The sequence below is a fragment of the Oncorhynchus mykiss genome, chromosome 12 (genome assembly GCF_057628025.1).
Source record: "Oncorhynchus mykiss isolate SJ-2025 chromosome 12, ASM5762802v1, whole genome shotgun sequence".
NCBI lineage: Eukaryota > Metazoa > Chordata > Actinopteri > Salmoniformes > Salmonidae > Oncorhynchus > Oncorhynchus mykiss.
Window position 1 is genome coordinate 17,543,706 of NC_143033.1, and position 144,179 is coordinate 17,687,884.

A 144,179-nucleotide genomic window follows, 5' to 3' on the forward strand; every position below is an offset into this window, starting at 1 on the left:
AAACAAAGAGAGCTGTAAATGCTTCTGTCTTGACGGACCCATGGTGGAATGGTATAATGAGGCATTAGTAACATACACACCATGCAGACAATAGCAACAAAGGGATTCCAACTTAATTGATTGAATACATTTTTGCCAGTTGAATGTAGACACAAATACTATACTTTTTTGTATTACAATTTCTCTGAGATATAAACGCAAATCCGACCATCACCCCTGTTCAGACAAAACCGCGACTCGTCAGTGAAGAGCACGTTTTCCAGTCCTGTCTGGTCCTAGCGACAGTGGGTTTGTGCCCATAGGCGATGTTGTTGCCAGTGATGTCTGGTGAGGACCTGCTTTACAACAGGCCTACAAGCCCTAAGTCCAGCCTGACTCAGCCTATTGCGGACAGTCTGAGCACTGGGGAGGGATTGTGCGTTCCTGCTGTAGGCAAATAAAGGTGCAAATAAAGGTGCAATACAACAGTTGTGTGCAGAACAGCATCTCAGAACGCACAACTCGTTGATCCTTGTCACGGATGGGCAATTGCAGCAGATGAAGAGGCGGCTCCAGTGGGCACACATTCACCAACACTGGACAATTAATGGGTGGAAAAACATTGCCTGGTCTGACACATCCCAGTTCCTGTTGCGTTGATGGCAGAGTCAGGATTAAGCATAAGCAGCATGAGTCCATGGCCCCATCCTGCCTGGTGTCAACAGTACAGGCTGGTGGCGGTGGTGTAATGGTGTGAGGAATGTTTTCCTGGCACACGTTAGGTCCCTTGATACCAAAGTTTGAACACCACAGCATAACTAAACATTGTTGCTCACCAGGTGCATCCCTCCATGGCTACAGTGGGGTCCGACTCAGTACTAGATGGGCGCAACTAATAAACTGGCCACTGAGTGTATATTTCAGTTTGTAGCATTTTCTATGAAATGACTTTGAAATTATGTGGGATTCAATGTTTGTGAGCTTTGACATCTTAAAATATGGCTGTACAGAACCAGTTAAAAGTTTGGACACACCTACTCATTCAAGGGTTTTTCTTTAGTTTTACTATTTTCTACATTGTAGAATAATAGTGAAGACATCAAAACTATGAAATAACACAACTAGAATCATGTACTAACCAAAAAAGTGTTAACCAAATCAAAATATATTTTATATTTAGATTCTTCAAAGTAGCCAACCTTTGCTTTGATGACAGCTTTGCACACTCTTGGCATTCTCTCAACCAGATTCATGAGGTAGTCACCTGGAATGCATTTCAATTAACAGGTGTGCCTTGTTAAAAGTTCATTTGAGGATTTTTTTTTCCTTTTTAATGCATTTGAGACAATCAGTTGTGTAAGGTAGGAGTGGTATACAGAAGATAGCCCTATTTGCTGAAAGATCAAGTACATATTATGGTAATAACAGCTCAAATAAGAGAAGACAGTCCATCATTACTTTAAGACATGAAGGTCAGTCAATCAGGGAAATTTCAAGAACTTTGAACATTTCTTCAAGTGCAGTCGCAAAAACCATCAAGCGCTACGATGAAACTGGCTCTCATAAGGACCACCACAGGAAAGGAAGACCCAGAGTTACCTCTGATGCAGAGAATAAGTTCATTAAAGTTACCAGTCTCAGAAATTGCAGCCCAAATAAATGCTTCAGAGTTCAAGTAACAGATACATTTCAACATCAACTATTCAGAGTCTACTGCATCAATCAGGCCTTCATGGTCGAATTGCTGCAAAGAAACCACTACTAAAGGACACCAATAAGAAGAGGACACTTGCTTGGGTCAAGAAACATGAGCAATGTCCTATGGTCTGATGAGTCCAAATTTGAGATGTTTGGTTCCAACCTCTGTCTCTTTGTGAGACGCAGAGTAGGTGAATGGATGATCTCTGCATGTGTTGTTCCCACCATGAAGCATGGAGGAGGAGGTGTCATGGTGTGGGGGTGCTTTGCTGGTGACACTGTCTGTGATTTATTTACATGTAGAATTCAAGGCACACTTAACCAGCAGGGCTACCACAGCATTATGCAGCGATACGCCATCCTATATATTTGGATTTGTTTATCACGTTTTTTCTTACTACATGATCCCATATGTGTTATTTCATAGTTTTGATGTCTTCTATTATTTTACAATGTAGAAAATAGTACTAATAAAGAAAAACCCTCGAATGAGCAGGTGTGTCCAGACTTTTGACTGGTACTGTGTGTCCATTTGGTGGTAGTATTATAAATAAAATATTATTGGAAATTATACATTTTCATCAAATGTTTGACATTTTTATGTTTACTTTTTAAAATTTGTAGATGCAAAAAAAATAAAAATAATTCTGTGGTGCCTGGACTTAATTCATTCAAGCATGATGGTCTTATGACTTTAAAATGTTAGTTTTTACGATGGTCGTTACTACGGTAATGCAATGGTAATAGTTTACAATGTTAGTTTTTACGATGGTCGTTATTACGGTAATGCAATGGTAATAATGCATGTGAGTGAGAATGTGTGTGTGTGCATGTGTGTGTGGATGTGTTTGTGACTTCTCTGACACTCTCTCTGCACACTGAGACTATCTGTATCCAGCAAGGTGACTACAGATCCAATGCATTATTCAACATCCGTCCAGGTCCCTAGGACATCGGGAGAGGGCTTCAATACCTTCCACTAGGGGCATTGGTGAGCTCCGGCTCTGGGGACCACGGGTTCAACCCCAGTGCTATAAGCACCTGTTTGAATAGTTTTTTGTTTTAACCCTATCCTAAACCTGAACCGGGACCGGCTCCACAAGTGGGCAAAATGGGGCTTATCCCCCTCATTTGAAACTTGTGCCCCCTCAGTTTTAGTTTTATGTCCTTATATAAAAATTGCAAAAAATAACAAACCATTGAGTGATAGGTTGACGCAAAATCTGTGTCTCCGCTGCGCTGTATCAGCGCACTGGACAGGGCGCAACACGGTGTGTGTAGGGGGGCTAAGGAAAGGTACTGGGGTGGTTAAAAAAACGCTTCTCATCTGTGGCAGGCTACGTGAATAACGTGGTACGCCTCCACCTGTAATATTTGATTTTGATTTATAAAGGCAGGGTCAAGTTTACCATTGAAACTCCTTCACTGAACTCTGCCTCACGCCCCACTACAAGTTTAGTTAGCTTCTTAGCTAGTTATAAAAAAGTGTTAGTGTTGTTAGCCTTAGCCTAGTTAGCTAGCTCGAACTAGATCATCTAACACTGCCAAGATGGTTTTCAGAAATTAGCGTTTGCCAAAGTACCCAAATAAAGCAAAAAGGAGAAGGAGAGTGATGAGCAACAGCATGCTCCGCGTGCAGAGCCTACCCACTGTTCTACAAGCGCCGTCAGGATAACGACTCCACAGCCCCTCCACCTACAAATGTTCCTGACAGGTTTACTGTCCAAACATTTTCATTTAATAGCAACTGGTTCATATGAAGAGTAGCTGGAATACTTGGTTATTGCAAATGCTGCATGTGCTTTCTCTGCTGCCGCATGGCAAGCTGTAACTGAGCGCCAAGTCTAGGACCAAAAGGTTCCTTAACAGCTTCTACCCCCAAGCCATAAGACTGCTGAACAATTAATCAAATGGCCACCAGTCTATTACATTGACCCCCCCTCCATTTGTTTTGTACACTGCTGCTACTGACTGTTTATTATTTATGCATACTCACTTCATCCCTACATACATGTACCAATTACCTCAACTAATCTGTACCCCTATACACTGACTCGGTACCGGTACCTCCTGTACATAGCCTCGTTATTTTGTATTAGTGTGTTAGTGTTACTTTTTATTTAGTTTATTCTAACTGGTAGCATGATATTGATAGTACCAAAGTATTCGCTAAGCACGCGTCACTGCCCTGTGGAAAGAAAAAGTTTAAAGTGCTGTACTGAGGTATCAACACTTTTTAAGGATGGGCAGCTGGCAAGAAATCGCATGTGTCAGCGATTGTGGACATTGTTGAGTTCCTTGTTTCAAACCAGGAACCACTGTGGGACATTGGATGTAACAAATTTGTTCAGTCAGCACAAAATAAGCATGCTACACCTGAGGAAAACTCAACTATAACAACTGGCATTTGAGGAGATCTTACAATACATTTTCGGGGAGAATGGAATGATCGATTAAGCATATCCAACTGATAATCTCTTAGAAAAAATATTAATTATTGGAACCAAGACATAAAAATAACTGATGTTGGCACTAGATGGAGGAAAAGTTGGAGCATAACTAACAAAATTAAAGTTAACCAAGGCATGGGGACGAAGACCAAACAAACACCATCCGAAACACAGGGTTGAAACCCAAACAAAAGAGCGAGGAGTACCTCGCACAAGCGCACGATGATTAACACACGGGACGAGACCCGTTATCATCTGCGCAATCCACAATGGCACTAATGCCAAAATACACAGCACAGGTACTCACACGCACCAACGGACATCGTAACAATAATCAACAAGACACTGGTAAACCAAGGGCACACTTATACAATTTCTAATCACTGGGAATAAGGGCCAGGTGTGCGTAATGAAAGTTCCGGAGGGATCCGTGACAGTGTGAGCATGTGGGTCTGGGCAGATAACATGTAGTCGTTGTTTCTCTGCATATGTAAGTTGTTGTTCCTATCTATAAGTTTGTATTTGGAGAAAAAAAAGAAGGAATGATCAATTAATCAAGAATTTCCACAGAGTATCAAGAAAGCAGGCTCCAACTCTTCTGAAAAGGTTAGAAACCATCTAGATGGTTGGCTTTTATCAAAATCGAACTTTAGTGTGTAGGGCGCTGTCCATGGTGCTGATAGAGAGCAGTGGAGATTTCGCGCCAACTTCTTGATCAAAAGCATTTCAACTTTGATGTTTATTGTGGTATATATTGGCTTCAGAAAGTTTATACCCCTTGACTTACTCTACATTTTGCTGTGTTACGGCCTGAATTCAAAATTGATTAAATTATTGTTTTTTTCACCCATCTACACACAATGCCCCATAATGAAAAAGTGAAAGCATGTTTTTAGAGATTTTTACTAATTTATTGAAACTGTAATAGAGAAATATCTAATTTGCATAAGTAATCACACCCCTGAGTCAATACTTTGTAGAAGCACCTTTGGCAGCGATTACAGCTGTGAGTCTGTCTAGGTAATAATGGGTAACAATTGGCTAACGTGTAATCATTGGAAAATAAAATTGATGACCTACAATTAAGATTATCCTACCAATGGGACATTAAAAACTGTAACATCTTATGTTTCACAGAGTTGTGGCTGAACGACGACATGGATAATATAGAGCTGGCGGGATTTTCCATCCACAGGCAGAACAGAGGAACTAGGGGTGTGTGTCTATTTGTCAATAACAGCTGGTGCGCAATGTCTAATATTAAAGAAGTCTTGATAAGATGTAGACCACACTATCTACCAAGAGAGTTCTCATCTATATTATTCGTAGCCTTTTATTTACCACCACAGACCGGTGCTGGCACTAAGACCACACTCAACCAACACTATAAGGACATAAGCAAACAAGAAAATGCTCAACCAGAAGTGGCGCTCCTAGTGGCCGGGGCCTTGAATGCAGGCAAACTTAAATCAGTTTTACCACATTTTTACCAGCATGTCACATGCACAACCAGAGGGAAAAAACTCTAGACCACCTTTACTCCACACACAGAGATGCATACAAAGCTCTCCTCCGCCCTCCATTTGGCAAATCTGACCATAATTCTATCCTGATTCCTGCTTACAAGCAAAAAAAACACTAAAAAACTAAAGCAGGAAGTACCAGTGACTCGCTCAATACGGAAGTGGTCAGATGACGCGGACGCTACGCTACAGGACAGTTTATCTAGCACAGACTGGAATATGTTCCGCGATTCACCCAATGGCATTGAAGAGTATAGCACCTCAGCCATCGGCTTCATCAATAAGTGCATTGACGATGTCATCCCCACAGTGACCTTACGTACATATCCCAACCAGATGCCATGGATTACAGGCAACATCCACATCAAGCTGAAGGCTAGAGTTGCTGCTTTCAAGGAACGGGACACTAATCTGGACAATTATAAGAAATCCCGCTATGCCCTCAGATGAACCATCAAACAAGCAAAGCGTCAATACAGGATTAAGATTGAATCTTACTACACCGGCTCTGACACTCGTCGGATGTGGCAGGGAATGAAAACTATTACGGACTACAAAGGGAAACCCAGATGCGAGCTGCCCAGTGATGCGAGGCTACCAGATGAGCTAAATGCCTTTCATGCTCGCTTTGAGGCAAGCAACATTGAAGCATGCATGAGAGCACCAGCTGTTCTGGATGACTGTGTTATAACAGTCTCGGTAGCCAATGTGAGCAAGACCTTTTGTTACGATAATTATGTTCTCAAGGTTCATAACCCAATTCAATTATACTACTCAGTCTGCAACTTAAACCTAGAATTTGTAAGATACTGGTCGAATGAAACAGATGGAGGCCCAGCTAAATAGTCAAAAAGGTTTATTCATTAGAGCGCTGGTTAGTTGTACAAAACCATTCATTTTATACTGGCGTCTTACGCACATACTTTCACCCCACAAACACTAGGTCCTACGCACACACGCACATACTTTCACACACAAATATTTAGGTATCCTACGCCCACAATGTCCTGCTACCCAGCCGACAAATATTAGGGGAATCCGTGAGAATCACTCCCCTTCCTCCATCAAGATAGGGAGACCCTGGGAAGTACTCTCAGTGGCCCCCAGCCAAGGTCGGCACCGAATCTTGCTCAGACAGTCTGGTTTTAAGATACTTTTATAGACACATCGTACAGATATATTGTTAAACTCTAATTCTGACTAAAAACTACACCTGCGGATATATAATTCTATTGACTAAAACCACACACATCATTAGAATAATCACATGATTCTAATCAATTTCATCATGATTCTTAATTAATTTCATGCAATCATATGGTTTCAGGCTGGAATATTCTAATCATTCATATGAACACATAAATCCCATTACACCTTTAAACAGGTCAACATTCACAAAGCCGCTGGGCCAGACAGATTACCAGGACGTGTACTCAAAGCTTGCGTGGACCAACTGGCAATTGTCTTGACTGACATTTTCAACCTCTCCCTCATTGAGCCTGTAATACCTACATGTTTCAAGCAGACCACCATAGTCCCTGTGCCCAAGGAAGCGAAGGTAACCTGACTAAATGATTACCGCCCCGTAGCACTCACATCGGTAGCCATGAAGTGCTTTGAAAGGCTGGTCATGGCTCAGAACAACAGTATCCTCCCGGATACCCTAGACCCACTCCAATTCACATACCGCCCCAACAAATCCATAGATGACGCAATCTCAATCGCACTCCACATTGCCCTTTCCCACCTGGACAAAAAGAGCACCTATGTGAAAATGCTGTTCATTGACTACAGCTTAGCATTCAACACCAGTGCCCACAAAGCTCATTAATAAGCTAAGGACCCTGGGACTAAACACATCCCTCTGCAACTGGATCCTGGACTTCCTGACAGGCCGCCCCCAGGTGGTAAGGGTAGGATCCGCCACGCTGATCCTCAACACTGGGGCCCCTCAGGGGTGTGCTTAGTCTCCTCTTGTACTCCCTGTTCACTCATGACTGCACGGACAGGCACGACTCCAACACTATCATTAATTTTGCTGACGACATAACAGTGGTAGGCCTGATCACCGACAATGACGAGACAACCTACAGGGTGGAGGTCAGAGACCTGGCCGTGTGGTACAAGGACAACAACCTTTCCCTCAACGTGATCAAGACTAAGGAGATGATTGTGGACCACAGGAAAAGGAGGACCGAGCACACCCCCATTCTCATCGACGGCCTGTAGTGGAGCAGGTTGAGAGCTTCAAGTTCCTTAGTGTCCACATCACCAACAAACTATCATGGTCCAAGCACACCAAGACAGTTGTGAAGAGGGCACGACAAAACCTATTCCCCCTCAGGAGACTGAAAAAATTTGGTATGGGTCCTCAGATCCCCAAAAGGTTTGACAGCTGCACCATCGAGAGCATCCTCACTGGTTGCATCACTGCCTGGTATGGCAACTGCTCGCCTTCGACCGCAAGGCACTACAGAGGGTGTTGCGAACGGCCCAGTACATCACTGGGGCCAAGCTTCCTGCCATCCAGGACCTCTATACCAGGCGGTGTCAGAGGAAGGCCCTAATCCACCCTAATCATAGACTGTTCTCTCTGCTACCACACAGCAAGCAGTACCGGAGCGCCAAGTCTAGGTCCAAGAGGCTTCAAAACAGCTTCGACCCCCAAGCCATAAGAATCCTGAACATAATGGCTCTTTTACGCTGCTGCTACTCTCTGTTATTATCTATGCATAGTCATTTTAATAACTCTACCTACATGTACATATTACCTCAATTTCCTGTACAGAATAAAAATATTCCAAAACATGCATCCTGTTTGCAACAAGCCACTAAAGTAATACTGCAACAAATGTGGCAAAGCAATTAACTTTCTTGTCCTAAATACAAAGTTAAGGACTGGGGAATTTTTCAGGATAACAAATAAATGGAATGGAGCCAAGCACAGGCAAAATCCTAGAGGAAAGCCTGGTTCAGTCTGTTTTCCACCAGACTGGAAAATGAATTCACCATCCAGTAGGACAATAACCTAAAACATAAGGCCAAATCTACACTGGAGTTGCTTACCAAGAAGACAGTGAATATTCCTGACTGACCAATAGGGCTGACGTTGTGGGTGGGCCTTAAGGGGCCTGGCCCGCCCTACCGTACATCCTTGCCCGTCCAAATAAAATGTTGAAATATTGATAATTTATTTGAACGTCTCGTCTCGCGCGCCAACAGAAAGACGCATCATCCGAGCGACTGAAATAGCACCCCTCTGTCTCACTATGTGTATACCATGTAAACATGTTTTATCTGGACAAAAATGTCTGAACCAAAAAAGTATGGCATGTCATACTCTTTCTGTCCAGACAGCATCAGATACATGAGATACATATAGTAAGACAGAGGGGTGCTGTTTTACTCACTAGGAAGCTTTCTCCATTGAGAGAATTTCAAAGCAAGAGGGCTCATTCTCTCCAAAATCTGTCCAGAATAAGCCCAATATGTTTCTATGGGCATAATATGCAGAACCTAAGCTTGTCGCCTGCCTTTGGGACAACGACTCCCATTGTTGGGTCGGAGACATGAGCATCTCCTCATTATATACAGATCTCTGGTTTCAGCCTCTTGTGAATGGTAAAGGAAAGTTGGCGGGTGCACATTGCACTGTTAGGATGCCCAAATGATATAGTTACTTGTGTCTAAATAAAAACATTCAAAATACTTCACCAGAGAGGATGATTTAGCCACAGAGGATCAATAGCTTATTTTAAAAAATAGCTGTGGATTGTTTCAAATCACAAGTGTAGGCCTATGCCTATTTGGGAAGCCTGCAATTTGGGCAGCGTGCGTGGCAATTTGGTAAAACATGTCCATAGGGGGAGCAGCAGGGGAGAAGTGAATGAAACAATAATAAAAAATAATAATATATACATAATTACAGCTGTAATCTGATGGTCTGGGGGTAGAAGCTATTGGCCAGTCTGACAGTTTTTGCCAGGATACTCCGATACTTCCCTTGTCTCAGTGTTGGAAGTTGGGAGAACAGGCCGTGGCTCGGGTGGCTGAAGTCCTTGATGATCTTCTTGGCCTTCCTGCGACACTTGGTGTTGTAGGTGTCCTAGAGGGCAGGCAGATGGTGTGAGCACCGAATGGTTGAGCGTACCACCCTTTGAAAGAGCCTTTGCGGTCAGCGGCAGTGGAGTTTCTGTACCAGGCTGTGATGCAGCCCAATAGAATGCTCTTGATGGTGCTCCTGTAGAACACTGTGATCCGCCCACGGGGACAGGCTGAATTTCTTCAGCCTTATGAGGTTGAAGAGACGCTGCCGCGCCCTTCCTCACCACGGTATCATGTGGTTTGACCATTTCAGCTCATCTGAGATTTATACACAGAGGAACTTGAAGTTTTTGACCGTCTCCACGGCGGCCCCGTTGATGAGGATGGGGGCGTGCCCAACCTGGTTTCTGCTGAAGTCCACAATCAGCTCCTTTGTTTTTCTGACTTTGAGGGAGAGGTTGTTTACCTGGCACGACATCGTCAGTGTCTATTTCCACTCTCTAGGACGTCTCGTTGTTGTTGGTAATCAGGCCTACTACTGTCGTGTCATCAGCGAACTTCATGATGGGGTTGGTATTGGTATTATATTAGGATCCCCATTAGTTGTTGCAAAAGCAACAGCTACTCTTCCTGGGGTCCACACAATACATGAAACATAATACAGAATGACATAATACAGAACAACAATAGACAAGAACACTACATAACTTTTTTTTAAAGGCACACGTAGCCTACATATCAATGCATACACACAAACTATCTAGGTCAAATAGAACTGTGTGAGGCCACGCAGTCATGGGTATACAGGGAGTACAGGAGGGGACTGAGGACGCAAACTTGTGGGACCCTGTGTTGAGTATTAGTGTGGAGGAGGTAATGTTGCCAACCTTCACCACCTGGAGGTGGCACGTCAGGAAGTCCAGGACCCAGTTGCATAGGGAGGAGTTCAGTCCCAGGGTCGTGAGCTTTGTGATGAGCTTATAGGGCACTATGGTATTGAAGTCTGAGTTGTAGTTGATGAACTGCATCCTCATTCCTTTTGTCCAAGTGGGTGAGGTTTGTGTGCAGTGCAAAGGCGATTTTGTCATCATGATGACGGAAGTGAGTGCTACGGGTCAGTAATCATTCAGTTCAGTTACTTTCCCTTTCTTGGGCACGGGATGATTGTGGACATCTTGAAGCAGCTGGAAATAACAGCCTAGACTAGAGAGAGATTGAAAATGTCAGAAAAACACAACAGCTAGCTGCTCTGAACATGCTCTGAGGACGCGGCTAGGGCCGACAGCCTCGCAAGGGTTAACAGTTGAATGACTTACATACATACATGGGTCGGCAGGGTAGCCTAGTGGTTAGAGCGTTGGACTAGTAACCGGAAGGTTGCAATTTCAAATCCCCGAGCTGACAAGGTACAAATCTGTCGTTCTGCCCCGGAACAGGCAGTTAACCCACTGTTCCTTGGCCGTCATTGAAAATAAGAATTTGTTCTTAACTGACTTGCCTAGTTAAATAAAGGTAATAAAAAAATACATCCTCTGTGAAGACCTCGTTGTCCTCAGGGGCTCTCCTCAGCTGCTCAGAGTCATCGTGTTCGAAGCGGGAGAAAAGGTTTTTTAGCTAGTCCAGTAGGCAGTGTCCACAACATTACTGGCTTTCTTTTTGTAATCTGTGATTGTTAGTAGCTACATACACCTCTGAACACCAGATCTCAGCCTAGGTGCACTACTTTTCATGGTGTCATTACACAATGGTGCTGTTTTAGGTATTTCTATCTTAACAGGATGGGGAAAGTGGGAAAGATAAAGAGAGATAGGAGGAGGGGAGCAAACCCAGTATCTCAGATTATTGTGAAAGGGACACAAATTGCTTATTGTACATTTGTGAGAAGCACACAAAAAAAGTGTATAGAATGCGTTATGAAGAAAGAAAATCATGTAATACATTGAAAATGTCTGTCACTTTCTTATTCTATCAATCTCGCTAACCATCTCTCTATAAATCTCTCTAACAATCTCTCTATCAATCTCTCTAACAATCTCTCTATCAATCTTTCTAACAATCTCTCTATCAATCTTTCTAACAATCTCTATCAATCTCTCTATCAATCTTTCTAACAATCTCTCTATCAATCTTTCTAACAATCTCTCTATCAATCTCTCTAACAATCTCTCTATCAATCTTTCTAACAATCTCTCTATCAATCTTTCTAACAATCTCTCTATCAATCTCTCTATCAATCTTTCTAACAATCTCTCTATCAATCTTTCTAAAAATCCCTAACTTCTTCTCTATCCCCCTCTCTCCTGCCCTCTACTGCTTCTCTGCTATCCCTCCTTACTCCTGCCCTCTACTGCTTCTCTGCTATCCCTCCTTAGTCCTGCTTCTCTGCTATCCCTCCTTACTCCTGCCCTCTACTGCTTCTCTGCGATTCCTCCTTACTCCTGCCCTCTACTGCTTCTCTGCTATCCCTCCTTACTCCTGCCATCTACTGCTTCTCTGCTATCCCTCCTTACTCTTGCCCTCTACTGCTTCTCTGCTATCCCTCCTTACTCCTGCTTCTCTGCTATTCCTCCTTACTCCTGCCCTCTACTGCTTCTCTGCTATCCCTCCTTACTCCTGCTCTCTACTGATTCTCTATCTGCCATCTTCCTTGAGAGTAGCGTTTAGTGATTAATGTGAGTTTTAATTGTCATGCTCACTTTCATACTCATTAGAGTGTATTATGCAGCAGTTAGGGTATTACAGTTCAGCCCGAGATTTCATGCATACTGATGAGGATGCAAATGAGCCTGGCATTACAGGATCTGTGTGTGTGTGTGTGTGTGTGTGTGTGTGTGTGTGTGTGTGTGTGTGTGTGTGTGTGTGTGTGTGTGTGTGTGTGTGTGTGTGTGTGTGTGTGTGTGTGTGTGTGTGTGTGTGTGTGTGTGTGTGTGTGTGTGTGTGTGTGTGTGTGTGTGTGATCCCCTGGTGCTAGCAGCAGTGTCATCCGTTATCTTCCTCAGTTGCCATCTTAGCCTGCTGCGTTAGAGAGGTCTGGCTATAGAAATCATGTTTTCGTAGCTTTGAGAGGAACCTTTATGACTGAATAAGATGAAAATACTTATATGCTCTATGGAAGATGCTGTATAAGTCCTTATTCAATAAGGGGCAACAGAGTCAGGTAGGAATAGGAATCCATATACAATTAAGTCTATCAAACTTATAGGACTATGAATTTTGTATATATTATGATTTTATGCAATATTTGTGTCACATTTCCATGATTTATGGGGTTCCAAGAGTCATGTCAGCCATGTTCTCATTGCAAGTGAAATTCTTGGAGAGAGAGAGAGAGAGACGAGCAGAAAACCTACGAAAATTAACAACCATGACAAATGGTTTGATGAAGAATGCAAAAACCTAAGAAAGAAATTGAGAAGCCTGTCCAACCAAAAACATAGAGAACCAGAAAACCTGAGCCTACGCCTTCACTATGGTGAATGACGAAAACAATACAGAAATACACTATGGAAAAAGAAGGAACAGCAAGTCAGAAATCAGCTCAATGTAATTGAAGAATCCATAGAATCTAACCACTTCTGGAAAAATTTGAAAACAAAAAGCAACACGATGAGTTATCCAAAATGGAGATGTATGGGTAAACCACTTCTCCAATATTTTTGTCCCCATAACAAAGAACAAACAGCAAAAACATATACATGATCAAAAACAAATATTAGAATCAACTACTAAAGACTACCAGAACCCACTGGATTATCCAATTACATTGAATGAACTACAAGACAAAATACAAATCCTCCATCCCAAATAGGCCTGTGGTGTTGATGGTATCCTACCACAAATTCCAATTGGCTATACAAAAACTCTTTAACATCATCCTTAGCTCTGGCATCTTCCCCAATATTTTGGAACCAAGGACTGAACACCCCAATCCACAAAAGTGGAGACAAATTTGACCACAATAACTCCCGTGGGATATGCGTCAACAGCAACCTTGGGAAAATCCTCTGCATTATTATTAACAGCAGACTCGTACATTTCCTCAGTGAAAACAACGTACTGAGCAAATGTCAAATTGGCTTTTTACCAAATTACAGTACGACAGACCACGTATTCACCCTCCACACCCTAATTGACAAAGAAACAAACCAAAACAAAGGCAAAGTCTTCTCATGCTTTGTTGATTTCAAAAAAGCTTTTGACTCAATTTGGCATGAGGGTCTGCTATAGAGGTTGATGGAAAGTGGTGGTGGGGGAAAAACATATGACATTATAAAATCCATGTACACAAACAACAAGTGTGCAAAAAAACACACACTTCCATTCCACAGGGCTGTGGGGTATTTGGTATTATATTAGGATCCCTGTTAGCTGTTGCAAAAGCAGCAGCTACTCTTCCCGGGGTCCACACAAAACATGAAATATGACATAATACATAACATTAATAGAGAACAACTCAAGGACAGAACCACATCAATAAAACGTTTATTTTAAAAAGGGCACAGGTAGGCTACATATCAATACCAACACATACACACAAACTATCTAGGCCAACTAGGGGAGAGGCGTTGTGCCGTGAGGTGTTTCTTTATCTGTTTTTAAAAAAAAACAGGTTTGCGCTCTGTTCTGGGCCAGCTGCAGCTTGACTAGGTCTTTCCTTGCAGCACTCGACCACACAACTGGACAATAATCAAGATAAGACAAAACTAGAGCCTCCAGGACTTGCTTTGTGGAGTGTGGTGTCAAAAAAGCAGAGCATCTCTTTATTACGGACAGACCTCTTCCCATATTTACAACCTATATGTTTTGACCATGACAGTTTACAATCTAAGGTAACACCAAGTAATTTGCCCTTCTCTATAAGCATGCTGAAAGTCTGTTGTTAATTTGTTTACAGAGAAATAGCATTGTATTTGGTCAAACACAATTTTTTCCAACAGTTTGCTAAGAGCTGGCAGCAAGCTTATAGATCTGCTATAAGAACCAGTAAAGGCTGCTTTACCACAAAGTAGCAGAATTACTTTAGCTTCCCTCCAGGCCTGAGGACAAATATTTTTCTCTAGGCTTAGATTAAAGATATGACAGATAGGAGTGGCTATAGAGTCAGCTACCATCCTCAGTAGCTTTCTATCTAAGTTCTCAATGCCAGGAGGTTTATCATTATTGATCGATAACAATAATTTTTCCACCTCTCCCACACTAACATGCTGACCAGACCAGACACGTAGCGTGCACGATCATTGCAATAAAAATGTACACCTACCTTTTATTCAATCATTGCATCCACATTGCTCGCGAGCGTCTACGTAGCCAGGCGCTAAAATAGAACTTGGTTCTATTTGCGACGCTCGACGCACTGCAAGTCCGGCCTCACCCATCTCCTTATTGTTTTTTAGGAGCATATACCCATCTGCCATCTCCTCATTGGTATATTGGAGCATATACCCACGTGGGTGATTGAAAGATGAACTGAGGTCCACACTCCAGTCGGTTGCAGTAATGCACCTTAAAGTTGGTTGCCAATCGGAATATAAAGTCCAAAGAAAAAGAAGAAGCCTGATGGAAAGAGGAGCGAGTACTAGAAAGAAACTTGGTTGACCGTTTTATCTGTTGATTAATTGTCGGAGTAGAGGACCTTGTGCATTTCAGGTAAAATAACAACCCAATGTTTATATCCCAGGACAAATTAGCTAGCAACAGCAAGCTAGCTAGCTAAATTGCCAGAAATATTTAATGCTTTTCAACTTGTCCCCAAATTAATATAATTGGTTCAGATTTTGCTTTGATATTCCAACCTGCGTGTCCTGATCGCATCTGGTGTGGATGGACAAAATCAACATGCGCTCGTGCAGTCTGGTCAGCATGTTACTTTACGAAATTCAAACTTGCAATGCTTTTCTTCATTATTGTTTTTTTATGCATGAACACGATGGTTTACTGTTCATTGTTGGCATTTCCTGCCCAAGTTTGCCCACTTTGCAAATTAAGTAATCATTCAAGTAATTGGCAACATCAACTGGTTTTGTGATGAATAAGCCATCTGATTCAATAAAAGATGGAGTTGAATTTGTCTTTCTGCCCATAATTTCATTTAAAGTACTCTGAAGTTGTTTCCATTATTCTTTATATCATTGATATTGGCTTCATTATACAGTTTCTTATTTTTTGTTGTTGAGTTTAGTCACAATTTCTCAATTTGCAGTAAGTCAGCCAGTCAGATGTGCAGCCAGACTTATTAGCCACTCCTTTTGCAACCATACAGTTGTTCAATTCCTCATCAATCCATGGAGCCCTAACAGTTCTAACAGTCAGTTTCTTAACAGGTGCATGTTTATCAATAATTGGAAGAAGCAATTTCATAAATTCATCAAGTGCAGCGTCTGGATGCTCCAACAGACCAACAAATACTTTTAACATCCACAAAAGAGTCACAGCAAAATCTTTTGTATGATCTCTTATACACAATTTCAGGCCCTGATGTTGGAACTCTGGCCTTCCTAGATGTAGCCACAATAATGTGATCACTGCATCCAATGGGTATGGATACAGGGATGCAGCTTATGCCCCAGCCTCTTCAACATACAGTTCCTTCAGAAAGTATTCAGAGCCCTAGATTTTTTCCACGTTTTGTTAGGTTACAGCCTTACTCTAAAATTGATTGAATAGTTTTTTTCCCCCTCATTAATCTACACACAATAACCCATTACGACAAAGAAAACATATATTTTTTTGCTAATTTATTAAAATATCGCATTTTGGAGTAGGTTTTCATGAAGGATCTCTGTACTTTGCTACGTTCATCTTTGCCTCTATCCTGTCTCCCAGTCCCTGCCGCTGAAAAACATCCCCACAGCATGATGCTACCACCACAATGCTTCACCGTAGGGATGGTGCAAGGTTTCCTCCAGATGTGACGCTTGGCATTCATGACAAAGAGTTCAATCTTGTTTTCATCAGACCAGAGAGTGTTGTTAAAGAGTCTTGATGTGCCTTTGGGCAACCCCAAGCGGGCTGTCGTGTGCCTTTTACTGAGGAGTGGTTTCCGTCTGGCCACTCTACCATAAAGGCCTAATTGGTGGAGTTCTGCAGAGATGGTTGTCCTTCTGGAAGGTTGTCCCATCTCCGCAGAAGATCTCTAGAGCTCTGTCAGAGTGACTATTGGGTTCTTGGTCACCTCCCTGACCAAGGTCTTTCTCCCCCCATTGCTCGAGGAAGTGTCTTGGTGGTTCTAAACTTCTGGAGGGCACTGTGTTTTTGGGGACCTTCAATGCTGCAGAAATGTTTTGGTACCCTTCCCCAGATCTATGCCTCAACACAATCCTGTCTCAGAGCTCTACGGACAACTCCTTCGACCTCATGGCTTGGTTTTTGCTCTGTCAACTGTGACACCTTATATAGACAGGTGTGAGTCTTTCCAAATCATGTCCAATCAATTGAATTTACCACAGGTGGACTCCAATCAAGTTGTAGAAACATCTCAAGGATGATCAATGGAAACAGGATGCACCTGAGCACAGTTTCGAGTCTCATAGCAAAGGGTCTGAATACTTATGTATATAAGGTATTTCTGTTTTTTGGTTTTAATACATTTGCTAACATTTCTAAAACCTGTTTTCGCTTTGTCACTATAGGGTATTGTGTGTAGATTGCTGAGGAAATTATTTTATTTAATACATTTTAGAATAAGGCTGTAACCTAACAAAATGTGGAAAAAGTCAAGGGGTCTGAATACTTTCCTTAGGCATTGTATATATTAACGAATTGGCAAGGGCACTAGAACAGTCTGCAGCACCCGGCCTCACCCTACTAGATTCTGAAGTCAAATGTCTGTTTGCTGATAATCTGTTGCTTCTGTCCCCTAGATCTTCGGTACAGATTCTGTCAGACCTGGGCCCTGACAGTAAGTCTCAGTAAGACAAAAATAATGGTGTTCCAAAAACGGTCCAGTTTCCAGGACCACAAATACGAATTCCATCTAGACACCGTTGCCCTAGAGCACAGAAAAAATTATACATACCTCGGCCTAAACATCAGTGCCACAGGTAACTTCCACAAAGCTGTAAACAATCTGAGAGGCAAGGCAAGAAAGGCCTTCTATGCCATCAAAAGGAACATAAAAATCAACATACCAATTAGGATCTGGCTAAATATACTTGAATCGGTTATAGAACCCATTGCCCTTAATGGCTGTGAGGTCTCGGGTCCGCTCACCAACCAAGAATTCACAAAATAGGACAAACTGTCACATTCGTCGTATACATAATGAGCGGACCAAGGCACAACGTGAGTAGAGTTCCACATATTTATTAAAGTGTACCTTCAAAAAACAACAAAGAATAAACTAACGTGAAGTTCATAGCGCACATAGCACTAAACCAAAATGAAACAATATCCCACAAATGCAGGTGGGAAAAGGACCACACTAAGTATGATCCCCAATTAGAGGCAACGATCATCAGCTGCCTCTAGCGTCGGTGGCGGCTCCGGTGCGGGACGTAGCACGGGACGTAGCACCTGCTCAGACCGCGCATCTGACCCTGAAGCCGGGCAGAACACTGTGCCCAGACTGGGCACCGGAGCAGAGGAAGGCTCCGGCCATGGAGCGGGACTGGATGCCGTGCCCGGACTGGACACCGGCTCCGTACCGTTGACCGTCAAGCTCCGGACCGTTGACCGTCGCTGGAAGCTCCGGACTGTGAACCGTCGCTGGAAGCTCCGGACCGTTGACCGCTGCTGGAAGCTCCGGACTGTGAACCGTCGCTGGAAGCTCCGGACCGTTGACCGTCGTGGCACTGGACTGATGACACGCTCTTCAGTCCGAGTGCGGGGAGCTAGCACAGGACGTACCGGGCTACGGAGGTACACTGGAGGCCTGGTGCGTGGAGCCGGCACAGGTGGCACCGGACTGATGACACGCTCTTCAGGGCGAGTGCGGAGAGCCGGCACAGGACGTACCGGGCTGGAGAGGCCTGGTGCGTGGAACCAGCACAGCTGGCACCGGACTGATTACACACTCTTCAGGGCGAGTGCCGTGCAGAATACAACTAACCATGGAGCATACCAACAGCTCCATCGACTCCCCGACGGTTTCTGGCTCTCTCCTCGGCTCAACCGACAGCCCCTTGTGCCCCCTCAAAACATATCTTGGGATTTCTGTGGCCGCGGACCCCGCCGTCATCGCTGTTCCCCTATACGGCCTCCAGTGTGTCTCCCCAGCCTGGTAAGCCCTGTGGCAGCTCCACGCACCAGGCTTCTAGTACATCTCCTCAGTCCGGTGAAACCTGTTCCGGCACCACGTACAAAGCCTCCAGTGATGATCCATGGCACGAAGCCTCCAGTGATGATCCATGGCCCAGAGCCTGCAGTGATGGCACAAAGCCTTTTTTAAATGTGTTATTTTACCTTTATTTAACTAGGCAAGTCAGTTAAGAACAAATTCTTATTTTCAATGACGGCCTAGGAACAGTGGGTTAACTGCCTGTTCAGGGGCAGAACGACAGATTCTTGTCAGCTCGGGGGTTTGAACTTGCAACCTTCCGGTTCCTAGTCCAACAATCTAACCACTAGGCTACCCTGCCGCCCCACAAGTGATGATCCATGGCCCGGAGCCTGCAGTGATGATCCAGGGAAAGGAGCCTCCAGTGACGGTCCCCAGTCCGGAGCCTGTGTGGTTCCCAATCAGAGGCAGCTGTCTATCGAGATAACATATAAGTTGTCATTTTCCTTTTGGGTTTTGTGGGATCTTGTTTTCTGTTTAGTGTATGTATATGACAGAACTGTGCACTTTCTATTTCACGTTTGTTATTTTGTTTGAGTGTTTAAAAAAATAAAAAATAATCATGAACAGTTTCCACGCTGCGCTTTGGTCCACTCCTTTCGACGAGAGAGAGCCGTTACAACTAGAACACCCCCTAGTCACGCTCTGACCTATTGCACCATAGAGAATCCCAAGGGCTCTCTATGGTCAGGGCTTGACACAAACAACAAATTGAGACTTTTTGCGGAATCGTGCAAAAGATATCCTCCGTGTACAACGTAAAACACCAAATAATGCATCCAGAGCAAAATTAGGCCGATACCCGCTAATTATCCAAATCCATAAAAGAGACGTTAAATTCTACAACCACCTAAAAGGAAGCGATTCCCACACCTTCCATAAAAAAAACATCATCTACAGAGAGATGAACCTGGAGAAGAGTCCCCTAAGCAAGCTGGTCCTGGGGCTCTGTTCACAAACACAAACAGACCCCACAGAGCCCCAGGACAGCAACACAATTAGACCCAACCAAATCATAACAAAACAAAAAGATAATTACTTAACAAATTGGAAAGAATTAACTAAAAAACTGAGCTAAACAGAGAATACCTAAGCAGAATACCTGACCACTGTGTCTGGCCCAAACTTAAGGAAAACTATGACTATGTACAGACTCAGTGAGCATATCCTTGCTATTGAGAAAGTCCATTGTAGGCAGACCTGGCTCTCAAGAGAAGACAGGCTATGTGCACACTACCCACAAAATGAGGTGGAAACTGAGCTGCACTTCCTAACCTCCTGCCCAATGTATGACCACATTAGAGACACGCATTTCCCTTAGTTTACAGAGACCCACAAAGAATTTGAAAACAAACCCAATTTTGATAAACTCCCATATCTATTGGGTGAAATACCACAGTGTGCCATCACAGCAGCAAGATTTGTGACCTGTTGCCACAAGAAAAGGGCAACCAGTGAAGAACACACACCATTGAAAATACAACCTGTATTTATGTTAATTTGTTTTCCCTTTTGTACTTTAACTATTTGCACATAATATGACATTTGAAATGTCTTTATTCTTTTGAAACTTTTGTGAGAAAAATGTTTACTGTAAAAAAAAAAAAAACGTTATTTCACTTTTGTTTATTGTCTATTTCACTTGCTTTGGCAATGTAAACATATGTTTCCCATGCCAATAAAGCCCTTAAATTGAATTGAGAGAGAACATGGTTTATTCAATGCGATTTCAGCCTGATGAAAAGATACAGGGTGGAAAATAGATGATAAGAACCACATTACTATAATTAGTTATAAAATATAAATTAAGAGACTTCCAATGACATGGAAATACAGAGTCATATTTAAAAGATGAATGGCAGTATTTCTGCAGTATAAACTGTCATTTTGCCTGCATTTATGTGACTCATGAAAGGACCAATATTTTGCAATCAATGTTGGGTTCTATTATTTTATTTCACAGATCAATACAACTAAAGAGATTTCATTTGTGTCACTATACGTTTACAGCATATACATTAGACAACACATGTGTACTGTACTGTTTGTGTATGTGATGTGTGTGTGTTTGTATGTGTGTGTGTATCAGTGTATATATCTCCCCAGACCCCCGCTGCTCCTCCCATGCTGAGAGAATAGGCTCAGTTATCCCAGAGGCTGCCTGACTGTATCTGCCTGTCACTGCATGGTGAGATGAGACAATGGAAAACATATTCAGCCACCAGGCTCATATCACTCACCCAGCGTGGAGCAACTACTGTTCATTAGAATGGGGAAGATGGGGAAGCATCGGCAGGTGGTAATGTAAGTGTAAATGGATATATGCGGGAAATGGTTGCCTACGGTAGAAAGAGAAACAACTAAGTTGATCAGAGGAGAAAGAGAAACATACAAAGATATACCAGAGGTATGCCAACACCAACATTGATGATAATAACTATTGCATAAGCATCACTATGGACCATATTGTGCCAGGTATACTTCAGTCAAATAAAAATTATTTTAAGTAAGTATCAGTAAGACAGTAAAGTCAAAAAGAATGTCAAAATGGCAGATGACACAGAAAAACCGAGAGGTAGGGTCTGTAAACAAACATGGCTGCCTTTCTAACAATGAAGAAATCAAACACACTTAGCACATCAGTGGCCAGCTCAGAGGATGTTGCCAGATGCTTCATTTAAATGCTGCCAGAACTTGTCAGATCATACGGGTTTGTTTTGGCCAACGCTGCTCAGATTATTTGATCAATTACCTGATTAGGGCAGCAGTAACCCGTGGAGGTGTTGCAGAGCCACCAGCAGTAACCCGTGGAGGTGTTTCAGAGCCACCAGCAGTAACCCGTGGAGGTGTTTCAGAGCCACCAGCAGTAACCCGTGGAGGTGTTTCAGAGCCACCAGCAGTAACCCGTGGAGGTGTTTCAGAGCCACCAGCAGTAACCCGTGGAGGTGTTTCAGAGCCACCAGCAGTAACCCGTGGAGGTGTTTCAGAGCCACCAGCAGTAACCCGTGGAGGTGTTTCAGAGCCAACAGCAGTAACCCGTGGAGGTGTTTCAGAGCCAACAGCAGTAACCCGTGGAGGTGTTTCAGAGCCACCAGCAGTAACCCGTGGAGGTGTTTCAGAGCCACCAGCAGTAACCCGTGGAGGTGTTTCAGAGCCACCAGCAGTAACCCGTGGAGGTGTTTCAGAGCCACCAGCAGTAACCCGTGGAGGTGTTTCAGAGCCACCAGCAGTAACCCGTGGAGGTGTTTCAGAGCCAACAGCAGTAACCCGTGGAGGTGTTTCAGAGCCACCAGCAGTAACCCGTGGAGGTGTTTCAGAGCCACCAGCAGTAACCCGTGGAGGTGTTTCAGAGCCACCAGCAGTAACCCGTGGAGTTGTTTCAGAGCCACCAGCAGTAACCCGTGGAGGTGTTTCAGAGCCAACAGCAGTAACCCGTGGAGGTGTTTCAGAGCCACCAGCAGTAACCCGTGGAGGTGTTTCAGAGCCACCAGCAGTAACCCGTGGAGGTGTTTCAGAGCCAACAGCAGTAACCCGTGGAGGTGTTTCAGAGCCACCAGCAGTAACCCGTGGAGGTGTTTCAGAGCCAACAGAAGTAACCCGTGGAGGTGTTTCAGAGCCACCAGCGGTAACCTGTGGAGGTGTTTCAGAGCCAACAGCAGTAACCTGTGGAGGTGTTTCAGAGCCACCAGCAGTAACCCGTGGAGGTGTTTCAGAGCCAACAGCAGTAACCCGTGGAGGTGTTTCAGAGGCCGAGTTGGACCCAAACACACTTATGCTCTCACACTTTTTTAAATATCAAAAAATCACACACGCTTTCCCCGTTTTTAAAATGTTTTTGCTATATGGCTTACCATTTGGCTGAGACCCGTGTCACCAACACCTAAACAATTCAACACAACTTTATTTATCCCCTGGGGACAAAACAGGACACTTCTGCGTTTCCCCGGGCTCTCTCTCCACTCTATCGAGACATGAATCACACTGAGAAATTACCTCTTTGGCACAGTGGATTCCTGCCTGCCTTCAGGGGAGCATTGAGGCAGGGCAGTCGGTTAAGGCCCATTGACAGCAACTGGGCTGGGGGACTTGGTCTGTCTTGTTCCTGTGTAATTAATTACTCCTCTCAAAAAGGGGAGAAAATGTGACATGGGGGGATCTGTCCTAGTGTAATAACAATGTTGTGGATAGGAATAATACTTGTCTGAATCTGTTGCAATGAATGACATTGCATTGATTGTCCAAAGATTACAACACTCTCCATTTTAGATGCAATAATACATCACATTTTCTAATCAATTAACCCTGTCTCCAGGCTGCAGGGTTTTACTGAACACCACTGAGACTCCCACATCAGATTAAATTAACCTCCACTCTGCATATTTCTCTCTACCCTTCTCTTTCTTTCTCTCTCTACCTTTACCCCATTTTCATGACTCTCCCTCTCCCCTCTTTTTCCTTTCTCACTCCTTCTCTCTCCATGCCCACCACATTCCTTTGGAACTGTACGTCACATAGGGCGTCTCTGTATTCCAGCACGCCCGTCCCCCTCTCGCCGAGCCACGAGGCCCGGCCAACTGACAGTTACAATCACCACCCAACGGATCCAACCCCCCCTTTACCCCCGTTTTTCGCGTTTTGCGCCCACGACTGCCTTCTCAGTCCGTCAAGAGAAATGTCAATGGTCGCCCATCATTTTCATTACAAGGCCTGTACATCCTGAAAAACATATATATAAGTTCCCCGGCACCTTCCCAACTCGTCCTGTTCGAACGAGCTGCCTCACAAAGGATTTGCCGACGTTCGGGAATTCCGCCTTTCATTCCCTTTTTAGAACCGGATAGGCCCCGCCCCTTTCTCAATTTGTCAACACAAAGGGATTTGACAACATTGTAAACGGACCGCCCACCATGCCCAAATAAGGTCCATTTGCCCATACACGGCACACAATCGATTCTAGCGTAACCTTTTCCCTTCCTTATCCAGTTTATATGGTACGTTGACTTCCGCCGTCGATGTTAAAGCAGTGCTATCATGGCGGAGCGCGTTCAGCAGCCCCCAGCCAAACGGCTCTGCTGTAGACCGGGTTATAACACGAATTGTAGACAGGGACAACGGGCCGGGGGTACGTTATGTGGCGGTTCGGGTGCGGCCCAAGGCGGGTCGAGCAAAACCCAGACCCCGGAGTCTCTGTTGGACATCTCGGCCCGGAAAGTGGCTGAGAAGTGGCCGTTTCAACGGGTAGAGGAGCGCTTCGAACGGATCCCGGAGCCCGTACAGAGACGGATCGTTTACTGGTCTTTCCCAAGGAGTGAACGGGAGATCTGCATGTATTCTTCGTTCAGTACAGGGGGAGAGGAGAGTGGAACTAGCGGGGAAAATATTGATGAGACGCGGCTGCCTTTCAGACGAGGCATCGCTCTGTTGGAGAGCGGCTGTGTGGACAACGTATTGCAAGTCGGTGAGTAGAAGGACCCAAGTGGATGAAAAATAACATTTTATTTTATTTGAGTTATGGTCAAAACTAGAACACGAAACAACATAGGTTGAAATATATTACTAAAGCAGCGAGAAACGAAAAAGGAAGTGTGTTGAATTAGGTTTGAACAAAGGGGAATGAGGCGACAAAAGGGGGAGGGTTAAATCGCCGAGCTGCGTTGGCGCTATGTGTGTTGGCTATATGATGGTCCTTTTTACAAAAATCCTAATTCTATTTTTCTAACAATATATTGGTTATTATAATACAGTTGGCTATGTCTATGTACCATAATACATGTGCTATGCTTGAAGTGATTTTTGTTTTGTTTGCTTGGTTGAAAAATAGCGTAACCATTACGGAAGTAGATGGGGGATTTAATAAATGTGACCATATACTTGACTCGCATTCTAACATTTTCATATTTTCATTTAGCCTGCCACAAATAGGCTAATAGTCTATTTTCATACTTTGAACTGAAAAAGGCGATGCTTTTCTGGGCAGTGCGTGTGTCGCGTAATACGGTTCAGGGCTGAAACCTTGTCGACTGTGTTTATTTTCCGAAGTGAAAGGCATGGGGGAGGTTTTCTGGTTTAACCAGCTAGAACATAGCTCTCAGCTGAATTGACAGTTATTTCTACGTACGTGCCATCCTATTTATTCACTAGAAATATGTAGACTAAAACGATTACAGACGATTATGCTATGCAATCAAATCATGTTATATTTGAGTAACTGAGAAATAGCCGTTTTGGTAACACAGTTTTGACCGAGGATCGTATTTTAGCCTACCCAGTGCGCATATTGAACAGCCGTGAGGCATTCCCATTGAAAGCCTTGGTACTTTGTTCCCATTTTCATGTTCATTTGTCTTTTCAGCTTTCTGTCACCCTCCAAAAGGAAGGCAAACAAATGCGTATTTTTATTTATTTTCACTGCTTGTTGGAAAGGGGTGGACGTAATCGCGATTTAAAGCCACATTGACTATTTTTTTTAAATGGACCTTGAGATGCACCAAATTGCTGCTAATTGGGTCAAGTATGCTTATTTCCGTCATTGTAATAACCATTAGCAGGCCTACCAAAATGTAGCCTTACATACTAATGAACGCACGGTCACGTAATTAACCCCCCTGTCGACCCTGAGATACCTGCGGGGCTCCCTCCACATTCGAACTCATATGCCACCTTTGTTGTGAGTTCATTAGAGCTCTCCATCCCCCGCCTTTGGAAAGCGTTCAGCGTTCTAATCCCATTACTCTGCGTGGTTAATCTGAATTGTAATACAATATGCAAAAGTAATTTTCTGCATGGCAATCCATCCCTCCCTGTCCCCTCCTCCCTCTGAACGCAGTGGATCGGCTGGGCTTTGTGCCCTAGCCACAGTGCCAACAGAGCTCCAGGCTGCTGACTATCTAACACATTATACTATAGACCCAGGCCTGTGTCTTTATCTAGTCTATAGGCAGAGCACCGCTACAGCGGGTCTGAAATTGTCACCCTTGATAAAGATGAGCAAATGACTGTATAATATAAATAATTCAAATATTGAGCTATATTGTATGCTCAAAATACATTTTAAATTATATTTTTTACTAATAAAATTGCTCAGAGAAATATTTGTTGTAATATTTAGTAAAAAGTCATATTTTTATTGACTCCCCTGTTTTCAATACATTTTCAATAACACACCATGAAAGGATAATGGTACTGGCCATTTTTCTAAAAGAGTTGGAAAACACATCCATACAGAATCCTTCCAGATCCTTGATATCCTTCATCTGCTCTTATGAACTGCCCTCTTTCATCCAAAAATCCACCACCATATTTCACAGTAGGTATGGGGCTCTTTTCTGCTTATGCATTCCAATTTCTACGCCAAACCCAACACAGGTGTGTGTGGCCAAAGAGCTCTATTTTCATTTAATCTGACCAAAGCACTGGTTCCAATCTGTGCAAAATGCCGTTTTAGCAATATCCAGGCGTTTACATTTCTTAGATGACATGAAAATAGAGCTCTTTGGCCAATCACACCAGTGTTAGGTTTGATGTTGAAATTAGAATGCATGAGCAGAAAATAAACCAATACCTACTGTAAAATATGGTGGTGGATCTTTGATGTTATGGGGCTATTTTGCTTCCACTGGTCCTGGGGGCTCTTGTTAAGGTCAACGACATCATGAACTTTACCCAGTACCAGGACATTTTAACCGAAGACCTGGTTGCCTCTGCCTGGAGGCTGAAAGTTGTCCGCAAGTGGAGTTTCCAGCAAGACAATAACTGCAAGCACTCATCAAAATCCACAAAAACGGTTAATTGGTCTCAACATTTTGCAATGGCCATCTGTCTCCAGACTGGAAACCCGTTGAAAACCTGTGGTTTGAATTAAAGAGGGCCGTCCATAAGGCCGGATGGAGGATTTCAAGGATCTGGAAGGGTTCTGTATGGAGGAATGGTCTAAAGATCTCTCCCAATGTGTTCGTCAACTTTTCAAACATTTTAGAAAAAGGCTCAGTGCCGTTCTCCTCACAAGGGGAGGTATTGAAAGGTATTGGAAACAGAGGTGTCAATCTTTTTAACCCCTACCTTTTTTGGATAAATGTTTTTGTTTGTTGACTTGTTAATTAAAATCTCTTTCTCTGAGAAATTGTATTAGTATACAATATAATTTCCCCCTTTGTGCATGCATTATAGCTCAGTATTTTAATTATTTATTTTAGTCATTTCTGCTCATCTTTATCAAGGGTATCAATTATTTCCGACCCTGCTGCATATCCTCTAGTCTTTCTGCTCATATTGGGAAAGAAAGAAGATAAATGATTCCTCCTCTATCAAGAGGCTCTCCTTTCTCCTTATTTTCCACAGGGTTTGCTGCCGATTTTCCGATTAAAAAAAAAAAAAAAAAATCCTGTCAGAGATGAGCATGCCTCTCTCCTTTGTGTGTGTGTAAGCGTGTGCGTAGGGCTCAATCTGCATGCTAGCAATGGGGAATGACAGCAGAAAAAACCCAGGGAGGGTTTCTTGGCTGCTTGCACCACAGCCTGGAATTTACTGGAAGAATGGAGCCAAGAATTGATAAATAAAACATGCAATCTTCCCACACGTGCTTCAGCAAGAGGGTGAAGAATAGGAGAGGGGGGTTCGTTGTGAACAGACCTGGGGGAGAGGATCCGTTACAGATCTGTTTGGCACACATGCATATGTACAGTGTGGTATACAGTACACACCCTCTCTACACAGGAAGTACACATACACACACAGTATATGTGACGTGTAGGTTAACTGCCTGCTTAACATCCAAATTATTATTACCTTATTGACGGTCAAAATCATATGATCATTTTCTTGACACCCATAACACGTTATGACATGGTCATAACCGTGTCATAATATGTCATAACAGCTGACATAACCTGTTTTTATAATATGGTCATAACACTGACATATAGTTAGACCTGTTGTGATATATATTGTTTTATTTTATGGCTGGTTATAACATCTACATAAGTGTCAACCTACCACACAAGGCAAAACATTCCATTACACCATAGCCTACGTGTCAACAGTATGTTTTTGATCTATTTCTATACACAGAACCGATCAAAAGTTTGATCACACCTACTCATTACATTTATATATATATATATATATATATACTTTTTTTCTACATTGTAGAATAATAGTGAAGACATCGAAACTATGAAATAACTCATGGAGTCATGTAGTAACCAAAAAATATATTTTATATTTGAGATTCTTCAAAGTTGCCACCCGTTGCCTTGAGGACAGCTTTGCACACTCTTGGCATTCTCTCAACCAGCTTCATAAGGGATGCTTTTCCAACAGTCTTGAAGTAGTTCCCACATATGCTGAGAATTTTTTGGCTGCTTTTTCTTCACTCTGCGGTCCATGTCATACCAAACCATCTCATTTGGTTTGAGGTCGGGTGATTGTGGAAGCCAGGTCATCTGATGCAGCACTCCATCACTCTCGTTCTTGGTCAAATAGCCCTTACACAGCCTGGGTGTGTGTTGGGTCATTGTCCTGTTGAAAAACAAATTATAGTCCCATTAAGCGCAAACCAGATGGGAAGGTATATCGCTACAGAATGCTGTGGTAGCCATGCTGGTTAAGTGTGCCTTGAATTCTAAATTAATCAGACAGTCTCACCAGCAAAGCACCATCACACCACCACCTCCATGCTTCACGGTGGGAACCAAGCATGCAGAGATCATCCGTTCACCTACTCTGCGTCTCACAAAGACACGGTGGTTGTAATCAAACATCTCAAATTTGGACTCATCAGACAGATTTCCCCTGGTCTAATGTCCATTGCTCGTGTTTCTTGCCCCGAGCAAGTTTCTTCTTATTATTGGTGTCCTTTAGTAGTGGTTTCTTTGCAGCAATTCACCCACAAAAGCCTGACTCATGCAGTCTCATCTGAACAGTTTATGTTGAGATGTGTCTGTTACTTGAACTCTGAAGCATTTATTTGCGTTGCAGTCTGAGGTGCAGTTAACTCTAATGAACTTATCATCTGCAGCAGAGGTAACTTGATTCCATGAGTTATTTCATAGTGTCGATGTCTTCACTATTATTCTACAATGTAGAAAATAGTAAAAATAAAGAAAAACCCTTGAATGAGTAAGTGTGTCCAAACTTCTGACTGCTACTGTGTGTATAAATATATCAGAAATATACTGTTGACATGTAGGCTAATTTGAATAAATGTCAGTTTTTACTTTAGGTGTCATAATCAGTCAAAATAACGCAATATATGTCATAGCAGGTGTGAAAATGTGTCATTAGTGTTATGACCATGTTGTGTTTGCTATTATGACACTGGGTATTAAGTAAAGTGTAACATGTCATATTCCTCAATGTTGTTTTGGATGAAAAACATATGGTTGTTAATGTCTCTGCTGAATTGTCTGTCACTGGCAGGTGTCCCAGTCAGTCTGTTTTATCCCAAGGCCAAATTAGAGGCCCTACCTATCTAGCCTGCTCAGGTCCTGCTGATTGGAAAGCTACTTATCTGATAGCCAGCTCATAGTAAACATGTCATGGACATGACTGCCTGGATGAGAGAGAAACACACACACACAGGACGGGCTATGGCTAGCGCTCCTCTCTCTCACAGGGATCTATCACTGCTGTTAGCGGTCTAAAAAACACTGACACGTTGCAGTGTGTGTGTCTTTCTGTGTGGATAAATACACGTTTCACTGTGCAAGCAGGTGCAGGCAAGTCCTTTTCCATATGGGCATGTGGAATACAGAACCGTGAGAAGGCAAACGTAGGAAAGTGAAGGGAAATAAATATTAGCCTTTTTTTCTAACTAATGTCTTCATACGTGCCTAAGGTTGTTATTGTTATGCAATGTGTTGTCATCCTCCGGTAACTGGTTATAAATGGTGTAGGCCTATTACACGTTTATAACCATGTCTTTCTATTCACAGACGTTAGTAATGTACTGTCTTATGTATCATGCATTCATTACCTCATTGTTAGACGTTAAGATTCATTATCCCCTTTATAAATGCATTATCCTGTCCTCTAGCAGCGTGTGTCGTGTCAACATTGATCCAGCTTGTAAAGCAGCTCCTAAACCCCTCCCACGACACCCCAATGAGGTCAAGTTCAACCCCTCCCCCTCTCCTTTACCTCAGTGACCCCATCTCTCTCCCCCCCCCCCCAGCTTGTCTGTCTGTTTCCATCTGTCTCTGTTCTATGAGGTCAGAGTTCATCAACACGGATCCTATTAGCTGTGAGTGTCTTATTGCTGAGACAGGACTTTGGGGGATTTGAGTGAGATGTTATGGTGTGTGCGCGTGGATCCATGCATGCGTGTCTGCCTGTACGTGTTGTTTTGGGGGATGGGAGAGATGATATCTTTGATAATCATAACCAGAAGACAGCAAAGGTTTTACTCTCTCTACTGAGGGAAGTCGGAGTGTATTTGTGTCGACCAGAATGTAGGCTGGTGTGAACTGTCGTGCTCTCAGTCATTCACTGACCAGTATCTAGTGTTGACAGGACAGTTTGGCCATTTAACATGACATAACATAACAGATTAATATGCTGCTATATAAAGATACAAGCACCCCAGTATAACCTGATGTCATGTTTGTACAACAACGTTGCCTCTGACCATATGACACTGGCCCAGGAAGGAGCATATTGTGGTTACAACTTAATCCAGAAATGATTGGCATTAAGACTGTCTGCCATAAGATATGTGAGTGACGTAGACCCAGTCTATCATCAGACAGGGCATGTTTATTTTCTTTGTGTAAGCCCTAGCTGTGTTTAGTGGGCTGAGTTCATTATAACCACGCAGGCCATACACACTGCTAGTCATGCATGACAGAATAGCACACTGCCATTTTAGGCCCAGAAATGGCAGAATATGCATATCAGGGCCAAGGTCTACAGAACCCAGGCTTCACTGCCTAACTCCCTCACTGTTTCTCTGGTCCTCTGAAGTGACTTCATTCCTCTGTCTCCTCTCCTCGTTTTGCACTGATATGAGCGAGTTGAGCAGGGGAAAGACAGCCACGACGGGCTTCCGCCATGTTACTTTCACTTTCTTCCAACTCTTTTCAGATCATTACAGATTAAGTAGAGGACATGATGCAATGGGTTTGTGTGTCAAGTGTTTCTGGAGGCTACTTCTGTATTTAGAGCTTCTGTCACCATTATTCTGGATTTTACAGCCTTTTACCTCTATTTACAGCCATTTACCTCTATTTACAGCCATTTACCTCTATTTACAGCCATTTACCTCTATTTACAGCCATGTACCTCTATTTACAGCCTTTTACCTCCATTTACAGCCATTTACAGCCATGTACCTCTATGTACAGCCATGTACCTCTATGTACCTCTATGTACAGCCATGTACCTCTATTTACAGCCATGTACCTCCATTTACAGCCATGTACCTCCATTTACAGCCTTACAGCCATGTACCTCCATTTACAGCCATGCACCTCCATTTACAGCCATGTACCTCCATTTACAGCCATGTACCTCAATTTACAGCCATGTACCTCCATTTACAGCCATGTACCTCCATGTACAGCCATGTACCTCCATTTACAGCCATGTACCTCCATTTACAGCTGTTTACCTCCTTTTAAATCTATTTATGTTTAACTTAGGCTAACTTCATTACAACATCACTGAGATTAGTGTTACCGAGGTTTTCACCATCAGAATGCAGAGTGCAGAATTGAATACTTGGCATGGGGCTGTTGTTGTAGAGACTCCAGGGGCACTGGGCTGAGGGGAGGAAGACGGTACACTTAAGGGTAAGTCCGTATCAAAGCCTGAGCTCTTATAGCTGGTCGTCTACTCATGTTCTAGAGACATGAAGGAGGAGGAGCGCAGGAGAGTGATAGAGCAAGTCTTCTTCCTCATTACAGGTGCATCCTGCTGGTCAGTGGTTGGAGCTGAGGGCTGTGGTCTGGTCCTGGCGTGGGGATGGCAGAGTGTCACCACACAGTCAAATCTCACCCTGCCTCAGATCAGACTCTCACACAGGGCTTTGATGTCCCTCCCTCTGCTACAAGCATTTACAACCAGACTACTGCACAGGACACTACTTCTGGCTACGTTCACTATGGTGTACCAGAAGGCCAGGGTTTTGTTCCAGACAAAGCAAGTGTAAAGGTTGCGTGAAGGATGGCAGAACAGGCCTGACATGCTCTCCAGCTACCAGATGGGTGTTCAGGGTAATAATGGTAGGATAATGACACGTTGTGTAATAATAACACATTCATAACCTCCATTGTCGCTCAGTAAGACCAATGTTGGCCTTTCCCCTCCTATCATCACCGTCTCAGACACACACACACATTATTTATTATATTTATATATCTATATTCACACACACCTTGACCCGTGTGCTTTGAAGTGTCAGATGGTGAAGGTTCATATGCATTCTCTATAAAACATAGGGTCTGTACATATGGTACAGCCGGTTAGGGTTTACACACCAGACAATGCCTTATGGAGAGGCTGGCTAGGCTTTATAGACTCATGTCTGTTATGTGAGAGATGTGGCCCAGCCTGTTGGTGAATTCCACTGTGGTAGAGGGGGGGGGTTTGATTCTGAAGTGATGGTGTTGAACACGAACAATAGAGTTGTACCGAACAGAATGCAAATAGAATGTTTGTTTACTGACTCTATTGTAACACTCACTCATTGCAGTGCACGTGAAACCCCAAGGCCCTAGCAGATTTAGGCACTGATTTTAATGCTGGCTATCTCATCTGCAATCCTCAATCCAATCAATGTTCCGGCGTTCTCCTGAACGATCGCGTGCACTCACTCACTCACACTCTGTCTCTCTACTGGGCTCGATGTTGTTTATCAGTATAAAAGTGAGAGCAAATGGCAACTTTTTCTGCCTCACATTATCCATTTTTATTGGAGCTGCAGTATGGTTAGGCAGTGAACCAAGGCAGAACCACCACACAGAGGGCATCATACACATTATAGCAGAGAAGTCCAGATCTGTACAGCCTACATTAATATGAAGCGTTTTCGAGATTTCAGAGTTAGTCTGACACACTTTATCAATAGGTGGAGGTGGGGATGTAGGCCTATTTAGACTTTTCTTAGTATGATGTACAGATGTATTGTAGTATTGTAGTGGTTCTGCAGTAGTGGTAGTTGGAGAGGGAGGTTGAAAACTAAAGAGGTATGGTGAAGGGTGGGAAGAGAGGTATCTGTGGTAGAGGTGAAATGTTTCCTCTGGTGCCATTTCTCATGTCCCGTGTGTAAATCCTGTGTAGTTTTCCTGTTCTAAGTCCTGGAGTTCTGCCTGGGTATTTCTCATGTCCCGTGTGTAAATCCTGTGTAGTTTTCCTGCTGTTCTAAGTCCTGGAGTTCTGCCTGGGTATTTCTCATGTCCCGTGTGTAAATCCTGTGTAGTTTTCCTGCTGTTCTAAGTCCTGGAGATCTGCCTGGGTATTTCTCATGTCCCGTGTGTAAATCCTGTGTAGTTTTCCTGCTGTTCTAAGTCCTGGAGTTCTGCCTGGGTATTTCTCAGCTCCGTGCGGCTGAAATTCCCAAACTACATAATTTACCCCTGGATTCAGGAGGAAAAATACAGACATGAGCAAAAGTAGACTCACTCACTCACTCACTCACTCACACTCTCTCTCTCTCTCTCACACACACACACACACACACACACACACACACACACACACACACACACACACACACACATTATTGTTGTTGCATTGTCCAGAAGGAACCTGCAAGAAGCATTTCATTGGACGATGTATACCATGCATATCCCGTACATACCACTAATGAAACTTGAAACACAAACGGCCACATACCCCAATGTGGCTTTATCTTTCTTCTTATCAGCCGTACAGACCAAATCTATCACACACACACACACACACACACACACACACACACACACACACACACACACACACACAGTGGCCTCCCTTAAAGGGGATGTGTCGGTAGAGGATTATTTGTACCCATAGAGCTCTGATCAAGTCAAAGCCTGCTGCTCCCAAAGCATCATGGGATTACTGTTGCTCAGCGCAACACCCAACAAAACTCTGGCAGCATGGAACTATTAGGCTATGGAACCAGTTCCCTGAGCCAACAACTACCTGCCTGCCTGTGACATTCCAAACACACCATGCGTGACACTTCTAGAACATTCTAACACTCAAAACACACTGCTTTGCTACTTGCCATGTTTCCTAAATCTTCTTTTCTCCAGTGGGTCAGATAAAGGCAGCGGAGAGGCCTAGCTAGTCCAAGGGTCTTTAGAAGACGGAGAATACCTCGTCTACAGATGTGCTGTACGTACCTTTCTTAATGAGATGTCAGACAGACCCACACATTTCCCCCACCTCTTCTCCTCGCCTATCCCATCTCTGAATAGAAATAGTGTTGAGGTGCCAGAGCTCAACCTCACTGTGTGTATCTGTGCCACACTGGTTGTGCGTCACACACGTCAGGGTGTCAGCCGTATGCTCGGCGTGTTTAGCCAGCATCCTGGGGAAGGGACAGGGATGGCCAGACAGGATGGTAGGTACTAGGTAATACCCTGCGTTTGGACCTTGGCCTGCTCTCTGTTTTATAGAACACTTGTACTGAACCTGTAGAGAGACGTAATGGGCTGTGTGTGTTCTCACTGACCTTCTGAACCCCAAGTCACCTATTATCAGGCATGTGCTGCTTCCTGCTTCCTACATTCCCCCTCTCCCCTCTCTCTCCTGTTCTCTCTCTCTCCTGTTCTCCCTCTCCCCTATCCCGCTCTCTCCCATATCCCGCTCTCTCTCCTGTTCTGTCTCTCCTATCCCGCTCTCTCCCATATCCCGCTCTCTCTCCTGTTCTGTCTCCCATATCCCGCTCTCTCCCCTATCCCGCTCTCTCTTCTGTTCTGTCTCCCCTATCCCGCTCTCTCCCCTATCCCGCTCTCTCCCCTATCCCGCTCTCTCTCCTGTTCTGTCTCTCCTGTTCTGTCTCTCCTATCCCGCTCTCTTCCCTATCCCGCTCTCTCCCATATCCCGCTCTCTCTCCTGTTCTCTCTCTCTCCCCTATCCCGCTCTCTCCCCTATCCCTGTTCTCTCTCTCCTGTTCTCTCTCTCCTGTTCTCTCTCTCCTCTCCCTCTCCCATATCCCGCTCTCTCTCCTGTTCTCTCTCCTCTCTCTCCCCTATCCCGCTCTCTCCCCTATCCCGCTCTCTCTCCTATCCCGCTCTCTCTCCTATCCCGCTCTCTCTCTCGTATCCCGCTCTCTCTCTCCTATCCCGCTCTCTCTCCTATCCCGCTCTCTCTCCCCTATCCCGCTCTCTCTCCCCTATCCCGCTCTCTCTCCCCTATCCCGCTCTCTCTCCCCGATCCCGCTCTCTCTCCCCGATCCCGCTCTCTCTCCCCGATCCCGCTCTCTCTCTCCTATCCCGCTCTCTCTCCTGTTCTGTCTCTCCTGTTCTGTCTCTCCTATCCCGCTCTCTTCCCTATCCCGCTCTCTCCCCTATCCCGCTCTCTCCCCTATCCCTGTTCTCTCTCTCCTGTTCTCTCTCTCCTCTCCCTCTCCCATATCCCGCTCTCTCTCCTGTTCTCTCTCCTCTCTCTCCCCTATCCCGCTCTCTCTCCTATCCCGCTCTCTCTCCTATCCCGCTCTCTCTCTCGTATCCCGCTCTCTCTCTCCTATCCCACTCTCTCTCCCCTATCCCGCTCTCTCTCCCCTATCCCGCTCTCTCTCCCCGATCCCGCTCTCTCTCCCCGATCCCGCTCTCTCTCCCCGATCCCGCTCTCTCTCCCCGATCCCGCTCTCTCTCCCCTATCCCGCTCTCTCTCCCCGATCCCGCTCTCTCTCTCCTATCCCGCTCTCTCTCCCCTATCCCGCTCTCTCTCTCCTATCCCGCTCTCTCTCTCTCCTATCCCGCTCTCTCTCCCATATCCCGCTCTCTCTCCTGTTTTGTCTCTCCTATCCTGCTCTCTCCCATATCCCATTCTCTCTCCTGTTCTCTCTCTCTCCCCTATCCCGCTCTCTCTCTCCTGTTCTCTCTCTCCTCTCCCTCTCCCCTATCCTGCTCTCTCCCTATCCCGCTCTCTCCCATATCCCGCTCTCTCTCCTGTTCTCGCTCCTCTCTCTCTCCCCTATCCCGCTCTCTCCCCTATCCTGCTCTCTTTCTCCTGTTCTCTCTCCTGTTCTCTCTCCTGTTCTCTCTCCCGCTCTCTCCTCTCTCTCTCCCCTATCCTGCTCTCTCTCTCCTGTTCTCTCCCTCTCCCCTATCCTGCTCTCTCTCTCCTGTTCTCTCTCCCGCTCTCTCCTCTCTCTCCTGTTCTCTCTCCCGCTCTCTCTCCTCTCTCTCTCCTGTTCTCTCTCCCGCTCTCTCTCCCCTCTCTCTCCCCTATCCTGCTCTCTCTTTCTTGTTCTCTCTCTCTCCCTCTCCCCTGTCCTGCTCTCTCTCCCGCTCTCTCCTCTCTCTCCCCTATCCCCTATCCCGCTCTCTCCCCTATCCTGCTCTCTCTCCTGTCCTCTCTCGCTCCCTCTCCCATATCCCGCTCTCTCCTGTTCTCTCTCTCTCCTATCCTACTCTCTCTCCTGTTCTCTCCCTCTCCCCTATCCTGCTCTCTCTCTCCTGTTCTCTCTCCCGCTCTCTCCTCGCTCTCCTGTTCTCTCTCCCGCTCTCTCTCCTCTCTCTCTCCCCTATCCTGCTCTCTCTCTCCTGTTCTCTCTCTCTCCCCTATCCTGCTCTCTCCTGTTCTCTCCCCCCTCTTTGTGTCTGACTAATGACGGACAAATTAGAGATTAGGGGCTTTAGTGGGCCCCTCTGGTTACCATAGCAGCCAGACTACTAACACACACACCCCCTCTGGGTCCTACACAGGCTCACACATGCCCTACCTGGCTTTCCTGTGTGTTTTGTGTGAACGCGTACTCTGTGTGTGTGATGGCCAAATCCAACGGAACGAATGAAGCAGAGAAAACCAGACCAGCCTGAAGGGAAACTGGTTCACTGGTACACGGTGAGGGGGAGGGAAATGAAGAGTAGGGGAAAGTTCAGAGAGTCAGGGAGGGGCAAGCAGAGGGGCAAGCAGAGGGGCAAGCGTATCAGTAGGTGTGTGTGCTGAGTAAAGCAGCGAGGAGAGTGCTGAGCTGGTCTGCTGATTGTACAGAACCGACAAGCAGGGCTGTAGCCTATGGCCCTGACAAACACACACAGTTGAAGCGGTTATTCTTAGTCACACTCAAAAGCCACAGAGGATTTCCACGTCTGCTGTCTGTTAAGTCATCTAACTGACTGGCAATTATTGTTCCACTGAACATTACTGTACATGAACTCCCTCAGTTATCAGTAACGCCCACCCCCACACTAAGACTCAACTTCTCACACGCACACACACCAGTAGTCTGAGTCACAGAAGGAGTGTTTATACCTCTCTCTGTCGTGTACCATGGCATAAGGTGTGTGTGTGTGATGTTTGTGGGTAAGAGTGTGTCATTGCCATAAATCAGTTACTCATTAATTTCCTGCTCGGTAAGTTAGGGTTGGGGGTTTCTGCTACACCAGTCAGAACCAGGATGTTGGTGTAATGTTGGACAAAGAGGAGGAAGAGGCTAGACCCTAACCCTGAAGCATGTGTGAGCTTGCATGGTAGAAGTACGTGACGGGGCAAGGGAAAGGTGCTGTGTCAACTGATAGGTGGAAGGAGACATCGTGCTGCCCTCGTCACACACACTGGGATGGATTCTCCAGGCTGGTTATGTGCAACCCCCCCCCCCCCCTCCAAATGCAGTGCAGCAGGTGTGTGTGTTACTCTTTTTAAACATTAGGACGGAACCAGAGGTTATGGACGGTAACACACAGCTCTCTGCAGCTGGCCATTATAACAGCTGACCAAACTTGGCTCACTGGAAGTCTGCTCTGCTGTGAGAGGCTGTGGGAGCTCCATCATGCTCTGCTGTGAGAGGCTGTGGGAGCTCCATCATGCTCTGCTGTGAGAGGCTGTGGGAGCTCCATCATGCTCTGCTGTGAGAGGCTGTGGGAGCTCCATCATGCTCTGCTGTGAGAGGCTGTGGGAGCTCCATCATGCTCTGCTGTGAGAGGCTGTGGGAGCTCCATCATGCTCTGCTGTGAGAGGCTGTGGGAGCTCCATCATGCTCTGCTGTGAGAGGCTGTGGGAGCTCCATCATGCTCTGCTGTGAGAGGCTGTGGGAGCTCCATCATGCTCTGCTGTGAGAGGCTGTGGGAGCTCCATCATGCTCTGCTGTGAGAGGCTGTGGGAGCTCCATCATGCTCTGCTGTGAGAGGCTGTGGGAGCTCCATCATGCTCTGCTGTGAGAGGCTGTGGGAGCTCCATCATGCTCTGCTGTGAGAGGCTGTGGGAGCTCCATCATGCTCTGCTGTGAGAGGCTGTGGGAGCTCCATCATGCTCTGCTGTGAGAGGCTGTGGGAGCTCCATCATGCTCTGCTGTGAGAGGCTGTGGGAGCTCCATCATGCTCTGCTGTGAGAGGCTGTGGGAGCTCCATCATGCTCTGCTGTGAGAGGCTGTGGGAGCTCCATCATGTTCCACAGCTCAACACTGGAGGGGTTTAGCAAACACATCTCTGTAATAGACCCCAGAGCTGCATTGTTTTCCCATATCTCTCTCTCTCTCCTCTCTCTCTGTCTCCCTGTCTCCTCTCTCTCTGTCTCTCCCTCTCTCTCTCCTCTCTCTCTGTCTCTGTCTCTCTCTGTCTCCTATCTCTCTGTCTCTCTCTCCTCTCTCGCTCTGTCTCCTCTCTCTCTCCTGTCTCTCGGTCTCTCTCTCTCTGTCTCCTCTGTCTCCTATCTCTCTCTGTCTCCTATCTCTCTCTGTCTCCTATCTCTCTCTGTCTCCTATCTCTCTCTGTCTCCTCTCTCTGTCTCCTATCTCTCTCTGTCTACTATCTCTGTCTCCTATCTCTCTCTGTCTCCTATCTCTCTGTCTCCTCTCTCTCTGTCTCTCTGTCTCTCTGTCTCTGTCTCTCCCTCTCGCTCTCTCTCCCTCTCCCTCTCTCTGTCTCTGTCTCTCTCTCTGTCTCTCTCCCTCTCTCTCTCTCTCTCTCTGTCTCTCTCCTCTCTGTCTCTCTCCTCTCTGTCTCCTATCTCTCTCTCTCTCTCTCTGTCTCTCTGTATCTCTCTCTGTCTCTCTCCCTCTCTCTCTCTCTCTCTCTCTCTGTCTCTCTCTCTCTCAGTATCCTCTCTGTCTCTCTCCTCTCTGTCTCTCTCCTCTCTCTCTGTCTCCTCTCTGTCTCTCTCCTCTCTGTCTCTCTCCTCTCTGTCTCTCTCCTCTCTGTCTCTCTCCTCTCTCTGTCTCTCTCCTCTCTCTGTGTCTCCTCTCTCTCTCTCTCTCTCTCTCTCTCTCTCTCTCTCTCTGTCCGTCTCTCTCTCTCCCTCTGACTGTCTCTCTGTGTCTCTCTCTGTGTCTCTCTCTGTCTCCTCTCTGTCTCTCTCTCTCTCTCTCTCTCTCTCTCTCTCTCTCTCTGTCTCTCTGTCTCTCTCTCTGTGTCTCTGTCTCTCTCCTCTCTCTGTCTCCTCTGTCTCTCTCCTCTCTGTCTCTCTCCTCTGTCTCTCTCCTCTCTCTGTGTCTCCTCTCTCTCTGTCTCCTCTCCCTCCCTCTCTCTCTGTCTCTCCCTCCCTCTGTCTCTCTCCCTGTCTCTCTCTCTCTCTCCTCTCTCTCTGTCTCCTCTCTGTCTGTCTCATCTGTCTCTCTCCTCTCTGTCTCTCTCCTCTCTCTGTGTCTCCTCTCTCTTTGTCTCCCTCTCTGTCTCTCTGTCTCTCTGTCTCTCTCTCTGTCTCTCTTCTCTCTCTCTGACTCCTCTCTGTCTCTCTCCTCTCTGTCTCTCTCCTCTCTGTCTCTCTCTCTGTCTCTCTTCTCTCTCTGACTCCTCTCTGTCTCTCTCCTCTCTGCCTCTCTCTTCTCTCTGTGTCTCCTCTCTGTCTCTCTCCTCTCTCTGTCTCCTCTCTCTCTCTCTCTCTCTCTCCTCTCTGTCTCTCTCCTCTCTGTCTCTCTCCTCTCTGCCTCTCTCCTCTCTGCCTCTCTCCTCTCTCTTTGTCTCCTCTCCCTCCCTCTCTCTCTGTCTCTCCCTCCCTCTCTCTGTCTCTCTCTCTGTCTCTCTCTCTCTCTCTGTCTGTCTCCTCTGTCTCTCTCCTCTCTGTCTCTCTCCTCTCTGTCTCTCTCCTCTCTGTCTCTCTCCTCTCTGCCTCTCTCCTCTCTCTGTGTCTCTCTGTCTCTGTCTCTGTGTCTCTCTCTCTCTCTCTGTGTCACTCTGTCTCTCTGTGTCTCTCTGTCTCTCTCTGTCTCTGTGTCTCTCTCTCTGTGTCTCTCTGTCTCTGTGTCTCTCTCTCTGTGTCTCTCTGTCTCTGTCTCTCCCACCTTTATGTAATTCCTTCATTTTCAGTAATGAATGTTGTCTGTCCTTGTTGAGTAAATGTTTCCCAGCCTCATGGAAACCTCCTGGCTGTGTAGCACAGTTTGGTCACACTGTTGTTCTGAGGTGCCATTCATCTGTTATAGTTTGAAACTGTGTAGCTAGTTTAGTTTCTTTAACTTGCTCCCTCTGCCAACACCAGCAGAATGGATCTTTTGTCTGGAGTTGTTTATCCGAGTGGTGGGAACGAGAGACCTTTGGGAAAGATAACTATTTGTGCTCCCAGCAGTGTGTGTGTGTGTGTGTGTGTGTGAGGCTAAAGAAATGATTTGGGACAGTATACGTCAGGGAACGCTACTGAAATTAAAAAGAGAACAAATGTAATGCCAGCCATTTTTATTTTCCCTCCTCCACCTGATACTCTGACAGTTGAATTTTTCAGCAGGTCTTTCCAGGAGTTGGACTGGTAATCGGTGCAGTCAGTGTGTATGTGTGTGACAGATCTGGGTTACAGTGTAGTGCTGTTCTTAGGAGAGGGAATGTGTTAGTTAGCTGTGGATCATAATGAACTCTTCATCTCTCCTCCTTACCCTCTCTGTCCTTTTTCAGTTTTCCTTGATTTTTACACACACTTATGAGAAATAAATACAATTGTTTGTTATAGAAGTACAACTAATTGCTACTAATTAAAAATAGAAAAGCAACTTACCCCTCTCGGAAGTAACTATAGTGTACTATGCTTGTCTGTGCGTCCCCTCTCACTTAAAAGCAGCCAGATTCGCTCTTTCTGTACTGTCTGTGAAATCTGTTCACCCCTTTCTGTCTGTCCCCCTCTCCCTCCCAGAAGTGTCTTTTTAAACGCCATCCCCTTCTCTCTGTTTTCAGTGAGCACAGGAAAGGGGCGATTGCTGTTTGCAATGCAGTGATTTCTCTGAATAATTCAACTGAAATACAAGAAGGAGAAGAAGATCAAAAACGGGCAAAACAAGAAAGAAACTAAATAAGTAGAAGTGCTCCAATGCATGGTACATGTTTGTGTATTGGTGGATCAGTGTGTGTGACTGTGTGTCACTGTTGGAGGCCATAAACAGAGAAAAAGAGAGCGGCCTACACCAGCTAACTTAACGCGTGACGGCACACACACACCGGTCCCTTTTGTGGCCAGTGAAATGGACGCCATAAAAAACACAGCTACAATAGTGTCCAGTCTGAGTTGCCAGACTCTTTACACCTCCTCCACTGTTGTTAAGGACCTTTCTTTCTTTCTCTCCTTTTTCCAAGGTCTCTCTCCTTTTCCGAGGTAGTTTTAAACCATTTCTCTGTGTGTTTGAGTCTCTTGTTGTATAGGGTGTCTCTCCTCCTTTTTCCTGAGGTCAATTCATGTTGTTTTCAGACAGAGCTACAGGGTGTCTGGTTGGAAAGAATCTCTTCCTCTGAGGTGTACAGTCTGCTACTGGCTTTAGTGGTGTAAAGGAAAACCTATACATTGAAGTTCAAGAAGAAATTATCCTTATAGTTATTGAATAGGCCAATGAATTGTAGTCAGTAACCCTTTACATTTACATTTTAGTCATTTAGCAGACACTCTTATCCAGAGCCACATACAGTAGTGAGTCATTTAGCAGACACTCTTATCCAGAGCCACATACAGTAGTGAGTCATTTAGCAGACACTCTTATCCAGAGCCACTTACAGTAGTGAGTCATTTAGCAGACACTCTTATCCAGAGCCACTTACAGTAGTGAGTCATTTAGCAGACACTCTTATCCAGAGCCACATACAGTAGTGAGTCATTTAGCAGACACTCTTATCCAGAGCCACATACAGTAGTGAGTCATTTAGCAGACACTCTTATCCAGAGCCACTTACAGTAGTGAGTCATTTAGCAGACACTCTTATCCAGAGCCACTTACAGTAGTGAGTCATTTAGCAGACACTCTTATCCAGAGCCACTTACAGTAGTGAGTCATTTAGCAGACACTCTTATCCAGAGCCACTTACAGTAGTGAGTCATTTAGCAGACACTCTTATCCAGAGCCACTTACAGTAGTGAGTCATTTAGCAGACACTCTTGTCCAGAGCCACATACAGTAGTGAGTCATTTAGCAGACACTCTTATCCAGAGCCACATACAGTAGTGAGTCATTTAGCAGACACTCTTATCCAGAGCCACTTACAGTAGTGAGTCATTTAGCAGACACTCTTATCCAGAGCCACTTACAGTAGTGAGTCATTTAGCAGACGCTCTTATCCAGAGCCACTTACAGTAGTGAGTCATTTAGCAGACGCTCTTATCCAGAGCCACATACAGTAGTGAGTCATTTAGCAGACGCTCTTATCCAGAGCCACTTACAGTAGTGAGTAATTTAGCAGACGCTCTTATCCAGAGCCACTTACAGTAGTGAGTCATTTAGCAGACACTCTTATCCAGAGCCACATACAGTAGTGAGTCATTTAGCAGACGCTCTTATCCAGAGCCACTTACAGTAGTGAGTCATTTAGCAGACACTCTTATCCAGAGCCACTTACAGTAGTGAGTCATTTAGCAGACACTCTTATCCAGAGCCACATACAGTAGTGAGTCATTTAGCAGACACTCTTATCCAGAGCCACTTACAGTAGTGAGTCATTTAGCAGACACTCTTATCCAGAGCCACTTACAGTAGTGAGTCATTTAGCAGACACTCTTATCCAGAGCCACATACAGTAGTGAGTCATTTAGCAGACACTCTTATCCAGAGCCACTTACAGTAGTGAGTCATTTAGCAGACACTCTTATCCAGAGCCACTTACAGTAGTGAGTCATTTAGCAGACACTCTTATCCAGAGCCACATACAGTAGTGAGTCATTTAGCAGACGCTCTTATCCAGAGCCACATACAGTAGTGAGTCATTTAGCAGACGCTCTTATCCAGAGCCACTTACAGTAGTGAGTCATTTAGCAGACGCTCTTATCCAGAGCCACTTACAGTAGTGAGTCATTTAGCATACGCTCTTATCCAGAGCCACATACAGTAGTGAGTCATTTAGCAGACACTCTTATCCAGAGCCACATACAGTAGTGAGTCATTTAGCAGACGCTCTTATCCAGAGCCACTTACAGTAGTGAGTCATTTAGCAGACGCTCTTATCCAGAGCCACTTACAGTAGTGAGTCATTTAGCAGACGCTCTTATCCAGAGCCACTTACAGTAGTGAGTCATTTAGCAGACACTCTTATCCAGAGCCACTTACAGTAGTGAGTCATTTAGCAGACGCTCTTATCCAGAGCCACTTACAGTAGTGAGTCATTTAGCAGACACTCTTATCCAGAGCCACATACAGTAGTGAGTCATTTAGCAGACACTCTTATCCAGAGCCACTTACAGTAGTGAGTCATTTAGCAGACACTCTTATCCAGAGCCACATACAGTAGTGAGTCATTTAGCAGACACTCTTATCCAGAGCCACATACAGTAGTGAGTCATTTAGCAGACACTCTAATCCAGAGCCACATACAGTAGTGAGTCATTTAGCAGACACTCTTATCCAGAGCCACTTACAGTAGTGAGTCATTTAGCAGACACTCTTATCCAGAGCCACATACAGTAGTGAGTCATTTAGCAGACACTCTTATCCAGAGCCACATACAGTAGTGAGTCATTTAGCAGACACTCTTATCCAGAGCCACTTACAGTAGTGAGTCATTTAGCAGACACTCTTATCCAGAGCCACTTACAGTAGTGAGTCATTTAGCAGACACTCTTATCCAGAGCCACATACAGTAGTGAGTCATTTAGCAGACACTCTTATCCAGAGCCACTTACAGTAGTGAGTCATTTAGCAGACACTCTTATCCAGAGCCACTTACAGTAGTGAGTCATTTAGCAGACACTCTTATCCAGAGCCACATACAGTAGTGAGTCATTTAGCAGACACTCTTATCCAGAGCCACTTACAGTAGTGAGTCATTTAGCAGACACTCTTATCCAGAGCCACATACAGTAGTGAGTCATTTAGCAGACGCTCTTATCCAGAGCCACATACAGTAGTGAGTCATTTAGCAGACACTCTTATCCAGAGCCACTTACAGTAGTGAGTCATTTAGCAGACACTCTTATCCAGAGCCACATACAGTAGTGAGTCATTTAGCAGACACTCTTATCCAGAGCCACATACAGTAGTGAGTGTATATATTTTTGTACTGATCTCTGGGGGAATCGAACCCACAACCCTGGCGTTGCAAGTGCCATGCTCTACCAACTGAGCCACATGGGAACCTCTTACAGTGTGGAAATGGCCAAATTGAAATGTTTCTAACAGAAGAACTATACAAATCATGTCCATGACCGCGATAGCAATTAAAAGAGAACACTTTGGACATTATGGGGAAATTATCAGACCAAAAGGTGAATCCAAACATTACACTGTTGATTTGATATGCATTTTACATTTACTGTACTTTTCACAGCATGTATTGATAATGAAATCTGAGAATACTCTGGATACATTCAGGAACATGATAAGAATATTTGGAGTAGGTGCAAGATGAGGGGGAAACTATTAGAAGGGACTGAGTGTGAGATCTAACTGGTGTCTCCAAGTGGTCACACACTTCTTCCAACTGTCTACGTCATGTTAATGCACCTTTATGACTCAAGGAAAGAGCCTTCAATGATTTGTTTGAGTTCTCTTAGCTTTGCCATTGAGGAACTGAAACAAACACACTTGTAGTTGTTTGTTTGGAACACAGCCTTGCGTCCCCAGAATCACACAATTACTGTTGCTGTTTACGCAACCCAAAAAAGTTCCATTATAAATCGCAATCTGTGTCAGGTGGGCATCATTTGAAAGCTTTATTCTACTACCAATGTGGAGATCATAAACGTTGACACTGGAATGGAAATGTGAAGTGCACGTTTAGACTCGTGGGTGTGTGGTTTGCTTGTATGACATCAAAGCAATATTTATTATACTCCTCAACATCAGATCTGTCTGTTTGAATTACTGGCACACAGCTCAGACACTCATGTATACCCTACAAGACATGCCACGAGGTCTCTTCACAGTCCAGAACAGACTATGCGAGGCACACAGTACTACATGGAGCCATGACTACATGGAACTCTATTCCACATCAAGTAACTGACGCAGGCAGTAAAATTACATTTAAAAAACAGATTAAAAAAACACTTTATGGAACAGCGGGGACTGTGAAGCAATACAAACATTGGCACATATACACACACACACACACACACACACACACAGGATAACACACACACACAGGATAACACACACACACACACACAGGATAACATACACACTATACATACACATGTATTTTGTACTGTAGGGGCCTGAGGGCACACAGTGTGTTGTGAAATCTGTGAATGCATTGTAGTGTTTTAAAATGATATAAACTGCCTTCATTTTGCTGGACCCCAGGAAGAGTAGTTGCTGCTTTGGCAGGAACTAATGGGGATCCATAATAAATACAAATACAAATCTCATCTTTCAGAACACATCGACGCCTCATGATTTAAAGCATTGTCCTCACTCCGACAACAACAAATGTGCAAAAGTGGCCCAATTAGCTGGAGGGATGGGGGCATCTTCTTGTGGCGCGCGGTCCTCAAGTTCAGAATGACTCTCAGTCAAAACCAATACAGCACTGTATAGTGCAGAACCTGAGCTCTGACATAACGTATAGCATGTTACTGTACAGCCACTGCATTAAGCACTCATCAATTACAAAATCTGCCTTTTTCATTGCGTATAAGGGATGACTGAAGCGCTGAGTTGAAAGGTTTAACTTGTCAGTTCATGCACCTTGGTTTTACTGCACCACACGTAGCGACAGCAGCAGTGTTGTCAGATATAATTAATTAATTAATATGTTAATTGGTGAGTGTGTGTTGGTACAGTGAGGAGACGCTCTATATGAGGAGACGTCTTCAGAGGGACACAGATTGGCCTACTTTACGCAAATCCTCATCGACCCAATTCAGAGCTTTGTGGAGCATCCTCCTCCACACACACACAGACCCTCGCCCCCCCTCATGCACTCCCCCTCACACCCTCCCCACACCTCTTGTTGTTGTCTACAGAGCATGCTCTATTCCTATTGGCTGTGGTAAGGAATGGGAGGGTAGCTAGCCATTGTCTAATAACTACACAGTTAAAGGCGGTCTTTGTCACAGTGCTGTGAGAACCAGAATGGCCCCTCTAGCCAGCCGTCTCGACGGGCAACCAACTGGACAGCCTCTGGCATGACAGGGTCCTTACAGACAGCCCCATAGGGTGCCACTGCTCTCTCACAGGCCATGATGGGCTGACCCTTATTATGCCCCACTAAAAGCCCTTCTCAGTTTTCCATTTACTGGACCTATAGTTAATCATCCATTGACTCCATTGTATGTGGAGGGATAACATTGATTCCTCTAATTCAGAGCAGAAGCGCAGATATTGAGATGAGCGAGATGCAAGCCTTCGCTCTCACACAGCATGTGCACGGGTTCGCTTTACGCTCTTCCAGGGTGGTAGTCATGGGACCAAAACAGAGAAGTTGAGCCTCACGCTTCATTGCTCTTAGTTGTTGCGGAAATTGACCCACTATGCTGATTACTTTCTGAATCTACGTCATATCACAGTCTACCCTTTAAAATGGTAGTCTAGTTGTCTAGTTGCTGTGGTAGGCAGTTAAGGGTTAATGCATCTCTAGATAGTGTGTATGTGTATATAGTCTGTAGTGGTAGTTGAGGGTTAAGTCTGGTTGCCGCGCACTGCTAGGCAGTATTATGTTCTGTAATGGTAGTTGGTCTTTTTTTGTATTTTATTAGGATCCCCATTAGCTGTTGCAATAGCAGCGGCTACTCTCCTGGGGCCGGATTCACAAAACCTTCTTAACAACCTCTTAAGGATCCGCCCCTTTTTTCAATTTTCGTCTGAAATGACATACCCAAATCTAACTGCCTGTACCTCAGGCCCCGAAGCAAGGATATGCATATTCTTGGTACCATTTGAAAGGAAACACTTTGAAATTTGTGAAAATGTGAAAGGAATGTAGGAGAATACAACACAATAAATCTGGTAAAAGATAATACAAAGAAAAAAACAACCGTTCCTTTGTATTTTATTTTGTATCATCTTTGAAATACAAGAGGCCATAATGTACTATTCCAGCCCAGGTGTAATATACATTCTGGCCACTAGATAGCAGCAGTGTATGTGAAAAGTTTTAGACTGATCAACTATTGTTTTAGACTGATCAAACTATTGCATTTCTGTTCAAAGTTTTGTATCAAGACTGGCCAAATACGCCTAATTTGTTAATTAATAACTTTCTATGTTCAAAATGTGCACTTTCCTCAAACAATAGCGTGCTATTATTTCACTGTAATAGCTACTGTAAATTGGACACTGCAGTTAGATTAACAAGAATTTAAGCTTTCTGCCAATATCAGATATGTCTATGTCCTGGGAAATGTTCTTGTTACTTACAACCTCATGCTAATCGCATTAACCTACGTTAGTTCAACCGTCCCGTGGAAGGGACAATGACCCCGAAGAAGTTTTAAGAAGAAATTTCTTCTTAACTGCCATTTTTCCTTAAATATAGACTTAAGAAGAAAGTTAAGCAAAGTTGCTATTCCTCAATAAAGTTATTGGAAATGTTCTTAAGGGTTTTCCTAAGTTTTTTTATTTTATTTTTATTTCACCTTTATGTAACCATGTAGGCTAGTTGAGAACAAGTTCTCATTTACAACTGCGACCTTGCCAAGTTTCTTCCTAAGAAAAAAGTTAAGAATAAATGTGATTCTTGAAAATAATGCTTTAACTTTAGACGGCTAAACTCTTGTCTTGAGATAAATTGATACTTTTGTAACCATTAATATTTTCTTGCGCTACTGACACAGTTGGCTATCGGATATTTAAATACAGCAAGAATACAAATTATACACGCATTATCTAGCTAGCTAGTAATTAACAATATATTACAATATTCTAGAAGTGTTAAACAGCTAGCGCTATCGCATCAATTTGCAAAGAAGAACTTGGCTGACTTAGCTATTGTTGGCTATAATGTCTTTACATGTTAGCTAGTTAACGTAGCTAACTAACTTACTGGTCTCTCAGCTCCCTTCTTAGCAGCCAACTTGTTGTCGAACCACTTTTTTTTTTAATGGCGTAACTGTCCCTTGCCATACCCCCGCCGGCAGAGACCGACTCGGCCACTCTCGCCAACATCAAGTCTCCCCAACATCAACCTTTTCCTGGCTGTTATTTCCTCCACCATGACTTCAATCTCTTTTTTAAAATATTTTTTTGATTTTGATATCGCTAGTCAGATGGTTATAATGTGTGAAAAATAATGAAATAACCCCAAAAATGTTTTACCTTCCCTGTCACAGGTTTATTTATTGGTTTCAAGCACGTCACTAATGTCAAAGCCACCTAAGAAGATATTTACACATTCCTAAGAACATTTTGAGGAATTGCATTTACAAACTCTTATGAACTTCCTATTTTTTTCCTTAAACTTCTTACGTTTTTTTCATAAGTAATGTTTCGTGAATCCGACCCCTGGGGTCCACATGAAACATGACATAATACAGAACATTAATAGATGAGCTCAAGGACAGAACTACATAAAACATTTTTTTAAAGGCACACGTAGGCTACATATCAATGCATACACACACACTATCTAGGTCAAATAGGGGAGGCGTTGTGCCACGAGGTGTTGCTTTATCTGTTTTTTGAAACCAGATTTGCTGTTTATTTGAGCAATATGAGATGGAACAGAGTTCCATGCAATAATGGCTCTATATATTACTGTACACTTTCTTGAATTTGTTCTGGATTTGGGGACTGAAAAGACCCCTGGTGGCATATCTGGTGGGTGTGTGTGTGTGTGTCAGAACTGTGTGTTGACTATGCAAACAGTTTGGGATTTTCAACACATCAATGTTTCTTATGAAAAGAAGTGATGCAGTCAGTCTCTCCTCAACTCTTAGCAAAGAGAGACTGGCATGCCAAGTATTAATATCAGCCCTCTGATTACAAATCAAAATCAAATCACGTTTTATTGGTCAAATACACGTGTTTAGCAGATGTTATTGCGGGTGGAGAGAAATGCTTGTGCTTCTAGCTCCGACAGTGCAGTAATGCCTAACAAGAAATATCTAACAGTTTCACAACATATACAGTTGAAGTCAGAAGTTTATATACACCTTGGCCAAATACATTTAAACTCAGTTTTTCACAATTCCTGACATTTAATCATAGTAAATATTCCCTGTTTTAGTTCAGTTAGGATCACCACTTTATTTGAAGAATGTGAAATGTCAGAATAATAGTAGAGATAAATATTTATTTCAGCTTTTATTTCTTTCATCACATTCCCAGTGGGTCAGAAGTTTACATACACTCAATTAGTATTTGGTAACATTGCCTTTAAATTGTTTAACTTGGGTCAAATGTTTTGGGTAGCCTTCCACAAGCTTCCCACAATACATTTTGTGAATATTTGGCCCATTCCTCCTGACAGAGCTGGTGTAACTGAATCAGGTTTGTAGGCCTCCTTGCTCGCACATGCTTTTTCAGTTCTGCCCACATTTTCTATAGGATTGAAGTCAGGCCTTTGTGATGGCCACTCCAATACCTTGACTTTATTGTCCTTAAGCAATTTTTCCAAAACTTTGTAAGTATGCTTGGGGTCATTGTCCATTTGGAATAGCCATTTGTGCCCAAGCCTTAACTTCCTGACTGATGTCTTGAGATGTTGCTTAATATATCCACATAATTTTCTGCCTCATGATGCCATCTATTTTGTGAAGTGCACCAGTCCCTCCTGCAGCAAAGCACCCCCACAACATGATGCTGCCACCCCCGTGCTTCACAGTTGGGATGGTGTTCTTCGGCTTGCAAGCATCCCCCATTTTCCTCCAAACATAATGATGGTCATTATGGCCAAACAGTTCTATTTTTGTTTCATCAGACCAGAGGACATTTCTCCAAAAAGTATGATCTTTGTCCCCATGTGCAGTTGCAAACCGTAGTCTGTCTTTTTAATGGAGGTTTTGGAGCAGTGGCTTCTTCCTTGTTGAGCGGCCTTTCAAGGTAATGTTGATATAGGACTTGTTTTCCTGTGGATATAGATACTTCTGTACCTGTTTCCTCCCGCATCTTCACACGGTCCTTTGCAGTTGTTCTGGGAAACTCATAGTGGAGTTTGGAGTGTGACTGTTTGAGGTTGTGGACATGTGTCTTTTATACTGGTAACAAGTTCAAACAGGTGCCATTAATACAGGTAACGAGTGGAGGACAGAGGAGCCCCTTAAATAAGTTGTTACAGGTCTGTGAGAGCCAGAAATCTTGCTTGTTTGTAGGTGACCAAATACTTATTTTCCACCATAATTTGCAAATAAATTCATAAAAAATCCTACAATGTGATTTTCTGGATTTTTTTTCTCATTTTGTCTGTCATAGTTGAAGTGTACCTATGATGAAAATTACAGGCCTCTCTCATCTTTTTAAGTGGGAGAACTTGCACAATTGGTGGCTGACTAAATACTTTTTTTTGCCCCACTGTGTGTATATCTGTGTTTGTGTGTGTGTGTATATATATATATATATATATATATATATATATACACACACACACACACATAATTTTATATGTATATACTGTACTCTATATTATACCACTGTGTCTTAGTCCAATGCCGCTCTGACGTGTGTGTGTCAGTGTAAAAAATTATAATAAATAAATAAATATATATATATATACACACACACACACAGTGGCATAATACAGTATATACATATGAGATGGGTGATGCAACATTTACAAACAATTAAAATGACTAAGATACCGTAGAATAGTATAGAGTGCAGTTTACACACATTAGATGAGTAACGTGGGGACGGCAGGTAGCCTTGTGGTTAGAGCGTTGGACTCGTAAACGAAAGGTTGCAAGATAAAATCCCTGAGCTGACAAGGTGAAAACAGCACAGCTCCCACAATCTTCTTATTCTAAATTTATTTCAACCAATCATCAGTCATTTGTGTCAGTGCAGCACATGCTGAGTGCCCTTCTCTATAAGCATGCTGAAAGTCTGTTGTTAATTTGTTTACAGAGAAATAGCATTGTATTTGGTTAAACACATTTTTTCCCCAACAGTTTGCTAAGAGCTGGCAGCAAGCTTATAAATCTGCTATAAGAACCAGTAAAGGCTGCTTTACCACAAAGTAGCAGAATTACTTTGGCTTCCCTCCAGACCTGAGGACAAGACTTTCCACTAGGCTTAGATTAAATATATGACAGATAGGAGTGGCCAGAGTCATCCTCAGTAGTTTTCCACCTAAGTTATCAATGCCAGGAGGTTTATCATTATTGATTGATAACAATGTTTCCACCTCTCCCACACTAACTTTTCAAAATTCAAACTTGCAATGCTTTTCTTCATTCTTTTTTTTTTTGCACGAATACGATGGCTCACGATTGTTCGTGGGTATTTCCTGCCTACGGTCCTGCCTGAGTCGATAAAAAATGGAGTTGAATTAGTCTTTCTGCCTATAATTTAAAGTACTCAAGTTTTTTCCCATTGTTATTTATATCATTGAACTTGGCTTCATAATACATTTAGTTATTTTTTGTTGTTGAGTTTAGTCACATAATTTCTCAATTTGCAGTAAGTCAGCCAGTCAGATGTGCAGCCAGACTTATTAGCCACTCTTTTTGCCCCATCTCTTTCAACTATAAAGTTTTTCAATTCCTCATCAATCCACGGAGCCTTAAGAAACTGACTGTTAGAACTCTTAACAGGTGCATGTTTATCAATAATTGGAAGAAGCAATTTCATAAATTCATCAAGTGCAGCGTCTGGATGCTCCTCATTAATCACATCAGACCAACAAATATTTTTAACATCCACATGAGTGACAGATAAATATTTTGTATGATCTCTTGTACACTATTTCAGGCCCAACTGTTGGAACTTTGGCATTCCTGGGTATAGCCACAATATTGGGATCACTGCACCCAATGGGTATGGCTTTAGAACAAAGTTTTACATTATTAGTTAAAATGTGATCGATACATGTGGATGATCTTGTTCCTGTAGTGTTTGTAAACACCCTGGTAGCTTGATTAATAACCTGAACCAGATTACAGTCACTGGTTACAGTAAGAAGCTCCCTCTTGAGCGGACAGCTTGATGAAAACCAGTCAATATTCAGGTCCCCAAGAAAGTAGACCTCTGTTTACATCACATACACTATCAAGCATTTCACACATATTATTTAGATACTGACTGTTCGCACTTGGTGGCCTATAACAACACACCAAAATAAAAGGCTTTAGATGTGCCATGTTGAACCTGCAACCACAACACTTCAATAACACTTGACATAAGATCTTCTCTAAGCATTACAGGGATAAGGTTCTGAAAATATACACACACACACGCACGTGCGCAGCAACACCTCCCCATATGAATTTCTCTCTTTTATGGATGTAATATCCTTGTATTACTACTGCTGTATCATCAAATGCAGTAGCAAGTTATTGATTTCATTAACCTTATTTCTAAGGCTACATATATTAATATGGGCTGTTTCCAGCCCTTTCCTGGGTAGCTTACCAAAGATGGACATAATACTGAAAAGAGCAAACCAAGCAAGAAAGAAAAATATACATTCAGCAGTCCATTAATCAATTGGTGTATGTGTGTGTGTGTGTGTGCTGTGGGGAAGAAGCTACAAACCCATAGGCTTGGCTCTCTCATCCCTTCCAGGCTTCTGGGAAGGAGGGTGGACAATGAGCCTGTCATAGCGGATGTAAGTAATGTCCCCACGCGCTCTGGCAGCTTTCATGACTGGGATCAGTTCTTTCCTCTTCTGGCGCACAGCTTCAGGATACTCCTCAATCACCCTGTGGTTCATCTTAAATTCTTCAGAGATAATTTCCCCCACTTTGTCCTCAGACTCCGTCCAGGTCTCACGTTGAGATTCTGCAATTCCGTCCACAAACGTTGTTCCGCCTTGATTGTCCCTTGAGATAACAATGACGGATAAATCAGACTTCATGGATTCACACACAGAACTGATGTCCTCTCTCAATGACTTACAGATTGTTGTCCTCTTGCCGTTCTCCTGTTTCAACTCATCGAGCTGACCCTCGGAGAACGGCATACTGTTCTCCAGGTCCTGGACCTCTTTGGTCAGGTCGTCCATTATTTTGTTAGTTGAATCTACCAGTATTTGGACAAAACACTTGAAGCAATGTAGCAATTTGAAGCAATTTCTCTCTATATGATTTGTATTTCATATACCTTGTATGTTCTTATAGGCACTTTAGTATTGCCAGTATAACAGTATAGCTTCCATCCCTCTTCTCGCTCCTACCTGGGCTCGAACCAGGACCACATCGACAACAGCCACCCTCGAAGCAGTGTTACCCATGCAGAGCAAGGGGAACAACTATTCTAAGTCTCAGAGTGAGTGACGTTTGAAATGCTATTAGCGCGCACCCCGTTAACTAGCTAGCCATTTCACATTGGTTACACCAGCCTAATCTCGGGAGTTGATAGGCTTGAAGTCATAAACAGCGCAATGCTCGAAGCACAGCGACGAGCTGCTGACAAAACGCACGAAAGTGCTATTTAAATGAATGCTTACGAGCCTGCTGGTGCCTACCATTGCTCAGTCAGACTGCTCTATCAAATCATAGACTTAATTATAACATAACACACAGAAATACGAGCCTTAGGTCATTAATATGGTCGAATCTGGAAACTATCATCTCGAAAACAAAACGTTTATTCTTTCAGTGAAATACGGAACCGTTCCGTATTTTATCTAACGGGTGGCATCCATAAGTCTAAATATTCCTGTTATGTTGCACAACCTTCAATGTTATGTCATAATTACGTAAAACTCTGGCACATTAGTTCGCAAAGAGCCAGGCGGCCCAAATTGTTGCATATACAGTGGGGAGAACAAATATTTGATACACTGCCGATTTTGCAGGTTTTCCTACTTACAAAGCATGTAGAGGTCTGTAATTTTTATTATAGGTACACTTCAACTGTGAGAGACGGAATCTAAAACAAAAATCCAGAAAATCACATTGTATGATTTTTAAGTAATTCATTTGCATTTTATTGCATGACATAAGTATTTGATACATCAGAAAAGCAGAACTTAATATTTGGTACAGAAACCTTTGTTTGCAAATACAGAGATCATACGTTTCTTGTAGTTCTTGACCAGGTTTGCACACACTGCAGCAGGGATTTTGGCCCAATCCTCCATCTAGATCCTTCAGGTTTTGGGGCTGTCGCTGGGCAATACAGACTTTCAGCTCCCTCCAAAGATTTTCTGTTGGGTTCAGGTCTGGAGACTGGCTAGGCCACTCCAGGACCTTGAGGTGCTTCTTACAGAGCCACTCCTTAGTTGCCCTGGCTGTGTGTTTCGGGTTGTTGTCATGCTGGAAGAACCAGCCAGGACCCATCTTCAATGCTCTTACTGAGGGAAGGAGGTTGTTGGCCAAGATCTCGTGATACATGGCCCCATCCATCCTCCCCTCAATACGGTGCAGTCGTCCTGTCCCTTTTGCAGAAAAGTATCCCCAAAGAATGAGGTTTCCACCTCCATGCTTCACGGTTGGGATGGTGTTCTTGGGGTTGTACTCATCCTTCTTCTTCCTCCAAACACGGCAAGTGGAGTTTAGACCAAAAAGCTAAATTTTTGTCTCGTCAGACCACATGACCTTCTCCCATTCCTCCTCTGGATCATCCAGATGGTCATTGGCAAACTTCAGATGGGCCTGGACATGCGCTGGCTTGAGCAGGGAAACCTTGCGTGCGCCGCAGTAATAGAGTGATTTTATTTCAGCTTTTATTTCTTTCATCACAATCCCTGTGGGTCAGAAGTACATACACTCAATTAGTATTTGGTAGCATTGCCTTGAAATTGTTTAACTTGCGTCGAGCCATCCCGGATCCGGGATCGTGACTACATCCTCAAGCCCATTACCATAACGCAACGTTAACTATTCATGAAAATCGCAAATGAAATGAAATAAATATGCTAGCTCTCAAGCTTAGCCTTTTGTTAACAACACTGTCATCTCAGATTTTCAACCATAGCAAAACAAGCATTTGTGTAACAGCATTGATAGTTAGCATAGCATTTAGCGTTAGCATTCAGCAGGCAACATTTTCACAAATACCAGAAAACCATTCAAATAAAATCATTTACCTTTGAAGAACTTCTGATGTTTTCAATGAGGAGACTGTCAGTTAGATAGCAAATGTTCAGTTTTTCCTGAAAGATGATTTGTTTAGGAGAAATCGCTCCATTTTGTGCGTCACGTTTAGCTAAGAAAAAAACCTGTATCCAGGATTGTGTAAATCTATCCACAAGGTCATTAGCATAACACAACATTAACTATTCATGAAAATCGCAAATGAAATGAAATCAATATGCTAGCTCTCAAGCTTAGCCTTTTGTTAACAACACTGTCATCTCAGATTTTAAAAAATATGCTTCTCAACCATAGCAAAACAAGCATTTGTGTAACAGTATTGATAGCTATTGATAGCTAGCGTTAGCATTTAGCGTTAGCATTCAGCAGGCAACATTTTCACAAAAACCAGAAAACCATTCAAATAAAATAATTTACCTTTGAAGAACTTCGGATGTTTTCAATGAGGAGACTGTCAGTTAGATAGCAAATGTTCAGTTTTTCCTGAAAGATTATTTGTGCAGGAGAAATCGGTCCGTTTTCTGCGTCATGTTTGGCTACCAAAAAAACCCGAAAATTCAGTCATTACAACGCAAACCTTTTTCCAAATTAACTCCATAATATCGACAGAAACATGGCAAACGTTGTTTAGAATCAATCCTCAAGGTGTTTTTCACATATCTATTCGATGATAAGTCACTCGTGGCAGTTTGGTTTCTCCTCTGTTCAAAATGGAAAAATGCACGCACCTGGAGATTACGCAATAGTTTCGACGGAGGACACCGAGCGGACACCTGGTAAATGTAGTCTCTTATGGTAAATTTTCCAATGATATGCCTACAAATACGTCACAATGCTGCAAACACCTTGGGGAAACGACAGAAAGTGTAGGCTCATTCCTTGCGCATTCACAGCCATATAAGGAGACATTGGAACACAGCGCCTCAAAAATCTGGCTCACTTCCTGTATGAAATGTCATCTTGGTTTCGCCTGTAGCATTGGTTCTGTGGCACTCACAGACAATATCTTTGCAGTTTTGGAAACGTCAGAGTGTTTTCTTTCCAAAGCTGTCAATTATATGCATAGTCGAGCATCTTTTTGTGACAAAATATTACGCTTAAAACGGGCACGTTTTTTTATCCAATAATGAAATAGCGCCCCCATAGGTTAAAGAGGTTAAGTTGGGTGAATTTTGGCCCATTCCTCCTGACAGAGCTGGTGTAACTGAGTCAGGTTTGTAGACCTCCTTTCTCGCACATGCTTTTTCAGTCCTGCTCACATATTTTCTATGGGATTGAGGTCAGGGCTTTGTGATGGCCACTCCAATACCTTGACTTTGTTGTCCTTAAGCCATTTTGCCACAAATTTGGAAGTATGCTTGGGGTCATTGTCCATTTGGAAGATCCATTTGCTACCAAGCTTTAACTTCCTGACTGATGTCTTGAGATGTTGCTTCAATATATCCACATAATTTTCTGCCTCATGATGCCATCTATTTTGTGAAGTTCACCAGTAGCTCCTGCAGCAAAAAAAACCCACAACATGATGCTGCCACCCTGTGCTTCACAGTTGGGATGGTGTTCTTCGGCCTGCAAGCCTCCCCCTTTTCCTCCAAACATAATTATGGTCATTATGGCCAAACAGTTCTATTTTTGTTTCATCAGACCAGAGGACATTTCTCCAAAAAGTGTGATCTTTGTCCCCATGTGCAGTTGCAAACCGTCATTATAGGACTCGTTTTACTGTGGATATAGATACTTTTGTACCTGTTTCCTCCAGCATCTTCACAGGGTCCTTTGCTGTTGTTCTGGGATTGATTTCCACTTTTCGGACCAAAGTACATTAATCTCTAGGAAACAGAGCGTGTCTCCTTCCTGAACGGCTGCGTGGTCCCATGGTGTTTATACTTGCGTACTAATGTGTGTACAGATGAACGTGGTACCTTCAGGTGTTTTGAAATTGCTCCCAGGGATGAACCAGACTTGTGGAGGTCTACAATGTTTTTTCTGGGGTCTTGGCTGATTTGATTTGATTTTCCTATGACGTCAAGCAAAGAGGCACTGAGTTTAAAGGTAGACTCAAATTATGTCAATTAGCTTATCAGAACCTTCTAAAGCCATGACATTATTTTCTGGAATTTTCCAAGCTGTTTAAAGGCACAGTCAACTTAGTGCATGTAAACTTCTGACCCACTGGAATTGTGATTCGGTGAATTATAAGTGAAATAATCCAACAATTGCCAAAACTATAGTTTATTAACAAGAAATTTGTGGAGTTGTCGAAAAACAAGTTTTAATGACTCCAACCTGACTTCAACTGTAATAGCACTGGATATATCTAATTTACAGACATTATGCCACTTTGGAGAGGTTTAGGGACACTTGGAAACATCCCGAGACCACACCTGACAACGTTTACTAAAACATCTGCCCATTTCTAAACTCTAAAGATCTCTAAAACTCTAAATTCTAAAGATTTTTTTCAGGACCCTGTCTTTGAAAGAGAATTCGTAAAAATACAAATAACTTCACAGATCTTCATTGTAAAGGGTTTAAACACTGTTTCCCATGCTTGTTCATTTAACCATAAACAATTTATGAACATGCACCTGTGGATCGGTCGTTAAGACACTAACAGCTTACAGACGGTAAGCAATTAAGGTCATAGTTATGAAAACTTAGGACACTAAAGGGGCCTTTCTACTGACTCTGAAAAACACCAAAGAAAGATGCCCAGGGTCCCTGCTTATCTGTGTGACCGTGCCTTGGTCATGCTGCACGGAGGCATGAGGACTGCAGATGTAGCAATGGCAATGAATTGCAATATCCGTACTGTGAGACGCCTAAGACAGCGCTACAAGGAGACAGGACGGACAGCTGATTGTCCTCGCAGTGGCAGACCACGTATAATAACAACTGCACAGGATCAGGACATCCGAACATCACACATGCGGGACAGGTACAGGAAGGCAACAACAACTGCTCCATTTACACCAGGAATACACAATCCCTCCATCAGTGCTCAGACTGTCCGCAATAGGCTGAGAGAGGCTGGACTGAGGGCTTGTAGGTCTGTTGTAAGGCAGGTCTTCACCAGACATCACCGGCAACAACGTCGCCTATGGGCACAAACCCACCGTCGCAGGACCAGACAGGAGCTGGCAACAAGTGCTCTTCACTGACGAGTGGCGGTTTTGTCTCACCAGGGGTGATGGTCGGATTCGTGCTTATCGTCGATGGAATGAGCGTTACTCCGAGGCCTGTACTCGGGATCGATTTGGAGGTGGAGGGTCCGTCATGGTCTGAGGCGGTGTGTCACAGCATCGTCGTACTGAGCTTGTTGTCATTGAAGGCAATCTCAACACTGTGCGTTACAGGAAAGACATCCTCCTCCTTCGTGGTACTCTTCTTGCAGGCTCATCCTGACATGACTCTTCAGCATGACAATGACACCAGCCATACTGCTCGTTTTTTGTGTGATTTCTTGCAAGACAGGAATGTCAGTGTTCTGCCATGGCCAGCGAAGAGCCCGGATCTCAATCCCATTGAGCATGTCTGGGACCTGTTGGATCGGAGGGTGAGGGCCATTCCCCCCCAGAAACGTCCGGGAACTTGCAGGTGCCTTTGTGGAAGAGTGGAGTAACATCTCACAGCAAGAACTGGCAAATCTGGTGCAGTCCATGAGGAGGAGATGCACTGCAGTACTTAATTTAGCTGTTGGCCACACCAGATACTGTTACTTTTGATTTTGACCCCCCTCTTTGTTCAGGGACACATTATTCCATTTCTGTTAGTCACATGTGTGTGGAACTTGTTCAGTTTATGTCTCAGTTGTTGAATCTTGTTATGTTCTTACAAATATTTACATATGGCAAGTTTGCTGAAAATATACACAGTCGACAGTGAGAGGACGTTTTTTTTGTTGCTGAGGTTAGTTAGGTGTATCAATCCCATTTGTATATTCTGATGTTCACATGTTGTGGAAACCATGTGATGTGTTTCCAGCTGTGGGCTTCAATAATTCACTTTTAACTTGTCAGTCAAAGATTTATTTCAAAATAAAAAAAACAAAGAGTTGTTTTGTGTGTGCTTGATCTTTTGTTTTCTGAACTATGCAACCCCTATCTATCTTCTGATCATTTTCTCATCATCTCCCATATCATCTTTCCAAATATACCACGTTTTGGCATGTCAGAATCTTGCAATTACACATGAATAGCATTTACTTTTGCGTATGTCTATTTAGGCAGCAATCTCAATTTTGCTATTACATCTAAGAGGTTAAGGGTTAAGTCTGATTGTCGTGCAGCGCTAAGCAGTATTATGTTCTGTAGTGGTAGTTAAGGGTTGTTTTGGTAAGTAAGTAAGGGTTAAGTCTGATTGTCGTGCAGCGCTAAGCAGTATTATGCAAGCTACAGAGCAGAAGAGGGGAAGTGCATTACAGAATGCTGAGCTCAGGGCTCTGGCACGTCGCCAAATATCTCTTCACACACTCAGCTGAGGGCTTTCCAAGCTTCCCACCAGCCCAGCAGTCTCCTCCCCTGTTTTGGAATTCTCTCTGCCTCTCCCATCTCTTTCTCCCTCCTCCCTCTCTCTCTCTTTCCATTCCTCTTCTCTGACGTCAGTAGTTCAGCTGTGGACCATGCATGACCCGGGTTGGGCCATATAAAACAGGGGAGTGCCCTCAGTGTTAGTGTGTGTGCGAACTAGTACAAGCAACTGCCAACCGGGGGATGTACTTACGCAACCATGTGTGTGTAAAAGGTGATCCCCTGTGTCGTTGTGTCAGCTGACTGCTAGGAAGGAAATGGAGTAAAAGGAGGGGGTTCTCCCTCTTTCTCTCTCCTCTCGTCTACCTCTGTCTCTTTGCTCGCTGCTCTCTTTGTCACTCACCTTCTCTCTCCCCCGTCTTCTGTTAGTCATGTCTGAGTGTGAGTTTCCTGTATTCTGATTGAGCAAAAGCCTGTTGCGAAGCAAAACGTGTGTGTGTGTGTATGCTGTCTCCCAAACCTCCCCTGTGACAGTTATTGAATTCTTATAAAATCAATCTCAGACCAAAGGACTATTTGTCCCCTGCTTATTAATAAGCACTGATTTTAGGATCAGCTTAGCCAGATCCAGGCCTTATGTCAACCCTTAAAAGTTTTAGGGCAAAGTTGACCTTTGACCCACACTCTAGGACATCTGAGGCTTTCAGACTAAGCTATGGATGTTCGGTCTTATCATTTTGTATGTGCAGTGTATGTGGACACCGCTGTTTCAAATGAGTGGATTTGGCTATTTTATCCACACCGTTGCTGACAGGTGTATAAAATCGAGTACACAGCCATTAATCTCCATAGACAAACATTGGCAGTAGAATGGCCTTACTAAAGAGCTCAGTGACTATCAACGTGGCACCGTCATAGGATGCCACCTTTCCAACAAGTCAGTTCGTCAAGTTTCTGCCCTGCTAGAGCTACCCCGATCCACTGTAAGTGCTGTTATTGTGAAGTGGAATTGTCTAGGAGCAATGACAGCTCAGCCGCGAAGTGGTAGGCCACACAAGCTCACAGAACGGGACAGCTGAAGCGTGTAGCGCGTACGTTCCAAACTGTCTCTGAAAGCAAGATCAGCACAACAACAGTTCGTTGGGAGCCTCATGAAATGGGTTTCCGTGGCCAAGCAGCTGCACACAAGCCTAAGATCACCAAATGCAATACCAAGTGTTGACTGGAGTTGCGTGAAGCTCGCCGCCATTGGACTCTGGAGTGGTGGAAACTTGTTCGCTGGAGTGATGAATCACACTTCACCACCTGGCAGTCTGAAGGACGAATCTGGGATTGGCGGATACCAGGAGAACGCTACCCGCACGAATGCATATTGCCAACTGTAAAGTTTGGTGGGGGAGGAATAATGGTCTGGGGCTATTTTTCATGGTTCAGGCTAGGCCCCTTAGTGCCAGTGAAGGGGAATCTCAACTCTACCTCAAACAATGACATTCTAGATGATTCTGTGCTTCCAACTTTCTGGCCCAACTTTGGGGAAGGCCCTTTCCTGTTTCAACAAAGCAATGCCCCCGTGCACAAAGCGAGGTCCATACTGGAATGGTTTGTCGCGATCGGTGTGGAAGAACTTGACTGGCCCACACAGACCCTTGACCTCAACCCCATCAAACACCTTTGAGATTAATTGGAACGCTGACTGCGAGCCAGGCCTAATCGCCCAACATCAGTGCCCGACCTCACTAATGCGCTTGTGGCTGAACGGAAGCAAGTCCCTGCAGCAATGTTCCAACATCTAGTGGAAAGCCTTCCCAGAAGAGTGGAGGCGGTTATAGCAGCAAAGGGGGGACCAACTCCATATTAATGCCCATAATAATGTTTGACAAGCAGGTGTCCACATATTTTTGGTCATGTTGTGTAGATACACCATTTCAGCCCATCAATATCAGGCTCACAGAGGATTCTTAGTAGACAGTCAGGAAAAGTAGCAATGTGATACATTAGCATATTATAGTGGGGAGAGCCTGATCCAGAGCTTCCAGTACTGGGTAGTAGAACCTCTCCTCCTGGTGTCTGTGTGTGTACTTTGAGAAAGCCCCAAATAAAATGGGTACCTTTGTTTGGACTTCCCCTTTCTCCTCCATCCAAAAAACTGCTAAATAGTTAGCCGGGTAGCTATTTCGGGGACTGAGTGGTGCAGTGCCAGAGGTGTCACTACAGACCCGGGCTTGATCCCGGGCTGTATCCCCAATGAGTGACCTCTTAGCCAGAGAATGTCAGGTTTATAGAAAATAGGTGTGTGGGTGGGGGGGATTATGAGTGCGTGAGTGACGGCTGAGCTCTATTGCATTAGGAGGGCATCACTCGTCACACCGAGGGACTCTAGAGATCATCAGTTTGACCTTTTCCCCAGAGAGAGAAAGACGAGAGCGATGTTCCCCTCTCTTCGCTTCAGGGACGGCTCTTTCTCTGCCCCCCCTTACCATTGTAATCTGACTAGTAGCTAGTTGGTACAGTGGGTCTTCTGCACGTATTGGATGCTAAGCCACACACCCACAGGTTAATGACAACAACATGAATGCCATTGGGGTGTTCAAATATTCCGAACATGACTTTGTTACGCACTTCTGTGTAAAACTATTAGGATACATGAATACAATTTGATTGACTACTTGATTGATTGACTGACTGATCGTCTAATGGTTCTCCTCTTTTCTTTCTCAGGGTTCCACCTCAGCGGAACGGTAACAGAACCGGCCACGCCGTCGGAATCCGAGCTCGTCTGCAGCGTGAGTGTCAGCTTCGACCGCTGCAAGATCACCGCGGTCACGTGCAGCTGTGGCAATAAGGACATCTTCTACTGCGCGCACGTGGTAGCGCTGGCCCTGTACCGCGTACGGAAGCCCGAGCAGGTCAAACTGCACCTGCCCATCTCAGAGACACTGTTCCAGATGAACAGAGACCAGCTGCAGAAATTTGTCCAGTACCTGATAACAGTACACCACACTGAGGTGCTGCCCACTGCTCAGAAACTAGCTGATGAGATTCTATCAACAAACTCTGAGATCAACCAGGTCCATGGTGAGTGGGTGTGTGTGTGTGTGTGTGTGTGTGTGTGTGTGTGTGTGTGTGTGTGTGTGTGTGTGTTTTTCTGGAATAGATTTCCCCCTGGCTGATATGATTGGCTGGCTCCATTTAATCCCTACCGGATATGATTGCAAACTTGACTTTCATTGAAATGAAGCTGCAGCAATGTGGTGCTTTCAGAGCAGGGCAGGGAAGAGAACAAGAAAGATGTAAATGTAACAGAAAAATTACCTATGTTAACACATTCCTTTAGGAAAAAGACAGGTGCTGCCGATTTAACACTGCAATCGTCAAGGCAGAGATCATGTACACTATGTGGACACCTGCTCGTTGAACATCTCATTCCCAAATCATGGGCATTAATATGGATTTGGTCCCCCCCTTTGCTGCAATAACAGCTTGCACTCTTCTGGGAAGGCTTTCCACTAGATGTTAGAACAATGCTCCTCCTCCACCAAACTTTACAGTTGGCAATATGCATTCGGGCAGGTAGCGTTCTCCTGGCATCCGCCAAACCCAGATTTGTCCGTCGGACTGCCAGATGATTAAGCATGATTCATCACTCCAGAGAACGCGTTTCCACTGCTCCAGAATCCAATGGCAGCGAGCTTTACACCACTCCAGCTGACTCTTTGTATTGCGCATGGTGATTGTAGGCTTGTGTGGCTGCTCGGCCATGGAAACTCATTCCATGAAGCTCCCGACAAACAGTTCTTGCGCTGACATTGTTTCCAGAGGCAGTTTGGAATTTGGTAGTGGATGTAGCAGCCAAGGACAGACGATTTTGACGCGCAACCCCCTTCAGCCCTCTGTGATCCTGTTCTGTGAGCTTACTTCTACACCACTAACATCACATACTTTTGTATTTATAGTCCTGTGTAGCTCAGTTCGTAGAGCATGGTGCTTGCAACGCCAGAGTTGTGGGTTCGATTTCCACGGGGGAATTCCCCAAAGTATGAAAATGTATGTACTCACTACTTTAAGGCGCTTGTCTGCTAAATTACTAAAATGTTAATGTAAATATATAGTTTATGTGTAGCCCATGTATCTGATGCTGTCTGGACTCTTTTTGGCAAGACCGCATTAGCATCAGATACATGACCTACATATAGTAAGACAGAGGGGCACTGTTTCGCTGGCTTGGATGCTTTCTCTGGTGAGATGGTTTCAGCCACACACACATGCACACACACACACACACACACACAAGGACCGACATCCCTTGGAAGAACTAGGTGCTGAAGAGAATACACATGCACACATATGAGTGTTGTTGTGAGCCAGGTTAAAGTTGGCGGCTGCACATTGCACTGTTCTGGATGCTGGAATTGTTTAGGATGAACGTGCGAATGTAACCTACTTTTTGAAGTGAATTGTTTGACAATCTGATAAAGACATGACTGGTTGTGTTCATGGCACATTAAAAGAGGGGGGTGGGGCTCAGACTGGCCTCTGCCTGGGGCCTTCAAATCACCTCCCTGTCCATATGAGCAACACTAATGTAGTGTGTGTGTGTGTGTGATGATACTTTACTGAAGCTGGTGTCATATGAGGTCTATTTTCATCTTGCTTGGTTTTTGTTTGTGTCTGAGAGAGCCCAATGCTTTTGCTGAGACATGGAACATCATTAAATCTAAATAATGAGCTGTGTATGTGAGACTAACCTCTCTTTGTGTCCATGTGTGTAGGGGCCCCAGACCCCACGGCAGGGGCCAGTGTAGATGATGAGAACTGTTGGCACCTGGATGAGGAGCAGGTCCAGGAGCAGGTGAAACTCTTTCTCTCACAGGGAGGATACCATGGCTCTGGGAAACAACTCAACCTGCTGTTCAGCAAGGTAACATATACAAAACACACACACACACACACACACACACACACACACACACACACACACACACACACACACACACAAACACACACACAGCCCTTGTCTCTTTGCTGACCTCTCTCCCTCCCGCTCTCTCCCCCTCTCCCTCCCTCTCTCCTCTAGGTGAGAGAGATGTTGAAGATGCGTGACTCCAACGGTGCCAGGATGTTAACGCTGATCACAGAACAGTTTATGGGCGACCCTCGTCTGGCACTGTGGAGACAACAGGGAACCACCATGACCGACAAATACAGACAGCTGTGGGATGAGCTAGGTAAGAGGCAAGGCACACACACACACACACACACACACACACACACACAAGGACCGACAAGGACCGACATCACTTGGAAGAACTAGGTGCTGAAGAGAATACACATGCACACATATGAGTGTTGTTGTGAGCCTGGTTAATGTTTGATTTTGTGTGTTAGTCAGTGGTGTTAGACCTACAGTGCCTTCAGAATGTATTCATACACCTTCACTTACTCCACATTTAGTTGTGTTACAGCCTGAATTCAAGTGATTTAAAAAATAAATTAAAAAAATTGTACTCATCTACACACACTACCTAATGACAAAGTGAAAACATGAGTGCGCATTTCTTGAAAATGAAATGCAGAAATATCAAATTTACATACAGTAAGTATACACACCCCTGAGTCAATACTTTGTAGAAGCACCTTTGGCGGCGATTACAGCGGTGAGTCATCTTGGGTATGTCTGTATCAGTTTAGCTGGGTTCTACTAAGCTAACATATGGAATTGTTTTAAGATTGTCATACCAGGGATAATTTAGCTATTTTATTTAGAGTTTTAGGACCCCTTTAGGTATAAAAAAAGATATATACATACAATTATTTGATGAAACATTGAATTTGGCCCTACTGCTATTGCCCAATAGAAACTCATTGAATAACAGTTCATATTGAGATGTGTCTGTTACTTGAACTCCGTGAAGTATTAATTTGGGCTCCAATCTGAGGTGCAGTTAACCTGTCTAACCCCTCGCCAGCAGCCAATGAAATTGCAGGGCGCCAAATACAAATCAACAGAAATCTCATAAATCTAATTTCTCAGAAATACAAGTATTAGGCACCATTTTAAAGATGCAATTCTCGTTAATCCAGCCACTGTGTCTGATTTCAAAAATTCTTTACAGCGAAAGCTCCACCAACGATTATATTAGGTCACCACCAACTCACAGAAAAAAACAGCCATTTTTCCGGCCAAAGAGAGGAGTCACAAAAAGCACAAACAGAGATAAAATTAATCACTAACCTTTGATGATCTTCATCAGATGACACTCATAGGACTTCATGTTACACAATACGTTTTGTTTTGTTCGATAAAGTGCAAATTTATATAAAAAAAATCTCATTTTACAATGGCACGTTACGTTCAGTAGTTCTAAAACCTGCGGTGATTGTGCAGAGAGCCACATGAATTCTCAGAAATAAAAATTCTAGTGTTATGCATGGAACTTTAGATACACTTCTCCTTAATGTAACCGCGGTGTCAGATTTCAAAAAACTTTACAGAAAAAGCATAATCTGAGAACGGCGCTCAGAGCCCAAACCAGGCAGAGAAATATCCGCCATGTTGGGAAGTCAACATTATTCATAAATAGCGTTATAAATATTCACTTACCTTTGATGATCTTCATCAGAATGCACTCCCAGGAATCGCAGTTCCACAATAAATGCATTTTTTGTTCGATAGTGTCCATTTATGTCCAATAACTTCTTTTGTTAGAGCGTTTGGTAAACAAATCCAAAAGTGCGATCGGGTCCAGTCGGACGAAACGTTCAAAATGTTATATTACAGGTCGAAGAAACTTGTCAAACTAAGTATAGAATCAATCTTTAGGATGTTTTTATCATAAAAGTTCAATAATGTTCCAACCGGAGAATTCCATTGTCTGTAGAAAAGCCATGAGAGAGCTAACTCTCTCGTGACCGCGCGTCATGAGGCAGTGACACTGCCAGACCACTGACTCAGAGTTCTGGGCTACCTTCAGACTAGTCTTGTGAGGCTTGTGGGTGTACTAGAGCAAAACAATATTAGTGTGGCGCCCAAACTGTTCGGGCACTACAGACGCAGATCGGCGGTACCGACTTCAGACACGTCCCGTGACGCCATTGGCGGACTTTGGGGATTGAGACGCAGCCCATGCAAAAGAAATGACATCTCTAGTTGAACCTCTCTAGGGTATGTGCACTAGCATCCCACCTGGCCAACATCCAGTGAGATTGCAGAGCACCAAATTCAAATACAGAAATACTCATTATAAAAATTCAGAAAATATACAACTACTTTACATTGGTTTAAAGATTAACATCTTGTGAATCCAACCACGGTGTCAGATTTCAAAAATGCTTTACGGCAAAAGCATACCTTACAATTATTTGAAAACATAGCCCAGCAGACAAATCCTTACAAACAGTAACCAGTCAAGTAGAAGAGTTACACAAGTCATAAATAGAGATACAATTAATCACTTACCTTTGATGATCTTCATATGTTTGCACTCAGAAAACATTTATTTATCCAATAAATGTTCCCTTTGTTCAATAAAGTCTCTCTTTATATCCGAAAACCTCCATTTTGTTTGCGCGTTTTCTTCAGTAATCCACAGGCTCAAACGCAGTCACAACAGGCAGACAAAAAATCCAAATTGTATCCGTAAAGTTCATAGAAACATGTCAAATTATGTTTATATTCAATCCTCGGGTTGTTTTTAGCCTAAATAATTGATAATATTTCAACCGGGCAATAACGTCGTCAATATAAAAGGTAAACAAGAAAGGCACTCTCTTGGTCGTGCACATGAAAAAGCTCTGTGACACGGCAGGGTCCACTCATTCAGACTGCTCTTACTCCCTCACTTTTCAGAATACAAGCCTGAAACAATTTCAAAAGACTGACATCTAGTGGAAGGCATAGGAACTGCAATTTGAGTCCTAAGTCAATGGATACTGTAATGGCATTGAATAGAAAACTACAACAACAACAAAAAATCCTACTTCCTGAATGGATTTTTCACAGGGTTTTGCCTGCCAAATAAGTTCTGTTATACATTATTTTAACAGTTTTGGAAACGTTAGAGTGTTTTCTATCCAAATCTACTAATTATATGCATATCCTATCTTCTGGACCTGAGTAGAAGGCAATTTAATTTGGGCATGCTTTTCATCCAAAATTCCAAATGCTGCCCCCTACCCTAGAGAAGTTAAACATATATGGATTTTAATGGGGATGTTTTTATTATACTATTTAGATTTCCACGGAGGCGCGGACATCGACTCTAGGGGGTGAAGTTGGATGGGGAGCGGTGGTGAACAGCAAGCTTAGTTTTTCCACAGATTTTTCAATGGGATTCAAGTCTGGGCTTTGGCTGGGCCACTCAATGACTTTCACATTCTAGTTCTGAAGACATTCCAGCATTGCTTTCGCTGCATGCTTGGGGTCATTGTCCTGTTGGAACGTAAATCTTTGCACCAGTCTAAGGTTGTTTGCACTCTGAACCAGGTTCTCATCAAGGATTTGCCTGTATTTGGCTCCATTCATTGTTCCCTCTATCCGTACCAGTCTCCCAGTCCCTGCCGCTGAAAAGCATCCCCATAGCATGATGGTGTGATGAGCTGTGCCTGGTTTTCTCCAGACATAGCACTTTGCTTTCAGGCCAAAGAGTTACATTTTCATCTCATCAGACCACAGAATCTTTTGCCTGAGTCTTTCATGTGCCTTTTTATAAACTCCAGGTGTACTGTCATGTGCCTTTTTATAAACTCCAGGTGTACTGTCATGTGCCTTTTTTATAAACTCCAGGTGTGCTGTCATGTGCCTTTTTATAAACTCCAGATGTGCTGTCATGTGCCTTTTTATAAACTCCAGGTGTGCTGTCATGTGCCTTTTTATAAACTCCAGGTGTGCTGTCATGTGCCTTTTTTATAAACTCCAGGTGTGCTGTCATGTGTCTTTTTATAAACTCCAGGTGTACTGTCATGTGCCTTTTTATAAACTCCAGGTGTGCTGTCATGTGCCTTTTTATAAACTCCAGATGTGCTGTCATGTGCCTTTTTTATAAACTCCAGGTGTGCTGTCATGTGCCTTTTTATAAACTCCAGATGTGCTGTCATGTGCCTTTATTATAATCAAATGTATATGTCACATACACATGGTTAGCAGATGGTAATGCGAGTGTAGCGAAATGCTTGTGCTTCTAGTTCTGACAATGCAGTAATAACCAACGAGTAATCTAACCTAACAATTCCAAAACTACTACCTTATACACACAAGTGTAAAGGGATAAAGAATATGTACATAAAGATATATGAATGAGTGATGGTACAGAAGGGCATAGGCAAGATGCAGTAGATGGTATCGAGTACAGTATATACATATGAGATGAGTAATGTAGGGTATGTAAACAAAGTGGCATAGTTTAAAGTATAAACTCCAGGTGTGCTGTCATGTGCCTTTTTATAAACCACAGGTGTGCTGTCATGTGCCTTTTTATAAACCACAGGTGTGCTGTCATGTGCCTTTTTATAAACTCCAGGTGTGCTGTCATGTGCCTTTTTATAAACCACAGGTGTGCTGTCATGTGCCTTTTTATAAACCACAGGTGTGCTGTCATGTGCCTTTTTATAAACCACAGGTGTGCTGTCATGTGCCTTTTTATAAACCACAGGTGTGCTGTCATGTGCCTTTTTATAAACCACAGGTGTGCTGTCATGTGCCTTTTTATAAACTCCAGGTGTGCTGTCATGTGTCTTTTTATAAACTCCAGGTGTGCTGTCATGTGCCTTTTTATAAACCACAGGTGTGCTGTCATGTGTATTTTTTATAAACTCCAGGTGTGCTGTCATGTGTGCTGTCATGTGTATTTTTTATAAACCACAGGTGTGCTGTCATGTGTCTTTTTATAAACTTCAGGTGTGCTGTCATGTGCCTTTTTCTCAGATATGTAATCCGTCTGGCCACTCTCCCATAAAGGCCAGATTGGTGTGCTGCAGAGATGGTTGTTCTCCCATCTCAGCCAATTAACTTTTTAGTTCTGTCAGTGGTCATTGGGTGCAAGAAAATCTAAACATTTTCCCACTTTGTCATTTCGGGTTATTGTGTGTAGATGGTGATAAAAAAATTGCCTGAAGGCACTATCTCTCTGCACATTGTGATATGACGACTGATTGCATGATGGGTAGTGTTTGGCATGTATCAGGAGTGTATTGTCAGTCTGTTATGTATTTGTAGGGTGTGAGCTATATGTTTTGTGAAATATGCTTTTTACAACCTAAAATGTGTTCTGATATTGTGAGCTGGGTATTTCGCTCTCTCTCTCGTTCGCTCTCTCTCTTTCTGTCTCCCTCTATTTTTCTTTCTTTCTCTCTTTCCCTCTTTTGACAGAACAGATGAATTGTGGGCTGAATATTCAAATTAGACCCATCCATGGAAATAAAGGGGGATGGGAGCAGGGGGGTGAAGTGGTGTTTGTGTGTCTGTGCATGTGTGTGGATTTCTGTGTGAGTGTGTGTCAGGAGATAAATCCATCTTGCTGAGCCCAATATTGTTTTAATGAATGTGTGTTGGATCATTTGGAGTCTGAGATGCTGGTTCTCATCTGGCTTAGGTTGGTGAGGAGGGAGAAATAGAAGCCATGATTTCTCACTGCGGACGTGTGTGTGGGTGCCAGCCAGCTGAAGGAGACCACTGGATGTACAGTGTTGAATGTGTTTCTGTGGTCCCTCTCGCTTCCTTTCCTCTTGTCATAATGAACCACAGCTGAAGTAGCTGTGCGTGAACACTGAACTGTACACTGTCCATATTCACGATAAGCAGGAAGGCTTTAGGAATTATTCCTTGTTAGTGTCTAATCGGGGGAGAGTCTAGATAGACCCTAGTCTAGTAACCAGATCCAGTAGAACTTAGCCTTAGCCTCGCTACGACATCCAATAGTAACCTGCCCAAGCAACATCCCATAACCACAACCCTGTTGTCATGGTAGTTGATTGTTGGAAGTGTATTATTTATCCCCCCTTTCTTTGTCTGTTTTGGTTTCTTTCTCTCTTTCTGTTCTAAGGGTAGTTCATCTCTTATTTCTGGATCATTTGAATCCATCATCATGCTTTTAATGTTTTGGAGAGTCCCCCTGCTTGATGGATGCACATTCTGCTCTTCCCTTTGTCTTCTTTCCTTCTCTCCCTTTCTGCAATCTTGCCTCCTCTTCATTCCTTCTCTTAAATTTCTTCACTCCCGACTTTTCCTTCCCATCTCATCCACTCTGTTTTCTCCCCTCTCCTCTCTCTTCTTTCTGTTGTCCTTGATGCCATGCAAAGACAGAGGATAAAGTGACTCTTCCCACCTTCCTATCTCATCCCCCTCTCCTGTTCTTTAGCTTCACCTCTCACTCCTCGTGTCTCATTCTGTCATCTGTCCTCTTTCTGTTCATTTTTCATAATAGTCACTGTTTTTCCCTGTTTTCCTGCATACTTATTTTTGATGCCTTCGGTTTACTCTCTAAATCTCTCTTCTTTCCTCTGCCTCTATCCTTCCCTCCCTCCCTTCATCCGTAACCCATCTCCTTTTCAGCTCATGCTTCAGGTAATCAAAGTGTGTGTGTGGCAGGCATGTAGGCATGTGTTTATTGAAAAGATAAACGCAAGGTCCAAAACCTTTTAATGGTATCTAGTGTTCCCTTTTCATAGAATGAAATGACATGATTCAAGGATGAATAATAATGACAGAAACATCCTTTGTGTGTGTAGGTACCCTGTGGATGTGTATTGTGCTGAACCCCCACTGTAAGTCGGAGCAGAAGTGTGTGTGGCTGAGACAGCTTAGACGGTGGAACAGCATCGATGTGTGTCCATGGGAGGATGGAAACCATGGCAACGAACTACCCAACCTCACACACGCACTACCGCACGGCAACCCAGGTGAGAAAACGCACACGTAGACAGACAAACATGCACACATCTCACACACACCTGACCAACACACTGCCTCAGGGCACCTGCCACCCAGGTGGGACAACCACACTGAGCGTGTGCGAGAAAAGCCTCCTTCTTTTTATCATGTTCTCTCTGTCGATCCCTCGCTCGGTCTCCATGCCTCTTTTAATCAACTCTCTCCCTCTCTCCATGTCTCTGACCTACGAGCTGTTCTTATTCGTTTCTCTGTCTGATGGAATAAGCCCAATAACCCAAGCGGGGTCTTATAGCTACGGCTGCCCCTGTCCCTGTCTGAGCTAAATTAGAGAAAATACCCTTTAAAAATGTATATGAGGCTTCTGAGTAGGAACAGTGCAGCGAATGAGCATTTCACCCAGGAAGCTTTAGCTTTAGGTGGCTGATCAAAGCAACGCTTTTTAATGAATATTTTCACATTGTCCTCTTCTTTCGCTCCTCTTTTCTACCCACCCTCACCCCTCTCCCTAATCGCCCTCTCACCCCTCTCTCCCAGACTTGTCGTCTCGTCCTCATAGGACAGTGTTTACGAGGGCCATTGAGGCCTGCGACCTGCACTGGCAGGACACACATCTGCAGCGCGTCATCACACATGACCTCTGCACACACACACACACACACTGTCCCCACGACAACCACGGTAGTGGAGGGGCACTGTTTGACGCCCGCGGATGGCCCCTCTGGCACGGTGAGTGTGTATTTGTGTTGACAATGACGAAAGGGGGGGATGGATTTAGAAGGTAATTTTGGGGATTTTTTTGTTTTATTTAGTTGAAGTAGCTTTGGTTTTGGTAGTCTATTGAAGTCCCCCCCTCCCATCACTCTTGCAGAGCACGTCCCAACAGCGTGTGCGAGGGTTGACGCGCTGCGGTCACATGGTTATCCCAGGGAAGCCTTGCGATTGGCCATTGCTATTGTCAACACACTCAAACGGCAGCAACAGAAACAACTACAGCTCCTCCGCAACCACAAAAAAGGTCAGTTCTTCATCGTTTCATTTCTACTGTTTCACTAAAGGACGGCCTCACTCTCACTCCTGTCTTTGTCTGTACCTGTATGTTAACCATATAATACCAGCGTACTAACTGGAGGGACAGTATATAAACTGTAATATCAATGTACTAACAGTGTATTAGCTGTGTATAAACCATGTAATAATAGTGTACCGCACCTGGGGTCTCTAACTCTGAATGATCGGCTATGAAAAGTCAACTGACATTTAATCCTGAGGTACTGACCTGTTGCACCCTCTACAACCACTGTGATTATTATTATCTGACCCTGCAGGTCATCTATGAACGTTTGAACATCTTGGCCATTTTCTGTTATAATCTCCACCCGGCACAGCCAGAAGAGGACTGGCCCCCCCTCAGAGCCTGGTTCCTCTCTAGGCTTCTTCCTAGGTTCTTGCCTTTTTAGGGAGTTTTTCCTAGCCACTGTGCTTCTACACCTGCGTTGCTTGCTGTTTGGGGTTTTAGGCTGGGTTTCTGTACAGCACTTTGTTACATCGGCTGACGTAAAAAGGGCTTTATAAATACATTTGTTTGTAATAACTGTGGTAATAGTTAGTAGTGTATTAACTAACTAGAATAATAACAGTGTAACTAGAGTAATAACAGTGTAACCTGTGTAACCTGTAACTAGAGTAATACCAGTGTATTAACTGTGTAACTAGGGTAATAACAGTGTATTAACTGTGTAACTAGGGTAATAACAGTCTAACTGTAACTAGGGTAATAACAGTGTATTAACTGTGTAACTAGAGTAATAACAGTGTATTAACTGTGTAACTAGAGTAATAACAGTGTATTAACTGTGTAACTAGGGTAATAACAGTGTTAACTGTGTAACTAGGGTAATAACAGTGTATTAACTGTGTAACTAGGGTAATACCAGTTTATTAACTGTGTAACTAGAGTAATAACAGTTTATTAACTGTGTAACTAGAGTAATAACAGTGTATTAACTGTGTAACTAGGGTAATAACAGTGTATTAACTGTGTAACTAGGGTAATAACAGTGTTAACTGTTATTACCCTAGTTACACAGTTAACACTGTTATTACCCTAGTTACACAGTTAACTGTGTAACTAGGTTAATAAGTGTTAACTGTGTAGCTAGGGTAATAACAGTGTATTAACTGTGTAACTAGGGTAATAACAGTGTATTAACAGTGTTAACTGTGTAGCTAGGGTAATAACAGTGTATTAACTGTGTAACTAGGGTAATAACAGTGTATTAACTGTGTAACTAGGGTAATAACAGTGTATTAACTGTGTAACTAGGGTAATACCAGTGTATTAACTGTGTAACTAGGGTAATACCAGTGTATTAACTGTGTAACTAGGGTAATAACAGGGTATTAACTGTGTAACTAGGGTAATAAGTGTTAACTGTGTAGCTAGGGTAATAACAGTGTATTAACTGTGTAACTAGGGTAATAACAGTGTAACTGTAACTAGGGTAATAACAGTATTAACTGTGTAACTAGAGTAATAACAGTGTATTAACTGTGTAACTAGGGTAATACCAGTGTATTAACTGTGTAACTAGGGTAATAACAGTGTTAACTGTGTAACTAGGGTAATAACAGTGTTAACTGTGTAACTAGGGTAATAACAGTGTATTAACTATGTAACTAGGGTAATAACAGTGTATTAACTGTGTAACTAGGGTAATACCAGTGTATTAACTGTGTAACTAGGGTAATAACAGTGTTAACTGTGTAACTAGGGTAATAACAGTGTTAACTGTGTAACTAGGGTAATAACAGTGTATTAACTGTGTAACTAGGGTAATAACAGGGTATTAACTGTGTAACTAGGGTAATAACAGGGTATTAACTGTGTAACTAGGGTAATACATGTGTTAACTAACTAGGGTAATAACAGTGTGTTAACTGTTTAACTAGGGTAATGTGTGTATTGACTAACTTGCGTGTATTGACTGTAACTAGAGTAATGCGTGTATTGACTGCGTAACTAGCGTATTAACTGTAACTAGAGTAATATGTGTATTAGCTGTGTAACTAGAGTATTAGCTGTGCAACCAGAGTATTAGCTGTGCAACCAGAGTGTTAGCTGTGCAACTAGAGTATTAGCTGTGCAACTAGAGTATTAGCTGTGTAACTAGAGTAATGCGTGTGACTGCGTAACTAGAGTAATGCGTGTGACTGCGTAACTAGAGTAATGCGTGTATTAACGGTGTAACTAGTGACTTTAATTAGAGTATTAACTGTGTAACTAGAGTAATACGTGTATCTGTGTAACTAGAGTATTAACGGTGTAACTAGAGTAATATGTGTATTAACTGTAACTAGAGTAATACGTGTATTTACTGTGTAACTAGGATATTAACTGTGTAACTAGAGTAATATAACTGTGTATTAACTGTGTAACTAGAGTAATACGTGTATTAACTGTGTAACTAGGGTATTATGTGTGTAACTAGAGTAATATGTGTATTAACTGTGTAACTATAGTAATAGCTGTGTAAGTAGAGTATTAACTGTAACTATAGAATAGAATGTGTATTATCTGTGTAACTAGAGTAATAACCGTATGTGGTCGGTGTCCTCTCCAGAGCTGCTCCATAAAGGCATGACGTCAGTCACTAACATGGAGGGCTGGGTGGGCCACCCCTTGGACCCTATTGGCACTCTGTTCAGCACCCTACTGGACACGGGACGGGGAGACGAGGAGGGGGGCAACGCCTTCCTAGACTTCTCAGGTACACGTAGGCACACACTTTCTCACTCTCTTTCCTTCATATTTAATGCATTGTAATTCGACAGTTTTTTTTATTCTGCTCCATCTCTTATTCATGAGCTGTGATTAGAGGATGGCTGAGGAAGAAATTAGTGATGTCATCAGTGATGATTGGGTGTGATTGGTTCTGTCAGACGGGTCCTAGTGTTCCTGTTCTTCTAGGCCAGACACTGTGTGTGTGCGTCATTAAATAGTACCCGCAAAACACCAGTCTTAACGTCAACAGTGAAGAGGCGACTCCTGGATGCAGGCCTTCTAGGCAGAGTTGCAAAGAAAAAGCCATATCTCAGATTGGCCAATAAAAAGAAAAGATTAAGATGGGCAAAAAGAACAGACACTGGACAGAGGAACTCTGTCTAGAAGGCCAGCATCCCGGAGTCGCCTCTTCACTGTTGACGTTGAGACTGGAGTTTTGCGGGTACTATTTAATGAAGCTGCCAGTTGAGGACTAGACACTTTAATTTACTTGCTCAGTTGTGCACCGGGGCCTCTCACACCTCTTTCTTTTCGAGTTAGAGCCAGTTTGCGCTATTCTGTGAAGGGAGTAGTTGGTCGAGATCTTCAGTTTCTTGGCAATTTCTCACATGGAATAGCCTTCATTTCTCAGAACAAGAATAGATTGAGTTTCAGAAGAAATGTATTTGTTTCTGGCCATTTTGAGCCTGTAATCGAACCCACAAATGCTGATGCTCCAGATACTCAACTAATCTAAAAAAGGCCAGTTTCATTGCTTCTTTAATCCGAACAGAAGTTTTCAGCTGTGCTAACCTAATTGCAAAAGGGTTTTCTAATGATCAATTAGCCTTTCAAAATTATAAAGTTGGATTAGCTAACACAACGTGCCATTGGAACACAAGAGTGATGGTTGCTGATAATGGGCCTCTGTATGCCTATGTAGATCTCCCGTTTCCAGCTACAATAGTCATTTACAACATTAACAATGTCTACACTGTATTTCTGATAAATATTATGTTATTTTAATGGACAAAAATGCGCTTTTCTTTCACAAACGGGGACATTTCTAAGTGACCTAAACTTTTTAATGGTAGTGTACAGTATATACACATACACACAGTATCAGTCAAAAGTTTGGACATAACTACTCATTCCAGGGTTTTTCCTTATTTGTACTATTTTCTACATTGTAGAATAATAGAGAAGACATCGAAACTATGCAATAACACATATAGAAAAGTAAAGTACCCCAAACCATCACACCGCCTCCTCCATGCTTCACAGTGGGAACCACACATGCTAAGATCATCGGTTCACCTACTCTGCGTCTCACAAAGACACGGCGGTTGGAACCTAAAATCTCAAATTTGGACTCATCAGACCAAGGACAGATTTCCACCGGTCTAATGTCCATTGGTGTCCGTGCTTCTACACCTGCATTGCTTGCTGTTTGGGGTTTTAGGCTGGGTTTCTGTACAGCACTTTGAGACATCAGCTGATGTAAGATGGGCTTTATAAATACATTTGATTTGACAGTACTGGTTTCTTTGCAGCAATTTGTCCCTGAAGTCCTGATTCAACCAGTCTCCTCTGAACAGTTGATGTTGAGATGTGTCTGTTACTTGAACTCTGTGAAGCATTTATTTGGGCTGCAATTTCTGAGGCTGGTAACTCTGTGTCTTCCTTTCCTGTGCCGGTCCTCATGTGAGCCAGTTTCATCATAGCGCTTGTTGGTTTTTGCGACTGAACTTGAAGAAACTTTCAAAGTTCTTGACATTTTCCGAATTGGCTGACCTTCATGCCTGAAAGTAATGATGGACTGTTGTTTCTCTTTGCTTATTTGAACTGTTCTTGCTATAATATGGACTTAGCCCTATTTGGTAAAAGACCATCTTCTGTATATCACCCCTACCTTGTCACAACACGAGGTGTGTGTATACAGTGGGGCAAAAAAGTATTTAGTCAGCCACCAATTGTGCAAGTTCTCCCACTTAAAAATATGAGAGGCCTGTAATTTTCATCATAGGTACACTTCAACTATGACAGACAAAATGAAGAAAAAAAAATCAGATTGTAGGATTTTTAATGAATTTATTTGCAAATTATGGTGGAAAATAAGTATTTGGTCACCTACAAACAAGCAAGATTTCTGGCTCTCACAGACCTGTAACTTCTTCTTTAAGAGGCTCCTCTGTCCTCCACTCGTTACCTGTATTAATGGCACCTGTTTGAACTTGTTATCAGTATAAAAGACACCTGTCCACAACCTCAAACAGTCACACTCCAAACTCCACTATGACCAAGACCAAAGAGCTGTCAAAGGACACCAGAAACAAGCACATCAAACATAGATCATTGTGAAGCCCTAAGAGACTTTGGCCTTGGTTGAAATAAGTCATTTTGGTGCAGACTGTAGACTATATCCCTATCTGGTGTGTTGTTGCTGGGGGTAAAACTAGCGCCTGGACACCCAGTAGCTCTGCATCACTGAAATGGTATGTTGTAGTGTTCTGGGACAGCGCAGAGCTAATTTCATAATAATGGAGGTGACTGTATTGTAGGTTATTATAGTTTTGTGTTTTTATTTCTATTCGTTTTTAAGGTTTTATTTGAAATTCAGTTTAGTTTTAGTTTGTTTTCAGATCCACTTTCTTCGTTTTTTTTTAGTTAAAGTTTTATAAAAATGTATTTAGTTTTTATATTATTTAGTTTTTATGTTAGTGACAGAAAGAAGCCTATCCAAAACACTGTTTGTGGGGGGATGTCACTTCTTGCCACTGTGGGGCAGTAATGTATAAGGTGATGGGTCAGGTCATAGGTTAGGTTTAAAGGTAGACTCAGTGAGATGACGTAGATACATGAAGTAAACAGTAGTAGTGGGTCAACAACCAGGAGCGTTGAAGCGCGAAGCTAAACTTCTTTACTGTTTTGGTCCAATAGCTACCAGGTTGTAGCAGCGTAAAGCTAAACTTCTTCACTGTTTTGGTCCAATAGCTACCAGGTTGTAGCAGCGTAAAGCTAAACTTATTCACTGTTTTTGGTCCAATAGCTACCAGGTTGTAGTAGCGTGAAGCTAAACTTCTTCACTGTTTCGGTCCAATATCTACCAGGTTGTAGCAGCGTGAAGCGAACCGGTGCATATGCGCAGATACTCGTTCTTGCATCGTGCTCATCTCAAAAGACGCGTTGGAGCAGATCACTTTTGTCAAGTCGGTGCCTTTTTAAAGTGGGGGAAAAAATTGTCAGACATGTCGACTGCATGAACTTTACAAAAATGATGTGGTCTGAGGTGAAGTTTTGACTTCAGTCGATTGCAAGTTTTTGCAGTTGCTCCTCACAGACTTCATCCTGCAGCCATCACCTTCGGAGGCTCTATTGTCAACTAATCATTAGGGTGTTTTTGTTTGACCCACACGAACGTGACCAAACACATGACTGAAACAGGGACTAATTTCCTTAATTTATGTGTACAGTGGATATATATACAAGTAAATATGATTTGAGGCTCTCTCTAACCGATTCTGCAAGGTGTACATACATAATCATATTATGTTTTCAGTTTGTGATATGGGGGTGGGACATTATGAAGAGAACCTTTTTATAAACAGTAGCAACACCGCCATGTTGATCTGAGCCTTGCTGTTAGAAAACCACATTAGTGTCCGACTGTTGCAGAGTCACCTCCCCCGACTCCACTCCTTGACTTTTGTCTACAGTTGGGTTCTTTAGCCTTGCCACTCCAATATGCCCAATCTCTGCGGGGCTGCTCGTTATCTCGATGAGTCTATCTGTAAATTATAAAGTCAATCTCAATGTGCCCTGCCAGATTCAGAAGCTTGAAAACCCCATTCGATTTTTGCCTCTCAAACTAAAACTGAACCTAATTCAAGAGGGTTTTATTTTGTTTTCGAGTCAAAGATAATAGTGTTTTTTTATTTTTTTAAATGACATATTTGTTAATTATTTATATTTCAGTTGCGTTTCAGTTTTAATTTACTATAATAACCTTGCTGTATTGAATCTGACAGATTGATCCACAACCTTGCTGTACTTGAATCTGACAGATTGATCCACAACCTTGCTGTATTGAATCTGACAGATTGATCCACAACCTTGCTGTATTGAATCTCACAGATTGATCCACGACCTTGCTGTATTGAATCTGACAGATTGATCCACGACCTTGCTGTATTGAATCTGACAGATTGATCCACAACCTTGCTGTATTGATTCTGACAGATTGATCCACAACCTTGCTGTATTGAATCTGACAGATTGATCCACGACCTTGCTGTATTGACTCTGACAGATTGATCCACGACCTTGCTGTATTGATTCTGACAGATTGATCCACGACCTTGCTGTATTGAATCTGACAGATTGATCCACGACCTTGCTGTATTGATTCTGACAGATTGATCCACGACCTTGCTGTATTGAATCTGACAGATTGATCCACGACCTTGCTGTATTGATTCTGACAGATTGATCCACAACCTTGCTGTATTGATTCTGACAGATTGATCCACAACCTTGCTGTTTCACTCTATTAGATTTGGTGACATTTCAAAGACGTGCTGTTTTTTTATGTGGTTTCTTTTGTTCTTTTGTTTTTTTCTTTCTTTCTACAGGCTCTGTGAGTTCAGCCAAAAGGTTGGAGCCCCTCTTCCCAGCACAACACTTCCTGGACGATGGCCAATCGTTCGTAGCACTGGCTGTAGAGACGGCTCTGATTGGCTTAGGGCAGCAGAGGGTGATGCCTGACGGCCTATACGCCCAGGAGAAGGTGTGTCGCAACGAAGAGCAGCTATTGGCCAAGCTCCAGGAAGTGGAACTGAACGATGCCCTGGTCAAGATCTTCCGCAAGCAAGCAGTCTTCCTGCTAGAGGGTGAGGGGGAGACACACACACACACCCTTTCTCTCTACCTATCTCTCTACTTCTCTACCTCTACTCCCTAACCCTGTATTCGGTCTCCTGTAGCTGGTCCATACAGTGGTCTAGGAGAGTTGCTCTACAGAGAGAGTGTTCCCATGCATACTTTCGCCAAGTATCTCTTCACCTCCCTACTACCTCACGACGCTGAACTGGCGTACAAAATTGCACTGAGAGCCATGAGGTGAGTACAAAACGCACACACAAACCTGTATCAGAAAATAACACTTCAGTTGAAAAAGGAGCTCAGCCTCATTTGAGTCTCAAATTCTGTGTGTGTGTCTGTGACGAGACAGGAAGCTATCCTTATTAAATAATTAAACACCACTGAAAATGGTTGAATAATAGTTTTATTTATATATCAACTCAGCAAAAAAAGAAACATCCCTTTTTCAGGACTCTTTCAAAGATAATTCGTAAAAATCAAAATATCTTCACAGATCTTCATTGTAAAGGGTTTAAACACTGTGTCCCATGCTTGTTCAAAGAACCATAAATAATTAATGAACATGCAACGGTCGTTAGGACACTAACAGCTTACAGACGGTAGGCAATTAAGGTCACAGTGTCTGCTCATCTGCGTGAACGTGCCTTATGCGTGCTGCAAGGAGGCATGAGGACTGCAGATGTGGCCAGGGCAATAAATTGCAATGTCCATACTGTGAGACGCCTAATGCAGCACTACAGGGAGACAGGACAGACAGCTGATTGTCATCACAGTGGCAGACCACATGTAACAATACCTGCACATCGTCGGTACATCCGAACATCACACCTGCGGGGCAGGTACAGGAATGGCAACAACAACTGCCCGAGTTACACCAGGGATGCACAATCCCTCCATCAGTGCTCAGACTGTCTGCAATAGGCTGAGAGAGGCTGGACCGAGGGCTTGTAGGCCTGTTGTAAGGCAGGTCCTCACCAGACATCACCGGCAACAACGTCGCCTATGGGCACAAACCCACCGTCGCTGGACCAGACGGGACTGGCAAAAAGTGCTCTTCACTGACGACTCGCAGTTTTGAATCACCAGGGGGGATGGAGGTGGAGGGTCCGTCCTGGTCTGGGGTGTTGTCACAGCATCGTCGGACTGAGCTTGTTGTCATTGGCAAGTTGTCATTGGCAAGCAATCTCAACGCTGTGCGTTACAGGGAAGACATCCTCCTACCTCATGTGTTATCCTTCTTGCAGGCTCATCCTGATGAGCATGACCCTTCACATTGACAATGCCACCAGCCATACTGCTCATTCTGGGCGTGATTTCCTGCAAGACAGGAATGTCAGTGTTCTGCCATGGCCAGCGAAGAGCCCAGATTTCAGCACTTCTGGGACCTGTTGGATCGGCGGGTGAGGGCTAGGGACATTCCCCACAGAAATGTCCGGGAACTTGCAGGTGCCTTGGTGGAAGAGTGGGGTAGCATCTCACAGCAAAAACTGTCAAATCTGGTGCAGTCCATGAGGAGGCGATGCACTGCAGTACTTAATGCAGCTGGTGTCCACACCAGATACTGACTGTTACTTTTGATTTAGACTCCTGTTTGTTCAGTGGCACGTTATTCCATTTATGTTAGTCACATGTCTGTGGAACTTGTTCAGTGTATGTCTCAGTTGTTGAATCTTATGTTCATACAAATATTTACACATGTTAAGTTTGCTGAAAATAAACGCAGTTGACAGTGAGAGGACAACGATTTTTTTGCTGAGTGTATGTGTGTGTGTGTGTGTGTGTGTGTGTGTGTGTGTGTGTGTGTGTGTGTGTGTGTGTGTGTATATATATTGATAGAGAGATATACACTGAGTTTTGAAAACATAAAATACACTTTCCTAGTATTGAGTTGCACCCCCTCATTTTGCCCTCAGAACAGCCTCAATTCATTGGGGCATGGACTCTACAAGGTGTCGACGCGTTCCACAGGGATTCTGGCCCATGTTTACTCAAGTGCTTCCTACAGTTGTGTCAAGCTGGCTGGATGTCCTTTAGGTTGTGGACCATTCTTGATGCACACGGGAAACTGTTGAGTGTGTAAAACCCAGCAGCGTTGCAGTTCTTGACACAAACTGGTGTGCCTGGCACGTTCTACCATACCTTGTTCAAAGGCACTTAAATCTTTTGTCTAGCCCATAAATCTTTTGTCTAGCCCATAAATCTTTTGTCTAGCCCATAAATCTTTTTGTCTAGCCCATAAATATTTTTGTCTAGCCCATAAATCTTTTTGTGTTGCCCATAAATCTTTTTGTCTAGCCCATAAATCTTTTTGTCTTGCCCATAAATCTTTTTGTCTTGCCCATAAATATTTTTGTCTAGCCCATAAATATTTTTGTCTAGCCCATAAATATTTTTGTCTAGCCCATAAATCTTTTTGTCTTGCCCATAAATCTTTTTGTCTAGCCCATAAATCTTTTTGTCTTGCCCATAAATCTTTTTGTCTAGCCCATAAATATTTTTGTCTAGCCCATAAATCTTTTTGTCTTGTCCATAAATCTTTTTGTCTAGCCCATAAATCTTTTTGTCTTGCCCATAAATCTTTTTGTCTAGCCCATAAATCTTTTTGTCTTGCCCATAAATCTTTTTGTCTTGCCCATAAATCTTTTGTCTAGCCCATAAATATTTTTGTCTAGCCCATAAATCTTTTTGTCTAGCCTATTTTACCATTTGAATGGCACATACACAATCCATGTCTCAAAGCATACAAATCCTTGTTTAACCATCTCCTCCCTTTCCTCTTCACTGTGGATTTAACAGGTGGCATCAGTAATCCACCTTTCACCTGGATTCACCTGGTCAGTCTGTCACGGAAAGGGCAGGTGTCCATAATGTTTTGTACACTATTTTATGACGTGGGGTTTCATTTGGGTGTCTTTCTACATTTACAACTTTATTTAATTTTGCCCATGTTAAACTCCTCTGAATTGTATTATATTTATAAATCTTTATTTTCAACAATACAGTCTAGAATCAGCATCAGATGTAGCAAGTGGTATGAATACTTTCTATTTCTGACCTCTGCTTTAACAGAAGCACTGAATCTTGCAGAGAGACCGGGATTTCCCATAAGCCTTAGAAGACCCCTTAAAGGCCCATGCTTCCTTATTAGAAGCAAAACAGTTATATTAAACATCAGTGTATTAAATGTGTGTCTTTAGGTTACCGGTCCTGGAAACCACGGCTCCATCAGGTGATCTATCCAGACCTCACCATATAGTATCTATGGTCCCTAACCGCTACCCTCGCTGGTTCACTCTATCTCACATAGAGTCACAACAATGTGAACTGGCCTCCACCATGCTTACCGCAGCCAAAGGTATGTACACAAACAAACATACTGTATGTACAAACACAAAAATACACACATGCTCAGATAATGTTTACTATCTTTTCTGCAAATAGGTGGTTTTATATTGGGTTTTTGTCTCTCAGGCGATGGGCGTAAGTTAGAAACGGTGTTAGAGTCCATCCAGAAGAACATCCACTCCTCGTCTCACATCTTCAAACTGGCTCAGGATGCCTTCAAGATCGCTACTCTGATGGACAGCCTGCCAGACCTCACACTGCTTAAAGTCTCACTGGAGCTGGGCCTTCAGGTAACATATACCGGTCAAACATTTTAGCCACCCCCATTTTCCCAGTTTTTATAGACATTTAAGCAGTTCAAGTCCAGTGAATAACCTGAAATGGTACAAAGGTAAGTGGTAAACTGCCAGAGGTTTAAAAAAAGTTTAGGTTACCAAAAACTGATAAATAATGTAAATTTCACGGTTATTTAAAAAGGCCTTTTTCAGGGAACAAGTAATGGGTTAACAACGTACAGCTGTTCTGCAGCGATGGAAGTAAATTAAGCCTTGAAAGTTGATGTTAACAATTCCTACATGTGTCCCAACTTTTGTTTATTACTTACAAGCCCTCTGTCTGTATTAAAGCGGTGTTGGAACAGACTGTTACTACACCCTCTTAAGCATTATTTTGAAAGTATTGTACTACAGGAAGCAGTATATTGCTATCATAATGGCGAGAAAAAGGCAATTAACAAAGGAAGACAGACCATTATAATCCTTAAAAGTGTAGGTCTTTCCTTTCGAGAAATTGCAAAGAAAGCCAAGGTGTCAGTGAGTACAGTTTACTACACCATCAAAAGGCACTTGAAACTCTGACAAGAAGAGGTCTGGCAGATCCAAAGCCACAACAGAATCAGAAGAGACGTTTCTTAGAGTCAACAGCTTGGGTGATAGGCGATTCGCAGGACAACATCTTCAAGCACAGCGTAACACTGGTCGAGGTAATCAAGTCTCAGTTTCAACTGTGAAGAGAGGACTTCGAGCCTAATGTTTGACTGGTCGAGTGGCAGTAAGAAAGCCATTGCTAAATATGAAAAAGAGTCTTGACTGGGCCATGAAGCACTGCCAGTGGACTACTGAAGACTGGAAGAAGGTCTTATGGACTGATCAATCAAAATGTGAAATCTTCGGTTCATCACGCAGGGTTTTTGTACGCCATTGAGTAGGCGAAAGGATGGTTCCTCAGTGTGTGACACCAACTGTCAAACATGGAGGAGGAAGCGTGATGGTCTTGGGGCTCTTTTGCTGGATCCAGAGTCGGCGACTTGCACAGAGTGAGTGGCACCCTGAACCAATACGGCTACCACAGCATTTTGCAGTGCCATGCAATACCCTCTGGTGTACGTCTAGTTGGTCAGGAATTCATCCCACAGCAAGATAATGACCCAGAACATACCTCCAGGCGATGTCAGAACTACCTTAGAACAAAAGAACAAGACGGTAGTCTTCAAATCATGGAATGGCCAGCACAGTCTCCAGACTTAGACCCCATCCAGCTGGTTTGGGATGAACTGTGCAGAAGGATGAAAGTAAAGCAACCTACAAGGGCAACACATTTGTGGGAACTTCGGAAACAGTGTTGGGAAGGAATTTCCGAACAATATTTGATTTCCATTGTAGAAAGAATGTGTTCGACTGTATGTCTGCAAAAGATGGCTACTTTGAGTCAAAAGTGTAGATTGCATTCTGTTAAACAAAACTATTACATTATTTTGTTGTTTACTTGTTCTATGCTTTAATTTGAGTACGTTAAGACATTACACTGTGTCAATTTTCATTAAAAAAAAATTTCAAAAACTTTTGACCGGTAGTGTACACAGACGGACAGACGGTTGGTCGGTCAGTCAGTCGAAGTCTGCATACACCGTAGCCAAATCAATTTAAACTCAGTTTTTCACAATTCCTGACATTTAATCCTAGTACAAATTCCCTGTTTTAGGTCAGTTAGGATCACCACTTTATTTTAAGAATGTGAAATGTCAGAATAATAGTAGAGTGATTTATTTCAGCTTTTATTTATTTCATTACATTCCCAGTGGGTCAGAAGTTTACATGCGCTCAATTGGTATTTGGTAGCATTGCCTTTAAATTGTTTAACTTGGGTCAAACGTTTTGGGTGGCCTTCCACAAGCTTCCCACAATAAGTTGGTGAAATAAGCTAGTGTAACGGAGTCCGGTTTGTAGACCTCCTTGCTCGCACATGCTTTTTCAGTTTTGCCCACAGATTTTCTATAGGATTCAGGTCAGGGCTTTGTGATGGCCACTCCAATACCTTGACTTTGTTGTCCTTAAGCCATTTTGCCACAACTTGGAAGTACGCTTGGAGTCATTGTCCATTTCGAAGACCCATTTGCGACCAAGCTTTGTCTTGAGATGTTGCTTAATATATCCACATAATTTCCCTGCCTCATGATGCCATCTATTTTGTGAAGTGCACCAGTCCCTCCTGCAGCAAAGCACCTCCACAACATGATGCTGCCACTCCTGTGCTTCACGGTTGGGATGGTGTTCTTCGGCTTGCAAGCCTCCCGCTTTTTCCTCCAAACATAACGATGTCATTATGGCCGAGCAGTTTTGTTTCATCAAACCAGAGGACATTTCTCCAAAACGTATGATCTTTGTCTCGATGTGCAGTTGCAAAACGTAGTCTAGCTTTTTATGGAGGTTTTTGAGCAGTGGCTTCTTCCTTGCTGAAGGGCCTTTCAGGTTATGTCGATATAGGATTCATATTTACTGTGGATATAGATACTTTGTGCCTGTTTCCTACAGCATCTTCACAAGGTCCTTTGCTGTTGTTTTGAGATTGATTTGCACTTTTTGCACCGAAGTACATTCATCTCTAGGAGACAGAACGCATCTCCTTCCAGAGCGGTATGACGTCTGCATGGTCCCATGGTGTTTATACTTGCATACTATTGTTTGTACAGATGAACGTGGTACCTTCAGGCGTTTGGAAAATGCTCCCAAGGATGAACCAGACTTGTGGAGGTCTACAATTTTTTTCTGAGGTCTTGGCTGATTTCTTTTGATTTTCCTATGATGTCAAGCAAACTGAGTTTGAAGGTAGGCCTTAAAATACATCCGCAGGTACACCTCCAATTGACTCAAATTATGTCAATTAGCTTATCAGAAGCTTCTAAAGCCATGACATCATTTTCTGGAATTTTCCAAGCTGTTTAAATGCACAGTCAACTTAGTGTATGTAAACTTCTGAACCACTGGAATTGTGATGCAGTGAAATAATCTGTCTGTAAACAATTGTTGGAAAATTACTTGTGTCATGCACAAAATATATGTCCTAACCTTCTTGCCAAAACTATAGTTTGTTAACAAGAAATTTGTGAAGTGATGTCCCGCAGGTGTGATGTTCGGATGTACCGATCCTGCGCAGGTGTTGTTGCACGTGGTCTGCCACTGCGAGGACGATCAGCTGTCCGTCTCACAGTATGGACATAGCAATTTATTGCCCTGGCCATATCTGCAGTCCTTATGCCTCCTTGCAGCATGCCTAAGGCACATTCACGCAGATGAGCAGGGACCCTGGGCATCTTTCTTTTGGTGCTTTTCAGAGTCAGTAGAAAGGCCTCTTTAGTGTCGTAAGTTTTCATAACTGTGACCTTAATTGCCTACCATCTGTAAGTTGTTAGGGTTTTGACGACCATTCCACAGGTGCATGTTCATTAATTGTTCATGCATGGGAAACAGTGTTTAAACCCTTTACAATGAAGATCTGTGAAGTTATTTGGATTTTTACGAATTATCTTTGAAAGACAGGGTCCTGAAAGGGGACATTTATACTTTTTTTTGGTGGGTTTATGTTATATATATATACGCAAGCAAACAAACACACCTCCCTAACCTGTACCTGTTCCTTTCTCCCCTGAAGGTGATGAGAATGACTCTGTCCACGTTGAACTGGAGGAGGAGAGAGATGGTACGGTGGCTGGTCACCAGTGCCACAGAAGTTGGTGAGTTACTATTCTAATGCTGTTTTCCAGTGTGTGTGGCTGCAGAACAAAAGTATCCTGTTGTTGAATGGGTTCCCATTTACAATGTGCATAATGTCAGCTGTGGTGTTAACTGTGGAAAACTGGTGAAACAGCTGATTGGCTGCTTTTTAGACAATTGAGAAGTAAATGGACCGGAGGTATAAAGATGGCAAAATCTAGGTATTTTCTTGATGACAGAGTCTGCTGGTGATCCCGCTAAATTCTGGAAAACTGTTAACTCACTTAAACCAGGAAACTCCTTGACTTCCCTGCTGAAGCTTACTGTTTTCCACATCAGCTGAAGGCCGAGGGACTTATCTGAACTATCTGCTATAGATTCTATGAAATCATTAGGCGCTGACAATCTGGTGTGCGGCACCTATTATTGCTGGTGTAGTGACGCATATCTTTAATCAAACATTTGTCATAGGAAAGATTCCTAAATCTTGGAAATCAGCTTTTGTTTTACCACTCCTCAAGGGAGGTGATGGTAGTGAATTGGATAATTATCGGCCCATCTCTAAGCTCTCCTGTTTGACAAAAATTCTAGAGTCATTAGTGAAAAGGCAACTACAATCTTTTTAACTGTTAACAATACTCTTTCTAGTAATCAATCTGGCTTTAGACCTAAACACAGTACTATTACGGCCACTGTACGTGTTGTAAATGATATTACTAATGCCCTAGATAATTGAAAGTACTGTGCCGCCTTGTTCATAGATTTATCTAAAGCTTTTGACACTGTAGACCATACTTTTGGGTAAGCTGTCGTCAATAGGACTGGGATTGGATGCCTGTCGTTGGTTTCATGATTATCTAAAGGATAGAAGTCAGGCTGTTAGAGTCGACGGCATTCAGTCGGAGCCATTGGAGTTGGTTAAAATGGGTCCCACAAGGTTCTAAACTTGGTCCATTACTGTTCACACTCTACATAAACAGTATTGGTGATGAGATAAGAAAGTGTCAAATTAATTTATATGCTGATGACACTGCATGTTCTCTATCGCTTAAACGGCTGACCAAGCGTTGTCATTATTGGAGACAGATTTTAAGATATTACAAGGGTCTTTTATACAGCTGAAACTTGTTTTAACGGGGAAAAAACAACACATTTTATGATTTTTAATATGTTCAAAAAGTTGGTTGAAAATACACTTGCACTTACGAGCTCAGATGGTTCTCGAATGAATCAGGTCTCTGCATATAAATACTTAAGTTTATCATCCAACCATATCCCTGTCTTTTAAAATGCATACTGACTAACTTTGGAAATGGCTAAAAATCAAGCTAGGCTTCCTCTATAGAAACAGGACATGTTTGTCCTCTACAAATAGAAGACAAATTGTGCAAGCTACTTTTATGTCTGTTATGGATTATGGGGATATTATTTACATGCATGCTACGGCATCAACACTTAAATCGCTGGATGCTACTTATCATTGCGCATTTAGGTTTATTACGGGAGCTAGCTACAGAACTCACCACTGTGTTTAATATCAAAATGTGGGTTGGTCTTCGCTGTCCGTGAGACGAGAACAACATGCTCTCGTGTTTGTCTATAAAGCACTTCTGAATAAACTACCTTCTTATTTATCATCACTAATATTATAATTATAATTCGTAAAACCAGGTCTCAAGCATGGATTACACTTGAGGCCCATGCGATTTCCACAGAGTTGGGTATGGCTGCCTTTTCCTGTTACGCTCCTTGCCTATGGAATAGCCTGCAGACTAAACTTAAACTTGAGACTCTTGTCCCCCTGTCGCCCATTTTATATATTTATTGTAGGATTTTTATTTGTGTATTGCTTGTTACTGTTTCGGTAATGCAAGGTCTTGTGCTGTTAGGGGAATAACCTGTGTGTAAATGTAATCTGTTGCTGTATTTTTTTTGTGTTATCTGTGATCTTTTTGTTTGTCTTGTGTAGTTTCTTAATCATTGTACCTAAACTGTATGTGTAAACATGTATACGCAGGGCCCAGCTGTAAAAGAAACCTTGGTCTCAGTCTGTGTTCCTTGTTGAAATAAAGGTATTAAAAAAATTAAAAGATGTGGTGTGTGTAGAACATATTTCCATGACCTAACCAGCTTCTCCTCTGCTCTCCACTGCTGTAGGTGTGTATGCGTTGGACAGCATCATGCAGAGTTGGTTCACCTTGTTCACCCCGACCGAGGCCACCAGCATCGTGGCCACCACCGTCATGTCCAACACCACCATCGTCCGACTGCACCTGGACTGTCACCAGCAGGAGAACCTGGCCTCCTCCGCCCGAACACTGGCCCTGCAGTGTGCCATGAAGGACCCCCAGAACTGTTCCCTCTCTGCCCTCACCCTCTGTGAGAAGGACCACATCGCCTTCGAGACGGCCTACCAGATCGTTCTGGACGCGGCCGTCACGGGGATGAGCTACACACAGCTCTTTACAATAGCCAGGTACATGGAGCACAGAGGATATCCCATGAGGGCTTACAAGCTGGCCACGCTAGCCATGGCCCACCTTAACCTCAGCTACAACCAGGACACCCACCCGGCTATCAATGACGTGCTGTGGGCCTGTGCTCTGAGTCACTCTCTGGGGAAGAATGAGCTGGCTGCCGTCATTCCCCTGGTGGTGAAAAGTGTGAAGTGCGCCACTGTGCTGTCAGACATTTTGAGACGGTGCACATTGACCACGCCGGGCATGGTGGCACTGCACAGCCGCAGGAACTCTGGGAAGCTGATGTCGCTGGACAAGGCTCCACTCAGGCAACTGCTGGACGCCACCATCGGAGCCTACATCAACACCACGCACTCTCGCCTCACGCACATCAGCCCGCGCCACTACAGCGAGTTCATCGAGTTCCTCAGTAAGGCCAGAGAGACGTTCCTCATGGCCCAGGACGGACACATCCAGTTTACCCAGTTCATAGACAACCTCAAACAGATCTACAAGGGCAAGAAGAAACTCATGATGCTCGTACGGGAGAGGTTCGGTTGACGAAGACTAAACTTAAAAACTATTGTGATTGGTTGATGGATGTATGGAGATTGAGAGCGATCACGCCCCCTTTTACTTGATTCTGCGTTTGTATCCCTTTTAACTTAAAAAGTGACGGAATAAGTGAAAGAAAAACCTGAAAACAACACAAGGCCACATCGGTATTAATGTGTATAGACCCTATTTAGTTCACAAGCAAACAAAAAAGAAAATTGTCATGTTGTGGAAGTGTGTGTGTGTGTGTCCCTTTATGTATAAAGACAGTGTGAAAGAGTGTAAGAGAGAGAGAGAACTAAAGAGAAAAATAAAATCTTTTTACACTGAGTATATGTTGTCCAGTGGCGAGATGTCCACATAGCACTCCTGTCCCCCTCTGTTAAATGCTCACAGCTCAGAGACAATGAGACAAACAAGGCTTAAAACCAAACAGAGCAACTCCATCAGACATGACCAGTACCTCGTACGGACCCAGCTTTATTCCCCCCTTATCCTTAGCCCTTCCTCACCCCTCCTTCCCCCACTCAGTGTGGTCAGTGTGTGTTAACAGTTAAATAACAACACAAACAGTTCACTATCCAGTTCAGTCCACAATTTCTTGTTTTATGTCTCTTTAGTAAGAGAGATCACCAACAACAGGCTGACTGTCTGCTGTGGCTTTAGTAACAGGGATCACCAACTCCAGGCTGACTGTCTGCTGTGGCTTTAGTAACAGGGATCATCAACTCCAGGCTGACTGTCTGCTGTGGCTTTAGTAACAGGGATCATCAACTCCAGGCTGACGGTCTGCTGTGGCTTTAGTAACAGGGATCATCAACTCCAGGCTGACTGTCTGCTGTGGCTTTAGTAACAGAGATTACCAACTCCAGGCTGACTGCTGTGGCTTTAGTAACAGGGATCACCAACTCCAGGCTGAGAGAGATCACTAACTCCAGGCTGACTGTCTGCTGTGGCTTTAGTAATAGGGATCACCAACTCCAGGCTGCCTGTCTGCTGTGACTTTAGTAACAGGGATCATCAACTCCAGGCTGACTGTCTGCTGTGGCTTTAGTAACAGGGATCATCAACTCCAGGCTGACTGTCTGCTGTGGCTTTAGTAACAGGGATCATCAACTCCAGGCTGGCTGTGGCTTTAGTAACAGGGATCATCAACTCCAGGCTGACTGTCTGCTGTGGCTTTAGTAACAGGGATCATAAACTCCAGGCTGACTGTCTGCTGTGGCTTTAGTAACAGGGATCATCAACTCAAGGCTGGCTGTGGCTTTAGTAACAGGGATCACCAACTCCAGGCTGACTGTCTGCTGTGGCTTTAGTAACAGGGATCATCAACTCCAGGCTGAGAGAGATCACCAACTCCAGGCTGACGGTCTGCTGTGGCTTTAGTAACAGGGATCACCAACTCCAGGCTGGCTGTCTGCTGTGGCTTTAGTAACAGGGATCATCAACTCCAGGCTGCCTGTCTGCTGTGGCTTTAGTAACAGGGATCATCAACTCCAGGCTGACTGTCTGCTGTGGCTTTGCAGTGTTGTTTACCCTGATGCTTTAGACACGTGCAGAAACACACACACACACACACACGCATAGAAACACATAGTAACAGACACACTCAGAAACTCATGCAGTTGCAGAAACAACCTGTAAACACACACTTGCAGAAAAACACAATTATACTGTCATAGTGCTTGCGCTTGTGGAAACTTAGCAACTGTCAACATACATTCTCAGGGATTTCTCAACAAAAAAAGCAAAGGAAAATAAAAAAGAGAGAATGAGAGCATTTTATTGTACTGTATATATAATAGTATATGTCTGAATATTGAAAACAAATGTATACGTTAACTAATTTATTAAATCATATTCTATGTAATGCAAAATACTTGAAGCTGCAGTACCATGGTTTTTATAACCAAAACATATCAGAAGGACTTTTAAAACGTGTCGCGTTGCATCATCAGGGGCCAGGACAAAGGTCAAAGGTTAGGGGTCATCTCAGTAGGACTGTTAGCTGGGCGACCCCAGAGAGACAGACAGACTGACATCCACTGGACTGCTTGACAGGAACCGGCTGTTTGCAAAAAAGGACATGGATGTTGTATTTAGTATGGACCAGCAAAATATATTAATCCTCCAGTTGAACACAGTTGTATTGGGCACCGTGGTATAAGAGGAGAGAAGGAGAGAGAAACTGCCCAGGAGCCCGATCAGTAATGCCTTAGCATTACAAATGGAGAACTCCGGCCCAGTGCCTACGAAGCCGTGAAAAAAATCCCTGACTCTTTACTAATAATTAGCATAGTAATACGCTGTGGTGAAATTTGGTTTGTTCACGCATCATGTCTCCTTCCACAGTGTTCAAGTCACAAAAAAATAATCTACATTATATGCAGAACAACCAATTAAAACATGTACTTGCCTCTACAACGAACCCACAACACGCCTCTACAACGAACCCACAACACGCCTCTTCTGTCGACTCCTTGACTTTGTGCAGGACAGAAAGTTGCTATGTTGGTCTTGACTGTTCAATTTTGTTTTGTTACGCTTTTTTATGTTTCTCCTTTTTTAACTTTTTAGTTATCTCTCTAGAATTATTCAATGAGAACAGCCTTCTTTCTTGCCTTGTCTTAACGCTTTAAAACAACCAAACGGGAGTTCTGACTACCAAACTTTGTTCATTGAAATGAAAAAGCCAACCAACTTTGGTTACAACTTTTAGTGTCTTTCATTTTTAGCTGAATGGTTCTGTGTTCTGTGCTTTAAAAGCCCTTCTCTGTTTGTTTTTGGGTGCAGAAACATTGTCTAGTGTCTCTTGTCCCCTCCTCCCCTAGAGGTTTGTCCATAGGTCCTTTGTCCAAAGACAAATATCATTCATGTTCCATTTTATTTATTATGATAGGTAAACGATTGTACTTCTTCAACCGTGTCAACATTGCTCATGTGTTAAAATTCAGATTTGATACACCAATATCAATTTATTTATGTAACTAAATCACTGTTTTTTAAACTTGTTAATGATTGAACTTTTTTGTTTTAATTAAAATTCGTTTTTTGAGAGGAGATCTTGTGTAGTGTTTATTTGCATTTATTTTTGAAGGTTCCTAGTTCTGCTATTTTACACACTGCGCCATCAGTGGAGAAAGGAGAAACACTGTTTTCCTTTCTTTTATCCCAGAATGTAAGTGAGTGAAACGCTGGACCTCTCCTGGGAAATTATGAATCCACTGAGAGTAGTAGTAGAAAGGATGTCAAGGTTTTTTCCTGCTCATTTGTTTCCTCAACAGTGTTAGTGTTTGCTGTATTTGGGGAGTATTCCAAGTGTTTTGTTCTTTATCACTCCTGATAATCCATGATGTGTCTAATAGAGAGCTGTAAACATTCCACTCCAGGTGATTCTGTGGAATTCAAAAGTAGTATTTCCCCTAGATCTTTTTTTGTGATACAGGCTGGACGCTTTAGTTTACTTGGTTAGATGACTATAGGAATATTCCTTCCTCTTCCTGTCTTTTATCGTTAACAGCATCCAGGGGGGCTGTTGAGGGTACAGGAAGTTTGAGTTGGAACCACAAAGGCAGGGGGATGGAGGAACAGGAACAGCCCCAATTACTCCAAACAAAATCAAATCAAACTTTATTTGTCAGATGCGCCGAATACAACAAGTGTAGACCTTACCATGAAATGCTTACTTACTGACTCGACACCGGTACCCCCTGTATATTACCTTTTTTATTGTTGTTACTTTTTTATCATTTTTTATTTTGGTTTATTTGGTAAATATTTTCTTAACTCTTCTTGAACTGCACTGTTGGTTAAGGGCAATAAAATAAAATTTTAAAAAGTAACAACAATAAAAAGGTAATATACAGGGGGTACCTGTACCGAGTCAGTGTGCGAGGGTACAGGTTAGAGGTAATTTGTACATGTAGGTAGGGGTGAAGTGACTATGCATAGATAATAAACAGTCAGTAGCAGCAGTGTACAAAACAAATGGGGGGGGGTCAATGTAATAGACCGGTAGCCATTTGATTAATTGTTTAGCAGTCTTATGGCTTGTCTCATTGTTGACAATGTTTTGACCCCCTCGCCCCAGTAGTCGTTCCATTCAAATCAATCACCACTGTCTGGATTTACTACCTGTGAAGTGTTTTGTATGTATCAGTACTGACCACAGTAAATCCCCAAGCTAACAATGAGCTCAACTAAACAGGAACCAGTTAAAAAGGTTGGGGTTGAGATTAGGCCTACATATCTCCGCCTTCCTATGTATTTGGGAGAGCAAGATAAGACTGACTGACCTCTTATACATGTCCCTGAAAGGGAAAGGTCTGCACCTAACTAGTCAGGACCAGAGTCAGGACGGCACTGTCCCCTGTCAGGACTCTAACATGCACTTTTATATAGATTTACTCCAAGATGTAGTGTGTGTGTGTGTGTGTCCCCCCCCCCCCTTCTCAGAAGGTGTTAGAGAAACTGAGACACTGGGGGGTTTCATGATAAATGAGCGTTACACACACACACTTGAATCGTATAGATGTACCTCTACATCTTCATTGTTTGTGGTTTTAGGCTGGGTTTATGGATAAGCACTGTGTGACATGCTGATGTAAAAAGGGCTTTTAAATACATTTTATTTTATTTACAGTATCCATGTCAGTGAGTGTATCTCCTGTATAAATAGCCAGGCAGTGGGGAGTTTCTGTAACCCCATATCTGGCACCAGAGATCAGCTGGGACACACACACACATCCTGGCTGAACCAGACAATGACCCCATTCCTGTTCTCATTCCCGGGAATGCCACTTGGTTCCCAGTCCATCTGGGACAGCAATGTTCTTTCTCTGCATCTGTCTTTCTCTCTCTCCAGATTTCTGTTATCTCATTACCTCTGGAAGAACAAACTGTTACATCCTTGACCAGAGAGAAGTTTGTGTTTATAGCTGAGGTAATACCACCTCAGTACTTACAACTATAGCTGAGGTAATATCACCTCTCGGTACTGGCAACTATAGCTGAGGTAATATCACCTCTCAGTACTGGCAACTATACCTGAGGTAATATCACCTCTCAGTACTGGCAACTATAGCTGAGGTAATATCACCTCTCAGTACTGGCAACTATAGCTGAGGTAATATCACCTCTCAGTACTGGCAACTATACCTGAGGTAATATCACCTCTCAGTACTGGCAACTATAGCTGAGGTAATATCACCTCTCAGTACTGGCAACTATAGCTGAGGTAATATCACCTCTCAGTACTGGCAACTATACCTGAGGTAATATCACCTCTCAGTACTGGCAACTATACCTGAGGTAATATCACCTCTCAGTACTGGCAACTATAGCTGAGGTAATATCACCTCTCAGTACTGGCAACTATAGCTGAGGTAATATCACCTCTCAGTACTGGCAACTATAGCTGAGGTAATATCACCTCTCAGTACTGGCAACTAGAGGTAATATCACCTCTCAGTACTGGCAACTATACCTGAGGTAATATCACCTCTCAGTACTGGCAACTATAGCTGAGGTAATATCACCTCTCAGTACTGGCAACTATAGCTGAGGTAATATCACCTCTCAGTACTGGCAACTATAGCTGAGGTAATATAGCTGAGGTAATATAATCTCAGTACTGGCAACTATAGCTGAGGTAATATCACCTCTCAGTACTGGCAACTATAGCTGAGGTAATATCACCTCTCAGTACTGGCAACTATAGCTGAGGTAATATCACCTCTCAGTACTGGCAACTATAGCTGAGGTAATATCACCTCTCAGTACTGGCAACTATAGCTGAGGTAATATCACCTCTCAGTACTGGCAACTATAGCTGAGGTAATATCACCTCTCAGTACTGGCAACTATAGCTGAGGTAATATCACCTCAGTACTGGCAACTTATAGCTGAGGTAGTATCACCTCTGTACTGGCAACTATAGCTGAGGTAATATAGCTGAGGTAATATCACCTCTCAGTACTGGCAACTATAGCTGAGGTAATATAGCTTAGGTAATTTCACCTCTCAGTACTGGCAACTATAGCTGAGGTAATATCACCTCTCAGTACTGGCAACTATAGCTGAGGTAATACAGCTTAGGTAATTTCACCTCTCAGTACTGGCAACTATAGCTGAGGTAATATCACCTCTCAGTACTGGCAACTATAGCTGAGGTAATATCACCTCTCAGTACTGGCAACTATACCTGAGGTAATATCACCTCTCAGTACTGGCAACTATAGCTGAGGTAATATCACCTCTCAATACTGGCAACTATAGCTGAGGTAATATCACCTCTCAGTACTGGCAACTATAGCTGAGGTAATATCACCTCTCAGTACTGGCAACTATAGCTGAGGTAATATCACCTCTCAGTACTGGCAACTATAGCTGAGGTAATATCACCTCTCAGTACTGGCAATTAATCTGTTTCTCCATCTATTCCTGGGGGATCCTGAGAGTGCACACATTTCTGATCCAGCACTAACTCATCTCATTAAATTGGTTCAAATCCTGTGTCTGCCGTCACACCCATCAGTCACTTCCCATCCTGTCTCTCATGGTGATGCGTCTCCTTCCTGCTACAGAAACAGTTGGTCAGAGAGGTAAGGAGAGAGGAGCTTTGATCTGTCTGTCAAGGGTCAACTTTATCCTACTCCTTTACATCACCACAGAGACTGTCCAGACTCCAGAGGAAGTAGACTCCGTACCCATTTCAGTCTAACGACCACTGCACTAGTGGATGTCTGCATTCCACTTCCTCTCTGGACAGGAAATGACCCATTGTGAAAGTGTGGTGTTGATAGACACGTCTTGTTTTGTGATTTGTTTCACGGCAGTGCTTTGATACTTTATCAGGAGACAGCCAGCCCCTAAACACAACATTCTAGAATGAGGTGGAGAGCCGTTTAGCAAAGGTGGAATGGAGCCCCTACTGTGAGACTGCTACTGCAATTACTGGAGCTGTGCTGCTTGTTCAGACTTTTGAGTATGATTCTATTCTATTGTGCAACGTGGCTGTGGAATATTTTCTTCTTTTAACATTCCCTCTCAACTAAGCAATTCTCTGATCATGACAGTTCTAAGGCATTCTCTGATCATGTCAGTTCTAAGGCATTCTCTGATCATGTCAGATCTAAGGCATTCTCTGATCATGTCAGATCTAAGGCATTCTCTGATCATGTCAGATCTAAGGCATTCTCTGATCATGTCAGATCTAAGGCATTCTCTGATCATTGCAGTTCTAAGGCATTCTCTGATCATTGCAGTTCTAAGGCATTCTCTGATCATGTCAGATCTAAGGCATTCTCTGATCATGTCAGATCTAAGGCATTCTCTGATCATTGCAGTTCTAAGGCATTCTCTGATCATGTCAGATCTAAGGCATTTTCTGATCATTGCAGTTCTAAGGCATTCTCTGATCATTGCAGTTCTAAGGCATTCTCTGATCATTGCAGTTCTAAGGCATTCTCTGATCATGTCAGATCTAAGGATAATGCAGGTAGGAAAGAAGCCGTTCTAATCATACATATACAACCAGGAGCTGAGAGCAATTTAACCTGCCAGCAAAAAATACACATACAAAGCAGCATAACCATTGATTGTTCAGAAGTGTGAATGTGTGATCTTTCTTTTGTAATTTCAAATTGATTTACTTTTTCTCAGCTGGCTTGACCCCAATGTTTTGTTTTGATTTGATGTTTTGATTTGATCTGTTATTCCCTTACCCCTCACCTCCATATTCTAAAGCAATATTGTCCAATCGATGCACTCGCTTTAGAGACTGGCTACTGTTTGTGATTCCTCTGTGCGTGTATAAAGGATCTGCGTTTGATTTCAGCTAACACAAACAAGCCTTGTGAATTCTACATTTGAATGCTTGTGTGGACAGTGGAGCTCCTTCTGTTCCTGCCGTAGTTTAACCTCCACAGTTTTCCTCGTACAACAACAACAACACGTCCTCCTCTCTAATCAATGTGTCGCTTATCTCACAATGTCTCCATGTCTTCTATGGACAGATTTGAGCTTGCTCTATTCATTCATTTCTAAGAGTTCTTGTCATGGTACAGAAGAATGGTCACACTGTCAAAATCAGTTGCTGGTTAGGTGTGGAATTCTAGAAATATATGTCCTAGAAGTCAAATGTCCGCAGACATTTCCTACTGACTTTCATGTCTTAATTACACAAAGTTTTAATTGGTTTAGTTTTAGTACATAATTGTAGTTATCCCTCCATCCCGCTCTACCTGGAGGGGATTAGACTGCATCCATCATGCTCAGGTCGTTGGAATACGTCATATCCTGATAATCTGATTTTGGAAGAAAATGAACACCACGCCTGTCCTCAGTACCATCATTATCTGTGGCTTGAGATCGACATTGGACTTAACCACAGATCTAGGGTCAGATTCTCTCACCTACATCTAACCTTAACCATTAGGTAGATGATTAAACATCTGACCCTGGAGCAATGGTGAGGCAGTCTACAGTACCTACTGCTGTTTGGTGTGAATGTATTGAATAGAGAGAGATGTAATGTTTCAGCAGCCTTCCTCATAATACATGTCAGAGCTGGAAGCGACGCGGTGTGTGCTACCATGCTGTGTTATTTCTTTATCGAAACGCGCGTGCACACACACACACAAACAGACACACCCACACCCAAACCCACCCACATCCACACCCACCTCACCATGAGACACAGTATTTAAACAAAGAGTGAACAGGGAATTCAGGAGGGGAATGAGCACGCACACCTGAGGGGCCGCCATGTTGGGGATCAGTGTGGCGGATGTGTTGTTACCTACCCTTACCACCTGGGGGCAGGCCATCAGGAAGTCCAGGATCCAGTTGCAGAGGGAGGGGTTAAGTCCCAGTGTCCTTTGAGCTATGGTGTTGAACGCTGAGCTGTAGTCAATGAATAGCATTCTCAAAAAAGGGGCAAAAAAGTATTTAGCCACCAATTGTGCAAGTTCTCCCACTTAAAAAGATGAGAGAGGCCTACACCACCTTTACTCCACACACAAAGATGCATACAAAGCTCTCCCCCGCCCTCCATTTGTCAAATCTGACCATAATTCTATCCTCGTGATTCCTGCTTACAAGCAAAAACTAAAGCAGGAAGTACCAATGACTCGCGCAATACAGAAGTGGTCAGATGACACGGCTGCTACACTACAGGACTGTTTTGCTAACACAGACTGGAATATGTTCCGGGATTCATCCAATGGCATACCACCTCAGTCATCTGCTTCATAAATAAGCGCATCAATGACGCCGACCCCACAGTGACTGTACGTACATATCACAACCAGAAGCCATGGATTACAGGCAACATCCGCATCGAGTTAAAGGCTAGAGCTTCTGCTTTCAAGGAGCAGGAGACCAATCCGGACACTTATAAGAAATCCTGCTATGCCCTCAGACAAACCATCACACAAGAAAAGCATCAATACAGGATCAAGATTGACGCTCGTTGGATGTGGCAGGGCTTGAAAACTATTATGGACTACAAAGGGAAACCCAGACATGAGCTGCCCAGTTACACCGAGCCTATCATATGAGCTAAATGCCTTTTATGCTCGCTTCGAGGCAAGCAATACTGAAGCATGCACGAAAGCACCAGCTGTTCTGGATGACTGTGTGATAACGCTATCCTTAGCCGATGTGAACAAAACCTTTAAACAGGTCAACATTCACAAAGCCGCAGAGCCAGATGGATTACCAGGACATGTACTCAAAGCATGTGCGGACCAACTGTCAAGTGTCTTCACTGACATTTTCCACCTCTCCTTGACCGAGTCTGTAATACCTACATGTTTCAAGCAGACCACCATAGTCCCTGTGCCCAAGGAAGTAAAGCTAACCTGCCTAAATGATTACCGCCCCGTGGCACCCACGTCGGTAGCCATGAAGTGCTTTGAAGGCTGGTCATGGCTCATATCAACAGCATCCTCCCGGACACCCTAGACCCACTCCAATTCGCATACCGCCCAAACAGATGGCTAGGTTTCCTTTTAAGCCTTCACTTAGATCTAGATTCATTCTAATCGTCCTTCTGGAAATCAGACTTTTTCAATCTAGACTAGGGCAAATCTGAGACTATTTTCAACCATTTCAGTTTCAGCTAGTCCAGTTTAATAAATGTGCAATTTAGTCTAGGATTAGGCGTAATATGTGTTGGCGAAATCGCCCCGTAGTGTCCAGCTTCTGTGGCAGTTAACAGACCAACCCTTCTTCTTCTTTTGTCTCTGTGATACTTATTACATTATATCAGTTAGAGCATCTGGCCAGTAACTGAAAGGTCACTGGTTTGAATACCCTCGCCGAGATGGTGAAAAATCTTTCGATGAGCCTTTGAGCAAGACACTTATCCTAATTTGTTCCAGGGGTGCCGTACTACTATGGCTGACCCTGTTAAGCAACACATTTCACTGCACCTATCTAGTGAATGTGACAATAAAACTACCAAAATACATCTACCTGTTGGGCCACCATAAGCCAAAACAGCTTTAAAAAAAGATTCTACAAATACCTGGATCTCAATTAGAGGGATGCAACACCATTCTTCCACAAGAATTTCCATAATTTTGTGTTTTTTTGACGGTGGAAAACACTGTCTCAGACACCGCTCCAGAATCTCCAATAAGTGTTCAATTGGGTTGAGATCTGGAGACTGAGACGGCCATGGAATATAGTTTACACGTTGTCATGCTCATCAAACCATTCAGTGACCACTTGTGCTCTATGGATGGGAACAATGTCATCCTATGAGGCATGGCCATGGTAGCCAAAATAATGGCTACTAGGGTATGTTAGTAGGTGCCAGGCGCACCGGTTTGTGTCAAGAACTGCAATGCTGCTGGGCTTTTCATGCTCAACAGTTTTCTGTGTGTATCAAGAATGGTCCAACACCCAAAGGACATCCAGCCAACTTGACACAACTGTGGGAAGCATTGCAGTCCACATGGCCCAGCATCCCTGTGGAACACTTTCAACACCTTGTAGAGTCCATTCCCTGAATGAAATTGAGGCTTTTCTGAGGGCAAAAGGGGATGCAACTCAATAATTGGAAGGTGTTCCTAATGTTTGGTGTACTCAATGTACTGTATATATTGTCTCTTTGGTAATTGGATAATATCACAGTAGATCCATCTTGCAGCAGATCCTCACCCACAGATAGAGAACAGAGTCTTCAAACAGCATTGTTTAGGACGCTTTAAGGTAGCTGACACAACTCAGGGCTGGGGGAAATGAAGGGCATCTGATGGTAAATTCAAAGGGTTGTACAAAGGAGAAACTGTATTGTGTGTTTTGAGGAGGTTTCGGGTGATGAGACTATCGCTCCTCACAGGATTAAAGAACGCAAAGGGGAATAGAGAGAGTCACACACACGCGCACACACCTAAAAGGGTGTCCTTGGGAGATAGGCCTACCTAATCCCTGCTCCTCCTCTGGGTTGGGGGGATAGCCATGAATTAACATACCATCTCAGGCACACACACACACACTCACACTCTCTCACACACACATATAGGGAATAGAGTGCCATAGTGTCCTATATAGGGAATAGGGTGCCGTTTTGGATGCAGTTCAAGTAATGTATCTCAAGAACCCATGTAACACACCCATCGACCTGCAATCTGAAATGTCATCTCACCCCAAGCTCCTCAAAAGGCTTCAAAGCAGACCTCAAATCTCTTATCCATCAGATAGCATCCTCTTCCCAAAGATGGAGAAACAAAGAAAAGAGACACAAAGAAAAGTCTTTAGCAGTTCGGTTGATTGAATATGACTTGAAAGGGAAAAACAGGTTTCAAGCAAAAAAGCTTCAAGCTTAAAAGTTTCAAAGATTTTAAAACGTGTCAATCTTTCCTATCCATCCTGAACCTTTCCACAGATCTGCTGTTAACCCAGCAGGCGAGTATCTCTCTGCCACATCCTTAACATCCACCAGTATCTCGCACAGTGTAGCCTATCACGCCGTTCGTGACCTTCTTCTTAAAGATGAATCGCCCCATCACTCTCTTTTTCTTGTCTTTTTTCTTTCTCATCCCTCTCATCTGAACCAACAGGGCTCGAAGGGATGGTGTCACTGCCATGTTCATTAGGGGGTCCTTGGCCTCTAAAGTCAGAAACCTTCTATTTCACATTTCTAAATGGAATCTAAAATATCACAAGTTGGAACAGTGCTGTCATTTATTTTCATAAATGTCACTCTGAAAGAAATAGGCAACAGCAAATATTTTATTTTTGAAAAGGTCTTTAAAAGCTAAACTATTTTGAGTTTTTAGAGGCATAGATTGAGGCCAGCTATGAAAGTCCTTCATAAAGATGCTCCATTGTCTCAGTAGCACCGCTAAGTGATGGCAGTCAGCTCTTTCTCTTGAAATATCTCCCCCTTTTTCTTTCAATTGCACTTGCGATAATGAATATGAATTATCTTTGATGGTAGAAAGGTTAGTGCTATCTACCCTAAACCCTAACCCTAACCGTAACTCCTACCCTTACCTTAACCATAACCCTCCCCTAACCTAACCCTTAATTATTTTACATTTCATATTAAATGGGGTAACGTTGGGACGTCCCAAGGATTCCGGATAGCATGAATGGACCATGGTGGAAAAGTGTCTTCAACCAAAATAGCTATCAGTGTACCAAAGTGGAACACTAATGACAGTCCAATCAGAGTCCCAACTGGGGGTGAGGCAGGAAACTCTCCTCTGCGGTTACCTAGCAACAGAGAGGGCCTCCCAGAGTGTTGATGGGTGTTGACAAGGTGTGGGGGTGATTGTGGTGTACCTTCTGCTGCTGCCTCCTCGAGTGCTAAATATCCTCCTCCTCCTTCATAGGCACTGATCTTAGAGAACGTGATGGGTGAAAGTACCAGTAGTAATCATTTGGTGGGTGCTTTAAATTTGTCCTATTTCACATGGGAAAAGTATTTTTTGCATATCCCAACCCCCTTGGAGACACCCTCGGAGAGTGGGGTCACGGCCAGGGTCAACCCTGGAGCAAATAGGTGAAATACAATATGGTGGAGACAGGAGGCCTATCTAGTTTAGTAACCTAGGTGAGATACAATATGGTGGAGACATGAGGCCTATTTAGTTTAGTAGTGGCATGACGTTGGCCTGGGGGTAGGTTTATGACAGTCCTAAATACTTCGTCCCCCCTTTTTCCTCTCTCTACCCTACTGATGTTACATTTGCAAAATCCTTGGTTAACATAGAGATTCTGGGAACATCAGAAGGTGGGGGGATATATTTTCGTAATCCGACCAACTGAACATATGCGGTGGTACTTAATGAATATGATGTCAGTTCGGTTGTCATCTGAGACATTCTCATCAATGATAAGATGACATAAACTCGACAGTGGAAAGTCTACACATCAGAGTTATCGGATTCACATGGAATTGTTGTTCAATTTAAATGTTTGAATATGACATTATTCGTGATGGGATGAAATGTGATTTTAGCTTCTAAAATGTGAGATTTGGGTTTTCATAAGATAGGGCTCTGCTCAATCAGTGGCCCGCCCCTGTAAAGGGACATTGGCTATAAAACTTTTCAAACACGCCCTCCTCTCACTTCCTATATAAAGCCTTGACGACAATGTCACCTCCTGTTCCGATGAGGTAGGATGACGGTCCTATGTCAGAATGGTTCAGATAATAACTACAGAACGAAGCCAACATCAGCATGAGCTTTGGTTGCGAATGGTATGACCTTTGAACTCTTATTCACGACGGAGGTGATAGCTCCTAGCCGTTGAGTTAGCGACCGCAGCTGCAAACGCCTTCCATCTACCACCAACCTACTGAAGCGCAGCTCAGAGTAAATATTTCTTGCATTTTCCTTTTCCAAATGGGCGGTAATTTAGAATGCATAAGATACTGTATTTACGATAGCACAGCTTCGCCTTTGTTCCTGTCCTCCCGCTCTTTCACTCAACCCAGCCCCTTTTCCTTTGTGTAACAAGCTGTCATATCTGTTCCGCCCGCTAGGGACGTTTTCCTTTATGACGTAATTTGTAATAAAGTTATGATTTAATTATGTGTGATTAGTTAGGTATTTAGTAAATAAATGATTAAACCCAATTTTGTATTGCTGATTCAAATTGTTAGCCAGGGTTCTTGCAGATAACCAAGAATTTACAACTTTCAGATGAAACTGAAGTAAGATGAAGATTAATGTTGACTGCTACAGATGTAAAATATTACTAGGTCTTTAAGAGTTTATTCGGAAGATAACTGCTCTATAAATATTATTTTGTGGGGCTCGACTCTCTAGCTAATTACATTTACATGATTAGCTCAATCAGGTAATATTAATTACGGAGAAATTATTTTATAGAATAGCATGTCATATCAATTAATCCGGCATAGCCAAAGACACGACATTATTGGTGCCCCCTGTGAGGAATCTAAAATAGAATGACACTTTCATTTTGATTCAGCCTGTATACAATTGAAAAACAGATTACATAATATACCAAGTTATTGTACACATTTTTGGAGTGTTAAAGACAAGCATTATTGTGTGTGTGTGCTGAAGATTCCCCGCCACCGTGTTGTTCTCTGACGTAGTCAGTGGGTAACGTAAGCAAATACATTTCTGCATGAGGGCCGAGAAAGCTAATTATAGAAATCTGAGAAATAGAGCGTTTGGCCAAACGCAGGGCTATTTCTGCCTGGAGCGTTTCAGACGCGGGCAGGCTCGGTCATTATTAATTTCTCGAGCGAGGACAAAGAGCCAGCCGATTGAAATTCAGGAGATATAAGCTTGACCAGCGATATATATCTCTGTCTCTCTCGTGAGTAGACCACGGTGCATTTCGTTGTTGCCGCGTGTTCCGGTTAAAACATTGTCAAAATACGCCGAAAAGGGTTTGAACATAATACATTATATGTAAAACCTTTCCCTTGCCAAGGGAATCCTATGTGTTGCATTTTCAGGCACAAAGGAGGGTTTAGCTGGCATGCTAAAGCTAACAAGGGAAAATAGCCATTTTGTTTTCTTGTGCTACGTTGAAATTCCTCCGCCTTGCCGAACGGATGTCCCGCTCCAGATAGTTCCGTTTGATTTCAGCGTGTGAAATCATTGACCGCTGACGTGTGCCCAGGATATTCGTTCATGAAGAATTATTCAGGTCACACTCAGTGTTGAATGTTCCCAACATTTGATTTACTGTTTACACTTATGATATCCAATTAATGGAGATTGCATGGATTATTGTCTCATTCAATTGAATAAGTTAAATTGTTGAACATACCTTAATGTTCTTCCAATCAAATGAAACACTTTAAAACTTTTAAACTCATATTAACCTGGATGAAGCAACATCTCAGGATAATTAAAGTTTAATACCCAGATAGCCTACCCAGGTAGGATTAATCATTGGCATTGATTAATTAATTCAATTGGCTTTTGCAAATTCATTCATGTCCAACTTCCACATTACTGGTAGTTCGTCAACATCTATAAATAGATTAAACTTGTCTTTGCAGCTTCCAATGAATTCCAAACCCAAACTTTGAAATAAAATAGGAAGATGTTTCCTCTACATTTTTCTAATAATGTACAAGCTATCAAAGGAGGTGGTCACCACTCCTCCGCTAATTAGTGAAACTCCACCCATAAAAGGATTGATCTCTGACCTCAGCAGCGATACCAACCCTAATTATGCCATTAGCGAAAAAACAGCCGAAATTGCGAACGCTCTCCAAAATCAACCATCAAACACAGGCTTTGTGACGGTTCTCCCCACTTTTGCACTGATGTATCGCCATTAAAATGTGGCATCGGTCCAATACCACAGAGCACAGCTGAAGCACGTGCCACACATGGCTAACATGAGGGGACAGGTGGAGAGAACTGAGCAACTATTGACAAAAGCAGGAAATTAAAACATTCTGCTAGTCGAGGAACTGCGTTTGAAATCTGAACATTTAAAAGTAATTGCAAATACTTATGACGATGAACGAGCACAAACTCTTCAACAAAATCGTTGTCTCCATGAACAACTCGATTTAGCCAAAACTAAATATGATGTAGTCCACACCAAACTAGATAAATCTGTTGAGTTATCTACCAACAGGAGCACGCAATTTGATAACATGCAGGCAGTTTTGTTGAACGTTACTCAGAGTAACAAGGTTCTACTCAAAATTCTGCAGAGACAATCAATTGATGAACACAATGACTAAGTTGGATGACAAATCAGCAGAACTCATTGAAGTCGCTGACCAAATGAATGATGAGAACTCGGGTGATGAAGATGGAAATCTTGATTTCAAAGCAAGAGGAGGAAATCTCATCAATGATTCTCTCACTCCGTACTCAATACCTCTATCTGCAAACCATGACAGATAAGTTTGAGACCAAAAGGAGCAAGTGCGACGTGTCCAAAAATCAGTACTCTAAGCGCTCAAGTGGACTCTGCAATGCAGCAGAATACCACCCTTAGTTGCCATCTGGAGGAAGTCCAGAATGGTCACGCTCCACAGCGTGACGACCCATCCAAGCAACCGGAGCCCGGTACTCAAAGGAGTGAAGACGATAGATGGTTTCAGACATTGCCTCCATTAAGTGTCCCTCAGTCTTCTCCTCTTGGCCATTCGGCACTGAGTAATATGGCGCCTCTTGGCCAACAAAGCCAAAACTTGGCTTCTCCTCTTGGCCTTTCGGCCCCACTTTTCACACAACGATGGTCCACAACCAGGACAACCCACGGTCATTTTTATGTTGGTTTGCAACATGCAGGTTAATCGCAAGATTGAACCCAACATGGGGGGACTGTCATGACGTTGGCCTGGGGGTAGGTTTATGACAGTCATAAATACCTCTTCCCCCCTTTTTCCTCTCTCTACCCTACTGATGTTACATTTGCAAAACCAGTGGAAAGTCTACACATCAGAGTTATCGGATTCACATGGAATTGTTGTTCAATTTAAATGTTTGAATATGACATTATTCGTGATGGGATGAAATGTGATTTTAGCTTCTAAAATGTGAGATTTGGGTTTTCATAAGATAGGGCTCTGCTCAATCAGTGGCCCGCCCCTGTAAAGGGACATTGGCTATAAAACTTTTCAAACACGCCCTCCTCTCCCTTTCTATATAAAGCCTTGACGACAATGTCACCTCCTGTTCCGATGAGGTAGGATGACGGTCCTATGTCAGAATGGTTCAGATAATAACTACAGAACGAAGCCAACATCAGCATGAGCTTTGGTTGCGAATGGTATGAACTTTGAACTCTTATTCACGACAGAAGTGATACCTCCTAGCCGTTGAGTTAGCGACCGCAGCTGCAAACGCAGGTTAGGAAGGAACAGACAGAGTATCCCATCTACCACACAACGACGTTACTACAACGTATCCAAATGACCACCAGAGGCCTATCTAGTTTAGTAGCCTAGGTGAGATACAATATGGTGGAGACAAGAGGCCTATCTAGGTTAGTAACCTAGGTGAGATACAGCCTTTTATTTATATTTTATTAGTGATGTATTGCCTCAAAGACACAAAGGACTTTCAAATTGATTGTACTGTCTGAGCTTTATCTGAACACTTTCCCTCTTTTGGTTTTCAATTCATGAAATCTAATTATACTACTAACAAATGAGGCAATCCACTTAACAAACTGTGATTTATTTTTCTATTCCACTCTCCTGCCTGCCTCTCATCCCCATCTCTCTCTCATCCCCATCTCTCTCTTATCCCCATATCTCTCTCATCCCATCTCTCTCTCTCTCTCTCCCCCATCTCTCTCTCATCCCCATCTCTCTCATCCCCATCTCTCTCTCATCCCCATCTCTCTCTCATCCCCATATCTCTCTCATCCCCATCTCTCTCTCATCCCCATCTCTCTCTCATCCCCATCTCTCTCTCATCCCCATATCTCTCTCATCCCCATCTCTCTCTCATCCCCATCTCTCTCTTATCCCCATATCTCTCTCATCCCATCTCTCTCTCTCTCTCTCTCTCTCTCTCTCTCCCCCATCTCTCTCTCATCCCCATATCTCTCTTATCCCCATCTCTCTCTTATCCCCATATCTCTCTCATCCCATCTCTCTCTCTCTCTCTCCCCCATCTCTCTCTCATCCCCATATCTCTCTCATCCCCATCTCTCTCTTATCCCCATATCTCTCTCATCCCATCTCTCTCTCTCCCCCATCTCTCTCTCATCCCCATATCTCTCTCATCCCATCTCTATCTCTCTCCCCCATCTCTCTCTCATCCCCATATCTCTCTCATCCCATCTCTCTCTCTCTCTCTCCCCCATCTCTCTCTTATCCCCATATCTCTCATCCCATCTCTCTCTCTCTCTCCCCCATCTCTCTCTTATCCCCATCTCTCTCTCATCCCCAGTGTATTCCAGTGAAAGCTTGTTGAATCCCTCACTTTTATTGTTATTTATGGTGAAGGGTTTATAATTAAATACTAATTAATACCTTTAGTGCCGGGTTGCAGCATGCCTTATTACAAATCTCTCCAGTCCCATGATTTCTGATCCCCATTCATCCATTTCTGAAGTAACCTGAGGAGCCTATAGGCAGCTCGCCACCATGATTAACAGATCAGTCCTCTACAACTCATTATCTCACACAAAGAAAGGAGGGGTGGATTTAAATTAAAAATGGCCCCCCACCACTCCCCACCAGACACCGTTAGACCCCCCCCCTCTCCGCTGACACATACCCTGTAAGATTTATGACAGATGGAGGGAGATAGAAAGACATTCATATATTGATAAGTTCATTGAAAAACCTTAGTTAAAACAGAGGCCTTTCTACCAGAGGGGATCCAGGATCATTTTATTGTATCTAATGGAGGGATAATAAACTGTATGTCTCTAGGTTAGATTATACCACCACTAAACTATCCTGGCTCCCCTCTGGTGAGATAGAAATGCGCTCTTCTCATTGAAGAGACTTGGAGTGGAAATATCTGGACAAAATGTCAATTAACATAATATGTACATAAGCTTTTCTATTCACATTAGCAACGGGAATGTCATGAGCCGAGAGAGGGCTCGGGCATGGCTCGGGCATGGCTCGGGCATGGCTCGGGCATGGCTCGGGGGCGTGAAGCGTACAGTATGTGCGTGCAGCTCCTTGACCAGCCCCCTTAAAGTATTTTGTTTACCTCCGGATCAATCATGACACTCTCCATGGAACAAGTGCTGCTGCTGATTGTACAAATGTTGACATGCCTGTCTGGTAGGGTTTTAAATCCATTGCGACAATGACACAGAGACGAATACGTGGGATTTTGTCTAGATGGGCTGAAGCTCCCGTCTGCTCTGAGGGAGCGGCTCATGGTAACATTCGGTGTCATAGGAGGGCAAGAAGACAAGAAGCTTTGAGAAGGCAACGTTAGCGTCCGCACCTGCCACGACCAATCATCTGATTTGAACATGGGAACACAGTAATCACTGGTGAGTAATCATTGTTGGTAACTTGACCGAAGTGAACTGGTTGAGAAACTTCATAATAAAGACACAGCCTTTTAACACTCTTTGTAGTGAGTTGCAGCTCCGACACTGCTTTGACTTGTCTCCTGAAATGAGCTTTTAATTGAAAAGAACCTCTAACATCACACACACACAAGCACACTAACGTGCACGTACTCATTCACCGTGTGGTCAGTTGCCACAAAATAGGATTTAAGAGTACAACAGACCTTACAGTGAAATGCTTACTTACAAGCCCCTAACCAACAATGCAGTTTTAAAAAATACAGATAAGAATAAGAAATAAAAGTAACAAGTAATTAAAGAGCAGCAATAAAGTGCATTCATTTTGCTGGACCCCAGGAAGAGTAGCTGCTGCCTTGGCAGGAACTAATGGGGATCCATAATAAACCCCAGGAAGAGGAGCTGCTGCCTTGGCAGGAACTAATGGTGATCCATAATAAACCCCAGGAAGAGTAGCTGCTGCCTTGACAGGAACTAATGGTGATCCATAATAAACCCCAGGAAGAGTAGCTGCTGCCTTGGCAGGAACTAATGGGGATCCATAATAAACCCCAGGAAGAGTAGCTGCTGCCTTGGCAGGAACTAATGGTGATCCATAATAAACCCCAGGAAGAGTAGCTGCTGCCTTGGCAGGAACTAATGGGGATCCATAATAAACCCCAGGAAGAGTAGCTGCTGCCTTGGCAGGAACTAATGGGGATCCATAATAAACCCCAGGAAGAGTAGCTGCTGCCTTGGCAGGAACTAATGGGGATCCATAATAAATACAAATAGTCATAGCTTCAGGGACAAAATTAGGCCATATCTACTATTCAGTTGCTATGAAGACCAATAGTCACAATTCCTGATCAAGTGTGAGAAGTCAGATTTTTTTTTCTTCTCTCTCCTCTCCTCCCTCTTCTCTCCTTCTCTTTTCCCTCTTCTCTCTCCTCCTCTGCTCTCCGCTCCTCTCCTCCTCTTTTCCCTCTTCTCTCTCCTCCTCTCCTCCTCTTTTCCCTCTTCTCTCTCCTCCTCTCCTCCCTCTTCTCTCTCCTCCTCTCCTCCCTTTTCTCTCTCCTCCTCTCCTCCCTCTTCTCTCTCCTCTTCCTTTCTCTCCTTCTCTTTCCCCTCTTCTCTCTCTTCCTCCCCTCCCTCTCCTCCTCTTCTCCCTCCTCTCTCTCCTCCCTCTTCTCTCTCTCCTCCTCTTTTCCCTCTTCTCTCTCCTCCTCTCCTCCCTCTTCTCTCCTCTTTCCTCCCCTCCTCCCTCCTCTCTCTCTTCCTCTCCTCCCTCTTCTCTCCTCTTTCCTCCCCTCCTCCCTCCTCTCTCTCCTCCTCTCCTCCCTCTTCTCTCCTCTCTCTCCTCCTCTTTTTCCTCTTCTCTCCTCTTTCCTCCCCTCCTCCCTCTTCTCTCTCCTCCTCTCCTCCCTCTTCTCTAATCCTTGTGACTTTTACTGTTTGCTTTAGAATAGATCAATCCTTGTCTCTTTCTTCGTTTCTGTTTCTGTCGATCTCTCTCTCTCTCTCTTTCTCTCTCACGTCTGAGCTTTTGCTTTTTCATTCTGCAGAACAAGCACTCGGCTCTCTCATTTCTCCTCTCTGTTCTCCTCTCTGTTCTCCTCTCCTTTCTCCTCCTCTCCTCCCTTTCTTCTCTTCTATTCACTGAGCCACCTCCAGTCACTATAATATATTATACACACATTTAACACACATGGCTTTCATCTCAGGGAATATAGCTATTTACCACGAGACAGAGGAATGAGAGAGTGTGTGTGTGTGTCTACAGCGGCCACAGCTCGACAACACCATCCCACAGAATCCAATTTGTGAAGTCAATGAGGGGTGTGACACATAATGTATACTAATACAGCACCAGGCAAGGCCCTGCAGGGTTCAGCCATCCCTCATGTACATATCATGCATATGTTAATGTCTCCTGCATACCAGACAACAGGAATGAACCACACACACGTAGCTGGCTATGTGGCTCACACTAGCTAACGCTCTTTTTTTTGTTCATGTATGTTCTCACAGCTTGAATAGGAATATCATATGTTCTGTTTCTCGCCCTTTTGGACACAAAAAGATCTACTCAAACGTCGAGAGAGAGAGAGAGAGAGAGAGATTATCTGCATTGTGTACATGTATGCATGTGTGAAAAAGAGTATAATTCCTATGGGAGAGAGAGCAAGATTCAGATAGAAAGAGAGCTTCACTGTAGGGCTGTGTGAGTGTATGTGTGTGTGCCAGGATTTCAGAAGCTCTGTGCATTAGCTGTGTAAGTGTCTGTGTTATTGTTTATGCAATGTGTGGGTGGGAGACGGAAAGAGTCTTGCTTAGTGTTTCCCTTTGTGCTTGCATGTATATACACTACATGACCAAAAGAATGTGAACACCTGCTCGTCGAACATCTCATTCCAAAATCATGGGCATTAATATGGAGTTGATCCCCCCCTTTTGCTGCTATAACAGCCTTCACTCTTCTGGGAAGGCTTTCCACTAGAAGTTGTAACATTGCTGCGGGGACTTGCTTCCATTCATCCACAAGAGCATTAGTAAGGTTGGGCACTCACAGTCGGCGTTCCAATTCATCCCAAAGGTGTTCGATGGGGTTGAGGTCAGGGCTCTGTGCAGGTCAGTCAAGTTCTTCCACACTGATCTCGACAAACCATTTCTGACGTTGCTTCCAGAAGCAGTTTGGAACTCTCGCCGATCCTGTTCTGTGAGCTTGTGTGGCCTACCACTTCTCAAATGAGCCGTTATTTCTCCTAGACGTTTCCATTTCACAATTACAGCACTTATAGTTGACCGGGGCAGCTCTAGCAGGGCAGATATTTGACAAACTGACTTGTTGGAAAAGTGGCATCCTATGACAATGACACTTTTAAAGTCACTGAGCACTTCAGTAAGGCCATTCTACTGCCAATGTTTGTCTATGGAGAGTGCATGGCTGTGTGCTCGATTTTATACACCTGTCAGCAATGGGTGTGTCTGAAATTAGCAAAATCCACTCATTTGAAGGGGTGTCCACATACTTTTGTATATATAGTGTATGTATGTATGAGAAATACAAATGTGAATATGTTTGTTTGTAATCTGTATTTTGTGTACACATTTGTGTGTGCGACTGTGGGTATGTTCTTAAGAGTGTGTGTGTGCACGAGCGTGTGTGTGTGTGCTTGCGTGTGTGTGTGTGTGAGAGAATCATATTGTCAGTGTGTGTGTAGGACTGCAGCAGTGGTAACTGGTGAATGGGTTGTTTAAAGAGTAGAATATGAATGAAGAAGAGGAGTAGTGAGGTCTGGAGCGAAGAATACCCCACAGTACTGTTGTAATCAAACCACCTCTCACTGGGCCCCAGTCTCTGACTAATGGCCCTAAAACCACCGTCATACTGCCTGCTTATTACATCTGCCTGATTATAACATGTCCCTGCCTGTGCACCTCTTACCCAGTACCATGGACGGAGGGAGTGAGGGAGGACAAAAGATCGCCAGCTCAAATATGTTTTGGTGCTGTAGCATTGTGACCAGTAAAAGAGATTGGATTGCATTTTCAAAATCTCTCTTTCTCTCTACCAACATCTCTGGGTGTTGATGGATGTATTCTGCATGAGACCATTCTTCAAGGCTGTTGCTGATTTCTACCTGCTTGGCCAGCCAATCAGGAACCTCCATTGAGGTCCAGGGCGAGACAGAAACCAGCAGGAATGTATAACTAGAGGGTTTGAGTGTGGTGCCCACCTGGTCTATGACTCCTTATCACATGAATATCCACCTGGTCTATAACTCCTTATCATATGAATATCCACCTGGTCTATAACTCCTTATCACATGATATCCACCTGGTCTATAACGCCTGATCATATGAATATCCACCTGGTCTATAACTCCTTATCACATGAATATCCACCTGGTCTATAACTCCTGATCATGTGAATATCCACATGGTCTATAACTCCTTATCACATGAATATCCACCTGGTCTATAACTCCTGATCATGTGAATATCCACCTGGTCTATAACTCCTGATCACATGAATATCCACCTGGTCTATAACTCCTGATCACATGAATATCCACCTGGTCTATAACTCCTGATCATGTGAATATCCACCTGGTCTATAACTCCTGATCACATGAATATCCACCTGGTCTATAACTCCTTATCACATGAATATCCACCTGGTCTATAACTCCTTATCACATGAATATCCACCTGGTCTATAACTCCTGATCACATGAATATCCACCTGGTCTGTAACTCCTTATCACATGAATATCCACCTGGTCTATAACTCCTTATCACATGAATATCCACCTGGTCTATAACTCCTTATCACTTGAATATCCACCTGGTCTGTAACTCCTGATCATATGAATATCCACCTGGTCTATAACTCCTGATCACATGAATATCCACCTGGTCTATAACTCCTTATCACATGAATATCCACCTGGTCTATAACTCCTTATCACTTGAATATCCACCTGGTTTATAACTTGTTATCACTTGAATATCCACCTGGTTTATAACTCCTTATCACTTGAATATCCACCTGGTCTATAACTCCTGATCACATGAATATCCACCTGGTCTATAACTCCTTATCACATGAATATCCACCTGGTCTATAACTCCTGATCACGTGAATATCCACCTGGTCTATAACTCCTTATCACATGACTATCCACCTGGTCTATAACTCCTTATCACATGAATATCCACCTGGTCTATAACTCCTTATCCCATGAATATCCACCTGGTCTATAACTCCTTATCACTTGAATATCCACCTGGTTTATAACTCCTTATCACTTGAATATCCACCTGGTCTATAACTCCTGATCACATGAATATCCACCTGGTCTATAACTCCTGATCACGTGAATATCCACCTGGTCTATAACTCCTGATCATATGAATATCCACCTGGTCTATAACTCCTGATCACATGAATATCCACCTGGTCTATAACTCCTGATCACGTGAATATCCACCTGGTCTATAACTCCTGATCATATGAATATCCACCTGGTCTATAACTCGTGATCACATGAATATCCACCTGGTCTATAACTCCTTATCATATGAATATCCACCTGGTCTATAACTCCTGATCACATGAATATCCACTTGGTCTATAACTCCTGATCATGTGAATATCCACCTGGTCTATAACTCCTGATCACATGAATATCCACCTGGTCTATAACTCCTTATCACATGAATATCCACTTGGTCTATAACTCCTGATCACATGAATATCCACCTGGTCTATAACTCCTTATCACATGAATATCCACCTGGTCTATAACTCCTTATCACATGAATATCCACTTGGGCTATAACTCCTGATCACGTGAATATCCACCTGGTCTATAACTCCTGATCACATGAATATCCACCTGGTCTATAACTCCTGATCATGTGAATATCCACCTGGTCTATAACTCCTTATCACATGAATATCCACCTGGTCTATAACTCCTGATCACGTGAATATCCACCTGGTCTATAACTCCTGATCACGTGAATATCCACCTGGTCTATAACTCCTGATCATATGAATATCCACCTGGTCTATAACTCCTGATCATATGAATATCCACCTGGTCTATAACTCCTTATCACATGAATATCCATCTGGTCTATAACTCCTGATCACGTGAATATCCACCTGGTCCGCATGGGATGTAACCTGGTTCTGTATATGATGTAACCTGGTTCTGCATGTGATGTAACCTGGTTCTGTATGGAATGTAACTTGGTTCTGTATATGATGTAACCTGGTTCTGTATATGATGTAACCTGGTTCCGTTTGTGATGTAATCTGGTTCTGTATATAATGTAACCTGGTTCTGTATGGGATGTAACATGGTTCTGTATGGAATGTAACCTGGTTCTGTATGGAATGTAACCTGGTTCTGTATGGAATGTAACCTGGTTCTGCATGGGATGTAACATGGTTCTGTATGGAATCTAACCTCGTTCTGTAAATGATGTAACCTGGTTCTGAATGGAATGTGACATGGTTATGTATATGATGTAACCTGGTTCTGTATGGAATGTAACCTGGTTCTGCATGGGATGTAACCTGGTTCTGCATGGGATGTAACCTGGTTCTGTATGGGATGCAACCTGGTTCTGTATGGGATGTAACCTGGTTCTGCATGGGATGTAACCTGGTTCTGTATGGGATGTAACATGGTTCTGTATGGGATGTAACCTGGTTCTGTATGGGATGTAACCTGGTTCTGTATGGGATGTAACATGGTTCTGTATGTGATGTAACCTGGTTCTGTATATGATGTAACATGGTTCTGTATATGATGTAACCTGGTTCTGTATGGGATGTAACATGGTTCTGTATATGATGTAACCTGGTTCTGTATATGATGTAACCTGGTTCTGTATGGGATGTAACATGGTTCTGTATGGAATGTAACCTGGTTCTGTATGGGATGTAACATGGTTCTGTATGGAATGTAACCTGGTTCTGTATGGGATGTAACATGGTTCTGTATGTGATCTAACCTATTCCTCTTATGATGTAAGTTGTGGTTCACCCACTAACCTTTAGAAGCACACATAAATATCACTATAGGACGTCATAACATCAACATGGATCTAAGTGTGAACCACATTGTCAGAACCATATACAAGGACACAACAACATAAACAGGATTGTATTGGTCTGCCAGTCCACCATTTCCTCTGAAATGCCACTGTGTGGTGGGGAATGGGAGAAGGTGAACTCACACACACACAATGATCAAAATGTATGGGGTTACTCCTGGGCTCGTTGTGTGTATGTGTGGCATTTCCCAGTCTTCCTCAGTGACTTGCAGTGAAACAAACACACACACAATGATCAAAATGTATGGGGTTACTCCTGGGCTCGTTGTGTGTATGTGTGGCATTTCCCAGTCTTCCTCAGTGACTTGCAGTGAAACAAACACACACACACAGACAGACACACATGCACAGCGTCCTCCCGAGAGGTGGCCTTGACAAACCTCCAGATGGTAATTGGGTCATTATAACTCTCTGGGATAGTATTGATCCTGTGTTTTAAGACCTGGCTGCTAATGGATGTCTAGACACATCACGGTTCACACTGCAGCCACGGACAGTATAGTGTGTGTGTGTGCATGTGTCACAGTGTAAAGTAACTTAAGTGCTCTTTTCAATCAGATCCGCTTTAGCCGACATCCGCATAGCGGTTGTTTTGATAGAGGTAGAACTGCGTTAGAGCTGTCAAATGCTCATGTGGCTCCCAGCATTTTACCTAAAGCGCACATTGCCATTGCCTGCACGGAGTCACATTAACAGAAATCCCATTTTTTACAAGTGCATAGCATCCTATTTCAGGACGAGAAGACTCTTTGTCCTCATTCAGCACTATTTCAGAACTTAGGAGAGGAGCAACGAGGAGAGGAGCGGAGAGGAGAGGAGCAACGAGGAGAGGAGCAACGAGGAGAGGAGCAGAGAGGAGAGGAGCAATGAGGAGAGGAGCAACAAGAAGAGGAGCAACGAAGAGAGGAGCAACGAGGAGAGGAGCAACGAGGAGAGGAGCAACGAGGAGAGGAGCAACGAGGAGAGGAGCAACGATGAGAGGAGCAGCACTGGTAAAAACATGGGGGAAAGAAAGGAGAGGAAGCTAATCATATTCACAACCTTGGCCTCAATCCAAATCAAAGATGGTGGATGGGGGCTGTGTTTCCATGACAACCTATCTGCCTGCCCCGGCCAGCGATTACATTTTGGAGGGTTAGCTGAGCTGAGCTGAGCCTGGGCCCAAACGTGAGCAGCATAGATGAACACAGAGTGAACAGATCAGCACGTCAGAAACCTTTTCACCTGCAGACTGGATCAACAGGAGCTGTCCCCTGGGAGACTGAAGACTGATGTTCCACTGAGATATACTGAGGTCATTGGTTTCTGCATGAAGTGGCGTATTGTGGCAATTTCTTCAACATGATGTAGGATCTTAATTTGATCACACAGTATTTCACTTTTCATGTAGCCTACTTTTGGCCAGCTAATAACCTAATCACCAGTCAAGCAACATTAAGGACAACATTTTAAAATCCTGTTGCTGTAGGATTATTCTGCTGTGACATATAGGTCAAAAGAAGATCCTACATCTGTATATGAATGTCTACTACAATATACCCGGTAACATACTGTTGCTTTTTATTACCTACTGAGTCACCAGAAAACTCTCAAAGGTAGATGGCTCTTGCTGCCTTTCTGCATTTAACAACACTGACAGTTTGCAATATCTCAATCCTGTCCCCACAAAACCTTCCCTTGTCAAGCAATAGTCTAGAATCAAGTCCAGAACATTCTCCCGGTGTCATGTAAACTACAACAGGTCTCTTCCTACCACTTAAAACTATAAATCATTTAAAAGCAGAAACTGTCATGCCAATTGTGGAGTGTGTCTGGTTCCGCTAGAAAGGAGTTGGAAAATGGCTGCTGCACCACATGAAGAGGACATTATACTTTCTCAATAGAGATCCTCAGTAGAATAAAATCCATCTCTCCTCCCTCTATCTGTAATATCCATCTTGGGTAGTGCTGTCAGGGCTAACCATACATGCTGATGCCTACAAGCACACCTGCCGTGGGCTCTGTTCACAGTGTCATCAAATCAACCTTGGATCTACAGTACAGGAGGGAGAGATTCCCTGAGTATTCCAGACATTCTATCATATATTTATAATATACTTAGAATTATATTTCTCTGGATTCTATATGCTCCTCCTTGGGGACTGCCTGGGGAGAGATAGGTGGATTCATAGGATTACAGTCGTCAGGTTAGATTGATATTCTATTCTCTTTAATGTGCTGTGGAAATGAATGGGAGGGACGGTTGTATAGCAGGAGATAGATGGATCTCATGTAAGATGAGCTGTGCATATTCACAGCGGGCTTGACGAGATTTAGATAGATGGGGTAGGCGGACAGAGCAGGAAGGAGGGGGGAGAGGTAGAGAGAGGAAGGAAGGAACTTGATGAGTTGAAATAGCTTGTGTGCATAGCCTACCTGAGGAGTGGTGTCTGTTGTGTGACTATTTATAGTCTAGCTTTGTCTGAAACAGAACATTTCAGTGCCAACTGCCAAGCCATTGGCAACAGATTGAAAACCCTTATCACTTTGCCATGGCTCACAATTCAATTCTACTGTTTTCTTACCATATGGCTGGTGCTGCATTTACATCTGTGGTCAGCACTTTTTCACTTGGTATAAAGGCCCCTCTGTAGTGTAGAAAACCTTTGAGGTGCCGTGTGTGTGTGTGTGTGCGTGTGTGTGTGTGTGTGTGTGTGTGTGTGTGTGTGTGTGTGTGTGTGTGTGTGTGTGTGTGTGTGTGTGTGTGTGTGTGTGTGTGTGTGTGTGTGTGTGCGCGTGCGTGCGCAGCGTGCGTGCGTGCGCATTTGTGTGGGGAAATCAGTCAGTGTGGTTAGGAGCATCCTCTATAGGTCATGCACTGCAACTGCAGGAAGACAGTGGCACCAGATGGTTCAGTGCACTTCATCACTTCCTGGTTCTGCTAAAAGGAGAGGTAGGGAGCTGGTTGGTTATTAATTACAGTAGGCGGCCATCTTTAATCTGGGTATATGTAATTCATGGGTGACTCTCTGACTCTGAGGACAAGGCCCTGAGAAGCCCATTAGCCATAAATACAGAGAGAGACAGACAGGCCATGGGTTGACGGCCCTCTGTCTGATCGTCAGTCATTCTTTGAAGATCATCTTTTAACTTGGATTACAGACTTCTGCTTTTTTAATCATAAACACAGGTCTCTGTAACTCTGTTGTGTAACCGCTATCCTCCCATAGACCTCATGTTGGATGTGCCGTTGTCTCCCTTTTCCCTATTTCATTGTTTTATTCATGTGTTTTCATACCCGGTGCATTAGTTTGAGGTTCTGTGTGTTATTTATCATGACTTGTCTTAGGAGTGTAACTTTGTTTGAGTCCTGATTCTTATAATGTACATGGAGCTGTGGGATGTGTGTGACGTTGCCAGCACAGAGTCTTCCACACTCCAATAGCGACGCTTCTCTGTGTTATGTGAGTTTGTGGCAACCGAATGCACTTGAAAAGGTAATGAATTATTCCTCAGTGACGGTCTGCACTTTGATTTCTTCTTAATCGGTCTGAAGTTTGCCGTGCTGAAGTTTCCTAACACAACAACACATACGTTTTTCCTAAAGGCAGATCACAAGAACGCTGTTCGGAGTGAGACGACAGTGACATATTTTGCGCTGAATACACACCATGCATATCTCATCAAGAAAACAGTCGCCTCCCCAACAGCTTTGTGGATGCATGCTCGCCGAGGATCTGGGGGCGATCAAGAGGCGTTCTACCGCTGTAAGATGTGAGAATGTGATCTTGTTCAGCTGAGAGGACCATTTGCTACAGTACAGATTTAATTGGCCCATCTGTATACAGGCCTACTGTATTGTATCGTCATACCAGGCGGTGTCAGTACAGTACAGTTTTCAATGGGCCATCTGTTATACAGGCCTATTGTATTGTATCGTCTACTGTACCAGGCGGTGTCAGAGGAAGGCCTAAAAAATTGTCAAAGACTCCAGTCACCCAAGTCAGACTGTTCTCACTGCTACCGCACGGCAAGAGGTACAAGAGCGCCAAGTCAAGGCTCCTTAACAGCTCCTTAAAAGGCTCCTTAACAGCTTCTATCCCCAAGCCATAAGACTTCTGAACAATGGATCAAATGGCCACCCGGACTATTTACAGTGCCTTGAGAAAGTATTCGGCCCCCTTGAACTTTGCGACCTTTTGCCACATTTCAGGCTTCAAACATAAAGATATAAAACTGTATTTTTTTGTGAAGAATCAACAACAAGTGGGACACAATCATGAAGTGGAACGACATTTATTGGATATTTCAAACTTTTTTAACAAATCAAAAACTGAAAAATTGGGCGTGCAAAATTATTCAGCCCCCTTAAGTTAATACTTTGTAGCGCCACCTTTTGCTGCGATTACAGCTGTAAGTCGCTTGGGGTATGTCTCTATCAGTTTTGCACACCGAGAGACTGAAATTTTTTCCCATTCCTCCTTGCAAAACAGCTCGAGCTCAGTGAGGTTGGATGGAGAGCATTTGTGAACAGCAGTTTTCAGTTCTTTCCACAGATTCTCGATTGGATTCAGGTCTGGACTTTGGCTTGGCCATTCTAACACCTGGATATGTTTATTTTTGAACCATTCCATTGTAGATTTTGCTTTATGTTTTGGATCATTGTCTTGTTGGAAGACAAATCTCCGTCCCAGTCTCAGGTCTTTTGCAGACTCCATCAGGTTTTCTTCCAGAATGGTCCTGTATTTGGCTCCATCCATCTTCCCATCAATTTTAACCATCTTCCCTGTCCCTGCTGAAGAAAAGCAGGCCCAAACCATGATGCTGCCACCACCATGTTTGACAGTGGGGATGGTGTGTTCAGCTGTGTTGCTTTTACGCCAAACATAACGTTTTGCATTGTTGCCAAAAAGTTCAATTTTGGTTTCATCTGACCAGAGCACCTTCTTCCACATGTTTGGTGTGTCTCCCAGGTGGCTTGTGGCAAACTTTAAACGACACTTTTTATGGATATCTTTAAGAAATGGCTTTCTTCTTGCCACTCTTCCATAAAGGCCAGATTGCTCAGTGCTCCTTGGGATGTTTAAAGCTTGGGAAATCTTTTTGTATCCAAATCCGGCTTTAAACTTCTTCACAACAGTATCTCGGACCTGCCTGGTGTGTTCCTTGTTCTTCATGATGCTCTCTGCGCTTTTAACGGACCTCTGAGACTATCACAGTGCAGGTGCATTTATACGGAGACTTGATTACACACAGGTGGATTGTATTTATCATCATTAGTCATTTAGGTCAACATTGGATCATTCAGAGATCCTCACTGAACTTCTGGAGAGATTTTGCTGCACTGAAAGTAAAGGGGCTGAATAATTTTGCACGCCCAATTCTGTTTTTGATTTGTTAAAAAAGTTTGAAATATCCAATAAATGTCGTTCCACTTCATGATTGTGTCCCACTTGTTGATTCTTCACAAAAAAATACAGTTTTATATCTTTATGTTTGAAGCCTGAAATGTGGCAAAAGGTCGCAAAGTTCAAGGGGGCCGAATACTTTCTCAAGGCACCGTACATTGTACCCCCTTTGTTTTTACACTGCTGCTACTCGCTGTTTATTATCTATGCATAGTCACTTTACCCCTACCTACATGTACAAATGACCTTGACTAACCGTACCTGCACATTGATTCTGTACCAGTATCCCCTGTATATGGCCTCGTTATTGTTATTTTATTGTGTTACTTTAAAAAAAAACTTTCGTTTATTTAGTAAATATTTTCTTAAAACTGCATTGTTAGTTAAGCGCTTGTAAGTTAGCATTTCACGGTAAGGTCTGTTGTATTCGGTGCATGTGACAAATACAATTTCATTTGATTTGACTGAGTTTTGCATGAGAGAAGTACTCTTTAGTCTAAGACAACTTGACCAGAGATGTCAAATAAAGTTGTATTATTTAACCTTTATTTATATAAGAACAAATTCTTATTTACAATGACGGCCTAGGAACACTGCCTTGTTCAGGGGCAGAATGACAGATTTTTACCCTGTCAGCACGGGGATTCGATCTTTCAGTTACTGGCCCAACGCTCTAACCACTAGGCTACCTGCCACCCCAACTTTTTTAAAACCTGGTTGGAACCCTTCATAGGCTGACTGAACACAAAACCATTTATTCAATATACCTGTATCTATTCAATGTTATAAACTGGGTGGTTCGAGCCCTGAATGCTGATTGGCTGCAAGCTGTGGTATATCTGATCTTATACCACGGGTATGACAAAACATTTGTTTTTACTGTTATAATTATGTTGGTAACCTGTTTTTTTATATATATGGCCAATATACCATGGCTAAGGGCTGTATCCAGGCACTCTGCGTTGCGTTGCGCCTAAGAACAGCCCTTAGCCGTGGTATATTGGCCATACACCACATCCCCTCGTGCCTTCTTGCTTAATTTATTAATGTGGCAATATAATAGCATCTGGTGATGGTAACGTTCATGACAGATTCCCCACTTCTCCTCCCAGTCCCCCCTCTTTTTACTGTCATCCCCAGCAGTTTGTCACCATCACACCATTTATTTTATTTTATCTTACTAGGCAAGTCAGTTAAGAACAAATTCTTATTTTCAATGACGTTCAGGGGCAGAACGACAGATTTGTACCTAGTCAGCTCAGGGATTTGAACTTGCAACCTTCCAGTTACTAGTCCAACGCTCTAACCACTAGGCTACCCTGCCGCCCCAATCTCATTGATTCCTATTGTGACAGCTCTGTGCTCCACTGACAGAGATTCACATAGGTTCTGAGCGTGGCCCTGCGTGACAATCTGAATGGCACGCCCATTTGGTGAAATATATATTTTCAAATAAAAATTGACAAAGAAATGTCATCTGGGTTCAGGGGACGGCTCCTGCATCATCACGGGAGAAAATTAATTCCTACCCGTATGGTGACGGTGTGTGACAGATATTGAATAGCTCAGATAATGGCTTTATCATCTAACCATGAAGTGGCCATATTGAAATAAATGACAAGAAGCAGTATGGCAGGCCGGGCATGAAGAACACAGGAACACTCTGACTGAAAGATAAAGGACATTTGCTGCCTCTCGGACAAAAAATTGATTATAACATGTTGAGAAACACAGGGAAGATCAACTGACAAGATATACATTTTCCAGCAGTTGACAAGTCTCAGTAGTCAAATTAACATTTTATATGAGAGAGAGCGAGAGACCACTGTTTATAGTTTATGTAGCTGATATGGGATATGTGAAAAGTCTGGCTGCACTGCTATCCCAGAATGCAGCAAGCTATCCCAGAATGCACTTCAAAGTGATGCATCCTGTCCCGAGAGGTCTCCTCACCCGTTTCCCCTTTCACGCTCCTCCTCCTTTGCACCCCCCCCCCCCCCCCCCACACCACCCCCACCTATCCTCTTCCCCACCTCTCCTCCTACCCTCTCTCCTCCTCCCTCTCCTCTTTGTGTCTTGGTGAACGTACTAATAGACTACTATCCAAAAACACTAACCATAACCCTAACCCTAGCTTCATGTCTACACCCCTACTCAACCCAAACTAGCCAAAACCCTAACCCCTACCCTTACCTTAGCTTCATGTCCACACCCCAGCCTAACCCTAGTCAAAACCTTAGCCCAAGACAAGAAAACAGTTCAACTACTCATATGTGATTCCCAAGATTACATAAATACTAAAACATATAAATCCCAATTTAGAACTTCTACCCTGAAAATTGGACTCCACAGAGTTTGGTTGAAAATACATTTCCTATTAAAAAGATGGATGGGTATAGGATTTGAGGGGATATAGAGGATATGTAGTCTAGCTATAAGAGTACATCAGATATATGCAGAACTTTCTTCTTTTTAATGACGTGTGTAACAAAGGGAGGACAGGAGCAATAGAGTGATAGAATATAGAGGAGGGGTAGCTCTAACAGCCGGTGTATCCCTGGGGGGATGTTGCGGCTCCAGTGAACAGGACTAAGGGCCCATCGCTGCCAGAAACCATTAGACACAGAATCTGTTTCCCTGCCTCTGCTCCCAACATAGAACTACATTAGAATGGACATTCCCATTGTAATCAAGGTTCTGTGGCCGGTATGTGCATAGTAGTCATTCTATTCCTATGGCTCACACTGTCCACTAAGAACACAGAACACTGAATGTTGGTTGTAAATGCTCCTCCCTCCTGACTGTTCTGTCCAGCTCTGATCTACTTCCATGACAATGGTAATTAGTCCTGGGATGTCTGCCATGTCACAGCATGCACGCACACACACACACACACATGGAATGTGGAGTGAGGAAGACATGCCCGGGTTATCTTGGAGCCAGCTATCTGCATGCCAGACCATGGACAGACAGTGGAACGGCATGACAGGCCTTTCTACAGTTGCAGCCATGTTGAAAAGCAAAGTCTCTAAGGAAATTAATAATGAGGATTCACCATTAGAGCTACGCAGGCCTAAGCAGGGCTGACATGCTTTCATTTAGATGGGCATTCGGTGAGAGAGAGGGGGGGGGACAAATAAGTAGAGAGCATTGCTTTAGCTTGTGAGAGCGTACACACTCACTCAGTCTTGGCTGCACAGTGGTAATGGCAATACTGGACATGCCAGGGTTAGTGACCATAGACTTAGACATGACTGCAGCCCTGGAGGGATGGATGGAGGTACCGGTATACAACATTTCCTTATTGCGGCTTGAAAGCGAGGCCTGTGCTATTACAGTGGGGAGTGAGGAGTGGAGAGGAGGCTGAATGAGGGGTGAATTGAGCAATCTCCAAATCCTCCTCAGCCCCCTACAAAGGATCTCCATATGCATGGTCTGCTCGCATCCTGAATTATCCATGACCGCAAAATAGACTCCCAGCGATCGCTGCCTGCATTACATGAGATATTGGTATGTAAAATAATGCGAATGATCTCCATATTGCCTATGCATGGCAGGCTGCTCTGGGCTTATGGGCTTACAGTTCAGTCACTGTGTCCGACTGACCAATCTGTTTGGGGAAGAGGTATTTCTATGGCGATGATAATGTAATAAATATGACTTGGTGCCAATGGGGCTATTTGTTAAGTACTTCCTTTGATCGTAGGGAAAATCTTGTCTATTTTGGATATTGTACACCCACACACTCCATACACACACACACACACACACACACACACAGTCTCTCTCCCCATACGCATCCACCCCTATACACACAAACAAAGAACAATCATCAAACACCATCAAGCTGTACTATGTCCTCCTTAATCCAGTAGGAGACAAAGCAGACAGACAGAAGGTAGTCCCTCACAGCTGACAGCAAGGGACTTGGTTGCTGGGGAAACAGATAGGCCAGACAACGATGGCCGACACCTTGGGGAATGGATGGGCCCTCTGGATTGACAGGAAGAGAGATGCAGGGTATGTGAGTGTGCGTGCGTGCATTCGTGCGTGAGAGAGAGCGAGAGAGAAGAGAGGCAGGCAGCTTCATTCATCTTTTGGATTGGATTGTGGTTCTGTCTGTGTAGAAGTGACAGCTGCAGCTCAGGGCTGGGTAGAGGAGGGACAGTGTTACTGCTGTTAGTTTCCCTGACAGATGACTCTGCATATGTGAGACACTGTGAATGCATCATCATCCTCATCATCATCCTCACCATCCACAGAGTGACTAACAGTGTCGTGTTCTGACTGACTGTATGGATGTCTGACTGGGATTAACTTGTGTTTGACCTATATTAATGAGTTGTATTAGATTTAGAACAGCACAAAACTATCCAACAACTCACCAAACTATATCTTTCTTCAGCAACACAAAGTGAAACGTAAAATACCACATGAGAAATACAAATGAAGGACCTGTTTTAAAAAGTTAAATATACATCGCTCCGTTCTCACTTCCTTGCCGGAATCTTACCAATCAAATAGGTGAGATTAGGATGCGTTTATCAAATATTAAAATAGGGCCCATGTTAGAGATGCCTACTAGATGGCCCTCTGCTGCCATGGTATGGTTCAAGGTGGGAATGACAAGATGGGACTATACCTCTCGCAGGTTAGCGTTTCTTGTCCTGAATCTTGTTCTGGAGGCAGCTCTGCAGTGTGGTCAATAGCTGGCACAGCCACAAAGTAATAATGTCTGATTTTAAACCTAACCCTAACCACACTGAAAACTGTAATTCCTAACCCTAAACTTGAATTAAAACAAAAAGCACATTTTTGTTTTCATGAATTTAGCTTATTTTGACTTTGCAGTTGGTCTAAGGCTAACAGTTCTGCGCAGTACTGCCTCCAGGACAAGACTCATGACAATAAACGTCAACCTGCACAACATACTGTATAGTCAGTGTATAGTGGCCCCAATCAACTTTCTCTTCTGTTGGGCTTGATGAAAATAAGTACTTACTTATCAATTCCAATAGTCAATGTTCTGTGGAGATCTTAATGTATAAGTGGGGTTGGGAACAACTTGATCTAGAAAACAAGTTTTTACAAACTTGATGACAGAGTTGTGGTACTGGTGTTTTGCTTCTTCTACAATGTGATTCTTTGTAGATTCCCATGGGTGCATTCTACGACCATGTCTGTAATGACAACTGCATCACTGATTGAGATGCAGACAGACTGTTCTTCCGATGCAGCTATGGAGAGGCACACAGTTAATATCATCCAGATTTGTTTTTCAGAATAATAAAGTGCATGTGAAATCAAGAGGAGATTAACATTTAGCCTAGTACAATAATAATATCACAATCTAAACAGAGCATTTAACAATCATGTTGACCAATTTAGCATATATACGATATGCATATAATAATATATGTGTATATCATAATTATTGAAATTGTAAACCTTTAAATTAACAATATTACATACTTATAGACTATTATACTCTCAATCCTTGGTTATGCATGGGGAATTATACGCATTTATAGAATTAGCCAAGTCCACATAAGCCTCTTATCTTGCAACATAGTGAGCGTGCTGCTTTTTCACTCAAATGCACATCAACAGAACATTGCATAAATATTATAATTGTAGCTAGAAGACAAAAGCACAAATAGCAGCCAACTGGCTTCTTGGATGCTTCTGTTTTTTAGCGTTTTCTCGGTTCTGGAGGAGGGAAGGTTGTCTTGGCGCGTGCGCACTTCTGTCTCTCCCTCTATCCTCCTGACCTCCTCCCGATTTCTCTTCTCTGCGGCGCAACTTGGTCCCCCTCCAATTGAACAACTACACACCCATATTACAGCCATACACACACATACTACACACATGAGGGATGGCCGTCGCTGTCTTTGGAAAGATTCTAATCGGCATTTACGTGGAAATCAAACGGAGTGATGGTAAGACAGAGATCTCCCCTTGTCGACCGCTAGCTAGCTAGCTGGGTGAAGATGCATTTTTCATTGAGGCGCTGTCGCGTTAGCTACATCATCTTTGTTGCTTCCAGGCAGCGCCTAGGCAGACAGGATGCTGAGTTGGATAACTAGCGTAGCAATGGCATGGAGATCTGTGCTCGGCGCTATTGCCATGTCCCTGTCTGACATAGCGTCACAGTCTGACATAGCGTCCCTGTCTGACATAGCGGCTGTCAATCAAATGGGTTATTACCTGAATGACGTAGCCTTTAGTGGATAAGGCTAGCCGGCTAGCTAGTAGCAGGGAGGATGCATCCACCTGTGCGGTTATAGGCCGTGCTGGCTGGCTGGCTGGCAATGATACTCCATTCATCCGCTATAGCATTTAGCTAACAGGCAAAGTGGGAATAGTCACAGTAGACTGTTCAGCTCTAGCATGCATGCGCTTGTCATTACAGTAGCTTACACTCTCATTGAACAAATATCGGGTGATCATCTTGATTTCATTGCTTTGTGATTAGATTACAATGGCCTATCATATCCACTTCATTCCCTGGGTGTGATATTATGGGGTGATATGGTGTATGGTGAATACATCTAAGAGCATCTCCAGAATGATGATGATGATGATTTGTGACTGTTGTCTTTGCTCGGATCTGTGCTAGTAGTAGACAAATGTAATCAAACATCAGGACCACGCCCATTGCGCATAGTAGCCTAGTATTGTAGCTGGCAGTAGCCACTGAATATAGCCTACTAGCTACTACTTTATAAAGTAGGGCTTGTTAGTCTAAAGTGAAAAGTATTTGGTTGCTATTTATTTCATTCCCGCCTGTTCTTGCTCTGGGGAAGGACTAGCAAAATACATGCTCTGTTAGTGTTTCAGCAGCAATGAATATGTCTTCATTGTTTTATTATCTGCAAATGTATGACTATTTGTTATCAAGCAACTGTGTGTGACTGTATTTTTGTATGTTTGTTGTAATTTGGACTCATCGCAAAGAGAAGAGCTGTAGCTGTTTAGAATGAGACCTTATGGAAACAAACCATTTTGCATGTACAGTAACATAACAAAAGGCAAACAATCTAATGTTGACATGCATAAAAGCTTTTGACAACCAATCAGATCCAGGGATATTGACACATCTGTCACTTGAAGGCCTCTTGCCCATCCTGGCAGATTCTGGCTGGTCTCATCCTCCTCTTTGGTCAGTGTGATCTAATGTATTTTGGTCATGGCTGCATTTCAATAGTCAAGAGTGTATAACTGTATGAGTCTACAAGTGTTTTCTCTTGTCTATGGCAGCCAGGACGAATTCATCATGACGTGGTCACATGGCTGAATGAAGATTTTCTGGTTCTGTAGCCTGTAGTAGTCTACAATACAGATGTTATCTATATGTTTATAACATGTATCTTGCAGGTCGAATCCACCAGGCCATGGTGACGTCACTGAATGAAGACAACGAGAGTGTCACGGTGGAGTGGATAGAGAATGGAGACACGAAAGGGAAAGAGGTACTGTGTGTGTGTGTGTTACGCATTCATGTCTGACCCCCTATCAGCTTGTATCAGAAATAGGATTTACTGCAAATCAGCTTTACTATAGATGCCCTTAAAGTGGAACTAACAACGTTTTTACTACTTTGTAGATATGAAACAAACAGACAATCGTAATACACTACATATACAAAGTATGCGGACACCTCTTCAAATGAGTAGATTCGGCCACACCCATTGTTGACAGGTATATAAACAGGTATATAAATCGAGCACACAGCCATGCAATCTCTATAGACAAACATTGGCAATAGAATGGCCTTACTGAAGAGCTCAGTGACTTTCGACATGGCACCGTCATAGGATGCCACCTTTCCAACAAGTCAGTTTGTCAAATTTATGCCCTGCTAGAGCTGCCCAGGTCAACTGTAAATGCTGTTATTGTGAAGTGGAAAAGTCTAGGAGCAACAACGGCTCAGCCGCGAAGTGGTAGACCACACAAGCTCACAGAACGGGACCGCCAAGTGAAAATCATCTGTCCTCGGTTGCAACACTCTACAGAGTTCCAAACTGCCTCTGGAAGCAACGTCAGCGCAATAACTGTTCGTCGGGAGCTTCATGAAGTGGGTTTCCATGGTTGAGCAACCGCACACAACCCTAAGATTAGCATTCTCAATGCTAAGCGTCAGTTGGAGGGGTGTAAAGCTCGCCACTATTGGACTGTGGAGCAGTAGAAACGTTTCACCGTCTGGCAGTCTTGGCGGATGCCAAGAGAACGCTACCTGCCCGAATGCATAGTGCCAACTGTAAAGTTTGGTGGATGAGGAATAATGTTCTGGTGCAGTTTTTCATGGTTTGTGCTCCTTAGTTCCATTGAAGAGAAATATTAACGCTACAGCATACAATGACATTCAAGTGTATCTATTTATGTAGCAAGCTAAAAACGCAGAGCCTAACGTTAACTAGGTAGCTAGCTGCTAGGAGGATGTCAAGTCATTGAAGGAGTGGGTGAGTGACTGACGTTTTCCCCTCATATCGTTTTTCGGTGGCTACACAGCTAGAGATGCAGGTGTCATTTGGTTAGCCTGCAAGAACTTGAACGGCTTATTCAGTTAACTTGTGAATGCAAGATATGTTAATTAACTCTGGCTATCTACTCCGATTTCAGAACACTCTCGTCTGAGTGTGCCAGAGCGTAGAGTAACGGATTAATTTACGAACGCGCACAAAACACCGGGTGAATTTTAATTTTTAATTTAACCTTTATTTAGCTAGTCAAGTCAGTATGACCGACAAGTCGTTCATACTAGGCAAGTCAATATGACCGGAGTCAGTAAATATAGGCACAAAAACAAATAGTTAGTCACAAACGTCTAGATAACATGTAAACAGCCTAGACATATAGATCATAACTCTTTAGATAGGTGAACTGTTGCAATCATAGAAATAAAATGATTTATATTAAGAAGCAAAGTGGAAAGCAGAGTTGTCTTGTTTGGAACAATCTGTTGACTGCATTTGACAGAACAGCATGTAAACTTACGCTGAGTATACAAACATTAAGAATACCTGCTCTTTCCATGACATAGACTGGCCAGATTAATCCAGGTGAAAGCTATGATCCGTTAGTGATGTCCCTTATTAAATCCACTTCAATCAGTGTAGATGAAGGGGAGAAGATGGGTTAAATATGTTTGTTTTTTAAAGCCTTGAGACATGGATTGTGTATGTGTGCCATTCAGAGGGTGAAAGGGCAAGACAAACAAATGTAAGTGTCTTTGAACAGGATATGGTAGTAGGTGCCAGGCGCACCAGTTAATGTCAAGAACTGCAAAGCTGCTGGGTTTTTCACGCTCAACAGTTTCCCGTGTGTATTAAGAATGGACCACCACCCAAAGGACATCCAGCCAACTTGGCAAAACTGTGGGAAGCATTGGAGTCAACATGGGCCAGCGTCCCTGTAGAACGCTTTCGACACCTTGTAGAGCCCATGCCCCGACTAATTGAGGTTGTTCTGAGGGCAACTCAATGGTAGGAAGGTGTTCCTAAAGTTTGGTATATTTATTGTGATTCCTACAGCAAGGAGGAACTGCGCTGCTTGATTGACAGGGGTGGGGCTTTTGTGTGGGAAGCAGCCTCAAGAGGACAGAGGGAGAGAGAGAGACAACAAACAGAGTAAACTATAAAAACGGGCGTTACACGCTGCTGTGTGGCTCTCTTGCGATATAGACATTGCACATGTCAATATTTAGATTTCGGTGTGAATTAGATTCATTGTGCAGCCCTTGGTGTGTGCGCGTGAGCGAGCTCCTTCACACGTCTTTTTTAAAACATGGTAGCCTATTTCTCTTCTTAAATGTCACTGGTTAATCAACCTCACTGCACATGAAGCGAAAAAGTGTGACTTTCTTGTCTTCCTGAGTTACGAGATTACTTTATTAGTCCATACAAGACAAACATTTGTCTTTAGCTTTTTTTCACCCAACACCACCAATACAGTGGGCTTTGGAATTATTGGATCCCTTGATAAAGATTAGCAAAAAAGACTGTATAGTATAAATAATACAAATACTGAACTTTTTACAACGGGTGGATTGGAATTCCCATTGTTAGAGCCTGTCCTGCCCATGACATACTAGGCGACACACACATAGCCAGTACATTCATATAAAAGTGCCATTGTTTATGTCGTTGCCTAGCAACGCACTACTACCACTACTTATACTACTAGCCTTACCATTATTGGATACCTTGATAAAGATTAGGAAAAAATACAGTATAAAATAGTACTGAGCCTATATTGTATTTAAAAAAAAAACGGGTCAAAATGACTGGATCCCCTGTTTTCAATACTCCAACACCCTCCCCTTGCGAGGATGACGACAATGAGCCTTTTTCTAAAATGTTTTCTGAGATTGGAGAACACATTGGGAGGGATCTTAGACCATTCCTCCATACAGAACCCTTCCAGATCTTTTATATCCTTTGTCTGCGCTTATGAACTGCCCTACCACAGGTTTTCAAGTCCAGAGACTGAGATGGACATTTCAAAATGTGATTGTGTGGTCAATTAACTATTTTTTTGTGGATTTTGATGTGTGCTTGGGGTAGGGTTGCAAAGGGTCGGAAACTTTTCGGTAAATTTCCATAATTTTTACTGAAATTTTCCATGGGAAGTTAATTTGGGGAATTTTGCTTAAATTCATCAAAAAAGTTAGCTTATAACAGTGAACCTTTTTTGTGGGATACACATAAGGCAATTCTAGGTCTTGTGGCATATTTTGGTTAAACTATCCCCAATTCAATGGAATTGCAATCCTCTGCATGCACAGTGCATTCTTCCATCACATGTGCAGTGCAGTCTTCAATCACATGTACAGCTGCTTCTAAAGATCTTGCACACTAATGAGATGCTATTGAGCCCACACTACTACACTGTCTGAGACAAGGACTACATGCTTTCTGGTAAGTTTTACAATACTGGGTGGGGTGAATATGGTGGGGTGAATATATGTAATATGACAAACATGATTTTTGTTTAACTAGTAAATAGTAGCCTACAGCAAAGTGTGTTTAAAGAATTTCTAACTTGTTAACAATTTCTGCTAGTTAGTTTTTGCTACCATGTGGGTTTTAGCTCGCTTGAGCCTGCTAACTGAGGAATGTTAATTCACCTGTTTCCATACGTGTTTCTTTTTAAAACATTTATCTTACAAAGTTGTTGTCTAATCAAACTGCTTAACTATTTATCTTTACATGGAATTGTACTCATTTCTTTCCTAATCTTTACAGGAAAATGCCACAGGCACTATCTGATGTGTGGAGACATTTCACTGCAGCTAATGTAGAAGGAAAAGCTGTGTACATCTGCAAATAATGTACCAAATCATATGTGAAGAATGCAACAAAGATGCAGAATGATCTGGCCAAGTGCATAAAGTTTCTTCAGCGCTGACAAAAAGCAATCTCAGACAAAAGTCCCTCTACTTCTATTCGAGGTGAAAATGATGAATCAGACACCTCATCGATACAGCTCATGGTCCTCCTGGAATCTGAAGTTTTTTTTGACTCATTGGAGGAACGTAGTCAGGGAAATGCTGATGAATATCTTGCTCGAGCTGTGTATGCAACTGGTTTACCTCTGATGCTCACAGGCAATGTGTATTGGAAGAGATTTCTGAATGTTCTTTGCCCAGCATACACCCCTCCCACCAGATATGCTTTATATACTAATTTGCTGGATGCAGAGTTCAACAGAGTTCAACTGAAGGTCAAGCAAATCATAGAGAAAGCAGACTGTATTGCAATCATCTCTGATGGGTGGTTGAATGTTTGTGGGCAAGGAATAATTAACTACATCATCTCCACCCCTCAACCAGTATTCTACAAGAGCACAGACACAAGGGACAACAGACACACCGGTCTCTACATTGCAGATGAGCTGAAGGCAGTCATCGATGACCTTGGACCACAGAAGGTATTTTCACTGGTGACAGACAATGCTGTGAACATGAAGGCTGCTTGGTCTAAAGTGGAGGAGTCCTACCCTCACATCACACCCATTGGCTGTGCTGCTCATGCATTGAATCTGCTCCTCAAGGACATCATGGCACTGAAACAATGGATACACTCTACAAGAGAGCCAATGAATTGGTTAGGTATGAAAGGGTAATCAAGTTGTAGAAGAAATCTGCCTCACCATTCAAAGTGAGAAGAATAAGAGCAGCACATTGAAGCTGCCCAGCAACATCCTTTGGGGTGGTGTTGTCATGTTTGACAGTCTCCTAGAGGGGAAGGAGTGAAGAAATGGCCATATCACAGTCTGCCAATATGGACAGCCCCATCAAGAGGATCCTCCTGGATTATGTATTTTGAGAGAGAGTGGGAAGCAGCCTGAAAATCCTGCAACCTGTAGCAGTAGCCATTGCACGGATTGAGGGAGACAATGCCATCCTGTCTGATGTCCAGACTCTGCTTGCAGATGTAAGAGAAGAAATTCATACTGCCCTGCGACTTCTTCAAAAAGCATGAAGACTTCTGCCTGAAGCCCATACATGCCGCAGCGTACATGTTGGACCCCAGGAATGGTGACGAGCATCCTGTCTGGTGCAGAGATCAACTAGGCCTTTGGTGTCATCACTACTGTGTCTCTGGCCTGGATGAGGGCAAGGTTCTTGGCAGTCTGGCGAAGTACTCTTCCAAACAAGGGTTTTGGGATGGAGATGCAATATGGCAGTCGTGCCATATTGGGGTTATTGTCTTGCTGGAAGATCCACTTGCGGCCAAGTTTCAGCCTCCTGGGAGAGGCAACCAGGTTTTTGGCTAAAATGTCCTGGTACTTGGTAAAGTCCATGATGCCGTTGACCTTAATAAGGGCCCTAGGAAGCAAACATCCCCATAACATCAAAGGCTAAACCCACCGCTGGTGTGTGTGGCCAAAGACCTCTATTTTCGTGTCATATGACCATAGCACCGGTTCCAATCCAAGTACCAATGCTGAGTCACTGGCTTACTGGGGCTCTCTCATACCGTCCCTGGGAGGGGTGCATCACCTGAGTGGGTTGAGTCACTGATGTGATCATCCTGTCTGGGTTGGCGCCCCCCCCTTGGGTTGTGCCGTGGCAGAGATCTTTGTGGGCTATACTCAGCCTTGTCTCAGGATGGTACGTTGGTGGTTGAAGATATCCCTCTAGTGGTGTGGGGGCTGTGCTTTGGAAAAGTGGGTGGGGTTATATCCTTCCTGTTTGGCCCTGTCCGGGGGTGTCCTTGGATGGGGCCACAGTGTCTCCTGACCCCTCTTGTCTCAGCCTCCAGTATTTATGCTGCTGTAGTTTATGTGTCGGGGGGCTAGGGTCAGTTTGTTATATCTGGAGTACTTCTCCTGTCCTATTCGGTGTCCTGTGTGAATTTAAGTGTGCTCTCTCTAATTCTCTCTTTCTTTCTCTCTCTCGGAGGACCTAAGCCCTAGGACCATGCCTCAGGAATACCTGACGTGATGACTCCTTGCTGTCCCCAGTCCACCTGGCCGTGCTGCTGCTCCAGTTTCAACTGTTCTGCCTTATTATTATTGGACCATGCTGGTCATTTATGAACATTTGAACATCTTGGCCATGTTCTGTTGTAATCTCCACCCGGCACAGCCAGAAGAGGACTGGCCACCCCACATAGCCTGGTTCCTCTCTAGGTTTCTTCCGAGTTTTTCCTAGCCACCATGCTTCTACACCTGCATTGCTTGCTGTTTGGGGTTTTAGGCTGGGTTTCTGTACAGCACTTTGAGATATCAACTGATGTACGAAGGGCTATCTAAATACATTTGATTTGTTTAGTTAAGTCCAGGCAGTGCTATTGTCAGATGACATGAAAATATAGGTCTTTGGCCACATACACTAATGGTGGGTTTGGCCTTAGAAAGAACAATGCATCTGCAGAACATCCCTACTGTTAAATATGGTTATGGTGGTGGATCTTTGATGTTACGGGGCTGTTTTGCTTACACTGGTCCTGGGGCCCTTGTTAATGTCAACAACATCATGAAATTTACCAGGTACCAGGACATTTTAGCCAAAAACCTGGTTGCCTCTGCCCAGTGATGTAGTTTGAGAAACAGATGCCTTACAAGTCCTCAAATGGCAGCGTCATTAAATAGTACCCGCAAAACACCAGTCTCAACGCCAACAGTGAAGAGACGACTCCGGGATGCTGGCCTTCTAGGCAGAGTTGCAAAGGAAAAGCCATTTCTCAGACTGGCCAATCAAAATAAAAGATTAAGATGGACAAAAGAACAGACGCTGGACAGAGGAACTCAGCCTAGAAGGCCAGCATCCCGGAGTCGTCTCTTCACTCTTGACATTGAGACTGGTGTTTTGCGGGTACTATTTAATGAAGCTGCCATAAGCGCAGACAAAGGATATCAAGGATCTGGAAAGATTAGGTATGGAGGAATGGTCTAAGATCACTCCCAATGTGTTCTCCAATCTCATAAAACATTTTAGAAAAAGGCTCATTGTCATTATCCTCACAAGGGGAGGGTGCTGGAGTATTGAAAACAGGGGATCCAGTCATTTTGACCCCTATCTTTATCAGATTTTTGGGGAATTACATGTTAAACAAAATCTCTCTCTCTTGGCTTTGGTTCCTGGTCCACTTCCTCTTCTTCTTGTTTCATTTCTTTCATAACCTCCTCTTCTTGTTGGCACCATTCTTCAAATGTAAAAATAAATAAATATCAAAAGTTACTTTTAAATCATCCATGAGGAGTTACCGGTGGTAGTAGTAGTACGCTGCTAGGTAACGATGTAAACAATGGCTGTAACGGTTTTCTTCTGGGGAAAGAGAGGCGGACCAAAATGCAGCGTGGTTAGTTTTGTACATCTTTAATAAAGATGAAAGTACAACAATCTACAAAACAAGAAACGTGAAAAAAACGAAACAGTCCTATCTGGTGCCACAAACACAAAGACAGGAACAATCACCCACAAGAGACCTAAAGAATATGGCTGCCTGAATATGGTTCCCAATCAGAGACAACGATAAACTCCTGCCTCTGATTGAGAACCACTCTAGGCAACCATAGACTTACCTAGAGTACTACTCTAACCACAATCCCATAACTACAAACAACCCCAGACAAAACCAACCACATAAATCCCCATGTCACACCCTGGCCTCACCAAAATACTAACGAAAACACAGAATACTAAGGCCAGTGCGTGACAATGGCACTTTTAATGAATGTACTGGCCATGTATGTTGCCTAGTATGTCATGGGCAGGATAGGCTCTAACAATGGGAATTCCAAACCATGCATTGTAAAAAGCTCAGTATTTGTTTTATTTATTTTATACAGTATTTCTTGCTAATCTTTAACAAGGGATTCAATAATTCCAGACCCCACTGTATATACATACAAACACACATTAGGTTGGAGAGGCTGGAACAGAGTTTTGACATGTTGTACTCTCTCCCCATGCAGATAGACCTGGAGAGCATATTTGCTCTGAACCCTGATGTGGCTCCTGAAGAGGAGGTAGCACAGAGTCCTGAAACCCCTCCTCCTGCTTCCTCCATCTCCTCCGCTGCTAAACAAATCAAGCCACCCAAGGTCATTCAATTATAATGTCCTATACTGTGGCCAATAGCCATATGTCTGTACCGGTGGAGGCTGCTGAGGGGAGTACGGCTCATAATAATAGCTGGTACGGCGCAAATGGAATTGCATCAAACACATGGAGACCATTTGATACCATTCCACTAATTCCGCTCCAGCCATTACCACAAGGCCGTTCTCCCCAATTAAGGTGCCACCAACCTCCTGTGGCTGTACAGTATAGTTTTAAGTATAGCATGTGTCACATCTTCTTCTTTAAGTTCATGTTGTATTCATTTGTCTCTTGTAGAACCGACGAACAATAGCGCCCCCCAAGACTGAAACCCCAGCAAACAGAGGTAAGAAAGCTTCAACAGAACATTGGTCTCCAAGATTCCTCGTGTTCCACAGTCTGTACACAATGTAACACTGGATTCAACCAGGCTGCTACATAACATCATACTGACCCACTGTACCATGAAAGTAATGATAGTAGATCTCTATTTGAAGAGTTTATTTCCAAAATGCTATAATCACCAGTTTTTCATATTTGTGTTTTTTCAATAGTAATGATTGGTAATGAGTACCTTCATGTGTGTGTGTAAAATATTGCTGTTCTCAGATTTTTCATTCATAGATTTTAAATGTGAATAATATTTTTTTATATATTTTTAACAAAATGCTACATATCCATTGTTTATCTATAATGGAATGATGGTATCCTGTATATTTGACTGTGATATGTGGTTAGCCATCTTAAGATGAATGCACTGGGTATGGATATACACTACCGATCAAACGTTTTAGAACAAGGGTTTTTCTTTATTTTTACTATTTTCTACATTGTAGAATAATAGTGAAGACATCAGAACTATGAAATAACACATATGGGGAATCATGTAGTAACCAAAAAAGTGTTAAACAAATCTAAATATATTGGAGATTCTTCAAATAGCCACCCTTTTTCTTGATGACAGCTTTGCACACTCTTGGCATTCTCTCAACCAGCTTCACCTGGAATGCTTTTCCAACAGTCTTGAAGGAGTTCCCACATATCCTGAGCACTGCTTTTCCTTCACTCTGCAGTCTGACTCATCCCAAAACATCTCAATTTGGTTGAGGTTGTGGGATTGTGGAGGCCAGATCCTCTGATGCAGCACTCCATCACTCTCCTTCGTAGTAAAATAGCCCTTACACAGCCTGGAGGTGTGTTGGGTTATTGTCTTGTTGAAAAACAAATGATAGTCCCACTAAGCCCAAACCAGATGGGATGGCGTATCGCTGCAGAATGTGGTGGTAGCCATGCTGGTTAAATATGCCTTGAATTCTAAATAAATCACCAACAGTGTCACCAGCAAAGCATCCCCACACCATAACACCTCCTCCTCCATGCTTTACGGTGGGAAATACACATGCGGAGATCATCCGTTCACCCACACCGCGTCTCACAAAGACACGGTGGTTGGAACCAAAAATCTCCAATTTGGACTCCAGAGCAAATGACCTATTTCCACCTGTCTAATGTCCATTGCTCATGTTTCTTGGCCCAAGCAAGTCTCTTCTTATTATTAGTGTCCTTTAGTAGTGGTTTCTTTGCAGCAATTCGACCATGAAGGCCTGATTCACACAGTCTCCTCTGAACAGTTGATGTTGAGATGTGTCTGTTACTTGAACTCTGTGAAGCAATTATTTGGGCTGCAATTTCTAAGGCTGGTAACTTAAATGAACTTATCCTCTGCAGCAGAGGTAACTCTGGGTCTTTCTTTCCTGTCGAGGTCCTCATGAGAGCCAGTGTCATCACAGCACTTGATGTGTGTTATTTCTTACATTGTTACCCCAGGAAATCTTAAGTTTTATTACATACAGTCGGGAGGAACTATTGGATATAAGAGCAAAGTCAACTCGCCAACATTACATTACGACCAGGAATACAACTTTCCTGAAGCGGATCCTCTGGACAATGGATCAGATCCTCTGTTTGGTCCACCACCCAGGACAATGGATCGGATCCCAGCTGGCGACACAAAACAACGGCGCCGCAGAAGGGGCAGACGGAGCGGTCTTCTGGTCAGGCTCCGTAGACGGGCACATCGCGCACCGCTCTCAAGTATACTACTAGCCAATGTCCAGTCTCTTGACAACAAAGTAGATGAAATCCGAGCACGGGTTGCCTTCCAGAGAGACATCAGAGATTGTACCGTTCTTTGTTTCACGGAAACATGGCTCACTCGGGATACGTCATCAGATTCGGTACAGCCACCTGGGTTCTTCACGCATCTCGCCGACAGAAACAAACTCTCTGGTAAGAAGGGCAGGGGTGTATGCCTTATGATTAATGAAACGTGGTGTGATCATAACAACATACAGGAACTCAAGTCCTTTTGTACACCCGACCTAGAATTCCTTACAGTCAAATGCCGACCGCATTATCTACCAAGAGAATTATTTTCGATCATAAATCACAAGCAGACACATCGACAGCCCTGAAAGAACTTAATTTTACTCTATGTAAACTGGAAACCACATATCCTGATGCTGCATTTATTGTAGCTGGGGATTTTAACAAGGCTAATCTGAAAACAAGGCTCCCTAAATTTTATCAGCATATCGAATGAGCAACCCGAGCTGGCAAAACCCTGGATCATTGTTATTCTAACTTCCGCGACGCATACAAAGACCTTCTCCGCCCTCTTTTCAGAAAATCTGTCACACGACTCCATTCTGTTGCTTCCAGCCTATAGGCAGAAACTAAAACAGGAAGTGCCCGTGCTCAGGTCTGTTCAACGCTGGTCCGACCAATCGGATTCCACGCTTCAAGATTGCTTCGATCATGTGGACTGGGATATGTTCCGCATAGCGTTGGACAATAACATTGATGAATACGCTGATTCGGTGAGCGAGTTTATTAGCAAGTGCATCGATGATGTTGTACCCACAGCGTCTATTAAAACCTTCCCCAACCAGAAACCGTGGATTGAATGCAGCATTCGCTCAAAACTGAAAGCGCGAACCACTGCTTTTAATCATGGCAAGGTGACCGGAAACATGACCGAATACAAACAGTGTAGCTATTCCCTCCGCAAGGCAATCAAACAAGCTAAGCGTCAGTATAGCAATAAAGTAGTCGCAATTCAACAGCTCAGACACGAGAGGTGTGTGGCAGGGTCTACAGTCAATCACGGACCACAAAAGGAAAACCAGCCCCATCGCGGACCACGATGTCTTGCTCCCAGACAAACTTAACAACTTCTTTGCTCGCTTTGAGGACAATACAGTGCCACTGGCACGGCCCGCTACCAAAACCTGTGGGTTCTCCTTCACTGCAGCTAACGTGAGTAAAACATTTAAACGTGTTAACCCTCGCAAGGCTGCCGGCCCAGAAGGCATCCCCAGCCACGGCCTCAGAGAATGCGCAGACCAGCTGGCTGGTGTGTTTACGGACATATTCAATCAATCCTTATCCCAGTCTGCTGTTCCTACATGCTTCAAGAGGGCCACCATTGTTCCTGTTCCCAAGAAAGCTAAGGTAACTGAGCTAAATGACTATTGCCCCGTAGCACTCACTTCCATCATCATGAAGTGCTTTGAGAGACTAGTCAAGGACCTTATCACCTCCACCCTACCTGACACCCTAGACCCACTCCAATTTGCTTTCCGCCCAAATAGGTCCACAGACGACGCCATCGCAATCACACTGCACCCTGCCCTAACCCATCTGGACAACAGGAATACCTATGTAAGAATGCTGTTCATCGACTACAGCTCAGCATTTAACACCATAGTACCCTCCAAACTCATCATTAAGCTTGAGACCCTGGGTCTTGACCCCACCCTGTGCAACTGGGTCCTGGACTACCTGACTGGCCGCCCCCAGGTGGTGAGGGTAGGAAACAACATCTCCACCCCGCTGATCCTCAACACTGGGGCCCCACAAGGGTGCGTTCTCAGCCCTCTCCTGTACTCCCTGTTCACCCATGACTGCGTGGCCATGCACACCTCCAACTCAATCATCAAGTTTGCAGACGACACTACAGTGGTAGGCTTGATTACCAACAACGACGAGACGCCTACAGGGAGGAAGTGAGGGCCCTCGGAGTGTGGTGTCAGGAAAATAATTCACACTCAACGTCAACAAAGCAAAGGAGATGATCGTGGAGCAGCCCTCTATCCACATCGACGGGACAGCAGTGGAGAAGGTGGAAAGTTTTAAGTTCCTCAGCGTACACATCACAGACAAACTGAATTGGTCCACCCACACAGACAGCGTGGTGAAGAAGGCGCAGCAGCGCCTCTTCAACCTCAGGAGGCTGAAGAAATTTGGCTTGTCACCAAAGACACTCACAAACTTTTACAGATGCACAATCGAGAGCATCCTGTCGGGCTGTATCACCACCTGGTACGGCAACTGCTCCGCCCATAACCGGAAGGCTTTCCAGAGTGTAGTGAGGTCTGCACAACGCATCACCGGGTGCAAACTACCTGCCCTCCAGGACACCTACACCACCCGATGTCACAGGAAGGCCAAAAAGATAATCAAGGACAACAACCACCCGAGCCACTGTCTGTTCACCCCGCTATCATCCAGAAGGCGAGGTCAGTACAGGTGCATCAAAGCGGGGACCCTGAGACAGCTTCTATCTCAAGGCCATCAGACTGTTAAACAGCCATAACTAACATTGAGTGGCTGCTGCCAACATACTGACTCAACTCCAGCCACTTTAATAATGGAAACATTTAACAAAGCAAAGGAGATGATCGTGGACTTCAGGAAACGGCAGAGGGTCAACTTAATCAACTTATCACTAGCCACTTTATATAATGTTTACATACCCTACATTACTCATCTCATATGTATATACTGTTCTCTATACCATCTACTGCATCTTGCCTATGCCGTTCGGCCATCGTTCATTCATATATCTTTATGTACATATTCTTATTCATTCCTTTACACGTGTGTGTATAAGGTAGTTGTTGTGAAATTGTTAGATTACTTGTTAGATATTACTGCATGGTCGGAACTAGAAGGTCAAGCATTTCGCTACACTCACATTAACATCTGCTAACCATGTGTATGTGACCAATAGAACTTGATTTGATGGTTTTCGCGACTGCACTTGAAGAAACTTTCAAAGTTCTTGAAATTTTCCTTATTGACTGACCTTCATGTCTTAAAGTAATGATGGACTGTTGTTTTTCTTTGCTTATTTGAGCTGTCATAAAATGGACTTGGTCTTTTACCAAATAGGGCTATCTTCGGTATACCCCCCCTACCTTCACAACTGATTGGCTCAAATGCATTAAGAAGGAAAGAAATTCCACCAAATTAAATTTTAACAAGGCACACCTGTTAATTTAAATGCCTTCCAGGTGACTACCTCATGAAGCTGGTTCAGAGAATGCCAAGAGTGTGCAAAGCTGTTATCAAGGAAAAGGGTGGCTATTTGAAGAATATATTTTGATTTGTTTAACACTTTTTTGGGGTTACTACATGATTCCAAATGTGTTATTTCATAGTTTTGATGTCTTAACTATTGTTCTACAATGTAGAAAATAGTAAAAATATAGAAAAACCCTTGAATGAGAGTGTTATAACACTTTGCAAATATTTCTGAAACTTCAAAAAAAGCAGAAACTGTGAATACATGGGGAAAATAGCCCTCAGGCACCGTGATATCTGGAGAGAGAGACCACGATATCTGTAGGGAGCAAGACAGAGAGCGAGAAAGACCATGATATCTTTAGCAATAGTCTAAATATACAAATACACAGATGGAAAAGAGAGAGAGGGTCTGGGGAGAGATAGCTAACTTAGTAATGGAAATGAGAGAGAGAGAGAGTGGGGAGTGATAGCTAGCTTAGTAATGGAAATGAGAGAGAAGGTCTGGGGAGAGATAGCTAGCTTAGTAATGGAAAGGAGAGAGAGGGTCTGGGGAGAGATAGCTAGCTTAGTAATGGAAAGGAGAGAGAGAAAGTGAAGGTCTGGGGAGAGATAGCTAGCTTAGTAATGGAAAGGAGAGAGAGGGTCTGGGGAGAGATAGCTAACTTAGTAATGGAAAGGAGAGAGAGAAAGTGAAGGTCTGGGGAGAGATAGCTAGCTTAGTAATGGAAAGGAGAGAGAGGGTCTGGGGAGAGATAGCTAACTTAGTCATGGAAATGAGAGAGTGGGGAGTGATAGCTAGCTTAGTAATGGAAAGGAGAGAGGGTCTGGGGAGAGATAGCTAGCT

At 43.4% G+C, this 144,179-nt stretch overlaps 2 protein-coding genes across 3 annotated transcripts in view; both read left to right on the forward strand.

The window, feature by feature from the left end:
• The first annotated feature begins 23,825 nt into the window (after positions 1–23,825).
• Positions 23,826–93,988, forward strand: LOC110536801 (zinc finger SWIM domain-containing protein 6). Its single transcript, XM_036937055.2, has 14 exons — positions 23,826–24,426; positions 62,774–63,130; positions 64,825–64,973; positions 65,130–65,280; positions 71,777–71,947; positions 72,474–72,665; positions 72,808–72,954; positions 75,560–75,706; positions 80,331–80,588; positions 80,682–80,817; positions 83,778–83,935; positions 84,052–84,215; positions 87,853–87,934; positions 90,072–93,988. The coding sequence occupies exons 1-14, from the start codon at positions 24,000–24,002 to the stop codon at positions 90,932–90,934; spliced, it is 3,402 nt and encodes a 1,133-aa protein (XP_036792950.2). The 5' UTR covers positions 23,826–23,999; the 3' UTR covers positions 90,935–93,988.
• Positions 93,989–128,138: 34,150 nt separating this feature from the next.
• LOC110537072 (kinesin-like protein KIF2A) overlaps positions 128,139–144,179 on the forward strand; it is a 29,027-nt gene continuing 12,986 nt past the window's right edge. For both annotated transcript variants that reach the window (XR_016484908.1, XM_090191867.1), the window contains exons 1-4: positions 128,139–128,351; positions 129,790–129,884; positions 137,839–137,967; positions 138,263–138,311. Coding sequence is in view for 1 of the 2 variants with exons in the window: in XM_090191867.1 (XP_090047993.1) it covers positions 128,288–128,351; positions 129,790–129,884; positions 137,839–137,967; positions 138,263–138,311 (337 nt within the window). In the remaining variant the exon portion in view is untranslated. The remainder of the gene's footprint in view (positions 128,352–129,789; positions 129,885–137,838; positions 137,968–138,262; positions 138,312–144,179) is intronic.

Bases quoted from the DNA above. Each gene is read 5' to 3' on its own strand.
- LOC110536801 (XM_036937055.2), top strand. From the start codon at position 24,000: ATGGCGGAGCGCGTTCAGCAGCCCCCAGCCAAACGGCTCTGCTGTAGA. The intron at 75,707-80,330 runs GTACACGTAGGC...TTCTTTCTACAG, and splicing joins CGCCTTCCTAGACTTCTCAG to GCTCTGTGAGTTCAGCCAAA. The intron at 80,818-83,777 runs GTGAGTACAAAA...GTGTGTCTTTAG, and splicing joins ATTGCACTGAGAGCCATGAG to GTTACCGGTCCTGGAAACCA.